Here is a 121,896-nt window from a genome sequence, read left to right on the forward strand (position 1 = left end):
AAACCTTAAGAATTGTGTTGTTTCAACTTATTTTTAAAAAGTAGTTTGAACAAGAAGCAAAAGTATTGTTTTGAGTGTTTCATTCATTAATTCATTTTCCTTCGGCTTAGTCACGCGAACACGGGGAGATCGTTCAAACTCCACACAGAAATTCCAGCTGACCCAACCGGCACTCGAACCAGTGACCTTCTTGCTGTTAGGCGACAGTGCTAACCACCTTGAGTTATTCAATAATAAAATATGTATAGATGGCAACTGTTGTCAAGGCACATTAGAAGTAAGTATTTGTTACTAGTGAAGGATTGAGCAATATTTAAATAATATTAATAATATTACATATATACTATTATTATATTAGTAATATTACAATCGTCGATGCAGTGGCGCAGTAGGTAGTGCTGTCGCCTCACAGCAAGAAGGTCGCTGGTTCGAGCCTTGGCTGGGTCCGTTGGTGTTTCTGTGTGGAGTTTGCATGTTCTCCCTGCGTTCACGTGGGTTTCCTCTGGGTGCTCCGGTTTCCCCCACAGTCCAAAGACATGCGGTACAGGTGAATTGGGTAAGCTAAATTGTCCTTAGTGTATGAGTGTGAATGGATGTTTCCCAGAGATGGGTTGCAGCTGAAAGGGCATCCGCTGCGTAAAACATGTGCTGGATAAGTTGGTGGTTCATTCTGCTGTGGCGACCCCAGATTGATAAAGGGACAAAGCCGAAAATAAAATGAATGAATGAATGAATATTACAATAACAATAGACAAAAATTTGCTGTTTGTTGTAAGAATAAAATGTGACCCATGGACTGCAAAACCAGTGATATGTGTCATTTTTTTCATACTGAGATTATTATACATCACCTTTTGAGAATATTTGGCTGAGATATACAGATTTGAATATTTGGAAAGAGTTCAGAAAAATAAAACAAAATTCTGAGTCCGCTTCCAAAACCACCCTTGTACGCTTAAATAGTGTGCTATTTGAGGGCTTAACCATTTGTAGTGGTATCCGAAACCATTTTGGTGTGTAATCAATTTTGAAGTGTAATCAATCAACCCCACAATGCACTGCAATAACGAGTGTACAACCTCCAGCAGACACACAGCATCACAAGATGTTAATACGAGGTTAGATTTAGAGCATGAACTCAGGTGATCAAAATTCAATGTCTAGCCTGCGTCTAAGGACAACCTTATTTTGATGTACAATAACTACATCAAATTACGTTGATATTTGGTTGATTTTAGGTTGTGTTGGAAAGTGACCAAAATCCAATGTCTGATAGATGTCATAGTGGTAACGTCCACACAACGTCAGGGTGTAACATTATTAGACATTGATATATGGTTGATTTTAGGTTGAACATTAAGTATTTTCATTTCCAAACAAAATCCAACGTACCCATGATGTTGGAGTACAACATACATATGACCTCATGTTGATATTCTGGGCCTGCAGGGCCCCAACAACAAATCTAATCCATCTGAGGGATTTATCAACTAGCAAAGCACAAACAAAATGGCATCCCACTGAGTGCTCAAACTCACTTAATTCATTAACTCCTTCAAGTGGACTCTTGTTAGTGGACTAGTGAATAGTGATTGATGCTATATGGGCCAATTTCAGATACAGCATTACTTAAAGCAATCTAAATTAAGTGCTTAACAATACACGTTACACAAAAACAATTATTAAAAACTGGGTTTGATATACTAAAAGTAGGAAATGTACACAACATCTTTATAAAAACATGGTCTTTACTCAATATCTAATGATTTTTGGTATCGAAGAAATAGTTTTTTTGTCATCGATAGACTTTTTGTATTAATATTATATGAAGGCAACTAGGGTCTGAGAATAACGCGATTTTGATTCTTTGTAGGTCCTGTGTGGTTGAATTGACTATAAATCTGACTTTGACTTGACTTTGATTTTGTGTTTATTTTTTATTTTATTTATTTTTATTGTATTTTATTTGTGTTTATTTTATTTTATTTGTGTTTTTTTTTTGTTTTATTTGTTTTTCTTTCTTTTATTTGTGTTTCTTTTATATTATTTGTGCTTATTTTATTTGTGTTTATTTTATTTTATTTGTTTTTGTTTATTTTATTTTTGTTTAATTTCTTTTCTTTTACTTGTGTTTATTTTATTTTATTTGTTTTTATTTTATTTTATTTGTGTTTATTTTATTTGTTTTTATTTTATTTTATTTGTGTTAATTTTATATTATATTATTTTATTTGTTTTTATTTAATTTAATTTGTGTTCATTTTATTTAGTTTTTTATTACATTTTTATTTATTTTATTTGTTTTTTTTCTTTTTTTGTGTTTATTTTCTTTTCTTTTGCTTGTGTTTATTTTCTTTTATTTTACTTTTTTATTTTCTTTTAGTTGTGTTTATTTTCTTTTATTTGTGTTTATTTTATTTGTGTTTGTTTTAATTTATTGTATTTGTGTTTATTTTCTTTTATTTATTTTTTATTTTATTTTATTTGCACGAAATGCACGAACAGCAACGTCTTTTCAGTTGTGATTGAAATTGGATTGGTTACAGCCAAGAAAGCATGCAAAGGGCACACCACACAACTTATAAACATTCATTCATTTTCTTTTCGAATTAGTCTCTTTGTTGATCCGGGGTCGCCACAGCGGAATGAACCGCCAACTTATCCAGCACGTTTTTTTTACGCAGCGGATCCGCAACCCATCTCTAGGAAACATCCAAACACATTTATTCACACATACACTACGGACAATTTAGCCTACCCAATTCACCTATACGACATGTCTTCGGACTGTGGGGGAAACCAGAGTACCCGGAGGAAACCCACTTGAACGCAGGGAGAACATGCAAACTCCACACAGAAATACCAACTGACCCAGCCGAGGCTCGAACCAGCGACCTTCTTGCTGTAAGGCGACAGCACTACCTACTGCGCCACTGCGTCACCCCTTATAAACATTAAAAGTTTTATTTCAGTTCACAACTTTACAAAAGATCCAGTTATAATCAATCAAACTCTCCACACTTTACAATGAATATGCATTTATTGCATAAACATGATTTGTGCGCATGCATAATTTAACACTGAACGCATGTTTTTTTTTTTACGTGTGTGTGAGTGGATACTAACTTAAACACCACAGATTGATTTGTCTGTTGCATTCAAGAAATCAACATGTATATCTTTGGCTACGTTGCTCAACACTGTAAAACAGACTGTAGCAGAAACCTTTGATGCTTTTCGTGTGCCAACAAATATATTCATATTGAAGATCTTGCCAAATCTGTTTCACCATGTATGAGATGGCTTTAATCCACAGCTTTTTGCAAATGGTCTTTAGTGCATTCCTGACAGTCTGGAGCATATTGTGTATATGAGTGTGGAAGCAAACTTCGTGACACTGTTTGTTTACAATGGAGCAGAGGATAAGTGAATTAAATTCTTCATCATAGTAGTGTTTCTTGTGCTTTTGTGCTCATGCATGATTTCATTTCAGAAGATAAACTTTTTACAATTTTCACAATACTTACATAAATATTTGATTTATATATGGGTATGATAGGAAGCTTGTGTATGGGTATGACTATCAACATACATGAAAAAAACTAAACATACTATACTTGCATTAATCTCTTACTGTTACACAATACTAGACTGTAAACGTTTTCTGCATTCATTCATTCATTTTAGAATAAACCACAGTATACTGTAGCAAAAACTAAAGTATACTAGAGTATTTATTACAGTGTGTCAGTTTTTTTGGATGTTTTTGTCTCTTTCTGGAACAGCTCTTCACTGGACTCGAACACCGTCATTGTGGTTAACTCTGCTCTGCATCTCAAGTACAGCGACATACATGGCGAGCTACTGGACAAACTGGTAACAGCGGAAAAGCCATCCACATGGAGATAAGTGGTCAGCTAGTAAGCACGAAAATGAACGGCATCATACCGCCTTGTAGCGTTCATTTGTTCAAATGCAGCCATGCGTTCTTCTGGCTACATAATTTGCAATCTCCAGAAATGTAGGGCTACATTTTCAGAATGAGCCTATGTTGGTCACGTTTTAGGGTCTCCTTAAAACATTTCCATTGTATTGTGAGAAAATGCAGCACGTTTTATTAATTGTTTGCATTGTGTGAAAATGTAGCACTTTTTTTAAAAATGCAGCACATGTGCTGTCAACTGATGAAGATCTTTTTTCAGTTTGCTGGTGTTTTTTGTATTTGCACGTGTTTTCTTAAATTGCAACGTTAAGCTTTCTCAGCCACCGTAAACTGAGGGGAAGAAAAGTTTAGTTTTTTATGCACACAAAAGTATTCTTGTCGCTTCATAATATTCCGATTGAACAACCCAAGTCCTATTGACAATTTTGAGGATGTTTTTTGGAAATTCCTTTATGGACTTTGAACAAGTTGGGACCATTGCCATATGGACAATCAAGCAGCTCTCGGATTTCATCTAAAATCTTAAATTGTGTTCCAAAAAATAAAGGTCTCTGGACGTCTGGGCGTTGCTAGACATAAAGCTCTACTGGGGCACGTGCCCCCCCCCCCCTCCCCTCCCCTAAAAAAAAAAAAAAAAAAAAAAAAAAAAAAAATATATATATATATATATATATAAGACATTTGACCAGCCTTTTAGCAAAGCCTATAATAATATACTGATATTCCTGTGCGATTTATATATATATAATTTTTTTTTTTTTTTTTTTTTTTTTTGTTTTTGAGGGGAGGGGGGATTTTATATATATAAAATCGCACAGGAATATCAGTATATTAATATAGGCTTTGCTAAAAGGCTGGTCAAATGTCTTTTTTACAGAAGCTAACAGATGCACAAGCTGCGACCACGGTGATGAGTCAACAATCGCATATATTTTGACTTATTTAAAGTAGGATATAGGCTATAGCATATAGTAATTTTGTGTAAAGAAGTTTATAAAAAATTTAGCCAATATATCACAGGGGTTTGTGTAGCAGCAGTTACAGTGGAGCATTATCCTTTTTTCCCGTGGAGCGAAACACTGCACAGTTGTGTAGCGGATGGAGACGCACAAAAATATACAATTCATATATTTTTTTTACAATTAACGCATTTCGTTTTGTACAATTTGTATCTTAGTTTTTGTCGTCAGTAATCTACAAAATAAACAATAATAACAAATAAACTTTGAGGTGAAGCCATGTGCCTCAGGGCCTATCTACTGAAAGGGTTACCTACAACCTTAACGTCCCTGCTATGTAGCGCATATATAGCCTATATTGTAACCCTTTCAATAGATAGACCTCATCAATGACATATTAAGCATGGACATTTAAAGGATAAGTTATGCTTTGCGCTGTGAGATGCGTCCATGACTTTACACATAAGTAATAATCAAGTGTGTGCAGTTTATGTACCTTATGGAGTCACTCTCTTAATATTGGATATTTATAAAGCATAAAACGCTGTTATGAAACAAACTCTCTTATATCTGCTGGTGCTGCTATTAATATGCAGATCTCGGGTTATGCTGGTGCAGCCGTTAATACACGGTTCAGGTAATCAAAAAGCCAGCTCGCCTATATGATGTTTAATTATGGGTGGGTCGCAGGTGGATAAGTTCAATCATTGGTTATGCAGACCACTTTGCCTAAAATATCAAAAAGTTCAAACGCTTTGATTAAAGCGAAACTGACCGATCAATGGATGTTTGTCATAAAGATTGATAATATAGGCTGCTCTTTTATTTTTGATCATGCAGTTAACAAAGATTCAATATTCGAAACTGAATATTTCACTTTTATTTTATTTATATTACGAATGTATTTAACAGACAGTTTGTGTTTTGGCCGCGGCATATAGCGGACCCTGAGGCACATCGCTTCACTTCAGTTTATTAGTTATTCTTGTTTATTTTGTAAATAACTGACCCACAAAAACTAAGGTACAAATTGTACAAAACAAAATTCGTTCAAAGAATATTTTTCCTCCAACGAAAATATATATAATTAACATATATTTTTGTGCATCTCCATCCGCTATCTGTGCAGTGTTTGTTTCGCTCCACGGAAAAAAAGGATTTAATTAATGCTCCCGTAATTGTTGCTACACAAACCCCTGTGATATATTAGCTACATATTTTTATAAATGTCTTTACACAAAATTACTATATGCTATAGCCTATAGCCTACTTTAAATAAGTCAAAATATTTGCATTGTTGACTCATCACTGGTCGCAGCATGCGCGTCTGTTAGCTTCTGTAAAAAAAAGACATTTGACCAGCCTTTTAGCAAAGCCTATATTAATATACTGATATTCCTGTGCCAGTTTGACACTGTAAATTAAACTGAGGAGAGTTTAACTACTTCACAACACTCCGTCACCTGAACTCAGCGCGAGGGCGAAGGAGAAAAGTGCAGCGCTGAGGTAAAATCGTATTCTCAGTCATAATCTTTAAAATAATTATAAATTATAAATAAAAGTATTCTTATTATTATACATTATTTTTATATACATATTATTATTCTTATATACATATTATTATTCTTCTAAATAATCTTAAATGTAACTGGAAAACAATGTTAAGACAACTGGAGTGATGCTAAGATCATTTAAGAAATTACTTTTGCATAAATATTAATTTCATTTTAATGAAATTCTATTGACAATTCAATAAAATACAAAAAAAAAAAAAAGATATGTTATAGGATTATCTGTTGTAGACTTGACACATGGCAGATAATTAGGTTTGTTAAGTCTTACCTCCCTGACTCGTCATCCCTCCTTTTTTCTTCATGCAAAAAAAAATCTATCAGGAGGCATGCTTGGTAAGATCACCGTCATATTGTTTAAACTTTAGTTTTGTCCACTTGCAACACAAAAAAGCTGTTATGCTGGTTTTACGACGCATGAGCGGCACGTATACAAGCAGGTAGCCGTCTTTTTTGGCGCGCATGTTTACTACCGGGACTCTCAGAGCAGCGTGCAAGAGGCGCGCCTGTTCTTTGCGCACACGCGGAGATGCGTCAGTTTGCTTTTTGATTAAACACATTGCTTTTACCAGCGTTGGTTCGGTTGCATTTAGAGAATAACGTCTTTATTTCGGAATTACCACTCTTAATAAATACACTTGCATATGAAGTAAATCATATCTCAATGCATTTACTGGGGAACTGGAGATTTTTACTGGGGCACGTGCCCCAGTGAATTGGGTCTAGCGACGCCCCTGTCTCTGGATTAAAATGGCATGATAGTAAGTATATAATTAATAACAGAAATTAGATTTTTGTGTGAACTAACCCTTCAACAACATTTTTTTTGCTAAAATAAATCCATACCTAAAATAAAAACATAAAATAATATAAAACAATGATTATGCAATTTAAAACCACTTTATGTAAAGCTCTGAATTTAGGCATATAAAAAACTTAGTTGACTTGCTGTTATATATCAAGTACTAGCTATAAAAAAATAAAATAAAATAATCAAACATTTAATTGTTAAAGAATACATGTTAAAGCAGCTTGCCACAGCATCAGGCACGGTGTTACTGTACGGGAAAGAGGAGGATATTAGGTCAAAGCGCTCGCGGCAGACGCTGGAGTAACTCATGGTAACAGATTCAGCAAGAGCGTGTGCGCGATCCTGACGCAACCAGTATCTGGTTTCCAGTCTCTCCTTCTGGAGGACTACGCGCTGTCTGGAGACGAAGAGCTCTTAACATCAAGAAAATGCATAACCGACACTTTATCTGAAGTTATTCAGCTTTTAATCTGCGGTTTGCGGAGCTGCGTTGAGTTTTAACCGATTGCTTAAAAGCTGCGCTGTACTTTTACCGTTATTCCGACTCTTCTAGCAGCACTACAGGAGCGAACTGTATTAAAACGCAGTCTTTGGCGGATATTCATCACATCTTTTCTTAAGCCGTACGTGTTTTACGCATATGGATACTTTTTCGGAGCGCAGACGGTAGATTATGCATTCCTCAGGATGGGTGCGAACAATGGGAAACAGAGCGGGAGTGAAGGTGAGTGCCAGAATCAGACTCTCTCAGACACAATGCGCCTTTTCCACTCTTAAATCTCGCTGTACAGCAGCCATAGTTGTGTCAACGTCACGATTCCCCATTATTCTCTGTGGGCAACTGTAGCCTTGCAGAGAGCTCTGTTGTATTGTACTTCATAGTTGTCATTTTGTGTCACAGCGTGAGCTTTCGAGACGTTGGAAAGGTACCCTTTAAACATGGGGAGTTGAAGACTTTCTGATGTTTCTGGCGATTCTACACTGTAAAAAACGCTCGGTTCCACACTATTCCTTCATGTTGTAGCAACACAAATCTATTAAGCTAAATTAATAATTTTTACAAATTCAAGTGGATTGAGCATAAAACACTTAAGTTGTTGCCCCCTAAAACTTAAGAGATTGAGTTGTTTTAACTCATTTTATTTTGCACAAGCAGCAAGTTTTTTTTTTTTTTTCAAATTTTTTGAGTGTATAAAGCAAGGATAGGCTCTATATATCTCCTTTTGCCAATGATTTTCAATAATGGATTATAGTGCCATATTTATTTGCTTTTTTGAAGTGGCATTGACGTTTCCTTCTAAACTTTGAATGCAGAACAGAGGTGGAATGAACGCATTTACACAGTAATTACAATTCTATACTTAAGTGCTAAAGTTGGTCAGAGCGGGCATAATTCAGTCTGGCTTTTATGAAAAATGATTTCATCACACTAATATTTGAGCAGGCACCTTTACCTTGGCAGTACAAAGACACTTTAGGATTCTGAAAAATATGCTAAAACAATTGTACATTTCTGAAATTGTTTATGGTCTCGTTATGCTTAATTGCTTTCAATGGTTGAGGATTTTGGTATTGATACTTAACCCAATCAAATCACAGGACTGTAAAACTGCAGCCAGCATTCTTTAAATGCTTTACCTTCTTTTGTGTTCAACAGAAGAAATAAAGTCATAAAGGTTTAAAACCACATGAGGGCTAATAAATTATGAGGTAATATTTACTTTTAGGTAAACTATCTTTTACAGTTTTTAAGTTGGAGATAAGTTAGTGCCAGCTAAAAGAATGGCCATTAATAATTTGAAGAGAGAAGCTGAGTAAACAAAATATCTGTTTAGTAATTTCTTAATAATAATTAGGTGAAACAGTAAATCTAAATATTTATAGTATGTTTAGTGCTTTATATACACCTATTATTATTATTGTTATAATTATAATTATTATTATTATTATTATTATTAAGCAAACCTGCTTAAACATATTTGCATATATAAGTGATGCTATCAAAGACAATATATATATATATAGCTTTATGAGAACTTAAGAGGTTTTGATTTGGAGCTAATAATAAACCACTGTGTGCCAACTGCACAATGCAAGCTGAGTGGTTTTTACTAACTAACCATCAATGGACAGTGTGTGTACTTTAATAAAGTGGGAATCACATACTATCATCTTAGCTTGTCTTCAAATCTCTAGATGTTTTTTCTTTTCATCCAGCAATATATGCCACACAGGTATACACAGCAGTGAATAGACAGCAGAGCAGATTCTGTCCTTTTAAAGGGTGGACGCTGAAGGTTGCTACTGATCATTTTCTAATAACCGTAAGCATTCATGCCAGAGATTTCACTCTCACAGAGTGACTTCTTGGCCGTGTGAGAGGGTTGTGGTCTTTTAAAGCACACCAGATTTCTCTGGAAGGTCAAGGTTTGGCCCTCAAGACTGGCATTCAGTGAGAAAACCAAGAACTTCCCACATTCAGCTCTACACTTAGCATATTTCACATTTTATCAACTTTTGCAATCTTAGATGTTATCTTTTGTAGCTGAGGTTTTCAGAAAGTGAAGCTGATTAGATCAGTTTATTACTGGTTAGATGAGTTATTTCTACTTAGGCCTTCACTTTACTTAATTTAATAAAACACAGTAAGATGAGATCAATTCTGTTGTATTCACAGGGCTACAAATTATATAAATGATTGGCTTTTATTAAATTATTTCTGTTATAAAGTAATTTAATTTATTTGTATTGTATTTTACTGGTTTTCTGTTGATTTGCTTTTGTATAATTTCATTGTCGTATAATTATTTAAATGGTATTGTATTATAAATACAATACAAATTAAATAATAATACATTTTAAAAAATAAATGAAATGATAAAAAATTAAATGTTAAAAAAACAAACATAATTTTAGTTTTAATATAAATTAGAATTATTATTACTATTCAATAATAACTAAGTACATCAGTTCAGCAGTATTTTACAGATATTATTTGCTGATAATAGCTAATATACTATAAAATATACTATAAAATATGATTGCTCATTGTTGGAATGCCAGGAGGAGTCGCAAAATGTCATTTTCAGTTTCTGTGCATTCATATGCATTATATTTAAAAAAACTGCAGTTTGTAAGCCTACAAATTATAAATGTGCACGTTAATCCATTAACAGGGCTATTGGAGTGGCTTAAATGCATTCAAATGTTAATATTTATTCCAGTGTCACTTATGCATTCATTTCTAGAGTACCGGTTGTTCTTTTACAAATGAAAGCTATTAGCCTTTAGTGCATCATGGATGTATTAAAGTGAATGTTTGCTCGTGTTTAATTTGATGACTATTTGAGCCTCCAACAGAGGAAGTCATTGTCAAAGACCATATTTTTGGGCTCAAAATAAAAACCAGAATGTTCTGGATCTGTTCCAGCGCAACCATTATTAAATCCAAACAAGTCATCCAAAGAGATCCAGTCTAATACAGCGAATTATAAGTCCGAATGTAAATCTAATAAGGGATTTTTGCTTCTCTAAAGTGCACTGATATTAAAAGGACTTCTATTTAAAATTTGTTCAATAATTATTTGATCATTTTAAGGCTTTTTTGTTTTTGCGACACTGTAATCTTCAGATCTGACTATAGGGTTGTACACTGTAAAAAATTCAACTAGCGAAATGTTGGCTTAATGAGTATTTGTTATTTAGCTGCACAAAACATGACAAAGCCATCTGGACTAATAAAAATGAGTTGTTTGAACAATTATTGAGTCAACTAAAGGTATATGATTGTTGAACTGACTTATAAATACAAGTTGACATTAAAGGAAGTTGGTCAGGAAGTTTCAGGAGTTGGCCCAAGTGTGATGCGTGAAAACAAACAGGCATGGCATTAAAATCTAAATATATACAGCATTGCTAAACCAGGAAAAACGACATATGTGCAGTTCTATTGATAACATCTTATATAGGAATTCAAGGCAATCACAAACAAATTAGCAATAGAAGCTTTAAATCTTAATAAAATAAAAGAGATTTCCTTTGGAAAAAAAAATTCGGGAAGAGCGCTAAAAAGCCACATTGATAAACACTGGAAGTATTTGGGATTCAGACAAAAAATGAAGAGATGGCATGTCCTAATGAACTGTAATAAAATGCAAGGAAGAAAGAAAGAAAGTCAAATAATATATCATTAAATTAGACACACTCCAATATAATAGATGGTAATATTTACCTGTCATATTGGTCTGTAACTCACCATTCAACCAGAAGTGGAAGAAGTGAAGCGTTAGTGATGGGAAATTCGGATCATTTTACTGACTTGGACCTTTGAGTCTCGTTCATCGAAATGAACAATTTTTTTTCAAGTCATTTCCTTCAATTTGCCAAAATAATATTTAAATGTGAGATGCTTCTAAATACATCTACAACTAGCTCACAAGCCACACTACAAACAAGCCAAAACTAGAATGCTACTATACCAACAAATAGAAAAGGATCCTTCATTGTTTACCTGGTGTTGTTGCTATCATTAACTCTGATCACCTCTTCTGACATGCCTTCAAATTTGAGTCATTCGTTCACCTGACACTGACAGTTCCATATAAGCTTAACCAATGCATACAGTCTTAGCTGGAAACATCTATGACAGGACATAATACACCTTTTGAGTCTTCGGGTTTTTGAGTCGTATATTCATCACATGACAGCATGTAGAGAGGACTCAAAACTGAAGACTTAAGAGATGAACGGATCAAATATTTTCTGGCTCTTAATGCATACAACTGGCTTCTGTCTTTCATGTGATGAACGAATGACTCAAACCTGATAGAAGACTCGAAAATAAACTAATCTTCCCTACACAAATGTGCACATGCACAAATGAACGAATCAGTGAGTATGTTTACATGGACACAAATAACCCTGGACACAATACTCTGATTAAGAGTCAGCCATGCAAACAGCAATTTTTGATTAATCTGATTAAGGTCATAATCAAACTAAACAGAAATCGGATTAAGACATGTGGAGTATGCCAATGTTTGTCACGTTATTGAAGTGCAGTACAGACATGTAACACCTTAATCTATTACCATCGTGAAGGATTTTTGCCTCATTTTGCGACAGGATAGTCTATACACACACAGCTGTCTCTGCATAAAGACTGTTAAAGACTTCTCTGCACCTACCCAGTCAGTGTAGGACCACAGACACCTACATCATGAAATACAGAGTTTTTTTCCGATATGGCACGGTATCAAATTACATATAAACTACACTCTTCCAGCAGTTATGCTCACATCCAATATCTTGTTTGTCTTGGGGGCATGCATGAAATGTTCCTGAATGAAAGTGAAAGTGCCAAACTGCTATTAAATTTTGCAAATTAACAGTAAAACACCCGAAATTACATGAAACTCTGGAGGAGTGTGGATAGTGTGGTGACGCAATGACATTAATCGATCTATGTGCTATAACATGTAAAACGGGATCATGTAAGGAACATTCAAAAAGCAACTCATGGAAACACCTTAATCATATTATTGTCTTATTAATTAATTAATTCATTTTCTTTTTGGCTTAGTCCATTTATTAGTCTGGGGTCACCACAGCGGAATGAACTGCCAAATTATTCAGCATGGATGCCCTTCCAGCTGCAACCCATCACTGGGAAACACCTATACACTCTCATTCACACACATGCACTACGGTCAATTTTAGCATACCCAGTTCACCTATAGCACATGTCTTTGGACTTGTGGAGGACACCAGAGCACACGGAGGAAACCCATGCAAACACGGGGAAAACAAGCAAACTCCACACAGAAATGCCAACTGACCCAGCCGAGGCTCGAACCAGTAAGCTGTATAGAAGTGTCTTGAAAAATATCTAGTTAAATATTATTTGCTGTCATCATGGCAAAGATGAAAGAAATCAGTTATTAGAAATGAGTTACTAAAACTATTATGTTTAGAAATGTGTTGAAAAAATCTCTCCGTTAAACAGAAATTGGGGAAAAAAAAATTAACGGGGGCAAATAATTCAGGGGGGCTAATAATTCTGACTTCTGACAACTGTATACAATGAAAAATCTGAAAATATTAAGAGTAAGACCAATTTATTTAAAAATATTTTCAAAATAAAACATTTTTGAACACCAAATCACCTTTTTAAAAAGGTTTTCCATAATATATTTCAGATCCTTATTTAGCATACTTTCTTGTTTTTTGTTTTGTTTTGTACAAAAAAAAACAGAATCAAGTGAATTAGTGCAACAGGATGTTTGTTTAATTTATTTGGAAACCAGCAATGCTGTGTGTGTAAGCCATTATTTAAAACGGTCATTCTTTAAATGACTTTAACAGTCATTATTTAAAACGGTAAAAACATGGTCAACCGTTTGGTAGAGGGGAAGTCGAAGGGTTAAGGTGTTTACATGTCTGTACTGCACTTTAATAATGCGACTAAAATTAGCATATTAATCAGATTTCCATTTAGTTCGATTATGACTTTAGTTGTATTAAAGGGCACCTATGGTAAAAAATCTACTTTTCAAGCTGTTTGGACAGCCATATGTGCATGTATGGTGTATAGACTGTCTTATTGGGGTGATATAAGCACACCCAATTTTCAATTTAACAACATAAAAAACGGTGGACCAATTGGAGCAGTTTTCAAACCGACCGCAACTTTACGTAGGAGTGCGGTCCCCCCGCCCACCAATATTGATTGACAGGTGCTTCATCATATCGTCAGTTTGTTGATTCACGTCCGCCATTTTCAGTTTGAGTCAAAGCGATATCACTAAAGGAACACGCTAGCTCTATTTTTAGATGCAAGGCTCATTGGGCTCAACACAAGATCAATATTCTCCACATTATCGCTCTAAGCGGAATTATTGGTTGTATCTTTAGGTAGGTTTGCAAACATGTGTACTTCTCATCGAGTCTACCTTATACTTCAGCCGTTTGCATTTCTCGCGATCCCAGAAGCTCCCTGTGATCTTAACTAGCATGCGTTTTAGAATTCTAAACATAGGTTTCTATCAGGGTAGACTCAAGTCGACGGCTGGGCGCCGAGAACCGCTGCAGAAACCTATGTTTAGAATTCAAAAATGCGTGGCGCGAAGATTCGGCACACTTAATGTTTCTGCCGCGCCACAGATAGTGTCTGGTGTGCCGTGCTGCAGCTTCGAGCGGCGCATCCGGTGACTCAGTCAAAGTTAATTCAGTTAGCGTGGTTATTAGTTTCTGTGTACAAGCTCGGCACTTGAAACTACCACACAGTTGGCTGTAAAACTGTACAAAGACACATATGATTTTGTACTCCTGCTCCTTCTCTCAGTCTGCCTGTCTGTGTTGCAAACACAGAGCAGGTGAGCTCATGGCCCCGCCCCCTTGTTACGTTGGGCGGGAAGCCGAAACTAGTCTACATGTGAAGCAACACACCCCTAAATCAGCAAACTGTGGACACGCCCCCAACATGACACTTTTTAACACATTATAATAAAAAAATCTGAATTGTGTTTTAAACTGAACCTAAACTGGCACACTCAGAAGAACCATAATATTAATATTAAATCATAAAAAAGAGGCAAACTATGTGCCTTTTAAGGTAATCAAAAATCTATGTTTACATGATGTTTATGGATTATTGGTGTCCATGTAAACATACTGAATTTTTTAAAAACACGTGGATATAAAAATGCTAACGATATGATAAAGCTTTCAAACCCTAATGCAGGTATACTGTTACAACCCTAGAACCGATGTAGATAGTCTTTCACCTCACATATAAAAATAGGAATAAACTACATAGTTTTTACGGTGAACACCTTGCTCCTCATAAATAGGCCCTGCATTCATAGTTTGTACCATAAACATAATTGGTGCTTGTTATCTTTAATGATTTTGTTTTCTTGGCAATCTTATGATTTACATTCACACTTTTGTAGAATTCCAGCAATGTAACGTTTCTTCAGTCAATTAATCTCATCAGCAGCGCAGCACATTCTTCACAGACAATGAACAATAAACAATGCTTGTGATGCAATCAGACGTCACATTCAGTGTTGGTGTCGGAGCAAGATTCCTTTTTGGTCCACCGATCATTTATATAAAAGGCCAGGCCTAAAACGTCTTTAGTGATATCACTAGGAGACTATTTAGTGAAAAACAGGTTTGTTTACAGAGCAAAACACATTTTTCTCTCAGCATGTGGAAGCTCCATCGGTCAGGCCATTTATGGTCAAATCAAAGCTGATGCGAACTCTGCTTGTGTTTGCTCTCTCGTGGAGCCTGTAAACATGCCTCGTGTGTGACCTGAAGTGCCAGAGAAACAAACAGGAGTGTTTAGGAAACTTTCACACCCCTACATCTTGAGTTATCCACATGGTTATTATTGTTGTTGAGTTTTAAGTTTTTATTTTAACAAATGTAAATTTGACTTTAGTTCATTACATTCATGATTTTGTTCATTCTTTATTTTCAGTTTCAGTCGTTTTAGTTTATACACGTTTTTAGGAGAGTTAAAGGAAGACAACTAAAGCAATGTTTAGTGTTTGCCACCTTACATCAACTCTTATATAAATCTCCTAGTATTAAAGGACACCTATTTTATCCCTTTTTAAGATGTAAGATACGTCTTTTTTTTCTCGAAAATGTGTCTGTAAAGTTTCAGCTCAAAATACCTATCAGATTATTTATTATACCTTTCAGAATCTGGAAAATTTGAGATGTTAAGACATTGTAGCTGTTTTTGTTGCCTGAACCTTTAATGCAAATGAGCTGGTTATCACATGTGTGTCAGAGCCGTAGCCGTGTGTCTTGCATCCTCGTTTTCTCGTGTAACATCATCAACCGCCAAAGTTCAGACTCAAGACCGCAAAAACAGAGGATGCATGAAAGTTACCGGATGTGTTCTTGGTATCAAGGATACAACGATACAGACTTGAGCACTGAACTTGCTCCCAGAAGTCATTGCGACTGAATAAAGGAGGTGGGAAGTGCAGCATTTAATATAGATTCATTATTAAAGTTCAGAGATATCACTTATTTACCTCAGGAGTTTCCCTAAATGAGACAGTCAAAGTAAACGTTAACATGAAAGTCTTAATAGAGGCATAAACACATTAAGGGAGTTTATTTGCTGAAATTCGTATTAAAATTTGTTTTATTTGTATTTCTGTTAAAAATGATTGATGGTCATGTGACCATCAGTAAGAACGCAGCATCTCATTTCTCACAGGACGTGTTCTCTGTTCTCGTGGTCTCCCGAGTTCGTTCTTCCGAGGTGACCTGGCAAGACTGGTCTTAACAAGAACGCAAGTGCATTATCTGCATTCTTGGAATTGAGAAACAGCCATAGAGATCACTGTGATGGGTGTAGCTTCTCCTGCTGTGTCCCACATAGATAAACAGTACAGTGACAGGCAAGAATGAAGCAGATCTTCCTTATTACAGTAAGAACTGTCCCAATGGTTATTTGATGTATTTGTTGTGGAATTAATTCAAGCCTTTCTGCAACGGTGAGTCGCACACAATGTCGTTATGAACGCACACATGTTTAGCCTTGCATTGTTTTTGCACAGCAAATGTTATAGGATACATGTTAATATCCACTGCTGTATGGACATCCTTTATGTTAATGTACAAAATAAACCTGATTTAAGTTCACAAACCGGGATTGAAGCATCTTCTTTTATAATTGTACTGACACTATGCGGCTGTGGTGATGAATTATGTACTGTCTTTTCTTTATTACAAACATGCACTGATTTAAAATCGTTTTAAACTTGTAAAACCTATTCTTGAGGTGCAGCTGATCATAGAGAGCTAAACAGATCTTTTTATCCCAGTTGCTTTGTGCACGTCCTATCTTGTTGATATGATTATACGCTTTACTATGGAGTCATGTGGCTGTCAATCAATTCGGTGGGTGGGGAAACTGCACTCCTGCATCACGTTGCGGTGGGCCTCAAAATGGGAGGGATTTGGATCCTATTTAACATTAGGAAATTAAAAAAAGAGACTTATTGTGTTTATATCACCTCAATATGACTGTGGACACACTATACTGTACCTACACACAGTTCTGTCCAATTAGCTTAAAAAAGTAGATTTTCATTATAGGTGCCCTTTAAAACAAAAATAATTATTTGAACAGACACTCAACCCAAAAGCACACAAATGTATCTCTAAATAGTCGCAGGTCAGATTTTAACCACAGAATGATTCCTTATTAATTCCATAAACGATTATTATTTTTGCTAAATTGCTTCTTTTATTTCAGTTAGTTTTTCAGTGACTGCCCAGCAAACATTTTTTGTTTTTAAAGGATGTCTAATAGATGTCTAATAGACGTCTTAACATAGTCGTCTTGGCTAAAACAAGGCTAAATTTGAGCTGTCAGTGAAAATCTAATAGACATCTAAGAATAGGCCAAAACTAGACTAGTCATCAAATAGACAGACATGAATGACTACACATATAAAGTCTGTCTAATCCGTCTATTTGACGACTAGTCTAGTTTTGGCCTATTCTTAGATGTCTATCAGATTTTCACTGACAGCCCAAGTTTAGCTTTGTTTTAGCCAAGCTTTCTACATAAAATAGTTTGCTGGGTATTGTTAATTTTAGTTTTTCATTATTAAAAAAATCCAGTTACTAAAATGTTTTTTACCAAACAGTTTTACTCTTAGTATTAGTTTTTGTTTACTAAAATAAAGTTTTTAAAAAGTTTTTCTGCTGGGTAATCAGCTGCGTCGATAAATCAGAAACAAACAGCAATCGTTACACGCTAATCAAATTCCAAATTGGAAGAAACACGAGTCTTGGGTTTACGATACATCTTTCCTAATTTGGAATCAACCTTTCAGATGTTGTAAAACAAAAGGCTTCTCAGCTTTCCAAGTAACGTCATCATCCCCTCTAAAAAAGTTGTTTTTTTTGTTCTCCTCTAGTAACTCTAATAGTCTTGTTATAATATGATGTTTTTTTCAATCGAATAGTACCACTTGTACACTTAATTTGAGTTTAGCTGGGTTTGTGTTTCTTTGGCCTCGGTTTTCCCTGTAATGTGATTTGTAGAGAGCTTCAGTTTTCAGCCTCTGCCATTGGGGAGTATCTGTGGGAGGCATCTGGTTTGTTATTCTAAGTTTGTGATGGACAGAAAGAGAATGGCCGGCATTTATCCTGTGATTTGGTGAATGCTGTGGCATTCATTTCTTTCGAACATTACACAGTCATCCTTTTTATTTTAATCATACATTCTTTACTGATTATTAATACACTGTTTTGTCTACTGTGAGCAAATATATATAACACACAGAGTTTTGCTGAGTGCATGTGTATTATTTTACTCTTTCATTAGCTTTTTAAGACGAATATTGATTCTGCATTTGTGCGGGTGTCCTGACGTGTCCTGGGGTGTTCTCTGTGATTTTAGGGAAAGGCAGTTCCAGTATTTCCTCCGACCTGAGTTCAAGTACGGATCAGACATCAACCAAAGCTCCAAAGAATGCAGCTACCAGTGAAGGTAGGCATATGGTCCTCATTAACCATCACTAGCAAGCCCCTTCGCTTTCCTTGTTTTGCTCCTTTTGACTCCTTGATTATTTTGATGGAGCTTTTTTAGTTTGAGGCTGTAAAAACTCGAAAATAATCTCACCGTCATACACACTGTGGAGAACAGGGTTTCTTTTTATATCCCTTTTCTGCCTTTTACAATCTAGTCTTCGAATCTGGTCCAAATCCTTAGTGGTGTTTAGAGCGTGCCTTGAGGGGAAGAATCTGACTGGGTGTGTTTGGGTGCATTGTGTGAATGTGAATGAAAACAAATAGACGTGCAGTTGTGATCTGAGTTTCTTTTGTAGGAATAGTAACTGAGTTTGGTTTATCTGAACAAATTCATTGTTATGTATTTAAACTCTAAACTACAAGCAGTGTTGTGCTAGTTACTGAGAAATAGTCACTTCATTCAAAAAGTAACTCAATTACTTTATCAATAACTTACACCAAAAAGTAATGTGTTACTGTTAAAAGTAATTTTAAAGTTAATTTTACAAAAAACATTTTAATGCTCCCATTAATGCCCTTATAATGTCACTTCAGTGCTGCATGAAATATACACCGTTGATCAACTTCACGTTTTTTTAATTGATTTGTATTCTAACAACTAAAACACAAGACAAACCTAAACATAAAGTCATTTTTAAACACTAATTTATTTACGTCAGACCAGAAGTTCAAAAATAAAAATATCCCAAGGTGATAAACCAGCTGAATAATCTATTCAGAAACAAAAAGTCCAAACTAAAGTTGCTTCAGCGTCTAAAAAAAGTTGTATTTAAACATGTTCTTTTACAGCTTGAGTATGAAAACTAGCAACAATATACAACAAACACAAAACCTTTATCAAAGAAATAAATGAAAGTAATCTGAATTATCATTCAGAATCAATTTGGTGAAACTCAGCACCAAAAAACTGCTACTATAGACAACCATAAATTTTATGCATTTTAAACAAAACAAAAACATAACAGCTGTTCAAAAATGAAATCAATGAGCAGTTTTCAAACTAACCACAAATAAACGTGGTATGTCAACAACTTATGGAAAGTAAGCTGTTTATATTCAAAAGTGCAAAATCTGCTGTTGTATAACAGCTGTAAAATATGTAAAACAATAAAAATATAAATCACAGCATTTTTTATTTATTCTGAGCCATAAAACACTGTACATTTCAAGAGTTCACACTTAGCTCACGATTTATACATAGCTTGTTTGGCGTGCTGTCCCGGGAGAGAGCCCTGAGCTCAAGGTATCCTCGAGCCCAGGGCTCCCTCCTTTCACAGGGCGAGGGGAGACTGAGCTCAGGTCGATCTGAAACTCCCCCGCTGCTGAGGCCAAGGTGAACTTCCTGAGAGTAAGACATTAGAAAAAGATTTAGGCTTATTTTATCAATAATATAGAGCACATTTGCATGGTGGGAGGAAACCAGGGAACCCGGGGGAAACCCACACGGAGAACATGCAAACTCCGCACAGAAACACCAGATGGCCTAGTGAAGACCCAACGCCATTGGTATTCTTGCTGTGAGGCAAACGTGCTAGTCATTAGGCCACCGTGCCGTCCATTCTTGATAAAGGTGGAAGAAGGGGAGGAGGGGGGTTTCTTCCAGACGGAGATAGTTGTAGAGAGGAAATGAGGATATATATAGTGACTTGGGATCCTTTGATTGGAGGATCATGATTAGCTAATGTGGACCAGCTGGGTCAATCATGAGCACATGCTCCTCTCGAAATTAGTTCAACATTTAAACTTCACTTAATTAACGTCTTCTGAAATATATACACCGTGTCTACTAAACTAATCAATTTTGTTATTCAGATAACAAATGTGTGCTTATTTATTTGAAACAACAAACATGGTGGTATTAGTAATAATAATTAATAGTAGTAACATTAAAAGGCTCTCGGTCTCTCTCGCGCACACACTCGTCTACCTCGTGCACATTCTGTCTCTTTCGCAAGCACACTTGGCCCAATCGCAATTCTACTTTTGTACCCCTTGCCCTTTCCCTTGGCCCTTGAAACAGAGTGTGAGGGGGAAGGGCTTCAAATTTTACCACTAAGAAATGGGACAGCACTACAGCACCTGCACACGTCATCATATGTCATCGTGATATTTGCTTCATATGAGATCAGACGATCGTGACTGCTGTAGTTATTCCAGTTGTGTTGTTTTTTGGTATTTATTTTCAGGAAATCACTGAAGGCATATATTATGTTATAAATATAAGATTGTAACTGTACTGTGCATTTACACAGTGGCCATATTCACCTATGTAAACACAAGAAAAGAACATGAACGATCTAATGTGGCAATAAGATCATAACTGTACTGTGCATTTAGACAGTGGCCATATTAACCACACCAAAAACAACATAAACATTATAGCAGACACTGTAAAAAGCCTATTCCCAGCCACTAGACATTACTGATAGGGTATTTGAGTGTCATTGAGTGTAAGAATGTTGTGGGACTGCTATACAGGAGTTATTATTATGGATTATAGATCGCGAAATTTAACAGCTTTTATTTTAGAGTTTCTTTTAAAAAGCATGACGGTAAAACACAAACGCGGTTATGAATATATTAAAACATGTCTGTTTGTTGTAAAAATTCGTAATAATGACAAAAAATACTAATTTGTGGATCTCCTGACTTCTGGGTGCAGCGATCCTGCCGTTGTGGCTGGTGTATTCTGGGAAATTTTCTTACCCCTTGGTTTTGAGTGTGGTCCTGAAAAATCTTCGTTCGAAGGGGTATTTACCCCTTGCCTTTAGCCCTACGCCTTCAAGCTAAAGAGAATTGGGACACCCCTACCCCTTTTACGGGAGTGCGCAAAATGAGGGGTAGGGGTAAGGGGAAGGGCTAAGGGGTAGAATTGGGATTGGGCCTAAATGTACCATTGCAGTGTTAGCTTTCAGATCATAAATTGTTTGTTTAGAGATGCAGTATTTGTGTGTTGTGAATGCAAAACTGCATTCAATTGATGAAAAGTGACAATATGGACATTTAAAATGTTATAAAAATATTTCAGTTTTTAAATAAATTCGCCTTGATAAATAAGGGACAAAAGCCGAAGGAAAATGAATGAATGAATCCTGCTATATTATATCTAAAAGCACTTTTCCTCTATTGTGCCAAAGCTTTCTCAATGCTGAACCGTTCCATTCTGTGCCGAACTGGGCCAGACAGCACAGATACAATTTCATTTCCTATTTGTGCTGTTGTTATCCTGTTGGATGCGATATGTAAGTTTAAGCTTTTTAAAAAAATTTCCCAGCACGGTTTGTAACTTTTTAAAATTTCTTTCTCCACCAGAGACTTTTAAAAACATTTTCGTTTCTCTTTGTACCTTGTAGTTGTTGCTGTAGTTTTCTCTCTGCCCAAAAATCAATGAGCTCAAATGTTTCCACCACAGACCAAACTGTATCGGACATTTTTTATGTTAATCGTAGTGTTGTTGTTTACTTGTCTGATGACTAGCGCACTTCCATTCTTGCCAGCTGTTGTAGCTTGGATACAGAGCCGCAACGTCAACATACAGAATTTATCAGCACAGTTCAGGGGTGCGTTTCCCAAGCAACAACATAACTAGTGGCTGAACCTATCCTATGCATCATTTGAACCATGTTAGTTATAACTAGGGCCAGACAGAATCTGCAGACATTTCTTGATATTTCTGCGAAGAATTTTGTTAAAAATCTGCTGATTTATGCGTAATTATTTTGGGAGTGTCATAATTCAACCTATTCTATATTAAATATAATAAATATTTAATATAGAATATTATATAGGTTTATAATTAAATCCTATCCTATTTCTATATATGAAATAAAAAATAATACCTTTTAAAATTTTATTTAATGTTTACAATGCAAATCCAATTAGATCCACTTTATTTGGTAAACAAAGTGAGTTTCTCATATAATATCTCTACTAAAAGACAGAAAATATTACTTTACAAACTATATTGTAAATAAATTATCTAAATATTTACACATTAGTCATTAATATTACTGAAATAAATTTAAAAACTGAATGAATATAAGTTTACACACATTTACACATATAAATAAATAGAATCAATGATGGGCTGAAAATCTGTGGAAATCTGCACTCCATAATGATGCTCTAAATGGGGCAGAGTAACAACTTCTTTAGAGAAAATTACCATCATTTTTCATATAAAATTATATTGTTTTACAGACATGCACGTAAAAAAATCCAATATTAGTTTTAGTAAAAACATGCACTCGTTTTCTAAATTAACTGTAATATATGTAAACGGCACATATAGGGCCAATATAGGTTTTCTTTACAAATATTATTGAGATTATGCCATATTCTATGCTAAAACATAAAACTACTTAGCTAACACTCTAATCTTATATATAAATCATATAAATTGTTTATGGTTGTAATTTACAGTAGACTATTTATTAAAAAAGTAATAATGTTAATAATAATTATCATCATCATCTTTATTGTTATTTTATTATTATTAAGTAGGATATTGTTTATTTTGTTTTTTTTACTAACCTACTATAAATTAAACCTACTATACCTTAAACCTACTATAAATTAAACCTACTATACCTTAAACCTACTATAAATTAAACCTACTATACCTTAAACCTACTATAAATTAAACCTACTATACCTTAAACCTACTATAAATTAAAAGCATTAACCTATGCTATATATTTATGCTTTCACAAGCTTTGGAGGTGTAACGTAAATTCCACTTTTAAAGAATAGTCACATATAGCTTTCGTCATGAGCCACGGCTGCGTTCAAAATGTCATAAATGTTTTCAAAGTGCACTTCGAAGGAAGTGCAATTTTTAATATGGAGATTGCTAAAACTGAACTGTAAAAATACTTTGAAAGCAAATTACACCTAAGAGTGATGATTTTAATGTTTTTTTTTTCTTTAAATCATTCCAAGTTTAAATGTTGGAACGTTCTGAATGAATAGGGCATAGGGGGGATAACTGGGTATAGAACGCAACCGGGAACCATGCTTAACTACAGCAGTTCGTTGGAACAACGGATTTGGGAAACACTAAATCAACAAACTATGTTTGTAACGACAGAACTTGCGACCTTAGTTGGCTAACGATGGTTTTCGGAAACGCACCCCTGCACAGTTGTCTAACCATACAGAGAATTCCAAGCTGAGAATGGTTTGTAATCGTGCGGCGCTGTTCCAGGCTCAGTGGAGAAAGAACCATAACCATACCAAACTGTTCTTAGAACGGTACGGCACGATAGTGGAAAAGTGGAGGATTCCTGATGGGACTAAGCCGATGGAAAATCAATAAATAAATTATCAGCAAATAAGCATAATATAACTTCTGAAGGATCATTTGACACTGAAGATTAGAAATGCAGCTTTGCCATCCTAGGAATAAATTACCATCAATGGTTAATAACAGAAAACATCTGTTTGCTTTGTTTTGGCTCAAATAAATATAGCCTTTCAGCCTTAGAATGAATCCTTCAGTGAAGACAATAGAAACCTTTTTATAAACATTTCAAACAAACGAGCCATTATCAGATGTAAAGCATATAAAAATGTCAGTATCTATCTTCTGCAAAACTCGACTTATAAAACTGACGACTCATCCTACACTACACAATATATTATCCAATGTGCTGTACTGTAGAATGAGAATGCTCCTCCCCTGAGTACCTTCTGCAAACAACCAACAAGCATCAAATCAGCTTCATAAACAATACCCAGAAATAGAAGTTTCCTGTCCAAAACTTCCTGTTTCAATAGGAAGTAATATATCAACACAGGAAAGAAACATGCTCTATAAATATAAAGGTAAATAGAAAATAATATGAGAATGAACAGACAGCCGTCTGCTTTTCTCAATGTTTGTGGCTGTACATGGACTCGGCTGGGAACATGAAGTAGACATGTGCAAGTGTGGACGTCCTCGGAGCCAACCTGTGGTGTGTGTGTGTGGTTGCGGCCTGCTGTATATCCAACCCTCACTCGCTGAGAGCAGATCTGGTCTCTCCTCAGCCTGTCCACAGTAATGTCAGAGTGGTTCTTCCAATGGCTGCCTCTGCGGCTTTGATTTACACCAACTCCGCCTTAAACACTGCTGATGGGAAGATGCTGCAGCCACTGCTCAGCACACAGCGCATAAGCCATTGTCTCTCTCTCTTCAACTACAATTTGGTCTTGAGGTTTGAAAGGGGCTCAAATGATGCATTTTCATGTTTATGTTTTCTTTAGTTGGTTATGTTGCTGCAAAGTTACAGTTTAAAGTCCCTAACAAGAGGATTTATTTTGTATCTAAAAGAGCAACATGATCCAGACCTGCTGAAAACGTCTTGATTGAATTGTCTCTCGCATATCTACGTCACTATGTAAAAATATTTGCATAATGTCACCCGAAAGAAAGAAGGTCTGGTTTCGGGAATGGCATTAGTGTTGTTGACGCCATTTTGTGGGAATGCAGTGTTTTTGTTAGGAACACTTTATTTGGCCCACTGAAAATGAGGCTTAATACAAACTGTTTCATATCCAGAACAAGTATTAAGCATAGTAAAGTAGATTTTTATACTGGACATTTGTTAGACATTTACTTTTGTTTTTAACAATAAATTGTGACATCATAAAATACTGGCAGTTCAGTGATGTAGTTTTTTTCAGTTCAAGCACATAAAGTATTGTTTTTAAAGTCATTCAGATATTCGATATTGTAATTGTTTAAAGCAGTGGTTCCCAAAGTGGGGGTCGCTTCGAGATTTCAAAAATCGAATCAATTTTAACTAACTGTAAAATTACTAGATTTTATCCATAACCTACAGAAGATTAAAATTGTTAAATTAAATAACAACATACAAATAATAAGTTAATTAATAAATTTGGTTTCCATTGGATTGTGACTCCTGGGTTTTTTTACATTAACTTATCCCCACAGCAATAGTATCATTTGCAACAGATTGATTTTTCTTTCTGACACCTTTATAGCACTCAAATACATTAAAAATAAATACAGGCGACTGAACACGGAGGATGAGCTCCAGTTGTGGTCTACAAAATTAATCCAAGAATAGACTTGTGCTGTAAACATTGTACCGACCAGTCTCATTAGGTGCGGTTAATTATAAATTAAAGAAATATAAATGACTAAAAAATATAGTATACGTATATATAGTTAGATTGTTGCACTTTTTTGTGCCTATTGGTGTGTGTGAGGCATTGCATTCAACAATTGTATGTTAAAACCACCTCAGAAAATAGTGGGGGACATAGGCTTTGTTATTTTGGGGGTCATGGGCTGAAAAGTTTGTGAACCCCTGGTTTAAAGCACCAAAAATGTCAAACTCATGTCAAACATGATCCCAACATGATCAAAGTGAGTGTCTTGAAGGTGTAAAATGACCACCAGTTACATTTATTTATGAAACCATTCAGTTTATTTGATGAAATATTGATATGCAGCATAGTGGAATAATAAATTGCTTTATCCATTCATTTTCTTTTTGGCTTAGTCCCTTTATTACTCATGGGTCGCCACAGTGGAATGAACCGCCAATTTATCCAGCACATGTTTTACGCAGCGGATGCCCTTTCAGCTGCAACCCATCACTGGGAAACACCCATACACTCTTTTACACTCATACTCTACGGACAATTTAGCTTATTCAATTCACCTATAGCACATGTCTTTGGACTGTAGGGGAACAGGACCTGGAGGAAACCCACGCAAACCCAGGGAGAACATGCAAACTCCACAAAGAAATGACAACTTACCCAGCCTGGGCTCGAACCAGCGACATTCTTGCTGTGAGGTGATTGTGCTACCCACTGGGCCATCGTGACACCCCATAAATTGCTATATATAAAAAAATATATATTGTTGTGTTCGGAACAATATTAGAGTATTATTATGTAGAGTATTTTGAGACAAAACTTTACAGACAAATTGTGGGAAGACCAGGGATTATAAAAATGTTATTTGTTTGTTTGTTTATTTATTTGCCTTTTTTGTCTTTGAGATAATTTGGGTACATTTATGTTCTTGAGGATGTTGATTAATGTACACGGTCCCTTGTTCTGAAATAAAATACTTAAAATATTTGAAACAAGAGGCCTCGGCTGGGTCAGTTGGCATGTCTCCCCATGTTGCATGTTCTCCCCGTGTTCGCGTGGGTTTCCGCCGGGTACTCTGGTTTCACCCACAAGTCCAAAGACATGTGGTATTGGTGAATCGGGTAAGCTAAATGGTCCGTAGTGTATGTGTGTGAATGGGAGTGTAGATGTTTTCCAGTGATGAGTTGCAGCTGGAAGGGCATTCGCTGCATAAAACAAATGCTGAATAAGTTGGCGGTACATTCCGCTGTGGCAACACCTGATTAATGGAGGGACTGAGCCAAAAGAAAATGAATAAATAAATGAAACAAGACATTATTATATATACAGTATTTTGCCTGCTGCTGCATCTGTGCTCTGTCAGCATCTCTGTGTTCTGTTAATATCCTGTGTTCTGAGTTTGTAATATTTCCACACAAATGACAATTTAGAAAACCAAAGCAATTCAGTTTGTGTTCAAGTCCAGAACAGACATCGGCCAAAATAAAACAAGGAACGGCCTGTGCTGATTTATGGCTAGTCTGTGCATCTTTATATAACTTTCTCTTCTAAAGAACACAACATATTGAAGGACTGTTTTATCCATAAACACTATAAAAAATGCAGGGTTTCACACAATTCCTTTATATAAGGGCGGCACAGTGGCTCAGTGGTTAACACTGTCGCCTCACAGCAAGAAGGTCACTGGTTTGAGTCCTGGCTGGGCCAGATGCCGTTTCTGTTAGAGTTTGCATGTTTTCCCGGTGTTTTTGTGGGTTTCCTCTGGGTGCTCTTGTTCCCCCCCACAAGTCCAAAGACCTGCGGTAAATGTTGAATAAATTAAATTGAATTAATTGAATAAATTAAATTGGCTGTAGTGTGTGTGTGAATGAGAGTGTATGGGTGTTTCCCAATAATGGGTTGTGGCTGGAAGGGCATCCGCTGCGTAAAACATATGCTGATATGTTGGCAGTTCATTCCACTGTGGGGACCTTTGATAAATGAGACTAAGCTGAAGGAAAGTAAATGAATGAATGAACATAAAACAAATGAGTTGTCCCAAAAAAACCTTAAGAATTGTGTTGGTACAACTCATTCTAAATAAGTAGATTAAACAAGCAGCAAAAGTCATTTTTGAGTATAATACAAAGTGAATTGGGTAAAAACAATGCTTTATTCCACTGAAAAAAATCTAAATTCTTTTCAGAAAATTGTGTTTTTGAGAGAAAGGAAATACAAAAAAGGATTAAAATGACATGAGGGTGAAAAAAAGCTTTCATTTCTGGGTAACCTATCCCTTCAAAAGTGCTCTTTTTATGTTTGTAAGTTCAGTTAATGCTGCTGACACAACTTGCTTAGCTACAAATCGGCACATTGAACCCCTCAAACAAACACTGCGATATTAAACTTGGCGAGGAGAAAAGATTTCAACATCAGACAAATTACACGCTTCACTTTTAAATGCTGTGTTACACGTGACATATTTACAACTTGCAGGATGATTTAGATACGTCAGAACCAAATTAGCAAAGTCTCAATTTATTCGAAGCTCGAAACAAAACCCACATAAATTGTGGGTGGTCAGTCGGTCTCCACATGTTTGCATTTTACAAGGCCCGTTTGTGAAATGTATTGTGGACAAACTCGGGAGTCCTTTTTTTAGATTAGCACAGACTACATTTTTGTCTCCTGAGTTATTTCATTTGAATTCGCATATGTGGCTCTCATTGTTTGCCACTCCAGGGATGGAAAAGTCCAGGCTCTCATTTGCTCCATAGTGAGTCATCTAGCCGTATGGTGTATCAAACGGCCTTCAGTAAGATTGACTGGTTAGAAGTGGGCAGAGCGGCTTTAGAGCTGTCAGATAGCATTGTTCAGAGAAACGGCCCTTTCCTACCAGCACTTCCTCCCTGATAACCCCACAAGAGCTTGAGCCCTGATGCTCCTGCTGTTCTGTGTTTTTATTGCCGAGTAAAAGCATATGTCAGCTTAAAATGGTCAATGCTGTATAGTTTCATTTGAGAATAATCCTTCTTGAAGCTATTTATATGGCAGATTTGGCATGAGCGGGCCTTACAGTGGTCTTAAGCTGTTGTTTATGCCCCCCGCTTTGCTCCACTGAACATTCCAAGTGTGATTAAATAGGTTACAGTGAGCAGTTCAGTTTTACACGCTCAAAGATAACTTACTTTATCTGGAATGTTGCAGTTGACTCTTATCGGCCTGATCTTGAGGAACCTCTGAGCTCCATCACGAGTTGCATAATGCTATTTTTATTAGGTATTATTATTTTTATTAGGTTGCAGTCATGTGTGCTTTTACATTACTTAAGTTTACTTATTTAAATGAACTTGAAGTACACTATTAAAATAGCTGTAAAATTTTAAGTATTATTGGCAATTTTGGTTTACAGTAATACTGTCAAATTTACAAGTGCACTGTAAATTAACAATTACAACTGTGCTGTAGTTTAATACTGCCTGTAATAATGTAAAAATTGCCAGTAATACTGTAAAATTTAATTAATTCCTTACATTTATATAGCACTTTTCTGGACACCCAAAGCGCTTTACACATTGGGAGAAATCTTAATGGCCAGGATTAAACCCCTACTCGTTCTAAGGACATCCTAGGATTTTTAACAACCACAGAGAGTCAGGACCTCAGTTTAACATCTCATCCGAAAGACGGTGCTCACTGAGTATGATATATATAGCAGTGTAGAGCCCCCATCAGTATACTGGGGCATTAGGACCCACAAAGATTGCCCCCTGCTGGTCTCACCAATACCACTTCCGCCAGCAACCATAGCTTTCCCATGTGGTCTCCCATCCAGGCACTGACCAGGTACAGCCCTGCTTATCTTCAGTGGGCGACCATGTGAGAGTTGCAGAGAGCTAGCTGCTGACAAGCACACTGTAAATTAATAATTAGAACTGATCTGTAAAACTACTAAAACCGTTTTGTAAGGGTTGGTGACTTTTGCAGGGGTGAAAGGTGACATGCCATGACATCCAATTTGTAAAATAAAGAAATCATACAGGTTTATATCGTCATATTGAACTTGTGGAGCACATCACAAAAATGGTAGGCTACTTCATTCATTCATTCATTTTCTTTTCGGCTTAGTCCCTTTATTAATCTGGGGTCGCCACAGCGGGATGAACCGCCAACTTATCTAGCATATGTTTTACGCAGCGGATGCCCTTCCAGCCACAACCCATCACTGGGAAACCCATACACACTTATTCGCACACATACATACATACACTAAGGACAATTTAGCCTACCCAATTCACCTGTACCACATGTCTTTGGAATGTGGGGGAAACCGGAGCACCCGGACGAAACCCACGCAAATGCAGGGAGAACATGCAAACTCCACACAGAAACACCAACTGACCCAGCCGAGGCTTAAACCAGCGACCTTCTTGCTGTGAGGCGACAGCACAACCTACGGCGCCACTGCGTTGCCCCCGGTAGGCTACTTGATGCGTTTTTTTGGTTTTTTTGCACATGTTTGTGTATGCTTTTCATTTTCTTTTAAATGTCTTTTAGTTGTGTTTATTTTACATAAACCAATGTATTGTTCCTCTCACAGAAGCACTTTAGGTCAAATTAGGCTGTGATTTTCTGTTGTTTGGACATAAAAATAAACCTCTCAAAATACATTTTCAAGAGTCCAAGAGAGTTAATAATGGGTAAACAATTGCTTTTTATCAAGAAAGTGAACCGAAACAGTCTTGTTTAGTTTAGATTTTGTTCAGATTTTAGCCTAATTTGTAATGTTTTTTTTTTTCATATTTGGCATATTTGGTTTAAGCAGAGGTCTTGTTTTAGTGTTTAAATTTCGACACTTTAAAATAACAATCAAAATGCTGATGAACTACTATATAACTCTAATAACACTAATGCGCTCTTTAAATAACAAATACAAACCCAGCGTCATTGACTAGAGCAGCATTTACTTGGTCAATGGCATAGTCTATTTCAGTTGCCTCAAAATAGCAGTGCACTAACAATATATATTTCCGTTTCAGACCAGCACACTTATGAGTGCAAAAATGGGTGCAAATACATTTGCTATTTAAACAACTTGATGCAAAACATGAAAATGACACCTACGTCGGGTTGAAATAATAAAAACACTTGCACCACACCTGGTGCTGCATTGTGCTGGATGTATGATGCATTTTTGTGTGTGTGTATGTGTGTCCAAGCTCATAATTTTCTGTGTATTTATCTGTTAAAGTGCAATAGTGCTAAAGAGAGATGAACTGTTGAGCACATTCTGACTTTGTGGGGCTTTTTGTTCACATGTGTGTGTCAGTCAGCACAAGAGCAGACAGAGTTCTTTTCAAGACTGTTACTGTTTAATATCTTGATTTAATATCAAGGATATTATTTATTGATTTATTTTCTTATACGTTCTTAGTATCAGTATATTGTGCAAAACTACTTCAGATTATAGCATGTCACATCTCAGGCATTCCACATCACAATTGCCTTTTCAGCATATTGAATCTGCAAAAACAAGCTTCAACGGATGTGTTCTGTAATTTTGTTAATAAGGTTCACCCACTTGTTCCGAATACGTCCACTCAAGATATATGAGGTGTAACAACTTTTCTCAGTAACATAATCATCAAAATGAAACTGATGAGCTTTTCTCTTTCTCATGTTTTCCACTTCTGACAAGTATGAGAAATACAGTGCATATTTGGTGTGGTCTAATGTGCAACTTTCTACACTTTTATTTAGCAGGATGCAGTGCACCAATGTCCATATAGTATACCCAGCAGGCATAGGATGTCAACATGACGTCAGATTGAAGTTGTACCCCAATGTCGTGGGGACGTTAAATTTTGTTTGGAAATGAAAATCGATTGATGCCAGAACTCAATGTCAGGCCGATGTCATTGTCCAACCTAAAATCAACCAAATATCAACATCTAATGATGATGTTACAACGAGACGTTGTGTGGATGTTACCACTATGACGTCTATTAAACATCGAATTTCGGTTGCCATACCTGACAAATAAATGTCAGAATTTGACATCAATATGACGCTAGTTTAAGATGTTGGCTCAATGTTGGATTTTGGTCACTTTAACACAACCTAAAAATCAACCAAATATCTGTCAATTGACGTCGTTATCTCTCTTGTATTTACTGTCCTTCTACCACATTTGCAAAAGGTTAAAGTGATAATGTTGGGAAAATACACATTGATCATCTGCTGAGGGGTTCTTTGTTGAACTATTGCATCATACTGACATAAATATGAAATGAATCGTTTTGGCAGCTTTGTTTGAATAAGAGCTGTTTTGAACTAACAATAAAGACTAGAGGTCTGAAACTTGCAGGATGTTTTTATAGTTCAATGATCTTGTAAATGTAAAAGGATCAGGGAAAATTGGATTTCTCAATTCATGACCACTTTAAAGTTATATTGGCTGTGCTTAAAGAATATGACTGAAAATGATCAGCCACTGTGACAACCCTGGCATTTTTAACACAGTCTCATTGCAGATACGTACCCAGGTCTACATTTCTGGGGACAGCGAAATATGTAACTGGAGATACGTTTGCTCTCAGTTTTTGTTTTTGCAAATCCACCAGAGGCCACAGTATATGCTTTCTGATGATCACAAATTCCTCTCACATGTCCTCTTCCTGCATAAATCCACCAGAGGGCACAGTAAAACAATAAACACTTTAGCCGACCAGGCTAAAAAGAAAAGCCAACGCCGTGTGATTTCACTGTTGATTTCAGCCTGTTGTTTATTCATTTTTTGATTTTGTTTTACTTGGTTTCTGAAACCATTCTTCATTGTACTCAAACCCTGTCGTTGCAGTCAACTAGGCTCCGCGTCCCAATTCTGCTATCATACATGGCGAGCAAACTGGTAACACTAGAAAAGCATATCATACATAGGTAAGCGGTCAGCTGGTAGCGCTAAAATGAACAGAAGCCATCGGTGGTGTCATACCGCCCCATAGCGTTTGTTTAAAAGATGAAATTGTACCTCTGGCTACATAATTTGTGTTCTCCAGAAATGTAGACAGGGGTACATATCCACAACGAGCCTTTGTTGGGTATTTTTCTTTCAGTGTTAAGTCCATTAAATAGCCTTAAACTCATCAAAAGAAAATATTGGCATTTAAAAATGTGAAACTGGACCACAAACGTCTTGTGTTGTTTAGGTACATTTTTGACAATAGCCAAAAATACATTGTATTGGTCAAAATGATTGATTATGCTAAACATCAATAAAATATTAAGTAAAAATCATGTTCCATGATAACATTTTATAAATGTCCTTTTGTGTGTATCTAAACTCAATTTGTGGCACTTTAAACCCAGGCTCATTCCGATTACGTGCCCCTATATACATTTCTGGAGAGCGCCAAATATGTCCCAAGAGCTACGTTTTTTTTTTTGCAGTTTTTGTTTTTGTTAATCCACCAGAGGCTGCTGTGTACACTTTTTGAAATCTGAAATTTCTCTCACTGACTGACTGGCCGATCAAACCCCTCACCCCCTTCCCTAAGCCTTAGGCTTTGCAGTCCCCGTTTTCAGTCCATTACTTCCACTGTATCTGTTAAGCCGAGGGAACGGAACCAACCTTGTGACATCAGGCACAGCGATATTCCAAGATGGCGGCGCCCTAGGTCTAAAAGCTAAAGTAAAACATGCTGTTTTCTGCTAAATGGTTACATTAATTGGGTTTGTTTAATATATTTTCATTAAAGTGGAATCCAATGTATAAAATAATGTAAACTTGACTGAGTGCTTCATTTCCCCTTTAAAAACCATTTTCACTGGCATTAAATGTTTGAATATTAGAGTAAATTAAAATAACCTGTTTTAAGCATCTGATAGCAGTACTGACAGTTCTTTATTCATAAGTAATACACAAAGTTACGCATGAGAAGTTGCCAAAAATGCAGAAAAATGTAGATGTGTATCGATAAGATCTTTTGTTGAAGGTGAGCTCTCCTATTTTAAAGTTTGTAGTCGGGCCAAGCGAGAGCATGGACAAAAGCTGGATTGATTTTATCAGATGTAATTAGCCTAGCATGTTCAGCTAGTCCTGCTGGAAGTAATCATTAGCCTCTTGCTATAGCCACATCTTTAAGAAACATATGTTCCCTGTTTTAATCCCAGAGCTGTAAACTACAACTCTTAAAGATGAACCAAGGAGCTTTTCACGAGCCTGCGTGCTTCTTAGTGCACTTGGATGATGCTCGTGATTTTGGCTAGCATCATGCTGATTTATCAGAAGGAGTTTGTTTTAAATTATATGTCAAGGTTACTCCGAAGCAGGGCACGCTCAGCTGTTTTTAATTAAATGAGCCGATGGGAACATAGTTTTCTTACATCTGAAATTTTCACCGTAGAGTTGCCTTATTTATTTATTTTTTTACAGTTTGTTAACTTATTAGCATTGACAGATGTTAGACACCACATCAACTATCTTTTGTTCTCCAGGTCGAACCTTGAAATTGGTGTTTGAAACAGTCATCTAGGTCCATGATTTCCATCCCTTCCCTTGACAATACACTTGGGTTCTTGAAATAGTTTTGAATTCCTTTATGAAAGACTGTGAAAAGTGCAACTGCACGTCAGGCCAGAGGAATTCAGTTTTCTTGAATTCGGGACTGAAGGGAGTGCAGTCTGACTCCCCTGAGGAGGAGGACTCTTTATTAGATTAGAAAATTGTTCTATACGGTGTTGGGAAACGGACAGTGGTAGACATTTTATTAGCTTCATATTCATATATCAGTCAGTCTATGTAAACACTTTGTGATGTGGTTGAATTATGTCCTGTTGAGTGCATATCAGGACCATTACACTGCTTTTTAAGGCAAAGTTTCTTCAATTTGGAAAGCAGACGCAAGGGCTGCAAACATATTTGTTATGGAAATTAATTTGTATTGTTTTATATTTTAATTTTTGCAAGAAAATGAACCCAGTTTGGTTTATATATTAAAGTACACTTAACCAGTAGACTGCATGGGCCAGCTATTCTTAGGTTATTTTATTTATTTATCATTTAATTAATATCTTTAATTCTTAATTTATTTTCCATCTGCTTAGTCCTTTATTTATCAGAGGTCGCCACAGTGGAATGAACCGCCAACTGTTTCAGCACATGTTTTACGCAGCGGATGACCGTCCAGTTGCAACCCAGTACTGGGAAACATCTTTAAATCTTTTCAATTATTATTATGTTTTATATTTTATTTGCAGAAAAATTTACCAAGTGTATTGTTATATATTACAAATATAAATGCACTTATTTGGTGAGTTCTGCAGTTTATCATTTTATATCACAGTTACAGTGCTACAGTTTATGTTTTTATGTAAGTATGACAAATTAACCTCAAAATTGTTTTTTGTTACATACCTAACTTGTAAACATACATACCATTGAAGACAAATTGAAAAATAATTTCTTAAGAGGGCTAACAAAACAGAACAAAACAAAAAAAATTGGAGTTGTGCCTGAAGAGAAATATAATAGGAAATGCTGTGAAAAATGTTCATGCGGTTAAATTCCACTTAAATTCCACAATCACATATTTTGTAAGTAATATTTTTATATAAGTTTAAAATATTTGAAAAAGAATAATAATAACAAATTGTGCAAATAATTCTGCAATAATCAATATACAATTACTATATATTATAAACTACACTCACCGGCCACTTTATTAGGTACACCTCTCCAACTGCTCGTTAACACAAATTTCTGATCAGCCAATCACATGGCAGCAACTCAGTGCATTTAGACATGTAGACATGGTCAAGACGATCTGCTGAAGTTCAAACCAAGCATCAGAATAGGGAAGAAAGGTGATTTAAGTCACTTTGAAAGTGGTATGGTTGTTGATATCAGATGGGCTGGTCTGAGTATTTCAGAAACTGCTGATCTACTGAGATTTTCATGCACAACATCTCTAGGGTTTACAGAGAATGGTCCAAAAAAGAGAAAATTTCCAGTGAGCGGCAGTTCTGTGGGCGCAAATGCCTTGTTGATGCCAGAGGTCAGAGAATGGCCAGACTGGTTCCAGCTGATAGAAAGGCAACAGTAACTCAAATACCCACTCATTACAACCGAGGTATGCAGAAGAGCATCTCTGAACACACAATGCGTCCAACCTTGAGGCGGAACAGGAAACTGAGGCTACAATTCGCGGGAGATTCGCATCATGCGTGTGTAGCCGACAAATCTGCAGCAACTGCGTGATGCTATCATGTCCATATGGACCAAAATCTCTGAGGAATATTTCCAGTACCTTGTTGAATCTATGCCACGAAGGATTAAGGCAGGTCTGAAGGGGGTCCAACCCGATACTAGTAAGGTGTACCTAATAAAGTGGCCAACAGACTGAAAACCATATGGTTTAACTGTAATTATGTCACTAATAAAGTGGTTGTTTGTTATGCAGCTTTAAATGCCAGTATATGGACTACCTGTTGAATAAAAAGGAAAGTCACTGAACACTGTTTAGCTGTTCACATGTGCTATGCTAACAGCTAGTAAGGTGCTCTTCCATCCTAAAATGTCTTTCTTGCTAACAGTGGTCTGATATGGAGGGGTTTATGTTGCTGTACAAAGTGTGGTTCGTCTGTCTTGTTTTCATACAGAAATCTGATCTGTTGGTCTGAAGCGCAGGAGAGAGACGACGAGAGGAGTCAGGGTTGAGTTGAAGTTCACAATGAGAGATTCGTTTGCATGCTTTAGAGGTGTCTAGAGGTCACGCACGCACGCACGCACACACATACACACACACACACACACACACACAAATATCTATCCATCTGTTTAATGTATTGATGCTGGCTAAACTCACTGTATAATGACCACTACAGCAGATAACATCTTTCTGCTTCATGAAGGATGGTTGATGCACACAATACTAGCTTAAACATGAAGAGTTTGCTTTCCCATGTTTACATTAGATGTTTCGCTAAGACTTTTCTGATTTAGCTGGATCAAGTGTGCATTTAAATGTAAAAAAGGCGGATTTGTGGTTTGTTTTCCATGCAGAAAGAACTAGTTTCTGGCTAGGAAGTTAAAACCTGAAAGAAGACCTTAAAAGTGATCTGCAGCACTCCTTTTATCAACTTTAAAAATATGTTGCTTTGGGTGAACAGATATCTGACAGGCTGCAAATCCAAGGTTTTTAGAGAATTAATGAACTCCTCTTCAGGCCATCCAAGATATTTTTCTTCTGTAGAAGATTAAAGAAGTTTTTTAGCTGGAAAAGGTTGTGTTTTCTGTTTTATAATATGCAAGTCAATGGCTAAAGGCACTTTGAATTAATCCTGATGATTTTGTCATGAACATACTCAGTGCTGTTTGGCACAACTGTTGATTGTTAATAATAATATTAATAATGATAATGTCAGTGTACCATCAGGAGCCACATGTATTTACATTGTTTTTCGATTCTCAAAGTGCATGTATCCATTGACTGCTATTTTATTAATACAAAACACCAAATTTTTGGCTAAAAATGGTCTGTGATGCTCTATTGAAGAAAAAAGTCACATCTTAGATAAACTGAGTGAAAGTAAATCAATAGCAATTTTTGTTTTAGAGTGAACTATCCTTTTAATATAAAATAAATTGCTTTACACATCAGTTTTCAAATAAGCTGCAAGTTGTTTTAGTGAGGCATAAAAGAGATACAACGTGACATGTTTTCTTTCTGCATTCCTTGCCAGGCAGCTTTATTGCTCTGTAGATGGGCTTTGTGTCAAAATCTGCAGCCTGCGGAGAATGAACCTTATGAAGAAAAGCTTAGAGGGACACTGTTGGTACACTCTCAGAAATAAAGGTACGCAAGCTGTCACTGGGGTGGTACCTTTTCAAAAGGTACACATTTGTACCTAAAAGGTCCATATTAATACCTTAAGGGTACATATTAGTACCTTAAAAGTACAAAAGTGTTCCTCTTAAAATTTGTAGGTACTAATATATACTTTTGAGGTACCAATATGGACCCTTTAAGTACAGATGTGTACCTTTTGAAAAGGTACCACCCCAGTGACAGCTTGCGCACCTTTATTTCTAAGAGTGTACTCTTTGATAATACACAGGCTGATATCATATACATCATCTATGAATGCAAAGGAAGTGTTATACAGTGTTGCTGAGCAAACATTTTTACTGTGATTTATAGAAATCACCCACAAAATGCCTTTCAGTGCATAAAAAAAAAACTAAATCTTGTCCGGCATATTTAGAAGAAAGGTCATTTGATAAAGTATTACAAAAAAAACATTAGGGATCGCAGTGCAGCTTCAAAGTACTAATTCATTGTGATTTTTAATTATCAAAACAAGTTGCTGGAACAAAAGAATGCTGGACATTAAAAAAAATAAATGGTAGGTTCAATAATAAAAACAAGTGGAGAGGATGTGTAATGTGAACGGGACGCTGACAAGGGAAGTGCGGAGAATTGTTTAGGTTTATTGACTCAGCAAGTCTTTGTGTGCTGTATAAATAGTCCAGATAATCAGTCTTTGAGTGTGTATGTGTTAACAATCAGCCAGGATTAGGTGTGTGTGTGTGCAGTGCATGACTGGATCTTGTAGTCCATATTATGGCGGATTTGTAGTTCTATGCGATCTGTGTGTTTACCAGCGATCTGCCAGGAATAAATCGCTGGTGATTGTGACAGGACAAAAAACTTTAGGGATAGAAGTGCAGCTTCAAAGTATTAATTCATTGTGATTTTTAATTATCTAAAAAAAAATGCTGGACATTGATTACATTCATAGGGCAATGCTAAAAAATGCTAAAGTGGGAATGCTAAAAATAAATGGTTCAATAGTAAAAAGAAATGGGAAAGATGTGTAATGTGAACGGGACTCTGACAAGGGAGGTGCGGAGAATTGTCAGGCAAGCAACAGTTACAATCAGGAGCAAACAGATGTAGGAAGACAAATCCAGAGTCAAAGTCAAAAACACAGGCAATGGGTAAGCACAGGCAGGCAGTAGACAACATAAACAAACAAACAAACAAACAAACAATCAAACAAACAAGGTGAGGGTCAAAAACACAGCAAGGCAAGGAAAATGCATCATAATTCATTGGTCGAAATAAAAAAATACCAAAAAATGTAAATGTATTCAATAAAATAAGTGGGAATGCAAATAAATTGTAAATTAATTCTTCAAAGGAAGTGGGAAAACTGAAAATGGGTTAAATTCATTGGCCAAAAGAAAAGGTAATGCTAAAATGGTAACTTTATTGGTAAAATGAAGAGTGAATGCTTCATTCGTTTGTTCATTCATTTTCTTTTCGGCTTAATCCCTTTATTAATCAGGGGTTGCCACAGTGGAGCAAACTGCCAACTTATCCAGCATATGTTTTACGCAGTGAATGCCAGCTGCAACCCATCACGGGGAAACATCCATACACACTCATCCACACACATACACTATTGACAGTTTACCTTACCAAGTTCACCCATACCACATGTTTTTGGACATGTGGGGGAAACAGGAGCACCTCGAGGAAACCCACGTGAACAAAGGGAATGCTAAAAAGACAAGTTTATAGGTAAAAATAGAAAAAAATGTTAAAATTGTTAAATTTATTGGTAAAAAGAAAAGGGAATGCTGGTTTAAAAAAAGACGTGAGAACACTAAAAGTAGATTAAATTCACTGATCAAAATAAAAGGGAATACAAAAAAGGTAAATGTATTGATTAAAATAAATCGGAATGCTAAACATTTATGAAATTTATTTAAAAAAATTGGTTTTGCAAATAAATTGTAAATTAATTGTTGAAAGGAAGCAGTTATGCGGAAAATGGGTTAAATTCATTGGCCAAAAGAATTATATGATATAATTATAAAATTAACTATAATTATATTTGCTATAAAGGCAAATGTATTAGTAAAAAAAAAAAGAAAAGCTAAAAAAGGTACATTTATTGGTAAAGAGATGTGAGAATACTAAAAGTAGACTAATTAGTCAAAAGAAACAAGCAGATCTTCCATTACAGACATGAACAATCATAATCAGTGATCTTTCCTAGTCTGTGGCGCAGAGTTTCACAGCTGTTGCTCGGTCTGTTCACGTCCCGCTTCGCTTTTGATTTCCTGTCTTTGCTCTGGAGGTACTGAGCACCTGATTTGAACCTAAAAGAGTGGTTCAGTTTGTACTTCTCCTGCAAGACTCCAGTTCAAGGCCAAGTTTTATTATCTGAGCTCTAGACGGCCTGCTCTGGACACATTTTCTTTGGCGTGACACAGAGTGGGTGTTGGAGAGAAGTCGCTGGTAAGGAGGTATGCGGTGCAACACGATAGGATTTGTGAGGTTCCACCCGGAAGATGGCCTTCAGAAGTGTGTGCTGAATAATACGCCTCATCTAGCCTCGAAACTGCGGTGGGAAAGAGATGTAACAGTCTTTTGAACTCATCCACGGCTCTTCCAAGTGCAGGCCAGTCAGATTTACGAGTCCAGAGCTGGATTAATGGTGTGGATAAAACAAGATCTGAGAGAGATGTTGCTTAGCTGCTTTTATTTCTTCAAGATTTTTGTGACTTCATTATACTGCAAAAGCCATTGTTGAGTTTTAAACTGGGGAAGATTGTTTAGATTGTTAAAAAATATATATTTAAAGGGCACCTATGATGAAAATCATCTTTTGCAAGCTGTTTGGACAGAACTGTGTGTGGGTATAGTGTGTCCACAGGATATATCCCACATATTAGGGTGATATAAAGCATTAAGTCTCTTTTTTAAAACTTCCTGACATTAAAATAGGATCCAAATCCTTCCCATTTTGAGGCCCACTGCAACATTATGTAGGAGTGCGCCTTCCCCGCCCACCGAATTGATTGACAGCCGAGTATTAACATATCTCCAAAATAACACGTATAGTCATATTAACAAGACAGGACGTGCACAAAGCAACTGGGATTAAAAGATCTGTTCAGCTCTCTGTGATCATCAATCATCAAATGTGATCAAGAATGAGTTTAACCAGATTAAAACGTGTTTAAAACATTACATGTTTGTAATAAATTACAGTGATTTTATCGACTTTACCACCACAGCCGCATGTCAGTACAATTATAAAAAAGATGCTTCAATCCCGGGTTGTGGATGTTAAATCAGGCTTATTTTGTACATTAACACAACAGATGTCCATGTCACTTTTCCATGCAAAAACAGTGCAAAGTTAAACACGTGCCCTGTGTGTGTGTGTGTGTGTGTGTGTGTGTGTGTGTGTGTGTGTGTGTGTGTGTGTGTGTGTGTGTGAACTTTGTAACGACATTGTGTGTACAGACTCATCGTTGCAGAAAGGCTTGAATTAACCCCACAACAAATACATCAAATAATCATTGGGAAAGTTCTTACTGTAGTATTTCTCACAAATGTCACATAAGATCTGCTTCCTTCATATCTGTCACTGTGATGTTTATCTGACGTACGCAGTTGAAGATTGAGGCACACTCTGACAGTCACGTGGGAACGCGGGGAGAACTAGCATTGAAGGCACTGGCAACAAAAACAGCTACATTGTGTTCAGAGCAGAAAAGTCCAACATTCTGAAAGGTTTAATAAATATTCTGATGGGTGTTTTAAGCTGAAACTTTACAGACACATTCTGTAGACACAAAATACTTTCAAGACAAAAAAAGTGCCCTTTAAAAATTCTGAAAGGCACAATTATTTCAGTGCTGTCAAATTTCAAAGTTACAAGGTGATAGATATGTGCTTCATCACAGTGAAAACAAGCAAGAATTTATGATTAATCAGATCAAGAAAGAAATTATATCAAATAAAATAAGCTGGAAAAGCTATAGAAATATTGATTTGTACAAAATATAATATAAAAAGTATATACTTTAATTAATACAACATATACAAATATTAGTACAATTGTGGCCATAAGAAAAGCGAATGCTAAAAATGGTTAGGGATGCACCGATTAGGATTTTTGCAGCTAATACAGAGTACTGATTCCTTGTCATGGTGATCAGCAGATACCGATTCTGATGCTTCAAGCTTTCTATAACTTTGCCCTTCCATAAAGCACATTTTCCCTCTAAGTATGACACTTAATTGGAGATCTCTCCTTACATAAGTAAATAAATGAAGCATGTTGCTTATAATCCCTTAAATACATATCTTAAAACCATTTAGCGTGAAGCAGCAGCTTTACAGAAAATAATAAATAAAACAGATTAAAAATAATGGTAAGAAAAAATAACTAACAATGCAATTTGTAAACATTGTAAACGGTGTAAGATTTATTCAACGTGTCTTAAAGATGAAAAAGTTTGGAGTGCATATTTGATGCATTAGAAGTTAAAAAGCACACCTATACATCTTCCTCAGCTTGTAAACTTGCGATCGTCATATCTGCCAGATTGGCGAGTGCAAATCAAGTCATGAAATGTGATTATCGGCCGATAGGTTGATCGATCGGAGCATCCCTAGTATTGGTGAAAAGATGTGAGAATGCAAAAAGTAAACTAAATTCATTGGTTAAAAGAACTGGGAACTGTTTATTTCTTAGCATGTTGGGATATTATTCATTTTCTTTTCGGCCTAGTCCCTTTATTAATCTGGGGTCGCCACAGTGAAATGAACCACCAACATATCCAGCATTTTTTTTCTTTATGCAGCGGATGCCCTTCCAGCCGCAACCCGTCACTGAGAAACACATATACACTCATTCACACACATACACTATGGACAATTTAGCTTACCCAATTCACCTGTACTGCATGTCTTTGGACTGTGGGGGAAACCGAAGCACCCAGAGGAAACCCACACAAACGCAGGGAGAACATGCAAACTCCACACAGAAACGCCAACAGACCCAGTCGAGGCTCAAACCAGCGACCTTCTTGGTGTGAGGTGACAGCACTACATACTGTCCCACTGCGTCGCCCTTTAAATATCATTTAATACAATTTGTGCATCCTTTTCAGTGGCAGATTTAGGCATAGGCAATTTTGGCAATTGCCCAGGGTGGCATCTTGCTAGGGGCAGCAAGGAGACACCCAACAACCCCCCTGGTCTTCTCTTTCGTCTGCGAGAGCAACTCAGGCTATCATGTGATGTGCGTTTGACAGGACGCACTGTACCTTGTGTTCATTTCATACAGATTACAAAACCAAAAAAAATATTTTTTATCATGTGAAGTTGGTTAATTTAAAAGTATCGATTTATACATTTTTGTGTGGATATATTTTTTATGTCTGTGAAGCAAGTATTGGCTGAGATTCCAGTGCGTTTGTTAACCACAAAAAAGTGTTGTAAAAGCACACGTCTGGTCCATGCTTCTCCCCCGGAGAAACGTCAGTCTATATCGATCGATGATTGTGATACCTTTACTAGTAGGCGGGGCTTCATTCACCATATTGACGGTTAGACTTTTCCCCATTCAAAACTATACGAGTGACATGTTATGTGTATTCTATAGCCTTAGATTATAGGGCTGTAATTGCCTTATAATAGGCTTCATAATGCAACAATACACTGGGCACACAAAGAACATCAGAGCCGATCTGATTGGAAATTGTAAATAATCAACATGCTGAATAATTATAAACAGAAATCCTGATGTGTGGGGAACCCCGAGTACAAACATGCATACGGACCAGAGATTATCAGGTAAAACAAAACAATATCAAAACAAACTGATAGAATACAGAAGTATAACAAACACAGTCAAATTGAAACAAAGTTAAATTGATTTGGACAGCAGAGATCCAGCTCTGCACAAGATGTCTGGCCAGAGGAGAAATGGCCGTGCCCAACTGAGCCTGTTTTTTTCCTTCACTTTCGTCAATTGGTGAGGTTTTGTACCTCGCCACTGTTGCCGCTGGTTTGCTTGGTTTTGTATTTGTGGAGCTGTGCATCGATGGATTTGCTCTTCTGTGTTTGGACTTTTAAACTACTCTGCACTGAACTAAACTGAACTTCAACTCTGAAAACTGGACTGACACAGTTTCAATTTATTAGAACTTCTATGTTAAGCTGCTTTGACACAATCTACATTGTAAAAGCGCTATAGAAATTAACATGAAATGAATTGAATCCAATGCAACCTCATGGCAAAATCTTTTTATTTAATGGCTAGTTTGTAATAATTTGTTGAATTTCGTTCGCACATGTTAGTATGGTTTGCTAATCCTGAATGTGAAATAGGGTTAGGGCTGGGGTTTTAGGGCACGCCTCCTTTTAAAAACATACATTTTCATACAAATGAAAGCTTATGAATGTCAATACGTAGACTGGTTATGTTTTAGGTTGGGAAGATCAGCCTGTCGATTTTTGGCAACACAAATATTTGTTTATTAGTTTATTCATTTACCATTTTTAAGAGTTTTTACGTTTTTGTGAGATTTTCTGTGTTGTCTTTGTCACATTGTGGCACACCACTCACTATAGGAGCGAAATGGTGAAATCTAGGAATTGTTTGTTTCATATTTGTGGTCTCTAACAATTTGAAAATCTTACAAGATTTAAAAAACCTTTAAGTGTGTACCCAGCCTTACATGATAATATCCAACATGCTCATTCTGAAACCATAGCCCTATATAATTTTTGGAGATCACGAATTATGTAGCCAGAGGAACGCATGGCTGTATTTCATCTTTAAAACAAATGCTAAGGGGCAGTATGATGTTATTCCTTTTCTCGCCTACCAGCTGACCGCAAACCTGCATGTGGATGGCTTTTCAGCTGTTACCAGTTTGTCCAGTATGTTGACACTTACGTCGGTGGACTTGAGATTCAGACAGAGTTGACTGCGACGATGGGGTTTGAATCTGGTGAAGAGCGGGTTCAGGAAGCAGGCAAGACAAAAGCAGATGCCAAAAAATAAAATAAGTAAAAAACAGGGTGAGAATATGGTCAAATCTGAAAACGTGGTAAAAATCAGGCAAGGGCTTTTCTTTTTCTGGATTGCTTTTCAAAACACTGTTGGTTGGGTTTAGGGGATGGGTGAGGTGGATTGGTCGGTTAGTCAATCATTCAGTCAGTTAGTCAACAGCGGCCTCTGGTGGATTTACGTGAAAACAGCAGGCACGAAAGGCACTCGTAAAAGAAGTTTGAGATCTGAAAAAGCGTACATAGTGCCCTCTGAACAAAAACTGCAAAAAAAAAGTAGATCCTTGGATGTATTTTGCTCTCTCTAGAAATGTATGTATGGGTACGTAATCAGAATGAGCCTGGGTTGATAATATCAGCTTTCACATTGTTAAAACAACTATTAAGATACATCGCACACCCTGATCTTCTGACAAAAATGTATACTGTGAAATGGCTATAGAAAATACATTTCTCTATTTGCCAGATTTTCCTACTAGTTGGTTTCACCCAAGTACCGGTGGTGTTGAAAGCAGCTCAGCAGCAAAAGGAAGTGATTGTTTTTCAAGGGAAATGTCCTGCAGGTGCCTGGGTTACAACTTTTCCCAACTCAAGGTTGTTTAACAGATGAGTTTGGACTGCTGTTTTGTTGTAGTCTCTGGATGTCTCACGATAAAGTGTTAGACAGAGTGTGATGTGTCTGTGAGGAGAGTTTGGCCACAGGTGACACGACAAAGTCTGATTCAACCCAGACCTTGGGTTTTAAGCTGTAGGTGTATTTTCTTTGTCTGCCTGTTTTCACTGCTGAAGAGATTCAGCAGCAGAAGTTTAACAGAGGAAATTCATTTGATGTCTGTAGACACTTGGCAGAGCTCGGCATTCAAAGATTCCCATACTCAACCACAATGTTTTTCTTTCCACAGAGCTCAGGTCTGCGAGAGCTTTGGTAATGGCACTGCTGCAGGTTTTCAATATTTGAGTCATACCTCTAATGCTATTTTTCCCCACATAGTGCATTAATATATAAAGGCAGATGTGCACATGCTGTATATAAAGTTAAGATCCATATTCTCTTACAAAGTAAAGCAACATGGACTTATAATTAACAAGGATGCACATATAGACAGTGTTGGAAGTAGCGCATTACAAGTAACGTAAGTTACATAATAATATTACTTTTCTAAGTAACGAGTAAAGTAACGCATTACTTTTAAAATTAAGTAATAATACTTGAGTTACTTTTTTTTATGTAATGCGAGTTAGTTTTTAGTTTAATTAATTAGCTTATAAATATAAATAGCTGAATTAACAGGCATTGTAACCACCTGGCTGACCTGTTATCCATAGCTTATTATTATTATTTTAATTGCTTATTACTATTTATCAGAGTTGTGTCAGTATATTAGTCAGTGCAAGTGTGGGCCAAAATATTTATTTTCAAGGAGAGCAGCTTAAAGGGTTAAAATGAACAATATCACGTTGAATCCCACACTCAATGAGATAATGCAGGAACAACAGGCCTGCAACAGCCTTTCTCAACCAAGATTGCAGAGCCTTACATTTCTGCGATGGAAGTTTTCTCATGATTCTGAACGGATCAAAGAAAGGGAAAAATAGATTGTCTAAATGGACATTGATATTATTTTAGTAATAAGACAAAAAGTACAAACACATTTCTGTATATTTTCATTAATCTGTATATATGGCATATAGCTTGAAGGTCAGGAAGTTCTTAGAAGATAACATTATCCTACGTTATTTTTTTATATTTATTATTTATATTTGGCTATGTGGTGCATATTAACTGCACAGGAAAAATATCCTGCAAGTTATGAAACAGATCAAGCCTTAGCCAGGTCAGAAAAAGTAACGCAAAAGCAACTTAAAAGTAATGTAACACATTACTTATCATAAAAAGTAACTAAGAGCGCACTCTCACTATGTACAGTTGCCTTGAACCAGGCCAAAGCATGCTTGTCCTCCCTGCCGTCTCCCCCGACGGCCCGCACTCACATTACATTAGGGCCTAGGCATGCTTACGCAATCAATGATGCGCAGGTCAGAAGCGCTCTCGCTCAGCACAGTGGAGATTTCTTCAGGTATATCATCGTTTAAGTCATTTGATATGCAGTGACGCAGTCAAATATTTCGCCGAACAGATCCGCCACTTTTGACGCTCATAAACAATCATAAGGTCCTCGTGCTGCAGGAGTTAGGAGGTTTGCTGAAGGTGCCCAGCTTTCATGCAGTGAGGGGTTTGCGTCTTTAATAAACTACAACAGTTTGCGTTCATTGAACAGACAGAATGGTTAATAAATCCATATATTCCTTAAAATTCACGTCTTGCTTTCAGTTTCGGACTCAGGCACGATTTGCACTCACACACAAGCGTACCGCACCAAAGCCCAAGTGAACCGCTCTGGCACACCTGTTCCAACCGGGCCAGGGCCGGCCAAGTGAACTGTGCCTGAGCCCGATTCAGAGCACTCACATTTCTCAAACAATCCGGGAAACGGGCCTGGGCATGGTTCGGATAGCATAGTGTGAGGAGGCCCTAAGTAACTACTAGTTACTTTTTTGGGGAGTAACTCAATATTGTATTGCATTACTGTCAAAAGTAACTTTCCCCAATGCTGCATCTAGATACTAGATAATTGGATCATTTTAAAGGGACATTAAATTTTTTAGTAATAGGCTCATTTTGCAAGTTCCCTAGAGATAAATAGTAGTTTTACCATTTTTGAATCCATTCAGCTGATCTCCGGGAGCACTTTTAGCTTAGCTTAGCATACATAAATAAATCGGATTAGACCATTAGCATCTCACTCTTGCAATATCAGCCTAGAAAATAGCGACTTTTCTTTTTCTGTTGGTCTCATTGCACAATGTAACTACAGAAGAGTCAAGCTTTAATTTTTTTTTTTAACGTGATGCTAATGGCCTATTCCTGACCAGATCAGATCTGTAATGAAGAGCTTTTCAGATCAGTGATGAACGTGTTGGAGGATTCCGGGCCAGCTGCTTTAAACTTTTGCAGGCTCTTCGAAAGACCCAAGCTTTCATGCCAAATGACAGGATGATTAGAGCGACCGCAGCACCCCTGATTAGTGAGATGAAGTTATGTGAGGGCAGAAAGATGCTTCTCTTATGTGGAGAAAGAGTAAACAGGACCCCCACAGGACCAGCTGATGCTGAGTTGCTTTGCAGTGGCATTGATGTAGATACCAAGACTGCCATCTTTTTACTGTTAAACTACCATTATGGGAGTGTCTGGTATCATGACTACTGTTCCCCAAGATGGCTTTAATCCTAAAGGAGACGTATTATAAAAATTTGACCTTTTTTAAGTACGTAAATGAGCTCCTCGGCTCCCATAACACTGAAACAAAATGCAGTTTTTGGTAAGCCTTTTTCTGCAAGCATTTAAAAATTCACTGTTCTTATTTTGCTCCTCTACTGACACAGGGCGGAGATTTAATTGTATTACTGCAACTTAATCTGCACGCTTCCACCCACCTCCCCGTTTCTGTTAACATTTCTGTAGCAGCTTGAGATTTACAATGTCTGCACATGTATAACCCAACCAACATAACAGTCTCCATAGACTCTTGATATCCGTGCCACTGAGGACATTACATTTTTGAAGGAAATGTCCGGAAGAATCTCAGTAATGTGTTGTGTATGTAGCTGGGCTAATAAGTATAAAATATACAGTTGCATATTAGAGAAAAATATATGTCATGCTGCACTGCTTTACCAGTGAAGGTCTTTTCAAACATATTTCTGAATCATGGGTCAAAACTTTGTTCTCTAACTACCTAACCAAAACAAGCATGTGTCTTCATATTTTGAGAATTTTCCCTATCAGTTTTTCCACTATTGCGTCAAATGTTTCTAGAACAGTCAGATATGGTTCCAGTTGTATTATCATGTTAGCCTGGTACAGTGTGGCATGATTACAAGCCTTTTTCATCCTGGTATTCTACTCACCACTCTGTTGCTGGGCTACCAGTTTCTCCAAAGTTGACTAAGCGAAAGTGTGCTGTTTCTTTTGTGTTTTATTAAATAAAGTAAATATCAGATTAAAAAAAAGCAGTCCCAAAAACAAAAATATCTGATCATCATGCATACTGCTGATTACATTACACTTGCATTACCAAAACAATAACTGGCATATTTGCATTATATTCCAAAAACCACCATGTAAACCATATTAGAATCTCCCACATTGGAGTGGAATATAATGGTTAAAGGTCCTGTGAAGTGCTTTGAAATGTGCATTTTTATATGATGTTTGACGTAATCTCAACTGAAAAATTAAGAGAGGGGAGGACATAGAGTAGCTTCTCCCATTTAAAAAAAACAGTATATGCCAATAGCATTTAGTTTTTTCTCACAGCCCTGCTGGTGAGAGTGGTTGAGCACAAGCGCATCATACGAAAAGCAAATGGGCTTGTCAGATAGAAGAGAGCATTTAACTGGTCAAGAGAAACGCAAAAAAATTAGATGACGTGGAAAAAAAAAAAAACGCCGATCTATTTAGGCTGAATTAACAAACTGTCACATTTGTATGCTAATATTAGTTTTATATTTTCTAAATGCGAATTTTGGCACTGTTTTGGAGCACACTTGCTAGATATATATCCTTAAAACTAACATCTAACATTTTTATTATAATTTCATGGCACCTTTAAGCAATGAGAACCAGGATGCGAATTAAAGTGGGGTTTGGGGGGGGGATGGGGTGCTGACCCCCATAATTAAGGGTTGATCTCCCCTAAAGGACGGGGGAGGGGGGTCAGCCCTTTGAAACTGAGAAAAAGACTGATCTGTATTTTAAATAATACTGTTAATGATTATAATAATAGATATCCATTTAACCACTATAATGGCTCGTTTCCACTGACTGGTACGGTACGGTACGGTTCGGTTTGGTACGGGTCACCTTTATCAGGCTTGCGTTTCCACTAACAAGGGTACCCTTTTGGTGGGCGTGGTGTATGACAGAAAGTTTCAGTCGACGTCATTCTAGCTCGAGGAAATGTCTATAATAAAGCTGTACGGGTCACTTACATATCATATGAGAAGTGCTTTTCACAAAACAGATGCTTTATACATGTAAATACTTGTGTAGAAATGTTTATTACTAACTTTTCTATGAACATGGGTTGATTATAACTGCAGATCAATGACAGTGCGAAACAGCCTACTGTAACGTTTGTAATTATATTAAATAACTAAATAAATGAACATATATAAACACATACAGCCCCTTACAGTCTCCGATATGTTACCAACTACAGAAGAACTACATATAGCAGACATTTCGCCCGTATTTAGGTTTAAAATCAACACAAATTATAGCCTACAGTCAGTGAAAACCTCTTATCTGTGTGTGTAATCTTCAGCAGCACATGTAGCCTCTGTTAGAGAGTAATTCCGTCATTCCCGTTCATATTAGTCCGAAATGTGAAGATAATAAGTTAGTTAAACATGGCATTTTGTTCGCGTTTGCTGAAAAAATAATGTGCTCCTTTTTTCCGGCTTCTCCTTTGTTTCTTCACGCTTCACTCTCGCGTTTGTCATTGTCTGACAGGATCGGGTTTCAAAAGCACGTCAATAATCAAGCGCAGGTTATTATCATCAGCTCATAAAGTTTTTTATTTCAGATATAATGTTAGACGAGCGCGAGCGCTAGCAAGAAAGCGAAACCGCTCGCGCCTCAGACTGGCTCGTAAAAAACTACGGGGCACAGGGTATATCTGCTCTTTTTCTTGGCTTTGTGGTTGTTCTTCCAGACGACGACAAGGTTTGTTTGAGCCCAGATCGACCATGGCTCGTTATTATATGTATTCATAATTCCGCTATAATCTCTCGGCTGTGTATTTCAAACATGGCGGGTTTTTTGTTTTCATTCTGGCTTGTTGCGCAAGCGAATGACGTATCTCTGTAAACCAATAGCGTTCAGCTGCGCGTCTAGCTCCGCCTTTTGGTACCCTTTCTCGTGTTTGGTACCCTTTCGAAAGGGTGCCGAAAAAGTGGTACGGTACGGTTCGGTTCGGTACGCTTTTTGACAGTGGAAACGGCCATAAAAGCGTACCAAACCAAACCGAACCGTACCGTACCCTCAGTGGAAACGGGCCATAATGGTCCATACCATTGTGAATGCATAATTGCGCCAATCAGTTTATGTGAGAAAAAAAGTCATTCAACAGTCTGAAGCCGGCAGATTCAGAGCACCGATAGACACCGTAAGAGTTCACAAGGCTATTTTCTCATAAAATAGTTATTTATTTCTACATATAGCCTAAAAGTACAGTCAAATTAGATGCATAGTTTGTATCGTTGGACCTAAAGTAACCCGAAATAGCTAATCAGGTCAGAATACACTAAACTATATACACTAAAGTTGGACTGCCTGTCCAACAAACCACTGAAAACTTAAATACATTTATTTATTTATTTATTTATAATTAATTATAATACATTCATTTATTAATAAATTTGATGTAATTTGACATGCCCCCCCGATTGTCAATGTATAATTTGCACACTGACGAGAACTTCTCAATTTCCTCCCCATGCCAATAAACGCAGGTTGAAATTACCATTACCATTACATGTATTACAACCATTCATCCTGGTGCATTTAGAAGTTTTGTTTTTATGAAGTAACCTCTTCATCTTCAGACTTTGGTTAGAACTTGAAAGGCCTCAATTCACTACTGGTCATTTCCATCAGTTTGGCAGCATGAGATTTGCTTGTTTTATTGTTTCTGTCAGAAAAGTGTATCTTCTGTAAAGCAGCAGCTCATTTGCATTTAAAGAATGGTGTGTTCTTTAATACCAAAATAAGGGCAAATTTGACAAGCTGTAATAAATTAGCTGAGGGATTGTTTTATACTGAAACTTCACAAACACATTCTGGGGACACCGTCCGGAGGTTTTTGTTTGACATTTTATGAAATGGAGCATAGTGTGTCCCCTTTAAGAATTTAGGGTAATTGTCATTTCCAGTCAAAAAGGCAGAGAGCAGAATCATCATTATTTGTCATTCTGCACTGTGTGTGTGGAATGCACAGTGTCAACTGTTGGAGCATGGAGACGTTTGTCCCTCATGGTTGTTTCCTGTAATGGGGAACAGTAGGGAGAACAGGAAGTCAGTAGGCAGTTATTTCCATTGTGCCCCAACTGCCCCTCTGAGGTCATAGCTTCCTTTCAGGAGGCCAAGTGCTGCTTTATAAGATGTTAAATCTCCAGTGTGAATGTGAAATAATATTGGAATATTTCATATAAACTTTTTGGTTGGTTGGGGAATACAAATAATTGAAATATAAAATGTACTTAAAAATAAAAGTCTGAGTCTAATGTCTATAAATTATTGGCATTTGCCATTTAAATGGATAGCTCCACCAAAAATGTGAATTCTGTCATTATTTACTCCCCCTCATGTTTATGTTTATTTGGACAGTTAGGCCTTCATGATAACTACACTACATGACAAATGTCTTGTCATCGATCCCAGTTGTAAAGCAACAAACAATAACTTTATTTCTAGTTGATCAGTTGGAAAAGTGGCAAATTCTTCAGCGTTCCTCATACTTCTCCCTCCACATCAAAGTTCCTGAAAGCAAAGAAGGTCCAGGTGCTTCAGGATTGGCCAGCCCAGTCACCAGAGATAACCATTATTGAGCTTGTCTGGAGTAAGATGAAGGAGGAGGCATTGAAGATGAATCCAAATAATCTTGATGAACTGGGAGTCCTGCAAGAACGCTTTCTTTGCTATTCCAGATGACTTTATTAATAAGTTATTTGAGTCATTGCAGAGATGTATGGATGCAGTCCTCCAAGCTCATGGAGTCATACACAATATTCATTCTTTTCCCACTGCACCATGACTTTATATTCTATACTGTAAATTATTTCTGTTAAGTGACAAGACTTTTGTCTAAGCAAAGTCAGACCTTACTGTCCTAATAAAATCATTAAAAATCAAGGCATGATCATATTTTATTTTGGTAAAATAAGCGTATTCTAGAGGCCTTTACCTTTCATATAAACCACTTCTGATACCAAATGATCAGCTAGAAGTCCAGTTACTATTTGTTATTTCTAAAACTTGGATAGGCGACAAGACTTTTGTCAGGTAGTGTATGTTTTGGCAGAAATAACTGCAATACAGGACTGAAAACAGTAGATTGGACTAATATTAACTTATGGCCAGCAGCTATCAGGGATACAATGATTAACAGATTTCACTATTATCCACGCTTTAATTCGTCACAGTTTATTAATTGTAAAAGCTTCTCAAAAAGTTAAGTTTCTGCACAGAACAAAACTGCTGCAGCTTAACAAAGTCATGCCAACTGTGCGCTAGTTGAAAGTTCTGAGCTTGTACACAATATGCACACACACTGGATTAAAAGCTGATTTTAACTATGGCTGAGGCTATAGACTAAGGGCCATTTACAGATCCCGTCTTTTGTGTGCGCAGATTTGTTATTTGTAATGGAGGTGTGCGGCTTTGCGTGCGCACATTGGCAGCGACACGCTCACACTTTACATACGCACATAGTTGAAAGAATGCCGCGCGCACACTGCGAGTCATGTGACAAGAACTGACCGGTCAGCTTCATACATTTTATTGAATACACACATTTCTAATTCAAAGAGAAAAAATACAAAAGGAAAATACCAAACAATTTTGTAAAATACAGTAGTTGATCAAAAGTGCCTTTCAGACAGAGGTTCAGCAGACTTTGACTTCATTTGTTCTCTTTAAAAGGGAAATACTTAGCTAATCTTTTGCCTAGATTTATATTAGACAAAGACTATTTTTTATTTTTATACTTTACTATTTTTTTATTTATTCTTATTTTTATTCATTTATTTATTTATTGTTCTGTCATTAAACTTCACTCCAAAAAGTCCAAAGAAAAATGGACTATTGTTTGTTTTGTATTATTATTTTTTTGCTGTATTAATTGGTTACTGAGCAGCAAAAAACAACACTTTAAAATATAAGGGGTTTTCATGTGATTTACTAGTGTTTTGAAATTAATGAATGCATAATAATCATGATAATCAACAACCAGTTATACAACTAATGGGAAATAATTGCGTTATTTTAACGTTTTAATAATTTTCTTTTTATCATCAACGATCTTTCCCTTTAAGAACCATGAAAAGTTAATCAATAATTTTAAACGGATGTTCCCTTTAAAAAAAACCTTCATTATTTATGTTGCTCCAAACCAGTATGACTTTCTGTCTTCTTTGATGCGGGTGAATAACTGATGGAAGAATCTTTTGCCTATACTATATTCCTTGAGTTCTATTTAAAATACTGCCTTTTCCATATGTATGGACCAGTGGAAGACAGATAACCTGTAATATTTCATCCAGACTATATGAAAGAGCAAAGGATCTCTGCTGAAGTACTCCAATCCTTTTCTGGATTAGCAATATGTTTCCATTTAATCATGAAACGTGCGGCTCAGTCTCCAGATTAGCTATTTCAGGTTTGGGAGATTAGATCAGCGCAGTGCTAATAAGAATCTGTAAATAATGAGCTTTGAGGCCCGTGTTTTGGCTGCGCTTCATGGATAAAGCAGAGGGATCATTCGCATCCGACCTGGCATCAGAAAGCCACTGTAAGATTTTGTGTGTCAGCCAATCAAACTGCAGAACTAGTTTCTTAGATTCAACTTAATCCGTTAATCCTTAATTCTGTATTCGTGTAGAAACATTTTACGGAACAACTCACACAAAATAGCTTTGCTTTGCACTCAGTTTGGTGTATTCAATTTCTCCGCACGTCATCTGCTAATGTCGAAATTTGTGTGCAGGCAGAGTGTACATGTGGTTAATTTGTGTAAAGGGGCCCGGGCCAAGACGAGGGTGATCAGGCTTCAGACTCTTTCTCCAGATCCTCTCTGCTTTATGCATCACCAAACTGAGGAGGGGAGAGAATGAGAGCAGGGCAGGCTGGTTAGGAACATGAAATGCCTTTCCTTCGCCTCCTTTACTGTGGCGAAGGCCTGGTTTAAACACCAGATGTTCGAATAGTTCCTTTATGATGTTTTTGATTAAATATGATGAATTCTGTGGCCGTAAGGAGGAATACTTCTAGAACAATATTTATGATGACACGGTCACTTCACTTCTTTTTAATATGATAATTAGAGAGAGAAAACATCAAAGAGTCACGCCGCGGTTTGACGGTTCTGTATGCTAAATGCATAGAAGAAGATAAACAAACAAAACGCAAATTGTACGCTTATGCCAGAACTGAACATGCTTTTCTGCACCTGAACAAGAAAAACAAGATAAAATGTCATGGCATTTTTATAGCATTTTTTGTGTTTTCTTTTTTATTATCTACACTGGAATTAAACTTACTGACAGCAGTTTGCCAGTAACTTACTGGAAATCAGTTACAGCAAGTGAAGTTCATTTATAAACTAATTTCGAGAGGATCACGTGCTTATGATTGACACGGCTGGCCCTGAGTCAAGCTAATGTACAAACCACCAATCAGACGATTCCTAACTCAGTATAAATTTCCAAAGCATCTTACCTTTAGTCATCTTCGTCTTGAAGATTACCCCCTCCCACCCCCTCTCCTCCTCTCTTTCTCTATAGGGCAGCACAGTGGCCCAGCGGCTAGCACTGCGGCCTCACAGCAAGAATGCCTCTGGTTCAGGTCTCCACCCAGCTACCCAGTCTGCATTTCTGTGCGGAGTTCATGTTCTCCCCGTTTTCCCGGGTCCTCCGGTTTCCTCCCACAGTCCAAAACATGAGACACAAGTAAACTGATTAAATCAAATCAGCACCATAGTCAAATTCCACCAGCAACACACCCTCATAGCAATCCTTAAGCAGCAGGAGGGAGGAGGGGGGGGGGTTCTTGAGATCTACCTGAGCTCAAACTCCCCTCTTGCCCTGCAAACGGAAGGGAGCCCCGGGCTCGAGGATCTCATGAGCTCAGGGATCTCTCCCGGGACAGCATGCCAAACTAGCTTATTACCAATCATCAGCTAAGTGTGAACTCTTGAAAAATACTGTATTTACATTTATAGCACCATTTATCTTGCTGTATATGTATTTTCAGTGTGTATTTTATCTTTACTGTAAAATAAACAGTAATTTTCACATGAAACTTTGAAATACAGTAATATATACCACATAACTGTCCTAAAGTTCATATTACAATTAAATACTGTGTAATTTACAAAAATTGTTAACAGCGAACAATAATCTAGCAATTTTTGTTTTAATTATGTGTGAGTTACTTTAAAGATATTTAAAAAAACAAACACATTTTGACTGTTTAAAAATATACGTTCACTGCATTAAGCCAATTGTGCGTTTTAGAGTAACACTATAATTTTTTGTTCCTGAATTAATCAGCTTTTACACAAAGCTAGTGAGCTATTGCGTTTTGTATCCATTTGTAAAAAAAGAACATTTTTATATATAGTATGAATATGGGTAGTTTGAATCATCCAAAGGGGGCTACATGGTGGCTCAGTGGTTAGAACTGTCGCCTCACAGCAAGAAGGTCTCTTGTGCGAGCCAGTTGGTGTTTCTGTGTTGAGTTTGCATGTTCTCCCCGTGTTTGCTTGGGTTTTCTCTGAGTACTCCAGTTTCCCCCACAGTCCAAAGAGACGCGCTATAGGTGAGTTGAATAAACTAAATTGGCTGTAGTGGAGATTTAGGGCCCTATCATACACCCAGCGCAATAAGGCGCAAGAAGTGTTTGCCCTCGACGTGTTGCTATTTTCAGACCAGCACAACCTTAATTTTCCAGTTTTTTGCTAGGTTGTTTAAATAGAAAATCCATTTGCACCACTTTATGGACTCATGGATGTTCCGGGCTAGAAAAAAGGTATGCTTAGGCACATTGTTGGCGCATTGCTATTTTGAGAAACTAGACTGTGCAACAGACCAGCTGAAAGCAGGTCTAAAGTCCAGTGCAGAGTGCATTAGCCTCGCTTACACATTGCTTAATACACAGAGGATGTACAGCAATACACAAATATCTTTACAAATAAAAAAGAACTTTAAAAAATTAATGGATTAAAATATTACAAAAATTATTACTTTCTACATAAATATAAAAACCACTGCCTCCATGCCTTCTTCATCTCAGGGGGCTTTTTCAATTTATTCACGACAACTTGATTTTGTATAATGTTTTTTGACCACACTTCGTTATTATTGTTCATTTATTCGTTTGCTGGAAATTAGAACTGAATTTAAAATCAGTTTTGAAACCAATTTTTGTGCTTAAAAAACAAAATTAAATATGTAGGCTAATGAATGTCTTCAGCAGTCTGGGTACAACACATTTTCCTTATCCACGAAAAAGAGAAAGAGAAAGTGAAAGCAAAGGCTAAATGAAGGAGGCTCGTTCTTTATCCTGGTGCTGCAGATGGTCTGTTTAACCGTTTTATCGCTAGTGAAACATTTAGTTTTTCCGCTTTCAAAGTCGCCATGTAAATAGCAAATGCGCCATGGCGCAGCACAACTGACTCTTAAATGGAATGGGAGATGAGACTCTGATTGGTTTATTCTCAAAACACACCCATAACTCATTAAGAGAAAAAGCACAGCCCTGTTAGAGCATGCGCTGCGCCGCAGAGCGTATTTTTCCATCCTTAAAATACCAAAAGTAGATTTGGACATACTTTTAATACTTCCACAACCTGCGCTTTAGACTTTGCGCCTAGATCATTAAAATAGAGCACTTAGTGTGAATATGAGTGTACTGTGTTTTCCAGTACTGGGTTGCAGCTAGAAGGGTGTAAACCATATGCTGGATAAGTTGGCGGTTCATTCTGCGGTGGTGCCCCTGATAATTAAGAGACTAAACCAAAGGAAAATGAATCAGTGAATGAATCATCCAACATCCACAAAGACTTGTCAGCATCAGTTGTATTGCCTTACTGTCATTCGTAAAACGTAACTGGTCTTATAGGATAGTATAGGATTTCACATCACTTTCAGAATCTTGCTGAAAGTTGTGGGACATTGAGCATTTTTTAAATATACTTTTTAAAAATACCATGAATTCAGATATACTACTTTGCTGTACTTTTTTAAGTAATTATGATGTAGGTAAGTATTTGATTTCAGATACGTGAGTCACTTTTTTGTTTCTAATGAATCAGCCATTTTAAATGAATCAGTTGAATCAATTATTCATCGACTCTCTCATTAAAGGCACGGTTTACCCAAAAATGAAAATTGACAGTTAATTCACCTTGAAGATAGTTGACTTTTTTCCCCAGTAAAGAATTGAAGCACTAGCTTGGTCACTTGATTGCATTTGTGCAATAGCTCACTCAGGCATGAGTTGACAAGTGAGTGAGGATAAACTTTTTTTATCAAAATGATTCATACCTGTGATTGTCCGAGATGTGGCAACTAAATTATGCTGGCTCGTTCTAGCATACACATGCGAGCACACTGAGAAGTTTGTAAAATGTAGTTAATTCTCATTCTCATTTTCACAGCAACTATTTTTCTCTCCCTTTAAGAATGGGACTTGTTGCCACCTACTGGTTAAGTGGGCCATTCAAATCATTAATTCATTCATTTTCTTTTCGGCTTAATCCCTTTATTAATCTGGGGTCGCCACAGCGGAATGAACCACCAACTTGGCCATTCGAATATCACTGAATATTTTTTGCATGCTCAAATTCCTTACTTTAAATATAGATGCAAATAGGGGGTGATTCAGACGCTGTTTGACACGCTGCTATTTCCAGGCATGCCTACAGTGCAGCAAAAGGAAAACAGCGCAACGTTCCATGTTCACTTTTTTGAACCTCCTATCATCTAAGCAGAGCTCATGAATCAGTTAGTGAAAATTGAATGGTCTGCACCCAAACACTGCTGCACTTTTTCTTTTCTCCATTATTATATATTGTAGCAGAGCTTTATCGGAAATTTCCTTAGAGAGCACAGCTGCAAATTGCTTAGGAACGGCAGACGCCACACTCCAGAGCACATCGAAACATCTGCTTGAGGAAACGATGCTCTTTGTATATTCCACACTTTTCATATGCAACATGTGAAGGGCCCATTAGTGTAATATTTATTTATTTTAATATAAATAAAATATAAAAGTGCACATAAAGATCTAAATGTCTTAATTGGTATAATGGGGTGTAATATTATGAAGAATTTTTATATCAGTATCAAACACACCTTGTTTAGGGTAACGTTTACTGCAGGAATGTTTTTATACATAAAAAGCATGTTAGCACAATTATCAGCCATTTGATTTCCAAACTGATGTGTTAAAACTGTAATAAAAGTGTCACGAGTTGTAGTTATCTTTTTTATTATTATTAATCATATTATGTAGTCCCACTTAGTGGACATTTCACTTTGAAACTGTAACATGTTAATCATGCATGAAGCAATATAATATAAATTTAGCAAAAATGCTGACACAAGCACATCATTTTTTGAGCCTAGATTACATTTTAAGCTGGATTCACCTTTTTTCCAGTACATTTTGTTTAAATATGAAGGATATCACAGATCCTGTATGAATTGCTTATTAATACACAAATTAGTGTCAGAATAAAGAGGCATAACGTGAGCGATTAGTCCATATGTTTCACTGGTAGTGCAGCTGCTTTTAAAAGCACAAGCGCTGCAGAGCCCCACAATCTCGCATGAGAAGCTCTGAAGGCATTTTAATCAAAACAAGATGCCCCTCTGGAAGCTGGAAGGGGCACAGCTGAAACTTATGCAGGACCAGCGTCTGTCAGGAACTGTGGTTAGACTGACAGATGAGCCAAGCGCAGGCAGTGCCAGGTCTGTCAACAACCTCTGATAGAGCCCAAGCACTCCAGCGCTGAAGCTGCAGATGGAGAGATCCGTCTCTGCTGTCATGTTGTCTTAGGCCATGTACACCCGTATTTTTATAAACAGTTTTCCAGCTTTCGTTCAGTTTTCATCCACATGAAAACGCCAAAACACACTGTGATGCATGTTAAAGGCACGCCATAGCAACAGGTGGCGATAGTTACACTTTTATGCTGGGTAACACCAAATGCAGAATTGTGTATTTTTGCGAGTAAATTGCATACAAGGTAATGCAAACATGAGAACAGAGGATATCGTCCCGTTGTGCGAACGATGCAGTCACCATGAGCATGTGATATTTCCCTCATTTGCGTCTTCCATGTTTTGTGTGAAGCCAGCCCTCTTGGCCAATCAGAAAGAAGAAAACAGCATGCACTTCATGAGGCAAAAACTCAGTTTGTAGTGTTCACTGTCTACTTGACCATACTGTACCCAATATTTTGGAAAATTTTCACCCTGGCCAGATTCTCTAGAGGTCTTTAGCCTCCTTGTTAGAGAAACCGACTCCCATGCACAGAATTGCTGGTTCGATCCCAGCTCAGACTGGATTGAGTGCAGTAGGACGAGTGGATTACATTTGGGGGCTCGTCCGGGATGTGAGTGAGGTTTAGGGGGGTGAGTGTAACAGAGACCAGTTAGCGAAGTGCTGTGCAGGGAAAACCTCACTCCTCTGACCTTAAAAGGTGCTCTAGCGACAGACACCAGAGGCCATGGTCTTTAGCCTCCTTGTTAGAGCAACCGACTCCCATACAAAGAATCACTGGTTGGATCCCAGCTCAAACCGGGTTGGGTGCAGTAGGATTACACCATCATTTCATTTCTCATTGTGATGTTTGAGCATAAATGTTCTGATACTTAAAGGTTCTGTGAAGTGCTTTGAAATGTGCATTTTTGTTAGACGTGTGACATAATTTCAACTGAAACATGAAGACGGAGGTTCTAACATGGCAACAAGCTAGACGGACATACGACTTAACCGCCCTAGCACAGACAGCCAGATTTTAGTTATTAGATATTGCTTCACCATTGCAAATCAAAGAATTACAAGGAAGAATCTGGATACAACTGAGAAAAATCCTGATGGTGATGAAGCTAACGTTAGCACCAAGCTAACAGGAGACGCTAAAATGAACAATAAGGAGAATGAAGTGATGCAGGCTCTCACAGAAATGAAGCACTTTTTTACATCTCAATTTGAAGGCGTTCTGAATGCTATTTAAGAGATTAAAATGGAAATTTCTGAATTTGGAGGCAGATTATCAGAGGCTGAACATCGAATTAGCAAAACCGAGGATAATGTGGAAAAGCTACAGAAAACGGTGAAGGTTCTGAAAAGTCGAGTTGTAACACTCAGCGCAGACCTGGATGCAACCTGGAAGTGGAAGGGGCAGATGCACCAACCTTTTTGGAAAACTGGCATAACGATGTGTTTGGAACACAAGGTGATGTTTTTCCTGAAATTCTCGCTAGCGGTGACGAAACTGAGCCAAACTGAGCTTCATGTGTAAGGGTCAGTGGAGGATCTGCAAGATGGCAGGGGATGTACAGAAGTGCATTGAGGAATTCGGAGAAACATGAAGACAGGGCTGGACATATATTAGCCAGAGAGAGTGGTTGACATCAAGTGCATTAAATGAAAAGCAAACTGCAAAAATCTTGAAGGACATGGGACAAGTCAGATACTAGGCAGCATTAGACTGGTAAGAAGATTTTTGATGAGAAACTGAAGTATGACGCTCAAAAAATTACCTCACCTGCTTGTCCAGGCTACTTTTTTAAAATGAGTTGAAACAACACAATTCTTAAGTTTTTCTTTTTAGACAACTTAATTGTTTTATGTTCAGTCCACCTAAATGTATTAAAGCAATTAAGTTAACTTTATAGTTTTGTGTTGGAACAACATGAAGGAATTGTGCAGAAGTGACAAACTGCAAGCTTCAGATATTTATATATCCTAAATGTAAATTTCGTAATTGTTGTGGAGAACACTAGATTACCGATATCCTTAAAACTAACATACTGATGCTAACATCAAAAAAACTTGATTTTGATTTCACGGGAACTTTAAGAAAGCAAGTTTTGTTGATGCAAACTCCTAAGTTATGGTCTCTGGCCTTCAACACCACAGTGTTACAAGTTCCCTGCTTGCGATGTAAGATCAGATTTCTGTCTGCTGCCAGAGGTCATGCTCTGTGTCAGTGTGGAGGAGACGTCACATTTTGTTTCTTTTAACTAAAACAATGAATAGATGGTGAGATTGAAGACCTGAGGTCATGAGACTGGATTCCAAGCAGAGGATGTGAGTGGATCGCATGGATTGAGAAGCTTTATGTTGGAGGGTCTATGTTGTTTCTTCAAATCAATAGAATCACACAATCCTGAGCTTAATATATTCAGGGTCTTTAAAGAGGCATGGATTTACTGCACTAAACACAGTGGTAATCAGCTTATAGCAATCAAAATAATTCAAGGATGTAATTGGTAAAGGATAATCATTGAATGTATTAAAAGTTTAGAGAAAATGATTTAGAGAGTGATTGATTGAGACTGGCTTACTTTTTGTTCGTAAATTGGGATTTTATTTTTCACCCTTGGTCAAATAGATTGATTGGTTAATTGAAAATGATTACAAATATAGAGGCAATACTGTTCTAAGGTTTGATATGCGATGTCAAACACCAAGAAAAAACAGTTACAATTAAAATGAACACATTAAACTGTTTTAAAATGTTATTTATTTCTGTGGTGGCTAAGCTCTCATTTCTGACATGGTCTTTGGTGTTATAAAAATGTGAAATTCAATCAGCACCTGACAAATTTTGCGATGCTGGTTAGAAATGAACCAGTTTGTTTTTTATTTCAACATTTCAGTTGATTTTGATTCTGATTCCTAAATCCTTTACTCATTGGAAATTTAGGAATTGGAGACCAAAATGCAGGATCAATTTAATTCTGAATTGAAAACAAAACCCAAACCCAATCAAATGTCATTTTACTTAAAAGTTCACCCAAATTTGAAAAACTGCTTTAAATTTGCTGACCAGCAACGTCATCAAAGAAAAATGTGAGTTTTTTCATAAGTGGAACAGATTATTATTATTTTTTTAGAACTCGTGATTCTCGATTACTCGTAAAAATGCAAAGCAATGGCTACCAGCACTTTAAGAGTAGGAAAAAACACACACACAAGCAATCTAAATCTAATACCTGTGACACCTGAGGATACATTGAGATCTTAAAAGGATAGTTTTTATCCATTATTCATCCTCCACCACTTGCTCCAAAATTGTTTTAAGTTTCTTTCTCCTGCTGAACACAAAAGAATGTTGAATCTATTTAATTTAAGAATTTTGAGGGGAAAAATAGCCATAGACTCCTGTAGTGTTTTTGTTCCTACTATGGATGTCGATGGTGTTTTTTTCCCAACATTCTATTGAATATCTTGATTTGTTTCAACAGAAGAAATGGTGAGGAAATTCTCAACTGCTGTCAGTAAAACCATCAGTCGGTACAAGAAACAAAACATTATTTACAACATTATAAACTTAATCCATAATTTCAAGCAGTCTTGAGTGTGTTCATGGCACACTTCAGGGAGCTTCAGGGCACATATTGATGTATGTGTGTGCGCAAACTGAGCTGTGTTGACAATGTATGTTTACTACAGAGAGGAGGGTGACATGTTGCATTATTCATAAAAACTGTAATTGTGCATATCCTGCATGCTGCAACATATATAAAAGAGTCAGATGGCATTAGTGTATGTGTGTGCAGTCTGAGTCAGAAAGATTCACTTAACAGATTCAGTGTTTGTCATTATGCGTCACGAACTCCAGACTGTTGGGACTGCCAAAGTTAAGGATTAAAGTTATTAATGTTGTAAATAATGTTTAGTTTCTTGCATTGACTGAACATTTTGCTTCATATGACCTTTTTGTGTTGTCAGAAGCCACTGTAGTGATTTAGTTTTATTATAAAAATATCACCACCACCTTCGATTGGTGAGTAAATTAAGGGCAATTTTTCATTTTCAAGAAATAAGCCTTTAATAAATCTTGTATCACAGACAATCGTAATTAAAAAACAGACACACATGCTGAAGAAACTTTGCAACTGATCGGGAACAGTACAGAATGCCAACAGTCAGGTAATTCAAGTATACTTCAGGAACTCAACTCGTTTTTTCTTTGAGGTTGTTGATTGATTGGATTTGCTTTTGCTGAACGCATACACTATATTCACAATGATTCAGTGTCAGTGTCACATTAATTTAATGTTTAATAGAAACCCTTGCCTAAATACAAATAACTACCGTACCTATGAGGCAGAATATTCCACCAATTAGAGAGTTGCAATGAGCAAAGCTTGCAAAAATAGAAAATTAGCTCCGCCCACCACAAATGAGAATCAATTTGGCCTTCATACTTAAGTAGTGAATAGATAACATTATTTTACGATAAACTATTCATAGTTTAAACATGTTATAACAAGAGGTAACACTTTATTTTGATGGTCCATTTGAGTATTAGTAGACTGTCTGCTTAATATTTGTTGATACTGCTCCTTCAACAGACATTTAACTGACTATAAGAAACTTAACAAGTACATGTCAACCTAATAGTCTACTTATAATCTAATGAGAATTAGTTGGCATGTAGATGCAATGTAACTTCATTCAACAAACGGACCATCAAAATAAAGTGTGACCAAACAAGATATACTATGAACCAAAAATACTATGGAAGTCAATGGCCAATGACCTGATTTGAACTGTATGGAGAAACCGCCAGCCTGATATCATGAGGAAATGTAATGAATTGTCAGAAAAATGGCTAGTTTGTATTAATTCATTGAATTAATACGCATGAAAATGTATGATTTTTACAGGGATACTTGCCGCCAAAGTCCACAATATGATGTGAATGTGATGGATCATATAACAACACATTTGCAGCTTTGATTGATGTGGCATGTGCAGTTTAACTGCCGAAGCCGAATAAGTCGCCTTGGCTAGTGGTGATTCCCCTGATAGTGTCCCGCGTGGAGCCGAGCAGTCATCTGTGCATGAGTAAACAAAACCAGCGAGCGGCTCTGACCTCCCGTTCACCCTCAACCCAGACCCTTTGGAGTCTGCTCAAAACATGTAAACCGGCCTCAACTCCAAACATCTCGTTTTCATCCTTCAAAAGGTAGAAGATTTGGCCTGAGATTACGCTTCAAGGGTTGCGTCTTGAGATAAGCACCAATCTGCATTAGGCATATTTGCGAGCAATTACCCCTGGAACACTCCTGAGATGAAACAGGACTGTTGTTCTCAAATTTGTAACCCTGATTCCCTCCCCAACCCCTTGCAAATAGTTTTTTTTCTATTTGGAGTTTTCCTATGAGAACGTAGCGTGTCCTTGTGATCAGATGTGATTATTCAGAAGCTGACGATGAGGTCTGGATGAATAAAGGTCTGAAAGTTCAACAGCAGGAAGCTTTAATCAATCCCAGAGTTGACAGTCGGGTAATTAATAATGGTTGTGTCGGGCCTCGTGAGCAGCAGCGTCTGGGATTATGAAGGTGTGCAGGAAAACATTCCCACTTGACACTGTTCAGAGATCAGTGAGTGATGGGATGCTGAACAGCTGGACGAGCGATGAGTCTGAGGGATCGCAGCAGGCTTTGCTTAAGTGAGCTTCGGGCTAAAATGGCATTCTTCGCATTCTCGTCTGTCGATTATCGCTCTGTGTATTTAAAAGCCTTTACCTACACCTAGGTCTCAGGGCCAGGTTATTATGGGAACACCGATACTGCACATTTGCTCTCAATACTTTGGGTAAATGAATCGCATGATTTGTGGTGGAGCTTTTTTGGCAGCGTTTCGTTGAATGGGTTTCAAAAATGTTGTGTTTGGTTTGTTTGCAAATTGAGTTACTTGAATGTTGCAGCTGCAATTTGGATTGGTTATGGTTCAGATTCTTCATTGGGGCCTGTTGTGTTCTAAATGGGGGTTTTAATTAAGATAAAAGGGATTAATAACCATACATGGAGCCTACCAGGCTCATTGTGCACCTGGTATTGCGCAATAATGTTATTGTAGCTTTTATTTATAAATTAGTATTTCTTTGATTTTTATTTGTAAAAATTGCTGTAACTTCAGAATATCGAATTTGCTACTATCAGATTGGTTTCAGTTTGTTTGACATTAAAGGGATCGTTCAGTGAAAAATGAAATTTCACCATTCACTTTATTAGGTACAACTTACTAGTACCAAGTTGGACCCCCTTTTGCCTTCCAAACTGCTTCAATCCTTCATGGCATAGATTCAACAAGGTACTGGAAATATTCCTCAGAGATTTTGGCCCATATTGACATGATAGCATCACACAGTTGCTCCAGATTTTTTTCGGCTGCACATCCATGACGTGAATCTCCCAGTCCACCACATGCCAATGGTGCTCTATTGGATTGAGATCTGGTGATTGTGGAGGCCATTTGAGTACAGTGAACTCATTGTCATGTTCAAGAAACCAGTCTGAGATGATTCACACTTTATGACATGGCACGTTATACTGCTGGAAGTAGCCATCAGAAGATGTGTAGACTGTGGTCAAGGGATGGACATGGTCAGCAACAATACTCAGGTAGGCTGTGGCGTTGACACGATGCTCGATTGGTACTAATAGGCCAAAAGTGTGCCAAGAAAATATCCCCCACACCATTAAACCACAACCACCAGTCTGAACCGTTGATACAAGGCAGGATGGATCCATGCTTTCATGTTGTTGATTCCGAATTCTGACCCTACAGTTCGAATGGCACAGTGGAAATTGAGACTCGTCAGACCAGGCAACGTTTTTCCAATCTTCTATTGTCCAATTTTGGTGAGACTGTGCCAATTGTAGCCCTTTGTTTCCTGTTCTTAGCTGACAGGAGTGGCAACCCGTAAGGTTTTCAGCTGCTGTAGCCCATCTGCTTCAACTGTAGCAGATTGTCTTTACCATATCTACATGCCTAAATGCATTAAGTTGCTGCCATGTGATTGGCTGATTAAAAATTTGCATTAAGGAGTAGTTGGATTGGTGTACTTAATAAAGTGGCCGGTGAGTGTATACGTGTATTATGAGTATATATATATTTACATTTACATTTAGTCATTTAGCAGACGCTTTTATCCAAAGCGACTTACAAATGAGGACAAGGAAGCAATTTACACAACTATAAGAGCAGCAGTGAACAAGCGCTATAGACAAGTTTCAGGCGTGTAAAAGTCTAAGAAGCAAAACATTAGTAGAAATTTTTTTTTTTTTTTTTTTTTTTTTAGAGAGAGAGAGAGAGAGAGAAAGAGGGCTCAGTTAGTGGTATAGCCAGAGAGGCAATTGCAGATTAGGAGGAAAAGTGGAGACTAAACAGTTGCGTTTTTAGTCGTTTCTTGAAGACAGCAAGTGACTCGGCTGTTCTGATGTAGTTGGGGAGTTCATTCCACCAACTGGGCAGATTGAATGTGAGAGTTCGGGAAAGTGATTTCTTCCCTCTTTGGGATGGAACAACGAGGCGACGTTCATTCACAGAACGCAAGTTTCTGGAGGGCACATATATCTGCAGAAGTGAGAGCAGATACGAAGGAGCACAGCTAGAGGTCACTTTGTAAGCAAACATCAGAGCTTTGAATTTGATGCGGGCAGCAACTGGAAGCCAGTGCAAACGGGTGAGTAGCGGAGTGACATGTGCTCTTTTGGGTTCATCAAAGACCACTCGTGCAGCTGCGTTCTGAAGCAGCTGAAGAGGTTTGATAGAACTACCTGGTAGCCCGGCTAGCAGAGAGTTGCAATAGTCCAGTTTGGAGAGGACAAGAGCTTGAACAATGAGTTGAGCTGTATGTTCAGATAGGAAGGGTCGGACCTTTCTGATGTTGTAGAGTGCGAATCTGCAAGATCGGGCAGTTCTAGAAATGTGGTCAGAGAAGTTCAGTTGGTCATCAATCGTAACTCCAAGGCTTTTTACCATTTTGGATGCAGTGATGGTTGCTCCATCCATCTGGATTGAAAAGTTATGGTGAAGAGTCGGGTTGGCAGAAACTTCAAGCATTTCCGTTTTCGTGAGGTTAAGCTGGAGATGATGATCTTTCATCCAGAGTGAAATGTCTGACAGGCAGGCTGAAATGCGAGCTGGAACCGAGGGATCATCAGGGTGGAAAGAGAGGTATAGCTGGGTGTCATCAGCATAGCAGTGGTAGGAAAATCCATGTTTCTGGATGACTGTTCCTAAAGATGCCGTGTAGATAGAGAAGAGAAGTGGTCCAAGCACAGAGCCCTGAGGTACCCCAGTGTATAGATGCTGTAGGTTGGACACCTCTCCCCTCCACGACACCCTGAATGACCTGTCCGAGAGGTAGGAACTGAACCATTGAATAACAGTGCCTGTGACGCCCAGTGACTCAAGCGTAGATAGCAGCATCTGGTGGTTTACAGTGTCAAAAGCAGCTGATAAATCCAGCAAGATGAGGACAGATGATTTAGAGTCTGCTTTAGCCAGTCTGAGGTCCTCCACGACCGAGAGCAGAGCAGTCTCAGTTGAGTGGCCTTTCCTAAAGCCAGATTGCTTGTTGTCATATATATATATATGTGTATAGGTATATGTATATTACCTATAATGAAAGTACAGTATTTTTAGCTTTCTTGAAAATGTCTTTAAAATAGCTTCGTTTGTGTTCAACACAATAAAAGAAACTCATAAAGATTTAAAACTACTTGAGGGTGAATAAACAGTGAGTAGATTTAAATTTTTGGATGAACTGTCCTTTTATTGATTGTTTTTTGGATAGTTGTCCTGATTTAGTTAGTTTTTGTTTACCAATATTTGTTTAGATTGTATGTTTAGTTTCACAGAAGCACATTCGGTAAATAAAAATATTTAAACAAAGTTGCATTTTTGCATTTCATATTACTTGAATAAACTTCTTAATAACAGAGATAAAATAATTGTTTGCACAAAGATTTACCCCAAAACCAAGTACAATTCAATTATAAAATGTTTAGATAAACTCATTCATATAAAAGAAGAAACAAATATACATATTTAACAATTAACATCAAGGAACTGTTCAAATAATCTACAACAAAGTCTTCTATATAAACATGCACTTGACGGATTGTTTTTTGTTGTTGTTTTTTGTTTGTTGTTGCAGATAAAATATTATTCTCAGCTTTTCCCATTTTACTGGAGGCATCTTTATGCTTATTTTTAAAATCGTCCGATACTCTCATTTCAGCATAATAATCAAAGAACTTTACCATGGCTGTAGCTAGCACAATGATACTATGCAGCGCCTGAAATAGTCCCCAGATATATAAATTCCTGATCAGCACTAACATTGTAGCTGACAAAGTGGGAAGTGACTGGATTTAGCTGTGTAGCTATGGTTATGTGCGTTGTTAAGGGCTGGTATCGTTGATTATATTGACGAAAGTTAGCTGATTTTCAGGCACTGTGTAGTCAAGCTTTAAATAGGAAAATTATCAAAACACATTTTGACCATTGTCTGACCATTGACTAATTGTCTGATCCAATTCCATGATCTATGCTAAGCTAAGCTAAGCTAAGCTAAAAGTATTTCTGCCAGAACTATAGATTGGCAGAATAGATTTAAAAAATGATACAACTTTTTAACTCTGTAGGGAAGTTCTAAATTAAGCCTTTTTTAATTGAGTGTTACTTAGATAGATTGTCATCTCTGAATCATAAAAGATTTTTTTTAAATAAATGCTTTAAAGTGTTATTGTCCTGAATTCATTTTCATGTTGCTGTAAACATAGAATGCTGCTACTGTTTTAGCATACAATGCCAGTCAGTGGGCTAAAGTGTTGTTTTAGACTCTGCTGACTTTAATTACATGGATAAAAACAGTTGCAACAGTCTATGTTTATGCTGCCTTCACATGCTGTCAGAATTATCGTAAATATAAGTTTCATAGTCAGGAATTCAACATGAGCACTGAGCAGCTCCTCAAGTCGTATTTAGTATGAATTTCTGAGTTTGGCAGACAAAACGATTGCTGCTGTAACTACTTTTATTACAATAGAATAGAATAGAATAGAATAGAATAGAATAGAATAGAATAGAATAGAATTCACCTTATTCTCCGCGTAGGAGCGGGCGCAGGCATTTGAATCATTTTGGCTCGAAACTTCCGGTCTCATTCACTTCCATTCTTTTTTTTTAACGTTAAAAACAGTTCGTTTTGCTGCTTGGTGTTGCAAACTGATATTTTCTTATTATATTATTCTACTTTGTCTGTATTGTCATGCAAACACTTGTTTGTAGAGTAAGTAGTTTGACCGTTTTTTGCCGTTAATTATTTCTAGTCATTTCTCCCATAGGCAACTGAATCGGAACTTCTAAAACAATCGCAAAAACGCACGCACTTCTGCATTGAAGAATAAGGTCAATAGAATGGCTTTTTATTGTCACTGTACACATATATAATGAACATTTTATACATGTGCAATGAGATTAAGTATTAGTTCCTAATACTTATATATTGTTTATACTTATATATTAGTTCCTAACAGTTGAAATCAGAATTATTAAACCCCCTTTAAAACTTGTTTTTCTTTTTCAAATATTTCCCAAATGATGTTTAACAGAGCAAGGAAATTTTCACAGTATGTCTGATAATATTTTTTCTCCTGGAGAAAGTTTGATTTGTTTTATTCCGGCTAGAATAAAAGCAGTTTTACATTTTTAAACCCATTTTAAGGTCAAAATTATTAGCCCCTTTAAGCTATTTGTTTTTCCGATTGTCTACAGAACAAACCATCGTTATACAATAACTTGCCTAGTTATCCTAACCTGCCTATTTAATCTAATTAACCTAGTTAAGCCTGTAAATGTCACTTTAAGGTGTATACAGGTATCTTGAAAAATATCTAGTCAAATATTATTTACTGTCATCAGGGCAAAAATAAAATAAATCAGTTATTGGAAATGAGTTATTAAAACTATCATGTTTAGAAATGTGGTGAAAAAATCTGCTCTCCGTTAAACAGAAACTGGGGAAAAAATAAACAGAGAAGCTAATAATTCAAGTGGTTTAATAATACTGACTTCAACTGTATATAGTTCCTAATATTAATTAAGTATTAGATTAAGTATTAATTAAGTATTAGTTCCTACTACAGCATTTACATCACCTGTTGTTATTACATACATATAACCGCTTAAAGTAAACCATAAGTAAAGCATAAGCTTTATAAACATCTATTTGACCACAATTACAGAATGGTTACCAAGCTGACTATCTGTCTAGAGAGTTATGAATGTGACAAGCTCATTTTGATGATGTCATAAGTCAAAAACAAAAAATTTGAACCATGAAAGCATGTGAAGACGGCAGTATTTCTGCTTCAGTATTACGTGTTTAAATGAATAGTTCACTCAAAACTTTCAATTACGCCATAATTTACTCACGCTCAAGTCATTCTCAGGGTATATGACTTTTCTCTTTCGACCAAACACAATTGGAGTAGGTCAAAACTTGGGTCTTTTGTGTTTCACAGTATAAGATCCATGGACCATAAGATGTAAGCTTCAAAATAAAAGCCACTATACAGCATGGCAGGGCTAATACAAAATGTAAAACTACTCAAACTGGGTTTGTCTTATACAGAAAAAAAGTCTTATACACCGAGAATGGCTTGAAGGTAAGTAAATTATGGGGTGAATTTCATTGTTGGATGAACTATTCCTTTAATTTAGCAAGTAAGTTTGGTTAATAATTTATTGTTAATAAATAATAATTAGTCATTATTAAATGTAAACATCATTTCTGAGTTTCTACACTATTTTAAATATATATATAGTTAATGTATTTATGTATTTTATTACATTACATCATTACATTACATCTTTAACTCAACATGGTGCATACCATTTCTCATTATTCACTGTAAAAATATTCCTTTTGCTATTGGTTTATTTCAACTAATAAATGTTAATATCAAAATCATTGGTCTAAGCGTTTTTAATGTGCTTTTCCCAGCTCCCTGGTCCTGAGAGAAGCTGGCAAAGGTAGCATTGCTTATCCAGTTGTAAACCTAATTTCAAACAGCCCTATTCAAACAGTGTTTCTCGCTTTGAAATATCGGAGGCTTTATTTTTGTCTGCTTTCTTTTCACTTTTTGTCAGAGCGGCCATTAATCAGTGAATTAAATGGCTAGTTGGCATGTTGTCTCTAGAGTAGTTTTATGTCTGAGATCCTCATTACACCTGCCTGGAATACCAATCCGCATGTATTATGCTCCATAGAAAGACTTTGAAAAGAGGAAGAAGGCCACCCTTGAACAATTCAAATAGAAAAAGGTATTTCGCATTTATCAAGGCTCGACTAGCAATGATTTGTAGGGAATGATTTGTGTTTAAGTTGTACACTGACATTAACAGCATTTTAGTTTAGCTTCAAGTTTCATGTTTTCACCTTATTTTCATTAGATTACGAGCAGAACAGGCATGGAAGAGTTTTAAAATAAATGCAAAAATGAGATTCAATTCGTGGCTTGAGGTAATTTTGGCTGCTGTGGCATGATATGTGGTTTTGGGTCAAATTTGGCAAAGTTACTTCTTTAAACCAGAGGTTTTCAGGGATTCATAAGAAAGTAACTGGAGCAAATAAAACTTGGCAGCTAAAAGAGAGAGAAACAAAATAGGCTTTTTCTTAAATTGCAAACATTATCTTGCAGATTCTTTAAGCTAAACAACATACAGCTGTGGAGAAAAGAAGAGACGTCTTGAAAATCCTCTGTTTCTCTCCATGTGTTTGAGTGTAGTGACAGTTTTGTTTCATTTTTGACTAATTTAAATTGAAAAATGTCATTTAGAGCGTAAAATAACAGTTGGTCAAAATAACAGAAATGCCATGCTTTTGGGCCTTTGTGTATATCTTGTTTTAGACAGCATTATGCTAGTGTTGTAACCTCAGATTAGTTAAGAAATCTTGGCCTGCTGCATAAAGTTGGCTGAACAAACTCTTAAATTGCTTATTGGATTTAAAGTTGCCAAAACTAGGGCTGTACGGTGGTGCAGTGGTTAGCACTGTCACCTCAGAGCAAGAAGGTCACTGGTTTGAGTCCCTGCTGGACCAGTTGGCATTTCTGTGTGGAGTTTGAATGTTCTCCGCTTGTTGGCGTTGGTTTTCTTCAGGTTCCCACACAGTCCAAAGACATGCAGTAGGTAAATTGAATAAATTAAAGTTGTATTGTAGTGTCTGAGTGTGCATGGTGTTTCCCAGTACTGGGTTGTGGCTGGAAGGGCATCTGCTGCATAAAACATATGCCGGAATATTTGGCGGTTCATTCCGCTGTGGCGACCTCTGAAATAGAGACTAAGCCAAAGAAAATTAATGAATAAGTTGACAAAACCAAACAAATACAACTTGACTTAGAACTGGGGCCTGTACCATGAAGCTGGTTTAGCTGGCTAGCCAGTTAACTTTTCACCAATCCTGGGTTTTAGGTAACATGAAGGCAGCTTGACTTTAATCACTCTTTGTTGCCATGGTATTATGGAGCAGCTGAGCCAAAAATGAACTGGCTAGCCAGCTAAACTGGCTTCATGGTACAGGCCTCTGGTTCACTAGTTTCACAACAGTTGATATCAACATTATCTGTTAACTCGGGGTTTGATTCAGGGTTTGTGGTTTGCTCTGGACCGCATGTACCTGAAAGTGACACATGCAATAAAACAGCCAATCGCACAAAACTTGAGAGAGTCAGTTCAATTCATTTCTCAGAAAAGAGTCAGCACAATTGACGTTTTTACTGTTGAAGATACAGAAGACATATCAGTTTTAGATATATAATGAATTTAAATGGATTCACAAAGCAGAAATAAACATGCTAATGCAGTGAAAGTTTGAGAAGGTAACTAATCTCATTTTAATAATGTAAGGTCACAACCAGCCTGCTGGGCCGTTCACATATTGTGTCTTTTGCATGCAAGTTCGTTATTTTCCCGTATTTCTCATGTATTTCTCACGTATTCCAGGCGCACCAGTTGAAAACATCTCAACTTTTCAGAATGCCACAAGCGCGAGTCTTGTGACAAGAACTGACCGATCAGCTTCGCATTTGGTAGACTTCAGACATTACATTCATTAATTATAAGTCATATCATATAAATATAATAAATTACTGCCAGCATATCTGTGTGTGTATATATATATATATATATATATATATATATATATATATATATATACATATATATATATATATATATATATATATATATATATATATATATATATATATATATATATATATATATATATATATATAAATATATACATATATATACATATACATTCATACATACTTATTTAACTTTACTCACAGATATTTGGTCCAGTTTGAGTTTAAAATATATAAGAAAAATAACGGCTTATAGTAGACATTGAGCAACAATGATGTTTTTCGATTCACGGTGCACAAAAGTGAGTCACATGGTCTGTTTGGACAATGTTTTTGGTTCCTTTTATGGACTTTCAGGGCTGTCGCTTTTTATCAATGTTTCTCAATCCCGGACCTTGCGCCCCATCGCTCCGCATATTTCAAATGTCTCTCTTATATAACACACTTGAATGAAATGACCACAAAATGACCAGCTCTTTAGATGAGCTCTCTGCTGAACTGTGTTCCGATTGACAGGTCCCTACACAGTGTGCATTGCTCCCTACTCCCTTCTCCTCCATTGCTTTCTACCTGAGCAGGAGAAACCTTAGATAAAAAATGTAATGGGATGTTTTATAATGTTTAATCATGGATTTACACAATTTATTATGTCTAGCTTCACACTTCTCTAGTAAGATGCTACAGGCTCCATAAATAAATCTCCATAAATAAATACTATATAAATTTGCGTAGCACACACTAAAATGAATGAAAAATATATGCTGCCTTTAAACTGAAATCAGTATGGAATATCCTGTGGAGTCCACTTGGCATGGTCAATTACAAGAATTCAAATGTGCAGAACGTGCAGCACGGTGGGGCACAAGGACCAGGACTGAGAAATACGAGAGTTCCTGGATTTCATTTAAAATATCTTAATTTGTGTTCTGGAGATTAACAAATGTCTTCAGGGTTTGACATGACATGAGAGTGAGTAATTATTAACAGAATTTTCATCTTTGGGTGAACTAACTCTTTAACACCAATATCTTTATTTGAAATTTTAAAATGTTATCAAACTTTAAATCAAAGCTAATCACATATCAAATAAGTCCAATAAATGCAGAAAAAATGGAGACTTTTTCAATTGGTTTCTTAATTTGTCCATATTCAACAAGAATTATACTGGGCTATTTAAAAATGCAAAAGCACCAGAAGCAGGTTTCAATTTGCTTGTGGTCACTGGACTGTATGGAGCCATTCTTGTGGAGGTGCAGATGAACCATTGATTTAACACTAATGGAGGATTAGTGGATTTTTAATCCTCTTCTTAGCAGCCTGACACACTTCAGTATCAGTCCACTGCTCTCCAGCCAGAAGATTTAAGCTGCTGAAATCCCATTGTGTTCTTGAGTAATGCATTATGAATGTGTTAAACGGACACTGGCACCTTCAGTACAGTTGCTGCGTTGCTGTTTATTCAGTCTGTCGAAGCGAAAAATCAGTGTATGCGAGTGTGTAAACTCAGGAAATATTCTTTTAGTCTCTTGCTGAGTTCTGACAATAAGCAAATTTACACCAAGTGTTTAGCCAGATAAACTGAACAAGATGCTCCAACAAACAACTTTCAGGCACGCATGCTAATATTTTTTACACACAATTCATATTAAGCATTAATGTGATGCTGCTGACCATGTGAATTAACAGATATTTTAATGCTCATTGGATCATCGGGTTTGACATAAATGTGTGGACATCTCATTGAAGCAAATGGGCAAAATTGGGAAATTATTATAATGCTAAAAACAGAATTGTAGTCATGTAAAGTTTGTTTATAAAGTACTTTAATCAATTGCAAGTACAGTTTTAAACATAAAAAGGTGTAAGTGTAGCTTTTAATTAGAATAACAGCTTCTTTTATAAACCTACTTTCAGTTTGTTCCACAGAACAGATATTTTTTAACTTTAACTTTTAAATACAGAGAGAGTATTTCAAGTGAATTATTTTATGTGCGATGTGTGTGTATGTTACAAAATGACAGCTTTTTGCAGAAAAATACATTAACATGTGACCTCATAACTTTCATTCATTCATTTTCTTTTTCAGCTCAGTCCCTTTATTAATCCTAGGTCGTCACAGCAGAATGAACCGCCAACTTATCCAGCACGTTTTTACGCAGTGGATGACCTTCCAACCGCAACCCATCTTTGGGAAACATCCACACACACTCATTCACTATGGACAATTTAGCCTAGCCAATTCACCTGCTGTACCGCATGTCTTCGGAATGTGGGGGAAACCGGAGCACCCGGAGGAAACCCACGCGAACACAGGGAGAACATGCAAACTCCACACAGAAACACCAACTGACCAAGCCAAGGCTCGAACCAGTGACCTTCTCGCTGTGAGGCGACAGCACTACCTACTGCGCCACTGCGTCGCCCCGATCTCATAACAACTAAACTTAAAAAAAGTGAAACTTATTAAATTAGATGCTGCTGCTGATTAGCTGCTGGATCACTTCACTATTAATCATCTTGTCTGCGTTCATTCTACTTTGCTGAACGCAAGTATCAGTTACTATACTACTATAATTTCTGCTGTGTTTTCTGCTTGTCTTTAAAGGCTAGTTTAAATAGTTTCATACATACTCAGGAACAGGAACAGACAAGCAAAAATATATCTGCCCTAAACTTGGTCTAAGCCTCTAATTCAACCACAGATGAGTGAAATCTAACAGTTAAAAGATATTATTTAATCACACCAGGGTGAATTTTGGTCACATATATCACATATTGTAATATTACTCAGATTTAGCTGACATGCGGTAAAATAAGTGGTAATGTACATCTATACTGTTGTTATATAAGACCAAAATACTTATTTTGCTAGAACAACTGCCTAGATATTATCCACAAAATGAACATTATACACAAAACACTGATCCAATCTGTTGTAATTTAGTAACTCTTTATTAAACATAAAGCTTGCAGAAAGAAAAACGGATGAATGCTGCCTATACTGAATAATAAATAGATTATAACCCTATGTTTACATATAATGCAATCAGAAACATGAAGCCTCAGCCCAGATCAGGGATTGTTAAGCTGCTTCTTTTATATCAATATATAAAAACATACAGTTTAACCCAGCCCAGGCTCATTCTGATTGTGTACCCATATATACATTTCTGGAGAGTGCCAAATACATCCCAGAAGCTACTTTTTTTGAAGTTTTTGTTTTCGCAAATCCACCAGAGGCCGCTGTGTACGCTTTCTGAGATCTCAAATTTCTCTTGCGAGTGCCATTCGCGCCTGCTGTTTTCACATAAGTCCACCAGATGTCGCTGTCGACCGACTGACTTATCGACCAATCCCCCCACCCCCTTCTCTAAACCCAACCGATAGTGTTTTAAAAAGCACAGATTGACCCATTTCCCTAAACCCAACCATCAGTGTTTTGAAAAAGCAATCCAGAAAAAGAAAAGCCCTCGCTGCAGCCTGATTTTAACCATGTTTTCAGATTTCACAGCATTCTCACCCTGTTATGTATTAGTGATTATGTAATCAGCATGGTTCAATGGAAGATGTCGGCATGAAATGGCACTTAGAATTGTCCTTTTCTCCCATAATGTGATATACATCCAATTAAAACAGTCCTGAAATGGGAGACGAATGTAGTGGTGCATGATTTAGTTTTTTTTGGGAACCAATTGGATTGGTTGTAAAATGGAGGGAGATTGATAATTAGCTCCACCCTAAGGTCATTTGGTGTGACCAGAAGTGCAGAAACGTATTTTGAAGGGAGTTATGGTTAAAATTATGAAGGCAAAATGTATTTTTATAAAATAATGAAGATTACAGCTACATCGTTTAAAACAAGCACTACTACACTCCCTGACAAAAGTCTTGTCATCAATCTCAGTTGTAAGAGCAACAAATAATAACTTGGCTTCTAGTTGATCATTTGGAAAAGTTGAAGAAGATAGATTTTTCAGATGAATCATCCGTTGAACTGCATCCCAATCATCACAAATACTGCAGAAGATCTATGGAAACCCGAATGGATTCAAGATTCTGACAGAAATCAGTCAAGTTTGGTGAAGAAAAAATTATGATTTGGGGTTACATTCAGTATGGGGGTATGCGAGAGACCTACAGGCAACATCAATAGCCTGAGGTATCAAGGCATTTGTGCTGCCCATTACATTACAAATCACAGGAGAGGGCAAATTCTTCAGCAGGATAGCGCTCGTTCTCATACTTCAGCCTCCACATCAAAGTTCCTGAAAGCAAACAAGGTCAAGGTGCTCGAGGATTGGCCAGTCCAGTCACCAGACATGAACATTACTGAGCATCTCTGGAGTAAGATGAAGAAGGCATTGAAGATGAGTCCAAAGAATTTTAATGAACTCTGGGAGTCCTGCAAGAACGCTTTCTTTGCCATTCCAGATGACTTTATTAATCAGTTATTTGAGTCATTGCAGAGATGTATGGATGCAGTCGTCCAAGCTCTGTTATGAAGCGGACAGGAGACAGAGGTAAGGAAACGTTAGGGTGTTTATTAAATGACAACAAGGAGCACATGAAGGATAGCCAGGAGGATCAGGAATGATGTTGGGGTCTTTTCCTCCGTGGCTGGGTAACAGGAATACACGAGGATGGACAGCACACACCAGATACAGCTGACAGAGGATGACACAGACTTGGAAGGACTGGAAGACAGGACGATTCGGGAGGACCAGGAAGACTAGGAGGAATACAAAGAGAACAGGTAAGTAAATCGTTTGTTTTAGCTGAGGATGACTACGCTGAGTGGTCGCTCAGTTGTCCGCTTTCGTCGAGACGAGCCCGGACAATGAGCGACTGGAGTGCTGTGCTTTTATCTGGTGCTCGTGAATGTGATGCAGCTGTGTGCTCATTAGAAGTCAGGTGATGGTGATCTTCGTGAGTGGGGGTCGTGAGAGCCTGACCAATCCATGACAGTACCCCCCTCCCCAGGGCCCGCTCCTGAGGGCCGACACCTCCGACGCCGTGGTGGTCTCCCTCTGCCTCTAGGCGCTGGGAACTCAGGGTGGCTCTCATGAAACTCCACCATGAGACTAGGATCGAGAATATCAGCTCTGGGAACCCATGTCCTTTCTTCGGGGCCGTACCCTTCCCAGTCCACCAGGTACTCCAACTGGCCACCACGACGTCGGGAACGCAAGATCTCCTTCACTGCGTAGACGGCTCCTTCTTCTAGGAGCAGTGGAGGAGGGGGTTCCTCTTCGTGGTCAGGCTCTGTGGAGGGAAGAACAGGATCGTGATAGGGTTTCAGGAGTGATACGTGGAATGTAGGGTGAATACGGTAGTGAGAGGGTAATTGTAGTTTGTAGGTGACGGGGTTAACCTGTTCCACGATGGTGAAGGGACCAACAAATCGGGGACTTAACTTGCGAGAGGGCAGTCGCATGCGTATGTCCCGGGTGGATAGCCACACCTTTTGTCCGGGTGTGTATCTGGGTTCTTCAGACCTTCTCCTATCGGCGGTTACCTTGCTTCGACGGACTGCCCTCTGCAGATGTTGATGAGCCTCGTCCCAGACTCTCTCGCTCTCCCGGAACCAGTGATCCACTGCGGGGACATCAGATGGTTCGCCATCCCAGGGAAAGAGCGGTGGTTGGAAGCCCAGGACGCACTGGAATGGCGTGAGTCCGGTGGAGGGTTGCCGCAGTGAATTTTGGGCATATTCTGCCCAGCCCAAATACTGGCTCCAGGAGTTCTGGTGACCACTGCAGAAGGTCCTCAGGAACCGTCCCACCTCCTGAATCTTCCTCTCTGTCTGCCCGTTGGTTTGGGGATGATATCCAGAAGAGAGGCTGACGGCCACACCTAGGAGCTTGAAGAAGGCTTTCCATAGACGTGAGATGAACTGTGGACCTCTGTCCGACACAATATCTTCTGGAATACCAAATGACCTGAAGACTTGATTAAAGATATTGTCGGCAGTTTCAAAGGCTGTGGGAAGACCTTTCAGAGGGATTAGTTTGACAAACTTTGAGAATCTATCTACTATGACTAGAATACAGGTATTACCTTCTGACGAAGGGAGGTCAGTGATAAAGTCCACTCCTAGGTGTGACCAGGGACGGTTCGGAATCGGCAAGGGATGGAGCTTTCCAGCGGGTAGATGACGTGGGCTCTTGGATTGGGCACAGTCCTTACAGCCCTGAACATATTGCCTCACATCCCTTGCCATGTTTGGCCACCAGAATCGTTGGGATACTAGCGAGAGAGTATTGTTGATCCCTGGATGTCCAGTGCCTAGCGAGGTATGTAAGGAGTGGATCAGATCTACCCGGTGTTCAGGTGGTATGAACTGCCGATGAGGAGGGCATCCCGGCGGAGCAGGGGCTTCCGGAGTGGCAACGACTGGAGGAGCGTTCCAGGTGATCGGACAAATGGAGATGTGTTCGGGAAGAATCTTCGTTGGGAGTTCTTCATGATCGTGATGCTCGTGTAAACGAGAGAGAGCGTCTGCTCTTAGATTCTTGGGTCCTGGACGATAGGAAATGGAGAAATCAAAACGTGAGAAGAAAAGTGACCATCTGGCTTGACGTGGACATAGTCTCTTGGCCTCTTTGATGTATTGGAGGTTTTTGTGATCTGTGATCACCTGGAACGGATGTTTGGCTCCCTCCAACCAGTGACGCCACTCCTCCAAGGCTAGCTTGATTGCTAGAAGCTCCCTGTCTCCTATGCTGTAATTCTGCTCCGCCGGGCTCAACTTCCGAGAGAAATAGGCACAGGGATGCAGTCGGGGCGGTGTATCATGATGTTGAGATAATACTGCCCCGACGCCGGTGGTGGATGCGTCCACTTCCACCACGAAAGGAAGATTTGGGTCAGGATGAGTCAGGAGTGGGGCCCTTGTGAACTCCTTCTTAAGAAGGCGGAAGGCTGCGGCTGCTTCTTTGGTCCACTCCAGTCCTTTGGGTTTACCCTTGAGGAGATTAGTGAGAGGTGATGTAATCCTGCTGTAGTCCTTGATAAACCGTCTATAAAAGTTAGCAAACCCAAGAAACCTCTGGAGCTCCTTAATGGAAGTGGGTTCTGACCAGGATAGAACAGCCTCAATTTTCTTCCCATCCATACGTATACCGGTTTGGTCAATGATGTATCCCAAGAAATGAATCGACTTCTGGTGGAATGAGCATTTCTCCGCTTTGAGGTAGAGGTGATGTTCTCTCAATGTGTGTAGGACCTCCGCAACGTGTTGGCGATGTTCGGCCTCACTCCGGGAGTAAATGAGGATGTCATCTATGTACACTATTACACAGTGGTGAAGAAACTCCCGGAGGACTTCATGAATGAAGTTTTGGAATACGGAGGGGGCGTTAACCAGACCGTAAGGCATGACCTCATATTCATAGTGGCCAGTAGGGGTCACGAATGCTGTCTTCCATTGGTCCCCCTCACGTATTCTTATCAGATTATACGCGCTGCGGAGGTCCAATTTAGTGAAGACTTTAGCTTCTCGGAGCTGTTCCAAAGCGGCTGGTACCAGAGGAAGGGGATATCGGTATTTTACTGTACCGTTATTTAGGACCCTGTAGTCGATGCATGGACGCAGCCCTCCGTCCTTCTTGGCCACAAAGAAGAAGCTTGAGGCGGCTGGTGATTTTGAGTGACGTATGTACCCCTGACTCAGAGCCTCCCTTATGTAATCTTCCATTGCCTGATTCTCTGGAAGCGAGAGCGGGTAGATCCTACCTCTTGGCAACTGGGCATCTGGAACTAGGTCGATCGCGCAGTCCCATGGCCGATGCGGCGGTAGCTGGGAAGCTCTCTTGGGGCAGAAGACATCATGAAAGGAGCTGTACTCCTTAGGAATGTGGATAGACTGCTTCTCAGGAGGGCTCTCGACCGATGTTGCAAACAAAGAAATGGGGTTCCGACCTTGAAGAGGGAGATTTGGAAAACAGGCAGGTGTACATCCAGATCCCCATTTCTTTATCTCTCCTGTGCCCCAAGAGATGATGGGATCGTGCTTCACCAGCCACGGGCGCCCTAGAATGATGTCCATATTTGCACCCTCCAGAACCAGAAATTGAATCCTCTCTTGATGTAACAACCCCACTTGAAGAAGGATGTCTTCGCATTGTCGATGGATACGGGTCGAAGATCGAGTGCACTGGGTTATCGGTTGTATCTGGTATATATGCGAGGACGCCTCAGTACGGAGGTGGAGTTGACGACAGAGGGATTGGGAGATGAAGTTCCCTGCTGACCCGGAGTCGATGAGGGCTGTGACAAGGAGAGAAATAGAGGCAGTAGTTATTTGTACGGTGGTAGTAAGTGGTTTACATTGTTCAATATTCGTACTGAATACACTCACTGAAGTCCGAATGGGACGAAGGGGACACTCCATACGGGTGTGTCCACTGACACCGCAGTATAGACACAGACCCCGGGTCAGCCTCCTCTGTCGTTCCGCTGATGTCAGTCTTCCAGACTCTATTATCATGGGTTCTGGTTCTGGAGAGGCTGTTGACTCAGGCGATTGGAGGAGTGCAGACGAGGGGGTGATGGTGTCCTGTTGATAGGAACGGAGACGATCGGAACATCGGAGAGAATGTTGGATGAATCTCTCCAGACCCATTGTATCATCTAATGTGGCCAGTTGGATTCGGAGAGTGGGTTCCAAGCCGAGCCGGTACGTGGTCAACAACGATCTCTCATTCCATCCACTTGCAGCTGCTAGAGTGCGAAACCGGAGAGCATATTCCTGTGTAGATAGAGTACCTTGCTTTAGATGATACAGCTGCTCTCCAGCGGCTACTTCCCCATCAGAACGTCCAAACACCTCTTTGAAATACTCCGTGAAGGTAGTGATGGAATTCATGACCGGCCCGGCTTGGTTCCAGATCGTCTCAGCCCATTTAAGTGCAGGTCCAGAGAGTAGAGATACGATGTAGGCGATCTTCGACTTATCTGTGGGATATAGAGAAGGTTGCATTTCGAATATGAGGGAACATTGTAACAGAAAACCATTGCACTCCCCCGCTCCGCCTGAGTAGGGCGCTGGTCGGGCCATGGGACTGGAAGGAAGGGCCGAAGAAGAAACTGTGGAGGCGGAAGTGCTCGGTGCTGGTGGTGCGTTGGAAAGTGGAGCTGGTGGCTGTAGAATCCGCTTCAACTGGTCCACCAGCTCTTGTAAGTGATCGGGGGTGCTCATGTTGTCGTCGTTATGGGTCCGGGCTTCTGTTATGAAGCGGACAGGAGACAGAGGTAAGGAAACGTTAGGGTGTTTATTAAATGACAACAAGGAGCACATGAAGGATAGCCAGGAGGATCAGGAATGATGTTGGGGTCTTTTCCTCCGTGGCTGGGTAACAGGAATACACGAGGATGGACAGCACACACCAGATACAGCTGACAGAGGATGACACAGACTTGGAAGGACTGGAAGACAGGACGATTCGGGAGGACCAGGAAGACTAGGAGGAATACAAAGAGAACAGGTAAGTAAATCGTTTGTTTTAGCTGAGGATGACTACGCTGAGTGGTCGCTCAGTTGTCCGCTTTCGTCGAGACGAGCCCGGACAATGAGCGACTGGAGTGCTGTGCTTTTATCTGGTGCTCGTGAATGTGATGCAGCTGTGTGCTCATTAGAAGTCAGGTGATGGTGATCTTCGTGAGTGGGGGTCGTGAGAGCCTGACCAATCCATGACAAGCTCATGGGAGTCATACACAATATTCATTCTTTTCCCACTGCACCATGACGTTATATTCTGTACTGTACATAATTTCTCTTACGTGACAAGACTTTTGTCTTAGCAAAGACAGACCTTACTGTCCTAATTAAATCATTAAAAATCAAGGCATGATCATATTTTATTTAGGTAAAATCTTATTATTTAGGTAAGTATTTTATTTATAAAATGAATTATAAAAATATTCATATTTTATTTAGGAAAATGTTATTAATTGTTGTTCCTAAAACTTGGATAGGCGACAAAACTGTCAGGTAGTGTACATACATATAGAGTAAATTATTATTTCATGACAACTTCAACAACTGGATTTTTCCCCGTAAAGTTTTCTTTGTTTCAAACTTACACAAACTTTAAGATAACTTTGTACCAATTATGCTTGAAATGACTTCACACAAGTTCATTCTTAGATTCCACTTGAGGGCTTTTAGACATTTGAAACATTTAGCCAGCTATTGATTTAACCCGCTTGGACTGCGGCTAATAAAAGCTTTAATTTTAGTAAACTCAGGTAATTAGTTTAAGCTAATTTAAGCTAGGTTTTAGCATTAGTCCTTTGAAAATGACCACCACCAACTATTCTAACCTGATTGTTCTGTTAGGATCTAATATATTTTTTAAAGCTCTGCCTGAGGAAGCAGATTTTTATTTTTTCGGCTGGTACTGAGGGCACAGATCTAGCGTGTGAGTCAGGCTCATGTCCAGCCTGCGCAGCCACTTTCAATTCTTCCTCTCTAGTGGTGACATTAAATCGTAATTGGCTTCTGCTTCTTCTGCCAACTGTAGTGGCTCCTCGTAACATTTTGAGACTTTGGCTTCTCTGTGGACTAAGTTTGTGAATGTGGTGGTTGTAACTATTCAAACAAAGCTAAATGTCTCACTCTCTAGATTCCCTTCTGGCACTTTGACTTGTGTGAGGCTTTTGTTTTTACTGCTTTCTTTGTGCTCAAGCATTTTGTATTTGCTTTTTTATTATTAAATATAGGGTTTGGAATACAAACACTTCTGAAAGATGATTTGTTTTTTGGAAACATCAAAAATGAATTACATGCATTCTTTGACTTTTATTACTGGTGCGTACTAAAATACTATGCAAAATAAACAGTGTGACGGTATATATTCAGATCAAATCAGAAATATACAGCATGAAGTGTAGTTCAATTCTGGAATGTAATGAGCAGTTCTTTTAAGAGATTCAGAAACATGAAGTCTCAGCCCAGACCAAGGATTGTTGAACTGCTTCTTTTGTATAGACCTTATTCTTGGCTGCTGCATGGAGGGCACCATAGCGACCAGTGCCTTCCGGTAGAATGTTCCGCTTACAGCATTTACAACAGGTAATTTGCGATCCGAAAATGGGTTTCAATAGCATTTTGAGTGGATTACAGGGTGTTTTTGAGACACACTACTTTAAAAGGTGTGTTAGAGCCATTATAATCTGTCAGTTGTGATTCAAGCGCGAGAGAAAAACATTCTCCTAGTTCACGTGTCTGCCGTCAGAAATACAGTGTGTGTGTGTCCGTGTTCCCGACCTGTCAGCTGTTAGCTCAGGGGCTCATCAATGCATGCACACACACACGCAATACTTTACTGCATTATAGAGCAAACCAGATTACTGGCATGAAACGTAACAGGTATGTAAGTCATGCAATTCACAAAAATGACCAATAAAGGTCCGTTACTCATACTCTACTGGCTGATTTGCATGTTGATTTTAATCGGGAGACGTTTATGTTTATGTGAGTGGGACAGTACAGGCTATGTGTGTGTGTCAAACATTTTGGTGAATTACATTTGTTTGGGTTAGTTATATATTTGAAAGAAAGATAAAATGTTGACTTTAGCGATGACGAGGCTCCATTTAAACAGCACAAGATGCGGTCTGACAACAAGTGAAAAATACCTCACAGCTGATGTTTTCCATCCCATTAGACTGCATTTTTTAAAATGATCAGTCCAGGAGGTGGTGGTGATCGACAATAGTATTGGTTCAAAGATGTTAAAAGCTAATAAAATAGATTAAAACTATTTGTTTATATGCATATAAATTGTTATAGGTGTGTTGTGAATACTGTTTATACGCATCAGCTGCCGACCAGAAGTTCTTAGCATTCTCCTTGCGCATACACGCAAAGCATAATGGGTAATTTTGCATTCTAAGAAAGAGGTATATAAATATATTTAAACATACAGTTTAATCCAACCCAGGCTACATTTCTGGAGAGCGTTAAATACATCCCAGGAGCTACGTTTTTTTGCAGTTTTTTTTATGATTCCGAGAGAGGCTGCTGTGCACGCTTTTTGAGATCTCAAATTTCTCTCGCGAGTGGCATTCGCGCCTGCTGTTCTCGTGAAAATCCACCAGAGGCTGCTGTCGACTGACTGGATGACTGACTGAACCCCCACCCCAACCCCTCTTATCTTTCATAAGACAAAGTGATGAATCAAACACACTCTGGCCGTGAGACTGACTGTTGTTCATATGACATCATGTATCTAATAAATCTGTTATAAAGTCTTTTTGGCAGTTAAGTTAAGCCATGGAGTGAGACAAAAAAAGTCATATTTAAACATGAACACAAATAAACATAAAATTATAACAAGTGCATTTGTAAATAACGTTTTTAATGCTGTAAAATAGTAACACAGAAGAAAACAATGCTATTTAATGAAATACTAATTACGAAAAAAGATGTGCTGAGCATCAGTGATTGTTCCACACCCAGAAAATATCTGAAACAGTCAGTTGTCAACACTGTTGCAATGTCAGTCCATTTAAAACACTGTAGCTTCACTATTTATGCCGCGCTTACTTGCTCTAGCACCCCATTTAAAGGAACAGTTTCATAACTGCTGTCTAGGAGAGCTTCAGCTACAAATGTGAATCTTCTTCATTCAATCACTACATCAGTCTTGTTCAAGCTCATGCAGCAGCATTCATGCCCCAGTAGCTTGTTTGAAACAATTGTGCAAACATATGTGGGAAACAAGTGCAAAAATTAAATCGTCAACATTCAAAAGCCCCTGCAAGTGCATTTTTGCAAGTGCATCAAGTTAGTTGTCCATATATATATATATATATATATGGACACCACAACTCCCAATACCACCAGGTACCACTACAATTCCAAAAATTCAGTCTGTTAAGCTAAGCATGTGCAGTGACTTCATCTTATGCGGTTTTATTGGTGGGTATGCGAACTAGCTTATAAGTGCATATTGCCACCTGTGAAGGAGGCGCACAGTAACTCACCAGAGAGAGTCATTCAGATGAAGAGCTTAAATCTCATTCAATCAACAAGTTCTCAACTAATTCATTTGATTATTTCTTCATTTAGTTTCAAACAGCTAGAATGAATCATTTAACAGAACTAAACTCATTTCATTCATTTCCATGAGACATAATTGTATGTTGCAAATCGAGCAAGTGGCTTGTTGATTTTTTTGAGTCTACTTTACCCTGCTTATTACATAGCTATTTGCAACAAAATGTAAAAATTAGACTCAAAACATTGTTTAGAGCCATAAAGTTTTTAATTAAACACAAAGCTGCCAGAAACAAAAATGTCAGAATGGAGCATATGTAACATACGTATTATTAAGTCACAAGATGACCCCAAACATACAAAAATAGTTGGATAACTAGCTAGACAAGCATATAAATATGTGTGTATGGATGTGAGCAGTAGCCAGTCAAGATGATTTAAAGTTCCCTGTGTCATGTGTTATGTGCATGTGTTATTAGTTTCAGCAGTTGTTATCTGGTAATAGCATTCATGAAGCGTTGCTAGTGACCAATCAGAATGAATGTTTCCAGAGAATAATATAATATAATATAATATAATATAATATAATATAATATATGGCGATGCGGTGGCGCATTAGGTAGTGCTGTCACCTCACAGCAAGAAGATTGCTGGTTTGAGCCTCGGCTGGGTTAGTTGGCATGTTCTGCCCGCGTTCGTGTGGGTTTCTTCCGGGTGCTCTGGTTTCCCCCACAAGTCCAAAGACATGCGGAACAGGTGAATTGGGTAGGCTGAATTGTCCATATTGTATGTGTGTAAATGAGTGTGTATGGTTGTTTTCCAGTGGTGGGTTGCAGCTATATATATATTATATTATAATTAATATAATTTCTCTGCTACCTTCTCCACAGCCCCACTCCCACTTTTTCTGTCAATCAATAGACTGTGCCATGTCTGTGAAACTTCACAGTGATGTGACCTTCAAAAACAGCAGTGCTGGAATAGCACCCATGAGCGTGCCAGTTGCTGAACTTCACATTCTCCTCAATGGAAGCATATTCCCCATATGTGGGATCTGATCACGAGCTGCTGTTTCCCATTACTCAACACAGCACACTGTGAAACTGTAGGAGACAAAAACATCTGTCAAAGGGAACAATAGGGTCATCATGCCCATAAATAAATGGAAATAACAGACTTATGGCTTGGGTTCTGCTGAACAATACATATTGCGGTTAAGCAGCTCAAAGTTTAATCAAATGGAACAATAAAAGCTTGCTAACCCCCGATTCTCATCCAATCATTACTGCCCCGATGGTTCAGGAAACTCTGAATAAAGCCCGACACATTATATCGGGGCTTTCAGTGATATTAAGCATAGGCCATTCCAGATCTAAAAGCAGAGGAAATTCACCGGAGATTAGTCTGTGAATATGGCTTTTGCAGGCCGCGTGTACATGCTAGATCTCAACAACACTGCCAAACAGTCATTTTTCCACAAGCTATGAAACACTTTCTCCCTCAGTCGTCATCACTGGCCAGAGCCAAGCCCATTGCATGTGCAGAAAGACAATGCATTAACTGAGGAAATGATTTGGAAAGCAAAGCCTGCCATTTGTTTGCATTATTTCAACAACTTGTCTGTGCTGAATAATAAGTGCGATATTAGGTAACACTTTACTTGAAGGGGTGTTCGTAAGACTGTCATGACACCTTTTTAAAACACAACATGACACGTTATGAATATGAATGACTTTTATGCATGCTTATGACTTAAACTTTCATTAGGTGTCATTTGCTCAGTTATGTCATGTTAAATGCAAAGGTTACATTGTTCGAGATGTCTTTGCTATGACAAACTGACATTATCAAGACAACATAACTTGTCATAAATCTGTCATAAACATGATTGTGATGACGCTGTTATAATTGTGTTGTGAATATTTTTCTGATCACTTTTGTCAGAACAGTGTCAATACTCCGTCATATACTAGCCGTTATTATTTTATTGTCATTTTCAAGGTCCATTTGAATTGTACCACTGTAGTTGAGGTCAAGAAAAATATTAATTACGCTGTTATAAAATTCATGACCAGTAAAAAGTCAAAATTACAAGTTACTGATTACTATTGGAAAATTGGAATTTGATTACATTACTTATTACTTTTTGTGAAAAATAATCAGATTACTAATTACTTTGAAGTTACTTTTATTAAAAAAATACAAAATAAACTGCAGCTTTTTCAGTAATATTATGTTCACTGAAAAACTATAACACAGTTTAACACAGCAGCTTGACAAATTCACAGGATTTAAAGAGATAGTTCATCCAAAACTTGAAATTCTTTCATCATTTACTTAATCTTCACTTGTTCCAAACCTGTTTGTCTTTTTTGTTGTTCTTCTTTTGAACACAGAAGACATTTAGAAGAAAACTGGATACCTGTAACTATTGACTGCGGTTATATCTGTGATTGACAAACTGTAAACCAGGGCTATTCAATTAGTTTTTCATGGGGTCAGTTCATGTTAAGCATCCCAAACGAAGGGCCAGAAAGATATGACTTGCAATATGAGTGATGACACAACAGCAAAATAAGAGCCCATATGCTGTATTTTTGCTCTTTAAGACACCCACGTTGTATTTTTCTACATTAAAATGTTAATATATTGTATTTTGAAACTACTTAACATCACTGCATTGTACAACAGGCTTTTTTTTTTTTAACAAACATTTAAATGTTGTATTTCAAAGCACAACAAAAGCAGTGCATTGCTTAAGTAGGCTTCTTCTACATTCAGACACATTCATATGTTTTGAACTGCATAACAATTAAGGATGCAACAATTGTAGATTTTGGTTGTACTGAAGAATAATCATGGTTTCACGGTTATCACATCTAAAGTAAATTTAAGCTTTAGGTAAGTATTTAGATGAACTGTTGTTATCATCTGTGTTCATACATACATAGTCATTTTAATAATAATTCATCTAACATATCTTTTGTTTACATTGCGCTGAAATCCACGCACAACTCTCATTGCTACAGCATGAGATGTTTTTTACTGCATGCACCCAGAAAGCCGCAAGCGTGTTGCTCCGATTGCGCATGCATATTGGAATATATTCTTATTAGAAATAAGAAACTTGTGAGTGGAAAATACGCGATATTGGAACGGCCCGCCGCTACAGTTAATCAGTATTAGCCTTGGTATACGCTCGGAGCTTTAAACTAGCGCACAGGTGGCATAACATTGTTTAGTTGAGGCAGTTTCGTTCTGTGCAACAGAAACTCGGCGTTGAGAAGCCTTTGCAATAATTAACCGTGACGAATTAGAGCGCAGTTAATAGTGAAATCGGCTAATCGTTGTATACCTAATAATGATATCAGTGTATTGTACAAAAGGTCTTTTCTATAAACATATTCAAATGTTTTCGGCTGCTCGCACCACTCGCTAATTTGATCCAGCCTGATCTCACATGAAAACGTAAGTATTTTAGGTTTTGTCAGTTTAGTGGCTAATTCGTACGAATTCGTACGAGTTCAGTCATACAAAAATGTACGATTTAAAAAAAGAGGCGTGGCACCTAACCGCACCCCTAAACCCAACCGTCATTGGGGGACGAGCAAATCGTACTAAATTGTACGAAATAGATTGTACGAATTCGTACGAATTAGCCACTAAATCAAAAAGTTACGAATTGCTGTGAGATTGTGTTGGTGACTCACACTCTGTGCAGCCTTCAACTGCAGCTCGTGCTGTATTGAACTGATGCACGACACTTTGATGTCTTGGTCACACTAATTACAGGGCCAAAACAAATTGCCTCAGGGGCCCGCGAGCCGCCAATTGAATAGCTCTGCTGTAAACGCTCAAATGTACGTATCGCTCCCAATATGTGTGCACAAATTGCACACCGCCATTGGTAATAACGAACTTGTGCATGCAAAAGACGTGATTTGTGAAAAATCCAATTTAGCCTGTTTAGGCAATTTAGCCTGTTTTACACAAGTCCAAAGACATGCGGTACAGGTGAATTGGGTAAGCTAAAGTTGTCCGTAGTGCATGTGTGTGAATGAGAGTGTATGGGTGTTTCCCAGTGATGGGTTGCAGCTGGAAGGGTATCCCTGCGTAAAACAAATGCTGGATAAGTTGGTGGTTCATTACGCTGTGGCAACCCCTGATTAATAAAGGAACTAAGCTGAAAAGAAAATGAATGAAGGAATGAAATCAAAGTAATGTGTGCATCCAGTTGAAGAAGCAAGCACTCGTCAGCAGCGATTTCAGCTCATGTTCTCCAGAAATTTAAAAGCAAATGCTCATTAACTGATGTTGCAGCTGAAAATGTGATTTAAAAAAAAGAAAGAAATTTTGTTTTCTAAAATATATATTTGTAACATAAGTAATGCAATTACATTGACTTTAGTAGATGTAATCAATTTACATAAATTTCAAATGTATTTCGTTACTTTACGGCATTCCCCAAAAATGTAATTACAATACAGTAACATGTTATTGTGGAACATGTTACACTATGTTCATGACAATTATAATGGCCTCATGACAATTATGGGTATAGTTGTTGCTAGAAGCGATACAGCTGCGGCCGAGTGTTAACAAGAATTATTTATATTGTTTTTTTAATTTACTATGGTGGTCAAGAGAGCTTAACATGCTGCAATTTAAGAAAACACATGCAAGTACAAAAAACACCAGCAAATTTAGAAACAATTTGTTTGACAGCACACACGCTGCACACGCATGCACATTTGTAAAAAAAAATGCTCTGCATTTTCTCACAACGCAAACAAATTAATAAAACGTGCTGCATTTTCTAAAAACACATGCAAATAGCACAGAACACAGCGGAAATGTTTCAAGAGGACACTAAATGTAAGGGACCCAGCTATTTAGGTTATGCTTATTTAGGCTAATAATACTCACTGCACAGCCACCTCTGTCATGTTTTTGGGTCCCCTTGAAACATTTCTGTTGTGTTCCGATGTTTTTGCAAGTGTTGTGAGAAAATGCTGCACATTTTCCTAAAGTGTTTGCATTGTGAGAAAATGCAGCGTGTTTTTTAAAAATGTGTATCTACCCTTACCCCAACCCTAAACCCAAGCATCACAGTAATGTAAAAACAGTAACTATGCTGAATATTATTCGTATTAATTATTAAATTACCCATTAAATTGTATTTTATTAACTCCTACCCCCATCGCAACCCTAAACCTTCCCCTCACAGCAGAAATATTATTTATTGTTGTTTTGTGTCACAAAAATTATGCTGTATTAATGCACAGTTGTATTCCATCTAGACTTTACTTTGTTTATGACAGATTTAAGATTTATGACAATTATGTTGTCTTGGTAATGTCAAGTTGTCATGACCAATGTCACCTTTGCATTTAAAATGACATAACTGAACTAATGACACTTAATAACAGTCACAAACATGGCTAAAATCTTCTTTATATATTTATGATGTGTCATGTCATGACTATAAAGGCTTCATGACGTCTTTTGAACACCCCCTGCCAGTAAAATGCTACCCAATATAATGGTGTGCTCTTGTCTTTCTCTCTCTTCATGTCTGTTATTTGATTTCCCTTCTTCCCAGATTCGGACCTTAGCATGCGAACAGTGAGTACTCCAAGTCCAGCTCTGATTTTGCCACCTCGTTCATCTTCAGCTGTACTAAATGGCTCCTCGACGTCCTCTTCAACATTCGGGACGGAAACCATCGCCATGGTCCACATGCCGCCCACATCCCTCACCCATCCTCAAAGATGCCTACGCCAGCCGAGGGACCAGCAGGGGGCGCCTGTTGACATCCTCCCTGACCATGCTTTCCTACAGATCTTCACCCATCTGCCCACCAACCAGCTGTGCCGATGCGCCCGCGTCTGTCGTCGCTGGTACAACTTGGCATGGGACCCCCGTCTATGGAGGACTATTCGGCTGACGGGAGATGTGCTGCATGTGGATCGAGCGCTTCGGGTTCTCACTCGCAGACTGTGCCAGGACACCCCAAATGTGTGTCTGACGGTGGAGACGGTGATGGTCAGTGGCTGTCGGAGGCTGACTGATCGAGGACTGTATACGGTGGCACAGTCCTGCCCTGAACTACGGCGCCTAGAGGTGGCCGGCTGTTATAATGTGTCCAATGAGGCCGTGTTTGAGGTGGTGTCACGCTGCCCCAACCTGGAACACCTGGATGTTTCAGGTAATTCAGTTTCAGAGATACTATTTGGTTTGATTTACAGTATTTATTGTCCTAAATGGATATACTTCAATTTCAGCTCTTCAGTAATTGTTACAATGTTTAATCAATTCACATGGGCGAGGGTACCTAGCTACAAAAACTGATTGTCAAAATGGTTAGATCAAAATGATTAGATTTTATAGAACACAAAAGAAAAAAACCTTTATTTTTTATTCCAAATAGGTATGAAAGCCTGGAAGCTTTTTTCGCCATGAAATATAAAAAAGCAATACCATGAAAAACATATTTCTGGCTTTTTTTATTGTGAGATTAAAATTTACAATCAATGATTTAGAATTGCGAGATGTCAGAATTGTATGATATGATCCCTGAATTGCGAGATGTAAACTCAAAATTCTGCAAAGAAAGGCAAAATTGTGGGATATCAAACCTGAATTTGTTAGATATTACCTGAATTCTGAGAAAAAAGTAATAATTTTGACCTTGAATTATGCTTTTAATTCTGCTTAAAGTCAAAACTTTGAGATAGAAACCCTGAACTGCAAGATATATACTGAATTCTAAATCAAAAAGTAGATATTTAGCTGGAATTATAAGATGGAAACTTAGAAATGTAAAATTCAAACCTTCAATAGTAAGATATAAACTCAGACTTCTGTTTGAAAATGTCAGAATTGTGAGATATAAACTCTTAAATTGCAGCATAAACTAAATTATGAGATAAAAGGTCTTGCTATTAACTTACTTGTGAGATTTCTCAGAATTCTGTTTTTAAAAAGCCAAACCTAACAAAGGTTTACAAGAGAGATACAAACTTTGAACTACAAGATTATACTGACTTCTGAGGCTACCCTATCATCAGCCTGGCGCAATAAGGCGCAAGACGTGTTTGGCATGATTTGTTGCTATTTTCAGACCAGCACAGCCCTAATTTTCACGTTTTGCGCTACATTGTTTAAATAGCAAATCTATTTGCGCCACTTTGTAGGCTCATGAGTGTGCCGGTCTAAAAAAGAGGTGTGTTAAGGTGCATTGTTGGCACGTTGCTATTTTAGGGAACTGAAATAGACCGTGCCATTGATCAACTAAAAGCTGCTCTAAAGTCCAGCGCAGAGCGCGTTAGTTATGCGCCTATGCGGGTTCAAACGCTTAATACACACATGATGTAGAGCAATATACAAATATCTTAAAATTAAAGGATTAAAATGTTACAAAAATTATTATTTTCTACATAAATATAAAAACCAATTTATTTTCCAGTTTATTCATGACAATCTGCATTTGTAAAATGTTATTATTAACAGTATTATTTATTGTATGCATATTTATATTTGTTTTAATAAAAACAAGCTTAGATTTGTCCACCTGTCGGGTTTTGAAGACATATGCATCACTATATGGGAATAAGTATAAGATGTGTGTTTGAAAATAACTCAGTTTTCTGACCACACTTACAAACTATTATTGTTCATTTATTAATTTGCTGAAAATTAGAACTGAATTTAGAAATAGTTTTGCACTTGACAAATGAAATTAAATATCTAGGTTGATGGATGTTTTCAGTGGAGTGCGTAAAAAACATTTCCTTATCCACAAAAGTAAAGGAGCAAAATAAAGAGTAAAAGTAAAGTAAAGAGAAAGTAAAGAGGCCGTATGGAGGAGGCTTATACTTTAGATGGTCTCTTTAACTGTGTACTTAAAAGCATTAAGAGCCTGTCTGAAACCACTTTTTATATTTTAGGGACAGAAAAATACACTTTGCGCCCCAATGCATGGTCTAACAGGGTTGTGCTTATTCTCTTAATGAGTTATGGGTGTGTTTTGAGCATATCGTGCATTAAACCAATCAGAGTCTCATCTCCCATTCCCTTTAAGAGTCAGTTGTGTCACACAATGGCGCATTTGTCGTTTACATAGCAGACTTTGTAAGCGGAAAAACTGAATGAGCGAGAAAACAGTTAAACAAACCATCTGCAGCGTGAGGATAAAGAACGAGCCTCCTAGATTCGGCTTCCTTACTTTTTCTTTCTCGTTACTTTTACTATTCACTCCTTTACTTTTGTGGATAAGAAAACGGTGTTGTATGAACTCCACTGAAGACATCCATTAGCCTACATATTTAATTTCGTTTGTTAAACGCAAAGATTTATTTCAAAACTATTTCTAAATTCAGTTCTAATTTCCAGAAAATGAATTAATGAACTATAACTAAGTGTGGTCCAAAAACTGAGTTATATCCAAACACACGTCCTATGCCCCATATGATCCAAAACGTGACAGATGGACAAATTTAAGCTTGCTTTTATTAAAACAAATATAAATATGCATATAATAAATAAAACTACAACTAATAATTATAATTATAATAATATTATACAAAAGCAAATTGTTATGAATAAACTGACCCCCCCCCCCCCCCTCCCCCAAGGTGAAGAAGACATAGAGGTAGTGGAATTTATATTTATGTAGAAAAAAATAATTTTTTGTAACATTTCAATCCTTTAATTATTTTCATATGTAAAGATATTTGTGTATTGCTATATATCCTGTGTGTATTAAGCAATGTGTAAGCGTTTAAGGCACACAATTAATGCGCTCTGCACTGGACCTGCTTTTAGCTGGTCTATTGCGCAGTCTATTTTAGTTCCTCAAAAGAGCAACACGCCAACAACGAGCTTTAACACATCTCCTTTCTAGATCGGAACACCCATGAGTCCACAAAGCAGCGCAAATGGATTTACTATATAAACAACGTGGCGCAAAAAAGGGGAAAATTAGGATTGCGTTGGTCTGAAAATAGCAACAAATTGCGCCAAACATGTCTAGTGCCTTTTTGCATAAACTCTAAATTACAGTATTATACTAAATTGAGACCAAAATCCAGAACTGTGAGATACAAACCCTGCATTTTTTTATATATTTACAAAATATAAACTGAATTACGAGACAGAAATGTGTTTTTATTTTTCAAGATAGTAGTTTAGCTTTAACATTTGGTATAAACAGAAGAAACAGTGGAGTATTTTAACACAGTTGTATTCTATCTGACGCTCTCAAGAAAACATGTCAGTGATGTGGATGTGTCGGGTCCACAAACTCTCTGAAAGCCCAGAAGGATTTTTATTCAGCTTTTATGAATGACTTCCTGACTCAGAGCCAAACAGCCTGAGCTTCACCTGCTTTGTTGTCCGGCACAGAAGACAGTTTCAGACTATGCTGAAATGTCCAGGACTTCCTCTTGGAAAAGCTGGAAAAGGTATTAATAGCTCTGGCATTCGGTCTGCGCTCTCTGTACTTCCCAAAAGAAACATAAGCCTAAGCAGAACCAGGACCTCTGACTTCAAGGTGCTTTGGGAAAATCTGCTACCCTAATTTAGGGAATCAATGATCAGCTGTATTTTGTATAAAATAAATGGCTGTAAAGGTAAATTACTGCATGTGCATATAACTGTAAATCATATAGAAGAGCTTTTGTCCATGTGTCTATATATGTATAGATTTACCACAACCACCCCAAACCTACATTACATTTCATACGCAGATGATGAACATGATGCTGACCGACATAATAGTTTGATGGAGTCTCTAGAATGCAGTTATATTCAGCTATAATTCAAGATATTGGGACAAAAATATCGCCCCTCTTTGAGTTTTAGTCTTATTTATTTTATGATATATAGTAAAATAAGGTATATCAAATGAGGGCTGTATTTTCATAAATAGCACAATTACAAATGTGAGCAGTTTGATAAATACACTCTTTAGAATGCTGGGTTTAAAAAACATTGGGTCAAATACAGACAAACACAACTTTTGTGTTAAAAAGGTGTCATTTTAAGTCAATTTTTTAAAATTAACCCAATGTTTTATTTGTCAATAATTGACTGAAAAATAAGTTAAAACAACCCAGGATTTTTTTTCTTCATCCAGGAGTGTAGTACGTTAATATTGTGTTATATTTTAGACTTTGACAGTTTTTTGTCAATTATACTAACAACATTTTAGGAGAATTTTAGATTTTGAACAGTTTTCTTTTTTGCATTACTGATCGATACAACGGTCAGAACCAATGATTCATTGATCAGTTAAGTCATAGAGATCAGTCATAAAGAGATTAATTTACTTCACTCACAAATGAATCCGCCTTCTGAATGAAACATATGAACAAACAAGTAGTTTTAGTTTCTATTTTAGAGAATTATTTCATTTAAAAATTTAAATTAAACAAATTCACCCCAAAATTTTAATTCTGTTCTTATTTACACACTTTCATTTTGTTTCATATTAGATTAGATTAGATTAGATTCAACTTTATTGTCATTACACATGTACAAGTACAAGGCAACGAAATGCAGTTTAGGTCTAACCAGCAGTGCAATAGCAGCAAGTGCAGGATACAGGTATAAGTTATAAAGTGCAGTTGTAGAAAAACTATGGTGATATTTACAGATGGATGTACTATGAACATTATATACAGGTTGTATTAGCTATGAACAGATTTACAATAAATGAATATATGTACAGGATGCTATTAATAGCAGAAGTGTGCAGATAGATAAACATAATTACAAATGTCCATGTGCAGTGGGTATGTCCAGTTCAGATAAATGAATCAGTGCAATGAATATGTGCAAACTTTAAATGTGCAAATGTTAAATAGTGCAGTGATTGTGAGGAGTATAAGTTAGAGGAGTGTGGGGGGTGTATTGGGGGGGCAAAAGAGTCAGTGAGGGGCAGAGTTCAAAAGGGAGACAGCTCTGGGGAAAAAGCTGTTCCTCAGTCTGCTGGTTTTTGTCCGGGGGAGCCTGAAGCGCCTGCCGGAAGGCAGGAGAGAAAACAGTCTGTGAGCAGGGTGAGAAGTGTCCTTAAGAATACTGCGTGCTCGGCGCAGACAGTGTTTCTTCTGGATGTCCTCTATGGCTGGCAGTGTAGTCCCTGTGATGCGTTGGGCAGTTTTCACCACCCGCTGCAGTGCCTTACGCTCAGCAACAGAGCAGCTTCCATACCAGACTGTGACGCAGTTGGTCAGGATGCTTTCTATTGTGCATCGGTAGAAGTTCACCAAGACGGCTGATGAAAGCTGGTTCTTCTTAAGTTGCCTCAAGAAGAATAGGCGCTGGTGAGCCTTCTTGACCAGGCTGGAGGTGTTGGTGGTCCAGGAAAGGTCCTTAGAGATGTGGGTCCCCAGGAACTTGAAGGATGAGACAGGCTCCACGGCCATCCCATTAATGTGGATGGGATCATGCGAGCCTGTTCGTCCCTTCCTGAAGTCCACAATGAGCTCCTTGGTCTTGCTGGTGTTAATGAGCAGATTATTGTCGGTGCACCAAGTGGCCAGATGCTGTATCTCCTCCCTGTAGGCAGTCTCATCATTATTGCTGATTAGACCATTCACTGTGGTGTCATCTGCAAATTTGATGATGGTGTTGGATCTGTTCACAGGCCTACAGTCGATGGTAAAAAGGGAGTAGAGGAAGGGGCTCAGCACGCAGCCCTGTGGTACACCAGTGTTGAGTGTGACGGTGGTGGAGCAGATGTGGCCTGATCTAACATTCTGAGGTCTGTTAGTCAGAAAGTCCATAACCCAGTTGCAGAGAGACGCGTTGATATCCAGGTCTCTGAGTTTGATCAGTAACTTAGAGGGTATGGCAGTGTTGAATGCTGAGCTGAAGTCAACAAACAGCATTCGTGCATAAGTGTTTTTATTGTCCAGGTGTGTGAGGACAGAGTGCAGTGCTATGGAGACAGCATCTTCTGTGCTCCTGTTGCCACGGTAGGCAAACTGATGTGGGTCCAGTGTGGATGGCAGAAAGTCTTTCAGATGTGCCAGGACCAACCGCTCGAAGCACTTCATGATGATGGGTGTGAGTGCTACAGGGCGGTAGTCATTCAGGCATGTTGGGCTGGAGTGTTTCGGCACTGGCACAATAGAGGTGGTTTTAAAGCATGTTGGCACAGTTGCTAGGTTAAGCGACAGGTTGAAAATGTCTGTGAATACCCCAGCGAGCTGTTCTGCACATGCTTTGAGGACGCGCCCAGGAATACCATCTGGTCCAGCAGCCTTACGCACATTGATCCGACTCGGTGCGGTGTAGACTTCTGAGGAGGTGAGTGTGATAGTTGAGTGGTCGGTTGAGGTAGTGTTCCTGGTGTAGGGTTCTGTATTGTCTCTTTCAAAGCGGGCATAAAAGTCATTTAGCTCGTTCAGGAAGGAGACATTTGTGGCTGTGGGGGTGGACTGGCTGGGTTTGTAGTTGCTGATGGCCTGGATGCCCTGCCACATGCGCCGAGGATCAGAGTTGGAAAAGTGCTCCTCTAGCTTTAGCTTGTAGCAGTGCTTGGCCTTTTTGATGCCCCTCTTCAGATTAGCCCTGGAAGTGCTGTAGGCCTGTGCATCCCCTGATCTGAAGGCAGTGTTGCGTGCCTTCAGCAGGAGGCGCACCTCCTTGTTCATCCATGGCTTTTGATTTGGGTATGTGGTGATCTGTTTCTGGGTTGTAACACTGTCTATGGTGGTGTTGATATATTCCAGAACAGAGGAAGTGTAACTGTCAATGTCTGTGTGAGAGCCACATGTGGCCTGGGAAGCAAACATACTCCAGTCTGTGTGTTCAAACCTGTCCTGGAGTGTGGAGTCTACCCCCGCTGGCCACACTTTGATGGTCTTTACTGATGGCTTCACACGGTTGACGATGGGTGAGTACTTGGGGGTGAGAAACAAAGAAAGGTGATCTGATTGACCCAAGTGGGGGAGGGGGGTCACAGCGTATGCTTCAGCCATGTTTGTGTAAACTTGGTCTAAAGTTTTGTTTCCCCTTGTGTGGCAGAAAATGTTTTGATGGAATTTGGGGAGCACTGTTTTTAAGTTTGAGTGATTAAAATCCCCCGCAACAATAAAAGCAACCTCCGGGTGAGCAGTCTGTTGTTTGCTGATGGCTGCATGAAGTTCATTCATAGCGAGCTTGGCATCAGCGTCGGGAGGGATATAAGCGGCAGTTATTATGGTGGAGGTGAACTCCCGTGGCAGATAAAACGGTCTACATTTAACCATTAGAAATTCCAGGTTAACAGAGCAATGTCTCCCAACGACGACAGAGTTTGTGCACCAAGCTTTGTTAATATAAATGCATAATCCTCCGCCTCTGGTCTTACCGGAGTCATCCGCCGTTCTGTCTGCTCGGATTGTTTGATGCTCCGTTAGCGATATAGCGTTGTCTGGTATCCCGCTGTTTAGCCATGTTTCTGTGAAAATCATGACATTACAGTTCCATAATCTTTTGCTGTGGTTGATGCGCAGTCGAATCTCATCCATTTTGTTCACCAGTGACCGTACATTGGCGAGAAAGATGCTGGGTAAAGAGAGCCGGTGTGGTGTTAGCTTTAGCTTAGCTCTTAGCCCGCCGCGCTTCCCCCGTCTTTGTTTACGTTCTCTGCGCCGCCTCCGAGCACTTCCGCCCGGCCGGGCAGGGCTCTTCGGCCCGGGTGTTCTGGCGATCTCAGGGATGAGTCGAAGATTGTTAATAAAACTGTCCGGAATGCACAATCCAATATCCAAGATGTCCTGTCGGGTGTACAATGTAAAGGCACTGCTGTTCTGCACGAACAGGCCCGAAATGAGCAGGAATAATACTGCAAAATTGCAGAAACTGGAGAGACACTGAGCCTCGCGAACCGAACGCGCCGCCATCTCGTCTCGATCTCATATCTAAATTAGATTCTTTTACTTGTACTGATTTTAATCGTGAATCAAATTTGGATGAGAAATTATTCCTAAAGGTAATTTGAGGTCATTATTATGTTCAATGCAAAAAGCACCAGAGACAACTTCAGAAGCATCTCCGTTTGCTCCGTCTGATTTGTGTTTTGATGTGTTCATTTACAGATGCTTGCCTAACCTCCAAAACAGTTTACAGCAATATTACACAAAAGAAATGCAGGTTAGAAATGACATCAAGGCATGTAAAATGATATGAATTAAATCATTTTTAGTTTTGGGTGAACCATCCCTTTTTATTGATATAGAGACATTCAAATAAGTAATAATAATGAAATAATAATAATAATAATAAATTCTTCAACTAAGTAACCATTTCTGCTACTTTGTGAAGCTAACCTACACCTTAGTAACTCATTTATTTCTTTGAATTGTGTTATGATTCCTTCATAGCGCAGTTTCATTTAGAAATGAATTATGGTTCTGCATTCAGTGCATCCGGAAAGTATTCATAGCGCTTCACTTTTTCCACATTTTTTGTGTTACAGCCTTATACTAAAATTAATTAAATTATTTATTTCCTCAAAATTCTACACACAATACCCCATAATGACAATTTGAAAAAACATTTTTTGAAATTGTTGCAAATTTATTGAAAATAAAAAACCTGAAAAATCACATGTACATACGTATTCACACCCTTTGCTTAATATTTTGTTGATGCACCTTTGACAGCAATTACAGCCTCAAGTCTTTTTGAATATGATGCCACAAGCTTGGCACAACTGTCTTTGGGAATTGTTGCCCATTCCTTTTTGCAGTTACCTCTCAAGCTCTATCAGGTTGAATGGGAAGCGACTGTGTACAGCCATTTGCAGATCTCTCCAGAGATGTTCAATAGGATTTAGGTCTGGGCTCTGGTTGGGCCACTCAAGGACATTCCCCGAGTTAATGTGAAGCCACTCCATTGATATTTGGCGGTGTGATTGTGTCATTGTCCTGCTGTAAGATGAACCGTCGCCCAAGTCTGAGGTCAAGAGCACTCTGAAGCAGGTTTTCATTCAAAATGTCTCTGTACATTGGTGCATTCATCTTTCCCTCTATCCTGACTAGTCTTCCAGTTCCTGCTGCTGAAACACATCCCCACAGCATGATGCTGCCACCACCATGCTTCACTGTAGGGATGGTATTAGCCTGGTGATGAGCAATGAACGTTTTTCTCCAAACGTAACGCCTGACATTTACTCCAAAGAGTTCAGTTTTAGTCTCATCAGACCAGAGAATTTAGTTTCTTATGGTCTGAGAGTCCTTTAGATGCCTTTTGGCAAATATCAGGTGTGGAGTGGCTTCCGTCTGGCCACTCTACCATACAGGCCTGATTGGTGGATTGCAGCACAGATGGTTGTCCTTCTTTAAGGTTCTCCTCTCTCCACGGAACACTGGAGCTCAGACAGAGTAACCATCGGGTTATTGATCACCTCCCTGACTTATCCCCCGATCACTCAGCTTAGATGACCGGCCAGCTCTAGGAAGAGTCCTGGTGGTTCCAAACATCTTCCACTTACAGATAATGGAGGCTGCTGTGCTCATTGGAAACTTTCAGAGCAGCAGAAATTTTTCTGTAACCTTCCCCAGCCTTGTGCCTTGAGACAATCCTGTCTGGGAGGTCTACAGACAATTCCTTTGTCTTTATGCTTGGTTTGTGCTTTGACATCCACTATCAACCCTGGGAACTTATATAGACAGGTGTATGCCTTTTCAAATCATGTCCAATCAACTGAATTATCCCAGAATAAAGATGTTAAGGGCCATTCACATTTGGTGTTTTTTGCACATGCAAGTTTGTTATTGTGCAACCGAAACAACGCTGGTGAAAACAAATTGACGCATGTGGCCAGAAAGCCATTCCTGCGGGCTTCACATGCGCTGCTCCTGATCCCGGTTGTTTACATATGCATCAACATGCAAGTCGACAAAACTAAAGTTTATATAATATGATGATGTTACTAAGCATGGCTACAAAGCAGAAAGGAGGAATACTGAGTCAGGGAGGTAACTAAGACTTCGTAATATTAATTCTCGGCCATGAGTCGGGTCTAAGGCAACAGATAATTCTATAAGACATATATTTTTTGTATTCTATAGAGCTGTCATAATCATTATTCATGCATAAGTCTTAGAATATTACTCCAGTTGTGCCTTTACATTGTTTTTCAGTTACATTTAGGGTTGCTTTCTGTTATTTATTTAGAATAATAATTGTATAATAATAATAATAATAATAATAAACAAATTGTTATATTTAATGAAAAAATATATATATTTGAATGTATTTATAATTATTATTTTAAATGTATATATTTTAAATATATATTTAAAATATACATAAAATCAACCACATAGTGTCTTTATTTCTCAGGGGAGGGGGTATGTTTGGGGTGGGATTTGTCCAGGGCGCCATTTAAACGAGAACCGCCACTGAATTAAAGTTGAACTATGGATTAAACTATAGTAAGTACATGTAACTTTTCATGTAAAAAATGCTGGGTTCCACACAATTGATGTTGGGACAACATGAAGGAAATAGGTTGACTCATTAGTTTTTACAAATATAAATGAATTGAACATAAAATATTTTGTACCCAAAGATTGTACGAATTATGCTGTTTCAGCTCATTTTAAATAAGTCGAACAAACAGCAAATGTCATTTTGTTAAGCTATGCTATTACTCTTACATTAGTGTGGTTCTAGCCTCGACATGGCAGAAATAGAATTTTTTTCTTAAAGATAAGGTGCCATTGCGAATGCTTAGGACAAAAATTACCTTGTCTAAGCAAAATTTATCTTGGATACTGACCGGCTTTACATTTGAATCAAATAATGTCAGATGGCAAAACGTGATGTCATGTGGTCACGTGACAGGAAAACTGCTAGTTTAAATAAAAAATATTACTTTAAGGAAAAACGAATGCTTTTAAGTTTAGCAAAGGGGTTAATTCTTTGCTTTAAGGTAAATTGAATAAATCAGGTTATATTCAGAGACCATCATTTTTGCATAATCTGATATAAAAGTGTACTTTGAATGAAAGACACAGTAGTTTGTTTTTTTCTGTGTATAAAATTTGAACCCATTCTATTCAAGAAAAAAACAGCTTAATGTGATATTGAAATTATTGCTCCTGCACTCTCAGAAATAAAGGTATGCAAACTGTCACTGGGGTGGTACCTTTTCAAAAGGTACACATTTGTACTTAAAGGGTCCATATTGGTACCTCAAAAGTACAGTTGAAGTCAGAATTATTAGCCTCGCTTTGAATTTTTTTCCTTTTTTAAATATTTCCCAAATGATGTTTAACAGAGCAAGGAAATTTTCACAGTATGTCTGATAATATTTTTTTCTTCTGGAGAAAGTCTTATTTGTTTTATTTCAGCTAAAATAAAAGCTATTTTTAATTTTTTAAATACCATTTTAAGGTCAAAATTATTAGCTATATTTTTTCCGACTGTCTACAGAACAAACCATCGTTATACAATAACTTACCTAATTACCCCAACCTGCTTAGTTAACCTAATTAACCTAATTAAGTCTTTAAATGTCCTTTTAAGCTGTATAGAAGTGTCTTGAAAAATATCTAGTCAAATATTATTTACTGTCATCATGGCAAAGATAAAATAAATCAGATATTAGAAATGAGTTATTAAAACTATTATGTTTAGAAATGTGTTGAAAAAAATCTCTCCGTTAAACAGAAATTGGGGAAAAAAATAAACAGGGGGGCTAATAATTCTGACATTGTATATTCTGACAAAACTGTATATATTAGTACCTAAAAATTTTAAGAGGAACACTTTTGTACTTTTTAGGTAATAATATGTACCCTATTAATACGGACCCTTTAGATACAAATTTGTACCTTTTGAAAAGGTACCACCCTAGTGACAGCTCGCGTATATATATTTCTGAGAGTGTTTAATATTCCTTAACTTTTTCATGATAAAAACAGCAGACAAAAATACTCATACATGCTTTTTTGCCAAGATTTTTTGAAATTTACAGGACAAACGACTTTATTTAAAGGCTTCATCTCACAGTGAGTACTGTTGAAATCTTCACATTAACTTCAGAAATGCAGGATTTGGTGAACAAGCGCGTCAGAAAATCCTCCTCCTCATGTCCTCGAGTTCCTTCCCTGGTGTTTTACTTCCAGCTTCCTTTGCTGTTCTTCCTGTCGGAGTATGTTGTTGTCATCCCTCTGCTGTTGAACTGGAGCTCTGCATTTTCCTTCCCCCACCGCTTCTCATATAACTCAACTCAGATGCCTCTCCGGGGCTTAAATCAAACCCTGCGCTGCCATTTTCATGTTCTTCGCATATTCCACAATAACCTTCCGCTTCGTCCCTTTTTGTTGAGTCTGATGTTTCATAAGTTGAATCAGATGACCGAGGTAAAGACTGGACAGCAGAGTAGATATGTTTCTCAGATAGCATGTTTCACATCAAGTCTTTCATCTGTGATTTCGGATCTGAATGCAAACATTTGGAACTTCTTTTCTAGTGCATCTGACAACATGGAAAAGTCTTTGGTCCTTCGGGATTAAAAATCATGGCACACACATGGTTGTGAAGGCATTTTTTGGGGAGGGATTTGACTTTTTCATGATGGTCGAAACAGTCCCTAAATAATTTTCTTCAAAGACTTAGTTTAAAGCTGAAATGTGTAACTTTCTTTCTAAAAATAATACAAAATTTAAACACACATCTGGTGTTCAAATGAAAAGGAGAAAAAAAATCTTTCCATGCTCTGGAGGTACAAGTTACAAAAATCTATTGTTTTAAAAAAACCTAATTATAAATTTTTATACTAATCTGTTATAACTTCACGTTTAGAACTGGATTTATTTATGTAACTGTAAAAAAAAAGTGCTGAGTTCCACACAGTTCCTTCATGTTGTCCCAACACAAATTGATTAAGTTAACTTAAGTGTTTTTACAAATTTAAGTGGATTGAACTTAAAACAATGAAGTTGCCCCCTCAAAAAAAAAAAAAACTCAAGAATTGTGTTGATTCAGCTCATTTTAAATTAGTATTTTGAACAAGCATGAACAAAAAGATTTTGAGTATGAAAATGATACATTTACACCTGATCTTTATTATATTTTTTAGCAATACTTTAAATGTTTCATTTAAAAATAATAATAACAATTTGTGGGAAAAAAAGTTCAGAAAATCTAAACTACAATGAAATTGGATACAGATGGGTGGTCAAAGCATACACTGTAAAATGCAGGGTTCCACACAATTCATTCATGTTGTCCCAACAAAAATCGATTATGTTAACAAACTTTTGATTACTTTAACCAATTTATGTGGATCGAACATAAAAAATTAAGTTGTCCCACTGAAATCTCAAGAATTGTGTTGTTTCAGTTCATTTTAAATAAGTAGTTTGAACGACAAAAAAAAAATTCTTTGAGTGTAGACCGAGTATATTGACCTCATCAATACTCCCAAATCTGGCACAGTCATGTTCCTCTTTCAGGGTTTGACAGTACATTCAGTAGCTTTAGTCAGTATTGATCACATTAGCATACATGTGCACAAGCAATGCCTCAGACACTGTTTTCTTCTTTGCATGGTTTTGGATACTGAAATCCTGTAATATTACAGAAAATGCATAATAGCGCCCCCTACCATAAAATCGTAAAAGTGTATATATTACCATTGAATTGAATGAATTATGAATTATATTGATTCATTTTAATAATAATGGCTATAAATTAAATATTTTAAAAGCTGTTTAATAGCTTCTTAGACATTTAACTTATAAGCACTTGTATTCTATTTATTTTTGAACATTAAATAAATTAGGAAATCACTAATGGCAACTTTAATAAAGTTTGGCATATTTACCTTCTGCCCACTGCTCTCAATCAAGTCTGGTTTTTGGCCCTTCATATGAATAAGTTTGGGCACCCATGGTTTAGAACCACTTGAGTGTGAGTCAATAGAGAGGAAATTTTTGGAAACATTCTTTAAACGGGATAGTTTTTAAGTACAAAAATGTCCATATCCCTTTCTACCATGATACATATTGATCTAATATCCTTCTCTCTGCAGGTTGTTCTAAAGTGACCTGCATCAGCCTGACTCGGGACGTGTCAGTAAAACTCTCCCCGCTTCACGGCCAGCAGATCTCCATCCGCTTTCTTGACATGACGGACTGTTTTGCATTGGAAGACGAGGGCCTGCACACCATCGCAGCCCACTGCACTCAGCTTACCCACCTGTACCTGCGGCGCTGTGTGCGTCTGACCGACGAGGGCCTGCGCTTCCTGGTCATCTACTGTCCTGGCGTGCGGGAACTCAGCGTCAGTGACTGCCGCTTCATAAGTGACTTTGGTCTGCGGGAGATAGCGAAACTAGAGGGCCGTCTGCGGTACCTCAGCATAGCGCATTGCAGTCGCATCACAGACGTGGGTGTTCGTTACGTGGCCAAGTACTGCAGTAGACTGCGATACCTGAACGCTCGAGGCTGTGAGGGCCTGACAGACCATGGCATCGAGCACCTGGCCAAGAGCTGCCTCAAGCTTAAGTCTTTAGACATTGGGAAGTGCCCACTGGTGTCGGATGCTGGCCTGGAGCAGCTTGCACTGAACTCCTTCAACCTGAAGAGACTAAGCCTAAAGTCGTGCGAGAGCATCACAGGACGTGGGCTTCAGGTGGTGGCGGCCAACTGCTTCGACCTTCAGCTGCTGAATGTACAAGACTGCGACGTGTCACTGGAGGCGCTGCGCTTCGTTAAACGCCACTGCAAACGCTGCGTCATCGAACATACCAATCCAGCCTTTTTCTGAGAGATTGTGCGGACAGATTTGAGAAGATAATCTCATTTTGACCCGGGCCGGTGACGTCTCTGCTGGACAACACAGTGGAGATTTGCACTGCTGCACCTCTGTATTTAACTTGCATGGTTGGGAGAAATCTTAACTTTTTTTTAATCCATCTATTTATATTTTTATTCACTTATCATTTTGTTTTTGATTACTCATCTTGTCTTTGCTGGATTGTATTACGTGTAACGTGTGTAAATGAATTATCGTGAATGCAATTTGACACATAGAGGATTACATGAAGTGACATTAACCAGAAATGTAACTCGACACTTTTCTTATTTAGTTTTTTTTGTGGCTTGGCAGAACTACAGTGGTTTACGGTTTGGTTATTCGATGTTTACATTTGACATCTGTTTTGAATGTTTTGCTACGTTTCATCATGTAATATCTTGAGTTTCTATTCTGGTTTCATTACCGAGAAGTATTACCAAACAGTGCCATTTTCGTTGTGACGTTCACCTTTGTAATGATCAATAAGGCTCATTTCAGGTGTTTAACTATCGGGGGACTACCGTGGAATAAAGAGGTCTAAGCCATATTAAAAAAATGAAGGTGTCTGCTTTTATCGCTCTAAACTACATTAGCTGGGATGGGTAAATGGAAAAGTAATTGTTATTACAATGTTATTACAGCCAACCTGTTAGATGCAGCCAGAAAAGTACTGCAATGTGCTGTTAATTCAAGCCTTTAAATAAAATGTCAACATAAAATCGACATGATTATATTATAACTGATTATAGAAGTACATAATATATAATGTTGGCTGCAGGGGGTTTGATGCCTCATTCACACTAGCAGCAACTTTGTAGCTGGCAATCTGCTGCAATTGCAGGTCTCTGTGGGTCCACAGCACGGAGAATACAACCGGCCTCTGAGCGAGCTGAGAGAGGATCACATGAGCTCTACTGGTGCTCTTATTGGCTATCGCTCAAGAAAATGACTCTTTATTTGCATAAAGTTGAAGGATTCTCAACTTTGTTGCATCGCTTGACACGCCCACCTGGTCGCCAATGCATGCTGTTGCTTGCCTAGATGGAGGTTGCCGGAAGTCGCTCACTCTCCGTTGAAATGTGCGATCGCTTGTTGTTGCCACTCGAGTTGCTCGTAGTGTGAATGAGGCTTATTAGTGTTGCGAACTTTGTTGCTGTATGAATGTTTTCTTGCAATATGACAGCGAACAATGACCCCTGAAGGTATCCTTCAAGAACCCTGTAAGTTTTGAGGTAGACCCATCATCTGGCTGGTCCTGCATGTTCCACAGATGCTCTGTTTGGGAATGGCATTCCAGAGCAACACCTTGAACTCTCCATCCTGTTCTTCAAACAATTCCTGCTCATTCTGTGCAATGCAACAGGGTGCATCATCCTGCTAAAATAGGCCACTTCCACCAGGAAACACCATTGTCTATTTGGTCTGCAAACAATTGTGGAGCTAGCATGTGTCAAAATAACATCTTCATGAATGGCCAGACCCAGGGTTATCCAGCAAAACATTGGCCAGAGCATCACACTTCCTCCTCTGGCTTATCAATAGCCACTTTTCCACTGCTATGCCAGTGCGAGCCAAGATTTTCATTGGGCTGGCTTGGCTTAATAGCCCCAGAGCTTGAGCGGTGAGGCCAAAATCATGTCCCTGTATCAAATGTCACACAACCCATTCAGATCAGCAGACAGAAAGTCAAATCAGAATTCCACAGGTAAAGTACACCATTACATCATCACACAACAATCAAGATGGAGACAATGGAAGCAAACAAATTACATGCACATTGTTTACTCAGTTAGTTGGCATTGTGTCCTGAGTGGTCTATCCACAAACAAAGGGGCGATGACCCATTATGCCATCCATAATATCAAACCAAGGAAAGTATTTTCTAAACATTGTGAATCTTGATAGCCTTATAATGTGCCTGCTCCTTTATTTCCAGACTTTTTTCCATTGATATTAATGTATTTTGTAACATCCTCATTTCGGGCATGTGCCGTCAAACATTCTCCTTCGCCCAAATGCTCAGATGAGCCCTGGTATCTTCAACTGACCAGTACTGTCTGTTCTGTTTTTTGTATGTACCCTACATTCATGCACAATTGCAAAACAAGCGAAATTTGCATCTTGCTGCAGACCCTCTTTACCTGAAACTCTGCCTTTGCTTTCACCCTGTCCCAAAGCCTCAGCACCAGCACCAGCACCAGCTTTGACCAAAGGTATTTGGCAGGCTGAAAAAGTCAGACCGTTGGCTGCAGTAACCCGAACAAATCCTGATCAGGCACTGGAAGTTACTGTGGAAAGGCAAGTGTTTCCAGACAGAGTAGACAGATTTTACACACAAAACTAATGAAAGAATTGCGAATAAAGCAGCTTTTTTTTATCAATTAAGTCAATGAGAACAAAATCGTCACTTCCTGATAAACTTGCAGCAGATATCAAAAGAAAAAATGGAATTTGCTGTGTTAGGAGTATGCAGAAAAGTGAAATCCACCATGTGATGTGACCAATAACCACCAAGATATTGTGTGACCATGCCACTGTAGTACTTCTGTTGGCTAGAACCAGATAGGATTACCATACTCATGCATCAATGAGTTTTGGGTCCCAAACTCCTGCAGAAAGTTAGTGGTTTGCCCTGCTCAGACCAGTTTTCACCACTACTGACAAAGCACAACTCAAATTCCTTGCCGTTTCAGCAATAATCTGACACAGTCATGCTGCTATAACAATTTAGCCTTAGTCATGGTCACTCAAGTCTTTATTCCTATTCCTGCATCCAAGATTCCTGCATCCAGCATGCTGATGAAACCTGATTGTGTGCTTAACATCTAATCTACCCAGATCTTAAGGATTAGTTCACACACACAGAAAAATCTATTATTAACTACTCAACGCAACGCAATCTCATTAACTTTTTGATTTAGTCGCTAATTTGTATCAATTCGTACAATCTAATTCATACTATTTAGTACGATTTGCTTAATACCCAATGACAGTTGGGTTTAGGGGTGGGGTTGGGTGCCACGCCTCCTTTTTAAAATCGTAAATTTTCATACGACAGAACTCGTACGAATTTGTATGAATTAGTCACTTAACTGACAAAACGTAAAATAGTTACGTTTTCTCGTGAGATCAGGCTGACTCCACCTCATGTCCTTCCAAACCCTGGGGATCTTTGTTCATCTTTGGAACAGAAATTAACATATTTTACATGAAATCAGAGACCTCTCTCATCCTCCATAGACAGCAATGGATGTGAGACATTGAAAGTGCAAAAAAGGAACTAAAAATTTCGTCAAAACAAACCATATTGAACTGTGATCAATCAAAGCTCCAAGATCACATTTGTGCACCAAAAATTACTAAATAAAAACTGTAAAAATAACTTTGTCTTTTCTCTCGTGTCATTTCAGGGTATGTATTTACTACCGTCAATGGGATTTCTTTGTCAAATGAAACCTTTAACAACACTGTAAAACCCAAAAAGTAACTCAAACCATTTAAGTTCAAAAACTGATCCTAAAGAGTACTGTGAACTTAATCCATTTGAGTAAACTAAGCAATTTGAGTATAGTAAAACCCAATAAATGAAGAGAACTCAAACCAACTGAGTACTGTAAAATAAGTTAATAAGTCAACTCAAATCGTTTGAGGAAACCAATTGCTACAAACCATTTGAGTTAAAATCTATATGTGTACTGTGAACTTACTCCATTTAAGTTGAAGTAATGAGGTATTTAATTAACTCATTACCTTCAACGCTGAGTTCAAAACTCTTTTCAAATGAGTAGAATTAACTTTCAGTAAACTTTGAGTTAACTACACTCATTTCATCTGATAAAGTTGACTGTTACAGTGAATGCTTTTGGTTCTTTTTGTGGACTTTGAACATCATGATCCTTGCTGTCTATGGAGGTTCAGTGAGATCGCTGATTTCATCTAAAATATCTTAATTTGAGTTAACTGGTCATATTGTTTTGGTCCGTTGGTGTATTAGCCATGGTTGAGGAAAATAATCTAGGCCTCTTAGACAGAAAAAGCTTATCATGATTTTTTAGGCATCTAATTAAATAAGTGCTGTATTGTGTGATTTCTGTGTATCATTTATAATGCGGCATTGCAAACTGAGCTGTTCTGACAAAGAATACCTTTTAATGTTAAGCTGTTTTAGTTATCATTTAACCACTAACACCTTGGTCTGGTGCCACAGAACACAGCTAATTTTCCAGGTGATTGTGAGAAAACAAAAGGAAATGTAATTATAGTCATTTGAGTCTGACTCTATTTCCCAGTGATGAAACAGCAGAGTACAGCAGCAAAGTCCAGTGTAATATTACATCCCAGAGCAGCAGCGCTGTCCAGGCTAACAGACGCTGTACAGCCAAGCCAACTAACATCACAGCTCACAGCAAGACACAGAACAAGAGTCTCCCAGATTGTTTAGGAAATCCCCAAATATGACAATCTCCACTCATTTTAGAGTCTCTAACAGGGAGTTAGAATTTTTCAGTTTAAATACAATGTGATTTAGTATTTATGCTACAGTGAACAAAAGCATGATCATAATTCAAATAATGATAATGGACAGGGAAATTTGCATGGTTCACCTAGTGTTGCACACAGTACCACAGTGCCATACTGTTAAAAATGTAACAGTTAAATACTATTGTAAAATACTGTTGTTAAATGTTAAATACTATTCTACAGAGGCAGCTTTTGGTCTGAAGGCCTTTTTACAGGGTGCACAATTAAATTTAGCAAATGTACAAGATTACGATGACAATGCAATGCTTTTTTAAACCATCATGTTCATTTTTAACCAGATATGGATTTAAACAGATATAAGCTACAGATCTTGTTCCCAATACTGCTGCTTTTGCCCAGATTGCTGGTGGTTCTATATAGAGCTGCACAATATAGGCTATCATTTGAGCAACGATATCGCAATATGTGCCTTTGCAATATTCACATCTCAAGATATGCAATGTTTAGTAAGGATTATAGATGTCCAGAAACTGAAACACATGAGATTTGTGGAGACACTGCAAAACTGAACCATAATGTCTGCATTGTCAAAGTTTGCTGTCTGTTTTTAAAAGAGTTTAAAGCATTTTAGTAAAGAAACAAAAAATAAAAACGTTTAATAAAGATTAATTTATATAATTATGACTATGCAGTGTTGTTTTACGTTCTATTTCTGTACCCGAACACTCAATCCAGAAAACCATAAGCATGGTTTTTCACTTAAAAATGAATGTTTACATTTTACTCTCACGCTCTCACTCTTAAAAAGTTATTACCTGATCGAAGTGAGTCGTGTGAGTCGCTTTTAGAGTGAAATACTATTGTAATCGCGATATTTTAATCTGAAAATTTGTATCACTATCATATATAGTCATAATATCCATATACCATGCACACACATTCAGAGATGTCTAACTAATCTCGATGTGTTTACGATTGCTGTCGTTGAAAGACGTATTAACGGGTATCAACAAAACTTTCGGAAGATAAGTAGAATTGGCATCCAGACAACAGAAAAAAGGACAATGAACGCGTTACAAAATAACGAAACATTGCTAATTGTCACACAAATTAGCAAGTTAACGTTAGAAGTTTTCTGACGTGAGGTTTGAGCACCACCTGCTGCCCTATAACGTACCTCCATAAACAACACGAACTGAGAAAATTCATATTGAACACAAAAAACATCCGTGTGTTAGAGTGTGTTCGTTTTAAAATGAGAATGTGATTTACCGTCAAAAGTTTTGAGACTCACAAATGTTGAGCTATTTCATAGTTGCTTGCTTCTTATTCACTGTTTTATGGTAGCCCTTCACCAGCCCGGCTAGCTCAGTCGGTAGAGCATGAGACTCTTAATCTCAGGGTCGTGGGTTCGAGCCCCACGTTGGGCGCATAACTTTTTTCGCCCTCACACGTGAATGGTTTCTGCTTGATTTCCAATATCATAGAACTGATTTACTGAACAGTGTGAATAAATTCATAATTAGCAAATACAAACATTTATTTAGATGATTAATTACGATCTACGCTAGTAACAGCAAACACGCATCTGCAGCACAGTTCTTCAGCGAGCAAGATAACATACAATTTTAAGTGATTAGAAACTATTAAGGGAACAATTAACACATAATTATATGCGATTTGATATTACCAAAATGATGAACCAAAAACAGTCCAAGATCTACAGTTGCACTAACCTTGCTCAGCCAACAGAGGGCAATTCTGTTAAACATACAAGCGGTATATTTTCCAAATGGATCAAGCCAAAAATGAAAATGCACTCACACACATTCAAGAGGTTCCAAACTCCTATAAGCTGCTTTCATTTGTTCAACACGAAAGAAGATAATGTGAAGAATGTTGGTAACCAGTAGCCATTGACATTTACATAGGAGAAAATTACTATGGATATCGACAGCTACGGATTACTGGACGCTTCACCTTAAATAAAAATGTACTCGCTTTTGACTTTCCCTCTAGTGCTTCCAAACCTCTATGAGTTCCTTACTTCAGTTAAACACACAAAATATATATTTTAAAAAGCTCAAAACCTGTAAGCACTGACTTACTGGTCATGGTTTGTAGGTTTGGCTTTTGCTTAGCACACTACTTAATTTGAAAGCAAATATATAAATAAGCTAATAACAAAGTAGGCCACATATGTTCAACTGCTTGCTGTTAAACAATCAGTCATGCATGCCTGACCAGTGAGGTGAAGAGGTTAGCTTAGAGAGGGCTGCAGTGGCATCTGTTCAAAAATCTGATGTGTCGGTGAAATGCCGTACTTGTGGGTTCAGGGTGGTCGAGGGTGTGCTGGAGAACAGGTATGGAGACATCATGAACTATGAAATAATGAATACTATGAGTATGATGAACTGAGAGTCTGCCTGGGGATAGTATCAGTTAGCTGAGGGACAATATAACCTTTGGAGTTTTATATGAGTATAAGGAAAAGTGCCACACTTTGGTGTACAACCCCAAGTTAGGACAGTATGGAAAACGCAAACAAGAAAAAGAAAGTAGTGACTTTTAGATTGACTTTGACTTGAATTTTATTGCAGACAATACAACAAACAATATTTACTGTGTTCCTCGTGATTTTTTATAGTTATTTGTTGTTGTTGTTTTAAATAAATCAGGGCGTCATGGTATGGGGTTGTATCAGTGCCCTTGGCAAAGGTAACTTGTACTTCTGTGATAGCACCTCTAATGCTGAAAAGTACATAGAGATTTTGGAGCACAATATGCTGCCTTCTAGGACTGTAAAATGAATCGAATCGCAATCACAATTTAAAACATTGCAATTAGTTAAAAACAAGTGGCTGCGATATGAAATATATATGTTTTTTTATTTTTTATTTCCCCAACCCACTAGCCAAATGAGTGAGTACACTTTTGTTCTGTCCAATCAGAATTGTGCAACTGAACTATGCGGAAAGCTCACAATAAAAAAAAGAAAACAAACAGGAAAGCGTGGACAAGTGGGATAATGGCATCTGCTGCTTCAAATGCATTAATAGAGGAATTAATATCAACGAAAAACAGCATTAGTAATATGGGAATATTTTGCTTTACAAAGTCACAGACACCAAACAAAAACAGGTCATTTTTAAGAGCTGTCGCAGAATTGTTGTCACGGCTTGCAGATTATTGAGCTTAAGCTTGACTACAAAATTAAATCGCAAATCAAATCTCAATATCTGTCAAAAAAAATAAAGAAATAAAATGCCAATTAGATATTTTTTCCCAAATCACACAGCCCCACTGCTTTCTTATCCAGGAAAGCCCATGCATATTTCAACAAGACAATGCAAATCCACATTTTGCACACATTACAAAGTCCTGGCTGCGGAGGAAGAGGATACAGGTACTTGCCTGGCCTGTCTGCAGTCCCAACCTGTCTCCAATAGAGAATGTGTGGTGCATTTTGAAGCACAAAATGCGACAACGAAGACACTGTACTGTTACTGTTCATCACATGGTACCTTTAGTCCCTAAGTGTCTTTTAAGTGTTGTGAAAAGGAATGGCAACATTACAAAGTGATAAATGCTTTACTGTTACAACTTTTGTTAGTGTTGCAAGAACCAAAAACTGGAATACGTGTATATTTTGAAAACAAAAAAGAAAACTATAAAAATCACGAGGATCACATTAAATAATGTTTGTTGTATTGTCTGCAATGAAATACAACAAAAGTAAATTTAGAAATCACTACTTTCTTTTTTTATTTGCGTTTTCCATACTGTCCCAACCTTTTCTGATTTAGGGTTGTATTTCCAACATAGTAGCATATATAGTGGTGTATATAATTATTTACTGTATTCTAAACTGAACTGACATTGGATTCAGTTGGCATTGGCTGTGTGTGTGACTGACTGCTTTACATTTTTTCACACTTCTGAATATTGATTTCATAGATAATGTTCATTTGCAATTCAAGAATGAAGGTTATGTTTAAAATGTCAGTCAGGGATTTGTCCCACCACCAAAATGTCAACCGACAATAGCTAATAACAACACTGGCAGTTAGATCTGCTAGACACGATTAAATGGCAGAGAGATGATCTAAATAGTACTGATATAAATCCCAATTAAATCAAAAGAATTACAAATTTAGACATTTCATAAACAAAACAACTGAGATGCTCTATGAAATATATTTGAACCAAGAATGTTATATGGTTTAAATGAAATGAGGGTGAGTAAAAATGACATTATTACTGAAACCTGCTTGTTAACGCCAATAATAAATCAGCCAATCTCAAGAGAGCAGCTCAAATTATTTAGCCATGTAGAGGTGGTCAAGGCAGGAGGGTTCGCTGAAGTTCACACCGAGCATCAGAATAGGACAGAAAGGGGATTTAAGTGGCTTTGACCATGGGATGAATTCTCTGTATTTCAGAAACTGCTGATACTGTGTTTTTCCATAAACATCTATCCCTAGTGTTTACAGAGAATGTCTGAAACAAAATCTCTTCTGAACACAGCTGGACATCAGGCATGCGTAAGAAAGTTCAGAACTGATTTCTTAAAGATGACAGTGAGTTCACTCAAATGTTCTCTACAGTCCAACACTTTTCTCAAAACAAAATAAAGTCCAAGTGGCGGCTCAGTGGTTAGCACTGTCGTCTAACAGTAAGAAGGTCGCTGGTTCGAGTCCCGGCTGGGTCAGTTGGCATTTCTTTATTTTGTTTGTTTTTTCAGATTTATTTATTGGATTTTGATGACAGTTAACAAACAAAAGTTTAAAAGGCAATAACAATACAAATAGAAAAAAGTATATAACAGTACAAAATTGTTTAAAAGAATAAAATAAACCACACTATAACCCTCATATTGTGCGACACACAGTATATGATGTGCATAAACAATATAAGATGTGCATTAATTTTTATAATTAAGCATATAAACAGGTCAGTACCGAAAGTTGAGATTGACAGCATGGTGTATAAAGTAAAATAAACAATGATAATAAAAGAAATAAATGAAAAGAAAAAATTAAATGTAACAGAAAATATATGAAACTAAATAGGCTGGGGGGTGGCAAGTTTTTCAACCTGTGGTTTTATCTCAAGAAAGAGTTGTATGCTTGTGCTATATCAGCACTAATACTCATCTGGAAGGCACAGATCAAAACATAAGTGCAAGATTGGCAACCATTCACTCCACAGTAACTGCCTCAAATCTCAGAGAGTTGACATGCTCCAAGAATGGCAACCAAATGTTAGAAAATTTGATCACTGAACCTCGAAGACTATGTTTAATTCTTTCTAATTTAACAAAAAATATGGCGTCTTTAATCCACTGAGGAAGGGATGGGGGTTGAGGAGACTTCCACGGCAACAAAATGCACCGCCTAGCTAATAATGAAAGAAAAGCTATTCATTCAGAAAAATAAAATGGTAACTCAGAGTCAGGGGGTAGAACTCCAAACAGGCCAATTAATAGAAAAGGATCAATATTAATAGATGCAATTGCTGAACATGAATCAAAAACAGCCTCTCAAAAAGGAAACAAAGCTGGACAGGTCCAAAACATGTGACCTAGATTTGCACGTTCAATATGACATTTGTCACAGTTTGGATCAATAGCAGGGAACAGTTTACACTTAGACCAGTGTCAGTTGGCATTTCTGTGTGGAGTTTGCATTTTCTATCCATCTTTACATGTTTTTTCTCCGGGTGCTCCGGTTTCCCCTACAGTCCAAAGACATGTGCCACAGGTGAACTGAATAAACTAAATTGGCTGTCGTGTTTCCCAGCACTAGGTTGCCGCTGGAAGGGCATCCGCTGTGTAAAACATATGCTGGATAAGTTGGGGGTTCATTCCGCTGTGGCGACCCCTGTTTTAAAAAGGGACCAAGCCGAAGGAAAAGGAATGAATAAAGTCCATTTAGTCTATATTTGCACTACAATTAATTTCCAGCAGAGGTCCCTCCAACAACAACTCTAAATCTGACTGACCATGTGCTTCCTGTTGTTTGACTCAATGGAGTACTTCATCTGACTTTTCAGACATTTTTCTTGACCATGAAGGGGGAAAAACACAGCCTGACTCCATTCAGATTTACTAGAAGGAATTACAAATATTAAAACACAGATTAATGCAAAACTGCTTGTTTGACACTTGTTAACCTCTGCTTAGTAGATCAGTTTTCATAGCAAAATGTGATTTTATTATAAAGCAGTGCTTTTTTTAGTGTGTGTTAATCTATTATCGCTGCAGGAGCATCCAAAACCCACCAAACTTTCTGAAAGCAGCTAGTGATTGTATCACTCATAATAATGATTATGGATATGACATGAATTTAAGCAGAAACGAGTATCAAGAGTATCAGATGGAGAGAAAACATCTCTTTGCCTACAGAGATAATTGTATAAATGGATTCTCTCACGGTGAAGAAGACATTTAGTGACATGAACCAAACTCTATTTAATTTCTGTGCTTTTTAAATTGTAAGTCTGGTCTTGTCTTGTGAGTCTTCACAGCCTGCCAATTCAAGAGTGTTTCTCTGAAACAGACACACTTCAGATCCACACTTGATCTGCTGAGGAGGCATCAGTTCAGAGCCGTGAACTTCTTCTCCATGACGCATCCCCTCCTCCATTAGCCATCAGGACGGGGGCAGAGGGAAGGAGGGAGGGAGGCATAGGGGGGGGGAGGAGCTCTTTTGTCCCGAGCGGCGTTGTGGCTAATCTAAAGACCTGTGATGGACGCCTCTGTGGCGGCGGCACAGGCCGATGGTCTCCACCCCGGAGAGGAGCAGGGGGGGATGGGGCATCGCGTGAGAGGGCACGGGGGAGGAGCGCTGGAGGAGGAGGAGGCGGTGAGCGCTGGGGGAGGGGGGAAGGTCATTAGTCAGCATGGCGAAAAGGAGAACAGCAGGACACAGTGCCACACATTACAGCCCCACCACCTCCTGCATTGTCCTCCATCACAGGCCAAATGACTGCTGGAGGATTCACAGAGTTAAGTTTCTAATCTCTCTATAGGGGGGCCGGGGGGTCTCTTTTGTCATTGTAATCTAGAGGTTTGGGCAGGTAAGGTATGTAACACATGTAAATGAATGATTCCTGTTCTGGAGAAGGAGGAGGAGATGGGTAGTAGGGCCGCACTATATAGGGAAAAAATGTGATATTTTGTTTTTCTTATGTATTGAGATATGAACAACTTCACTATATAAAGTGAACAGCCCTGTTTGGAAAGAATTAATGATTTTAAATGGACTTGAGTGATTTCATAAAGAGCGCATCTGCATATAATATAATAAACAATTCACAAGCATAGATAAATACAGTAGAGCAAAGATACAAATGAAATAAATAGTGCTTTATGGTTTTCTGTGGAGTCGCAGTTTCCAGGTTATTAAATTATTGAATAACCAAATGTAAAATAACACAATAGATTTCATCGTATGAATAAATATGTACAATAATTTTTTGTTTTATTATGAATAAACATTGCAATGTCTCCACAAATGACGTGTTCTGATCCGTGGCTCGGGCTCAGCTATAATCCAGTCTCAGCATTGCAGATCTTGCTGTGTGACTATTGCAGATGCGCACATTGCGATATCGATGCTAAAACGATATATGGCTGGGTTTGTTTTAAGATTAGGATCATGTTGTCTGGTCAGTTCTACGTATTGGAAGCTTTCGATCCGCAGTTCTATATTTAGATTTCTATAAGCCGCAGCTGTGTGCGTGACTGCAAAGAGTAAATGTAATATTTTTTGCGCACAGCTCCATCAAAAGTGACCTTTACTGCTCAGCATGGCAGCACAGCAACAGACACCTGCTGTTCCAGTCCTCCAAGAGCTGCTGGGCCATCCAACCACACGCAACAGACACCCCCAAGAACTTCATTTGTGATTTTCAAAGGTATTTTAGGACTGCAGTTGCAGAAGAAGTTAAAGGGATAGTTCACCCAAAAATAAAAATGTACTCATTATTTACTCTCCACTCAAGTCCTTTCTTTAGTTAAACACACAAAAAAAGAGAATTTGAAGAAAGCTAAAAACACATTGTAAAAACTGTAGTGACAAAAGGTCAAGACAGCAATTTTAATAAGTTAATCAGGTTTCAACCAAGCGGCAACCTCTCGTTCTCCTTCGTGAAGTATGGAAGTTACTAAAACTGCAATTCATCGACTCGCCTTTAGGGGCTGGCTCCATAAACACCAGATGTTCACTGACTGCTATGGTAAATTGGCCAATTTTACAGCTGATAAAAACATGTTTACAGCCTGGTACAAAAGATGGGTTTGGTGCAAATAGCTAATATTACCCTTAGGACAATTGTGAGAGGGTGAATTTTTAATTAAGGGCGTGGCCACTTGAGTGACAGCCAGGTCTTGCTGGTCGCCGTCACTTCACCTCAGCTGATTCCGGCTGATTAGCTGCTGAACTTGGCAAATACATCAAATTTTTGTTTTGTTTTATGTGGCTTTACAGAGTCAGTTGCCTTTTGGAATTATTTCCTACAATTATCAGATAATATGGCATGCTGTGTGCACTTAATTGTGCTCACAAACCGTTCAAGTTTCCTCTATTTCCCAGGTGAGTGAAATTCTTAAATACTTATATACTATATCTTTAAATGTACTTGTTTTATTTAAGATAATTTATAATTCATAATGTTCTTTAGACCTGTAAAACACTCCAGAATCTGACAGATTGATTAGCTGTAGGCTCTAGAACAGTCATCTAAAACGTTTTCATACAGTTTTATGACTGGAACTTCATAAATAGCCTTGCATTTACCAACACAGACTCTATTTGAAGTATTTGGATGTACTTTGCATTTTCCTCCTGTAACATCATAGGTACAATGTTTAGTGGCTCAATGTATTACAACAATGTTTTTAAAAGTCTAAACACTTTATTGATATAGTTACAGTGAAGCACATGTGGTCAGAACACAAACGAGTCGCAGGTAATGAAGTATTATGCGTTTCTCCCAAAGAAAAGCCTGTCTAAGCAAAATGCTAGCAGGCATCTGTAGCTCCACTGATGCACTGCCTATTTTCCCTTGTTTGGTATCCCCCAGTTAGAGCGATGATGCGGAAACAAAATAGCGACGGTTGACCACGCCTACTTGTAGCTTCATTTGCGCTCTTCAAAAACCTATGAGTCACATCACGGATATTACGTCCATATTTTTTACAGTCTATGGTTTCAACCCCATATTTTAAGTTATACAAAGTTTAACTTGATATATTTTTGGTCATCTTTTTGATGTAAGTTGAGATTACTAGAAAAGTTCGTTTTAATTCAACTAAGAAATATTTTTTTTTGTTTACAGTGTACTGACTACAGTAGGAAGAACAAATGCTATGGAAGTCAATGGTTAGAGACTTCCAACATTTTTCAAAATATCTTCATTTGTGTTCAACCAAAGAAAAAAAGATATAAAGGTTTGAAACAAGTAAAGGGTAAGCCAATGATGACAGAACTTTCATTTTTGGGTGAGCGGTCTCTTTAAACGGGAGCTCGATGTGGAGTTGTCTTTGTCAGCTCTCGGTAGATTTTGGACGGTGATTCTCAAGCGTCTCAGTAGAATGTCTGAGCACAGGCAGCAGCCAAAACTGCAGGGCACAGACACGGTCCAGACTCACGGCTGGGTTTGTGTGTCACGCTGATAAGAGATGCAGCTGGAGGGAAACCAGCATCACTTGGTCAAAGACAGCAGAAG

At 37.9% G+C, this 121,896-nt stretch overlaps 1 protein-coding gene and 1 non-coding gene across 2 annotated transcripts; both read left to right on the plus strand.

The window, feature by feature from the left end:
* Positions 1-7,583: 7,583 nt before the first annotated feature.
* Positions 7,584-108,356, plus strand: fbxl7 (F-box and leucine-rich repeat protein 7). Its single transcript, XM_056474680.1, has 4 exons — positions 7,584-8,008; positions 18,728-18,817; positions 92,477-93,082; positions 106,916-108,356. Exons 1-4 carry the CDS (start codon positions 7,972-7,974, stop codon positions 107,650-107,652), a joined length of 1,470 nt encoding a protein of 489 aa, XP_056330655.1. The 5' UTR covers positions 7,584-7,971; the 3' UTR covers positions 107,653-108,356.
* Positions 108,357-113,521: 5,165 nt separating this feature from the next.
* trnak-cuu (transfer RNA lysine (anticodon CUU)) lies at positions 113,522-113,594 on the plus strand. Its single transcript has one exon. It is a non-coding gene; the product is annotated as a tRNA-Lys (tRNA).
* The last annotated feature ends 8,302 nt before the right edge of the window (positions 113,595-121,896 follow it).

Source organism: Danio aesculapii, chromosome 2 (genome assembly GCF_903798145.1).
Source record: "Danio aesculapii chromosome 2, fDanAes4.1, whole genome shotgun sequence".
In the NCBI taxonomy this organism is placed as follows: Eukaryota; Metazoa; Chordata; class Actinopteri; order Cypriniformes; family Danionidae; genus Danio; species Danio aesculapii.

Bases quoted from the DNA above. Each gene is read 5' to 3' on its own strand.
- fbxl7 (XM_056474680.1), top strand. From the start codon at position 7,972: ATGGGTGCGAACAATGGGAAACAGAGCGGGAGTGAAG. The intron at 8,009-18,727 runs GTGAGTGCCAGA...CTGTGATTTTAG, and splicing joins GAAACAGAGCGGGAGTGAAG to GGAAAGGCAGTTCCAGTATT. The intron at 93,083-106,915 runs GTAATTCAGTTT...TTCTCTCTGCAG, and splicing joins GGAACACCTGGATGTTTCAG to GTTGTTCTAAAGTGACCTGC.